The 141724-nt window shown below is 51.5% G+C and overlaps 2 protein-coding genes across 5 annotated transcripts; one reads left to right on the top strand and one right to left on the bottom strand.

The window, feature by feature from the left end:
* The first annotated feature begins 74687 nt into the window (after window positions 1-74687).
* PPP2R2D (protein phosphatase 2 regulatory subunit Bdelta) lies at window positions 74688-122462 on the top strand. Of its 3 annotated transcripts, XR_011246746.1 has the most exons (13): window positions 74688-74823; window positions 74910-75002; window positions 100854-100951; window positions 104735-104900; window positions 105297-105409; window positions 108286-108463; window positions 110080-110244; window positions 112786-112955; window positions 113029-113120; window positions 118209-120459; window positions 121250-121481; window positions 121639-121821; window positions 122119-122462. XR_011246746.1 is itself a non-coding variant. In XM_060033827.1 (10 exons), the coding sequence occupies exons 1-10, from the start codon at window positions 74817-74819 to the stop codon at window positions 118486-118488; spliced, it is 1362 nt and encodes a 453-aa protein (XP_059889810.1). In that variant the 5' UTR covers window positions 74688-74816; the 3' UTR covers window positions 118489-121082. The 3 variants fall into 3 exon arrangements, 1 of the variants encoding a protein (XP_059889810.1); XR_009522376.1 differs by having other exon boundaries at window positions 121250-121821; XM_060033827.1 differs by lacking the exons at window positions 121250-121481; window positions 121639-121821; window positions 122119-122462 and having other exon boundaries at window positions 118209-121082.
* A 3271-nt stretch (window positions 122463-125733) lies between these two features.
* Window positions 125734-137672, bottom strand: BNIP3 (BCL2 interacting protein 3). 2 transcript variants are annotated; one of them, XM_060033825.1, is made up of 7 exons: window positions 137474-137672; window positions 130102-130252; window positions 129680-129764; window positions 128891-128908; window positions 128407-128516; window positions 128178-128330; window positions 125734-126730 (listed from the first exon to the last, which is right to left on the bottom strand). In XM_060033825.1, the coding sequence occupies exons 1-7, from the start codon at window positions 137517-137519 to the stop codon at window positions 126685-126687; spliced, it is 609 nt and encodes a 202-aa protein (XP_059889808.1). In that variant the 5' UTR covers window positions 137520-137672; the 3' UTR covers window positions 125734-126684. The 2 variants fall into 2 exon arrangements, with proteins under 2 accessions (XP_059889808.1, XP_059889809.1); XM_060033826.1 differs by lacking the exon at window positions 128891-128908 and having other exon boundaries at window positions 137474-137669.
* Between the last annotated feature and the right edge of the window lie 4052 nt (window positions 137673-141724).

The raw sequence follows: 141724 nt of genomic DNA, 5'->3' as shown, positions 1-141724 counted from the left end.
GAGCCCCCAGCCCGCGGGAAGACGATTCCCTCAGACAAGGCACACAAGGAACAAAGCTCGTACGAGTGAGAGAAAATGCAAAAATAGAGTCAGTGCGACGTGAGATGTTAGAAACACTGGAGCCTATAACACTTTTCACAGTTTTTCTATGTTTTTAAAATTCAAAGGAAGCTTAAAAATACCAGCAGGAAGTGAGACGATTTGCGGAACAATAAAAGAGCTAGCAGAGCAGGAGTGAAGCGGCAGCAGCTCACACAGCGCTCTAGGGGTCCGGGACCCTCCCAGGCCTCTGACCGTCCAGGCTCCCGCGCAGAGCGGCTCCAGTGGCCGAGGGCAGCCCTCCAGCAAAGACGCGGGGCTGCCTGTTGTGGGGGAAGGACCCCCAGCTGGGGTGCCCGAGTGGGTAAAGGCCCAGGATGGGGACGGCGGCGGAAGAAGAAAGACAGGCCACACCCGTGGGGGAACCGCGCGGCCGCTGCCACCTCCCGACAGAGCTTCCCACACACCCTGGGGGTCTCATCCCACTGGGACGGAGGGGAGGACCCAGACCAATGGGCTGCCCACAGGCCCTCGCCAAGAGGACCACTCAAGGATGCGCTCCAACAGGAAGAAACGGAAGGGGGTAACCAGAGCCTCGTCGGGCCACGTGCACGGCCACTGGAGGAGCCCGTTTTCCAAATCAGCCTTCTCGGGGGTCCTCGGACCGCCTTCCCACCACCGGGGTGGGCGGGGGACGGGGTTTACCATCCCTTCTGGAGGAGGAAGGGCTGACAGTCAAGTGGTAAAGCCTCAGGTAAGGATTCTCACCCATGATTCTAGTCTAAATTATGTTAATATCATCCACACAATATTTTGACTTTGTACACACCCCCTCTTACCTGCTGAGACCCTTCAGGTGGTGGCAGCACGGCGAAGGTAGAGCCCTTGGTCAGCGGGCTGCCGTGACGGGGACCTCGTTTCCTCTCTCAGCTCTGCCTCTCACGGGCTGTGTGACCTTAGACCAGCTACTTAACCTCGCTGCACCTGTTTTTTAATCTATTAACAGCAGTGCAACTATCCAGGCCCCGTGGGCTGGGGGGGAGGGTTAAGGTAATTAACATGTGGAAAGCCCTTACAACACCGCCCCTAAGCACTCGGGAAGCTATTACTCATTTGCATCAACAGTGTTGTTAACTGTATGACTGCCAGGATATCCTAACCGAAAGTAGGTTTGCCCACGACCAGCGGAGCTGGAAATGGAGCTTCCGTCCACTCCCGCGAGACTCTTGTCCCCCCAGCCAGACTCCAGACACGCTGTCAGCTGACGTCATTCTTGGAATCACCAGTGGGTAAAAGCAATTCGCATTGCTGCCTCTTTACCTCGTTTCTGCCGCCAAATATCCAGCCCTTGCCCTCCATCCGGGTGGCAGCTGCCCAGCACTTCAACTGCGCTGGAGCTCGCCTGCCTGCGTGCCTTCCGCAAACGCGTCGCTGTTTACGCTGGAGCCGGACGTCTCTTCTGGGGCAACTGTTACTGATCTTGTCACCACAAACTCTGCTTCGCTTTATCAGGTCTGTGCGTCAATAATATATTGTCTTTAAAAACTCAAACCTCCACATCAGGAAGCGGTCATCCGAAAGTCAGTCATTTAAATCACCTGATTCCATTCACATTCATGCCTCAGTCCTCGGGACCAACACTCTTATGTCGGAAACAAGGTCACCCCGCGAATTATGGACCTTCCCCCTCCGGCTCTCTGTCTGCTCTGCCGATGGCTTTCCTTCCAAAGAAACTGCCAACTCCTTTGAGCCCAAAGAAAGATAAAGCAAACGCACATGGACTTAGCCCTTCCATGCGCCAAGTGTTCGATGACCACTGAAAGCCACTGTGTCCTAGGGCCTGCGCTGGACACCCTGGCCAAGAACCTTCTCTCTCCCACCACCAGTCACGGTAAATATAAGAAGCAGTAAGAGAGACGTCCAAGGCCCAAGGCAAGGATCACAAAAGGCAGTGCTTGATACTGAAACCATCCTTTTTTTTAAGCCGTATTTGTTTTTTTCTAAGAAAAGTTTTGCAATGAACCAATGTTGCATCTGTTCAGAACGTGCAGGACGACTGCCTTCGGTTCCAGCCCCGCCGACCCCTCGGCCTACTGACCACTGACCGTGGGCACTGCCCCTGCAGAGGCCCAAGGCGAGGCTGGCCCTCCAGCCCTCCACGGTGGCCGTGAGGATCCCTTCCTTCTAACTGGCTGTGGCCCCCAATTCCTTGATCATTCTTGGAAATTCATCCTAGTCCAGGGATGAGGCTGATTTGATTTTGTTTTAGAGTCAGTTCCATTTAACATGCGCTTATCAGGTCGTTACTGTGTCTCTCCCACACTAATGTTTCTGGAAACGGCAGGGTCCAAGAATCAGGTCTCTCTAGAGAGGGGAGCAAGCAGAAGGTGCTGTGGGCCAAGAATGCCCCCCACAGGGTAATAATACTGAGGTGAGCGCCTACAAATAGCTCCTTCCTGCTTAATGCCCCCTGCAGCCGCGTCCCCACCCGGAGCCCAGCTTTGCCTGGGAGCTCTACACATGTAATGATCTGTACATATGTAATGAGCTCTGTGTATGTGTGTAATGAGCTATGCATATAGAAAGTGAATTGTGCATATGTGATAAGATTTGCATATATAATGAGTTGCGCCTATGTGATAAGGTTAGCATATGTAACGAGTGAGTTTTGCATATGCGATAAGGTTTGCATCTACAATGAGTGAGTTTTGCATATGCGATGAGGTTTGCATGTGTGATGAGTGGGCTGTGCGTATGTAATGAGCTCTGCATACGTAATGACATGTGCATACGTAACAAGTGGGTTGTGCATATGTGATAAGATTTGCATATGTAACAAGTGGGCTGTGCGTCTTTGATGAGCTCTGCATTTGTAAGCAGACTGCACAGCATACATAAATGAGCTCGAGCTCCACCCACACCCCTGCACTGAAGCCATCAGCAGGGTCTCAATCTACAATCTATTCGTATAAACATTTATTCGAGTCATACCACCTGACGCTAGAGGTGGCCTCCATACTGCAAATGTGAAGACCTCTGAAGCTGGTTTGTAACCTGTTTCAAGTTGTTTACTGCCTTCTAACACAGGGGGTCTATCAGACACACTTCAGTTCTCTAAGCTAAATGCAAATCAGCAACTCTTGCGCTGGTGAAAACGCACCGAAGGCCTGGAAAGCCAGCACCCGCTGCAGCTCTGCCCTGGTTTCCAAAGAACGCCCGCCCGGGGAGCCGTGCGTCTTTCTGTGGGCTGACCAGCGGGCTTGAAGAGATCCCGGGGCCTGGTCCAGACCTCTGCAAATTGGTTCATTTTCATGCTCAAAAAATAGAAAAGAGGTGCTTTAATATAAATGAAACTGCTGCTATAAAATCTACAAGGCACTAGTGTGAGTATCGCGACTGAAGTCGACTTCGCTTAGAGCAGCCTCAGAGCCTCGCTGGGTGCTGACGTGGTGTTGACCGAAGCAGAGCCTCGCTCCGGCCTCCTCTCCACAATCCACGGAGCTGACCGGGTGTCAGGCCGCCTCCAGCGCACTCCCTAAATCAGCAGGTCTGTACCCGCAAGCTGTGGGCCCGCCGCACACTCGTGCACACACGCGCACGCATACACATGCACACGCATAGAGACGTGTGCTCACGTACACACGTGTGTGCACGCGTACACGCACACGGACACGCACGCACGCACTTCCCGGACCCGCAGTGAACCTTCCTCCCCACAGGGAACCCGGGCAGGGGCCCGGTGCCCACAGCCAGACGCTGCTCTGGGGCCCGCAGCCTGGTCACCAGCAACAGATCAGATATGCAGGGGCCGATGGAGGGAGCAGGGAGGGCCTCCCTGGGCCGGGAGATGGAAACCTTCCCTCTGGAAGGGAGGGACACAGACACCCCCCCTCCCTCACCCCAACTCCCTAAGGTGGGGGGCCTGGGAAGACAAGATGATTCTTAGGCATCGCTTTTGCACCCATGAGCAACCGCACACCTACATGCCCACCCCCCATCCAGAAGCGGGGTGGGGACTTTACAAGCCAAACTTCAGACGTCAGAGGCCACGGCGTAGACCCCCCAGGCGCCCCTCAACCCTTGCAGCACTCAGTGCCTGGGACCTGGCAGCCTCGCCAGAGCCACCCACCCCCAGGTCCTCTCCAGGGACACGCAGGGCAGGACACAGCGCGGGGAGTGATGTCCCAGCCGTCAGCAGATGGGAAAGGGGGAACAGTCCGCAGCCCCTTGCCCTCCGTGGGCCTCTGGGGATGCCCACTGCCTCCCCACCCCCAGGCCATTGAGCTTGGGGCCCCGGCGATATCTGCTCACCTTACCAGCTCCTTTCCGTTCCATGTCACCCCCCCACACCTGGGGTTCCAGAGATCCCCCCGGCAACAAACACACAGCCTGCTCTGGGGTCTGCTTGTGGGGGGCCAGGCCATGACACCCCGGGACGGGCACCTGGCTGGAGAGAGCCAACCATGCCATTAACAGCTTGAGGGCTGTGGTGCCCATGGCCCAGCTTCTGCCTCTGAAGTGACTGCAGGGCTAGATGGTGGATAAACCACTGCGTCTGGCCCTTCAGCTCAGATTCCAAAAGCAAGATCCCTCAGAGACTGGGTGAACAGAGAGGGGCTAAATGCCCTTTGCCCCCAGAAAGAGGAATACTGCACGACGCCACTCACAGGAGGTATTTAAAATCGCCACATTCCAAAACCAACAACTGGGGTGGCGGCAGCCAGTGGGGGAGGGGAGGGGGGCACGGTAGAAAGTATCAGTGAAGGAAGACGGAGAGGCTCCGAGATCTGCGGTAGGACCTCGTGCTGCCCTGTGCACTCGAAAACAAGAGGGTAGATCTCGTGCCTCAGTATAATAAAATGCTTTGGGAAAGAATGAAATCGAGAAATATAAACTATAAAACTAGCCTTTTCAAAATGGGTAAAAAGGAAGGAAAGGGGCACATGCCACCTTCCAGCATACATAGTGGGGGCAGGGCATCTGCAGGTGGAGGGGGCAGGGGCACATGCCACCTTCCAGCATACATAGTGGGGGCAGGGCATCTGCAGGTGGAGGGGGCAGGGGCACATGCCACCTTCCAGCATGCATAGTGGGGGCAGGGCATCTACAGGTGGAGGGGGCAGGGCTGGAGCAGCATTCGCCCCCAGGGAACAGAAATGATAACAGGACGGTGGTCTCTGCAGCACGGAGTTCTGGCTGGGGAGTGAGCTGTCTGCTCCTGGGCATGGAGACGGGGTAAGAGCGAGGGCTTGGGAAAACGAGATGGTGGTGGTAAAAGCAGGAGGAGGGAGAGCACCCCCGGAGGGATGCCAGTGGGCCGGCCACGGGCCCTGGGCGGAATGTGGCCGGGACCCCAAGAGCGGAGTTGGCACCCTCCTCCAAGGACCTCGCGGCCCATCTTGCACACGGGTCAGGTCGGCTCCTGGGTGACGGATGGTGCGTGACTCGGGCCCCGTCCCGGGCAGCCCCTGTGCTCAGCAGTTCAAGCGAGCCTCAGCTGCGGCACCTTTCTAAGGACGATGCTGTTAGAAGAAGCCGTTCTCCATAGGAAGGCCTTATGGAGATTCCCGTTCTCTGATTTCCTTCAGGGCCGTCAGATCCAATATTTCAGAATTATCTTTTTGGTACGGTCATAGTTGTTTGGATTGTTCCATGACAATAATGCAAAAAACAAAAAGAAATTCATAACAGGACTTGCAGGAAACTAAAAATAACCAAGAACACATATACCAGCCTTGTCTGAGGCAGGGATAAGGGCTCCACTGATAATATTTCCTCTACATTTTATTTATTGATTTGTCTCAAAAACAAAGTCATAAACCTAGAAAATAACTGACATTATACCCTTAGAGAGGGAAGGAGAATTACAACCAGAACCAGGGACGTAATGGACACAGACCTGCACGTGTCTCTCCACGACTCCTGACCACACACCTGCCCAGGGGGCTGAGAGGGCAAGAGCTCACCTCCCTGGCTCTCAGGTTGCTCCGTTCCAGGTTGCACTTCTCTGCATCCGTGCCAGGTGAGTGGGGGGGGACAGACACAGGGCCCCCAGCCCTGACGCCCTCTGGTTCTGAGACCACTGCTCCAGCAACCAAACCCCTCCGCAAACAAGACCTGAGAGGGGCCTGGACGCGGTGGGGGGTGGGGGGGCAGGGGGGGCGAGGGGATCACCCAGGTCTTGGGACTTGTCAGCCTCTGTAATGCAGGAGCCAGTCCCTAATCATGAATCCCCCGATGTCTCCTGTCGGTCTTGTTTCTCTGGAGAACCCTGACTAAAACAGATACCAAGGAAGCAATGCCTACAGCAGTGCATCTTATCAAAGTCCTCAGAAAGTTGGCGCTCACGGAGAACACCTCCCTCTCCTGCTCACAGCCCCGGAACACGCAGACCTTCGCTGTCTGAGGACCTTTTGCCTGATTTCAGGATCCAGAGGAGGACAAGAAACCAGATGTAGCGATGGTCGGAGGACGATAGAGGAGGCCCCGGGACTTGCAGGTTAAAGTTTTCGACCGCGTGGTCTCAGCCTGGGCGTGGCCTCGATCTGGGCGTGGCCCCCTGCTCCTGCAGGCTGGCCCCTCGCAGTCACCCCTGGCTCTCCCCGGCCAGCACTCAGCAAATCGGTCACCTCCAAGTTGCTGGGTGAGGACTCCCAGCCGCCCGGCCCCACGTGTGCTCCACGTCGCCATTTGCTCCAACCTCACAAACCCTTGAGGAGGCAATCTGCATGCGAGCCCCTTTACAGAGGCAGCAGCTGAGCCCTGGAGGGGCTCATCCACGTCACACCCCAAGCACGTGTGAGCCACGTGCTCCCCAGCCTTCCTGCCTCCTCTGCTGGGACATCTCCCAGGGCTCTCGGCTTCACTGCAGAAGCTGGGCTGGACCAGCTTCCAGAAATGTCACTCTCTGATCACACTCTGAGCTGCTGCTTCTTCAGTGGCACCTTATGGCCCATTGAATTAAGCCAAAATCATCCCCAAGATCACATAGAAAATCGAGAACCCAAGTCATCGGCTTCCACTGGTTCCTATTCAAAACAAATATTGGAATAAACAACTCTACGACTTAATATTTACCAATGACTTATCTTGTTCAATCCTCACACCAGTCCATGAGGCAGACACTGTTATTATCCCCATTTAACAGTTGAAAAAACGAGACGCAAAAGTAACCCGCCTGAAGTTACCCAGCTAACAAGTGTCAGAACCAGCTCTCCACACGGTGGGTGTGACTACAGGGTACATCGTCCTAATTCCCAAACGGTTGATGGGAAGGTTAGTGAGTATGGGAAAAGCCAGGGAGCACCCCGGTCCCTGTGTGACCCACAGAGACAGAGAGCGGCTGTCTCTGCTCCGCACACCAGGCAGGAGCCCGGCCACAGGGCACACCCGCCACATGGCACCTTGCCCTCCCACCCTGCCACGTTCACAGCCCACGGCTCTGCCCTCACTTTTCATGTTGAGTGTGTACTTCCCAGAGGGCACCACCGTTTAGCCCCTTTCCCCTTCCCCTAAGGTCTCACATTTAAGGATAAGTTCTGGGCAAGAGGCACCTTGTTAAGAGGGAATCGTGTGGCTCTAAGGACAGCCTGACCTTAGCGTCCAGCACGTGATGCGGCTGGAACCAGGCCGTGCCCCGCACCAGGCCTGCTCTACCCACCAGAGGGCTTCTGTGCTTATGTTGCTAATTCACTCACAAAACCTTTATCAAGCTCTTCCTGCCACGTAGTCCCAGGTGGGAACTCATGGGTACGAACGTGTACTTGACAAGGAAACATGAATCTACAGGTGGCTGTAAATGTGGTTTTTAAGGCCAGTGACTCAGTGCTTTAAGGACAGCACTGAGTGTGCTTTTTCAAAAGAATAGGGTTTTTTTTCCAACAGAAACTATGCAGACTTGCATTAAGTCTGAACGTCTTAGATAACTGATCACCAAGGAACTGGGTACCTGTAAGGTGAGTTTCTAGCCTGCAGCCAATTGCTCTGCTCTGAGGGTCTTGGTAGTCCCGAGCTGAGCCCCCGCCTGCAGGGAACTTGGTCATTCGGGAACAGCAACGCATCCCATGCCGTCCTGGGGATCAGGGCTCTGCCTTGTCCTGGGCCTTGCCCAGCAGCTGTGCCAATTCAGTGCAAAAGAAAAGTCAGCCAAGCCCATAGTTGACGAGTAACATCCACCAGTGGCATCGTACCTATCACAGTTCACAGGCATCATTCTTTTTTCTCAAATCTATTCACCACTCAGAAGACCAAATCGGCCATTAAATGTGCTGCCACCATGGGTCGCATGTTCCAAAACGTGGAGTTTACGCCGTGGACCACTGCTGGCGAAATCAGTAAACACACTCTTCCCAGTGTTCTAGAAGAAAATAGTAAAATGGGTGAATTTATTCAATGTTAATCCTTCAGGTAACAAGTATAATCTAATGGATTATATAGGTCATGGGTACTTTGAAGAATCCAATAAAATTTAGGAGTTTCTCTCCAAGGAAACGTACACACATGCACCTTCAAAAACTTTCTCATGCAGCTTAGAAGGAGTGTCATGCAGAATGAAAAATACTTGTTTTAAGGAAAATATCTAGAAATTGACCTTATCAGATGACTGCAAATCAAAAGATCCCGATAGCAGTGAAAAAAGAACTAGTGGCTATGATCCCCTGTGAGTTTTCTAAGTCACACCAAATGCATCTTTGTTCTATTTTGTTGTTAATAGATAAAGGTATATATAGGAGATGTAGATATAGATATATACAGAGAGAGAATAAACCCATAAGTATTTGTATGTTATGTGTATTTATTCCTATAAAATGTATATTTTATATAATTATTGATCACAACAATAAATTTAATCCCATGTAATAGTTATCACATAGTGGGCTGGCCACTGGGCCAGGTGTGGGATGCTCAGAGAATTAAGATCCAGTTTCTGCCCACAAGAGACGCACAGCCTGGCAAGGAAAATGGATGTATCTGTAATGACTGTAATCTGATACTATGAGTGTTATGCAAAAAGCACTGCGGGAGCAGAGGACAGAACCATTTTTTCTATCTGGTTTGAGGAGGTAGGAATGAGGGAAAGGTAGAGAGAAAAGTTTCCACCAAAGCTGGGGAAAGAGGAGGCGGGGACCCAGTCTTGGTGAGAGGCCATTGTTCTGAGCAGAGGGGCTGCACCAGGGAAAGCTCAGGGGCACCGATGCCCAGCTGTAAAGACCAAATAGTGTCCCCTTGGGTGTGGACTGGGTCCTCGGTCACTTATCTAACCACCTGGTATCATTAGACCCTTAGGATCATTCCACTTTTTTATTTTTAAAATGCTGTGATTAATATCATTTCTTACAATTTTCCCCAAATTCTTCGTGAGGAGATGATTCATAGAGTATAAGTGTAAGAATTCCTTGCTCTAAGACCATTCACAAGCATAACTGCAATCTTATCGGCCATTGAGTTGTTCACAGCCCAGAATTGAAGTCCCATAAAATGACACTGGGCGGTTCTAGAAGAAAGAAAAGTCCCTTGAAATAGCTCGAACGTATTCGGATCAGGATAATTTTCACAATGAAATAAAATTTAATTTTTCATTCATATGATAAAAGATTGTATCAGATTTCTTGGAAAATCAGAGAGAAGTTAATAACAAATACCATAATTAGCTGCAAAGACCGAACCATGATTAAATTATCAGGAGGCAGTTCCTACTCAAACTGTTTCTTTAATTAGCTAAAGCTGGCGGTATATATGAATATTTCCAAAGGTATTTGCATACACTCACAACAGGCTAGCCAGACATTAGCTGAAATATAATTTTTCTAATATTATATTAGAAAAACTTTTACGATTAAATTATATCATGTTTCTTCTATGATTATTAGGGTAGACACTCTTGATTTATTACCATAAATTCTCTAATTTAGAAGCTGAAAAAGGAGAAGCTTCTCCTTTTCCTTGATGATTTTTCCAATTCCATTTACAAATAGAGGGAGGCTCTCTTGACTGCCAAGATCTGCTCCGTAGAATGTGACGGACAGTCCTCGTGCCCGAGCTGCTCACACGCGGTCGGAGGAAAGTCCGCGCAGACGTGCGGCCGGCAGAGCCGCTCCTCAGAGCCGTCTGGGCAGGAGCAGGACGGCCGCGGGCACCTTGGCGCCGGGTCCCCACCTGAGGAAGAGGGCCCGCCCACAGGGATGAAGCCACAGTGAACCCGAGCCCTCCCGGCAGCTGCGCGGAATGCTCGGAGCAGAGGGCACCCTCGAATTCGGACAACCCCCAGTCTCAGGAAGGGCTCGCCGGCTCCCCACGCACGGCCCGGCGCCACCGCCAGAGGGCGCCACCGAGCAGGCAGGGCTCGGCGCCCGCGCGCCGTGGGGAGCTGGGGGGTGGACACTGCCCTCGCGGCCTCCTCCTGCCCCCGCTCCCGCCTGGCCCCTCCGAGCAGACCCAGCACAAGCCAGCGGCCCACGGGTGTGGCCCCCCAGAGGCCGGCATCCAGGCCCGAAAGGGGAGCGACCAGCGAGGCCCACGGAGGCACTGGACGCGCAGTGACTGCGTCTCGGCGTGGAGACCGGGGGCCCCACCTGGGGACACCCACGCGCAGGGACCCAAGGCCAGGTGCTCCCTCCAGCGGCACCGGCCACCTGCTCCCGGGAGGACTTTCTCCTTTGGGTGGGGGAGGCGGGGGGAGGGGGACAGCAGGAAGACGTCGGGGCGTGCCGGGAGCTGCGTCCACCCCCAGAGGCCGGCGCTCGGCTGGGTCCTTAGCTCCAGGCCAGCTCCAGCCGGATGCTGGGTTCAGTTCTGTGAGTTTACCTGGTGGACCCCTGGGACCAGCTGTGGCGGGAAGAGGAAAGCAGGGATGAAGCTCATCTTGTTGGTCCCCCAGAAGCGTAAGGAGGAAACACTTTTACTGTAGCTTCTCATCCGATGGTTGCCTTCAAATGGCATTTGGATGACCTGTGTCAGCCAGCAGCCCCTGACTCAGGCAGGGGTGGCTGCCGGGCCAGGGCGCCGCTGGGACCCCCACCAGGCGAAGCCTGCACCAGGAGGCAGGAAGGGACACCATCTCCGGAGGTGCTCCCTGCCCAGGACGACGAGGAGGCTTGGTCTCTAAAGCTCGTCCCCCTCCCACCTCCTCTTCCCGACAGACCACAGGGGAACGTCGCGGCCTTAACTCCTCGCTGGAGAGGAACGATTGCTGTGGCCTTTGCCAACACGTCGCGAAGCTTGCAGACGCTCAGCGCCCTGTGGGGGCCCCGGGCTGAGGCTCAGGTTTGCGTCCGGCTCAGCCTGACCGTCCGGCACATCCTTTTCCTGTAGGAGGACGTGTCTGAGCCCGGGGCCCTGTGGAGTGGAGGCACTGCTGCCCACGGGATGTAGGGGCCGGCGGGCCTGCAGCGCCACCCAGAGTCCCCTGGCCCACAGGGTGCTGCAGAGCCCCTTCGAGGCACGCACATCCACAGCAGAAAGTCTGCTGGCTCAGAACAAAAAGGTGTCCCTGAAAAGACACTTTTCCCCTCTCCAAAGACTGAAAAAAATATTTTAGGAATTAAAATGCAGTAAATTCAAATTAAAGTCTATCCAAATCATGATACTAAAAAGGAAATGTAATATTCATACTCAACTTGTCATCTTAATTAATTTGTCTGTATTATTTCAGAAGTTCTAAAAAAGCAGGGTTGTCATCAAGAGCAAACAGCAGTATAAATAAAGCAATTCAATTAATTCACTATCCGTCTAAGCAGATTCATGGAAGGAAAACCTTTCCACTAGGAGGAAACGTGGGCTAGACAAAACGCCCCCAGAGAAAGATGTTTGAGAACAATTGCTTTATAATGTGTGACTTTTTTAAGTTATATACGATATTATCCAAGCTGAAATTTCAGCATGCTTTTTCCTCTGGGATGTTTTATCAATAAATTTTATTTTTTAAGAGGAGTTTTCACAGCAAAATTGAGTGGAAGGTACTGAAGTTTCCTATATACCCCCTACCCCTCCACACACGTGCACAGCCTCCTTCACTATCAGAACCCCCCACCAGAATGGTCATTTGTTTCAATTAATGTGTCTACATGACACGTCATAATCACCCAAAATCCACAGTATACATTGGGCTTCACTCCTGGTGTTGTACATTCCGTGGGTTTGGACAAACGTATAAAGACACGTCTCCATCAGTAGAGTACAGAATCCTACGGGGTATTATCACTGCCCTGAAAATCCTCTGTGCTGCACCTGTTCATCTCCCCCCAAAACCCTGGCAACCACTGATCATCTTACCGTCTCCATAGTTTTGCCTTTTCCAGAATGTCATAGAGTTGGAATCGTACCTACGCAGTCTTTTCAGGCTGGCTTCTTTCATTTAGCAATATGAGTTTATGGTTCCTCCATGCCTCTTCATGGTCTGGTAGCTCATTTCTTTGTAACATTGAATAATATTCCATTGTCCGGAGGCATCACAGTTTATTCATCTGTTCACCTACTCAAAGACATCTTGGTTGCTTCCAAGTCTGGGCAGTTATGAATAAAGCTGCTATAAACATCTGTGTGCAGGTTTTTGCATGAAAGTAGGGTTTTAATTCATTTGGGTAAAATACCAGGGAATGTGACCGATGGATCACAGTATTGTAAGAAACCACTGAACTGTCTTGCAAAATGGCTCTAGCGTTTCGAACTCTCAGAAGCAAAAGCTGAGAGTTCCTGTTGCTCCGCATCATCACAGCATGTGCTGTCGTCAGTGTTTTGGATTTTGCCATTCTGATGTGTACGTAGTGGTATCACATTGGTATTTTAATTTGCAATGCTGTATCACAGATGATGTTGAGAATCTTTCCATATGCTTACTTGCCATCCATATAAGTTATCTGATGAGGTGTCTGTTCAAATCTTTTGGCCAATTTTAAATCATGTTGTTCGTTTTCTTATTGTTGGGTTTTAAGAGCTCTTTGTATATCTTGGATAACAGTCCTTTATCAGATGTGTTTTTGGCAAATGTTTTTCCAAATCTGTGGCTTCTCATTCTCTTCACACTGTCTTTCACAGAGCATAAGTCTTTAATTTTGATTAAGTTAAGCTTATCGATTATTTCTTTCATGGTGTCTGTCTTTGGTGTTGTGTCTAAAGAGTCATTGCCATGTCCTAGCTTACTTAGGTTTTCTCTTATGTTATCTTCTAGGAGTTTTATAGTTTTGCATTTTATATTTAGATCTGTGATCCATTTTGAGTTAATTTTTGTGATAGGTGTAAGGTCTGTGTCTAGCATTTTTGAAAAGACTATCTTTGCTCCATTGTGTTGCCTTTGCTCCTTTGTCAAAAATCAATTGACTATATTTATGTGGGTGTATTTCTGGCCTCTCTATTCTCTTCCATTGATTTGTCAGTACGGCACTGTCTTTATTTCTGTAGCTGTGTAGTAAGTCTTGAAGTTGAATAGTGTCAGCCCTCCAACTTTGTCCTTCTTCGATATTGTGTTGGCTATTCTGAGTTTTGTGCCTTTCCATATAAACTTTAGAATCAGTTTGTCAACATCTACAAAATAACTTGCTGGGACTTTGCAAAACTGGGAGCCGATACAAGTTCTACAAAGTTAGAAATTAAACGACTGTTCTTTTTCTGAGACATATGTTAAGCGAGTAGCTCATTAATCTTCTTTCTGCTCTAAGCCTGTAACAACCTGGCTACTAAATCTTTAAGTCACTGAATCATTATTCTTTTATAATCCCCAGCGCAGGGGCTCGGAGGGAAGTTCATCTTTCTTAAAGCATTCCAAGAGAAGCCGGTTCAGACGGGGCGGAGCGGGTTACAGCCGGATAAGTTGTCTCTGATGGCTGTCAGGGAGACAGGCGCATCGCAGGGGCTGTGGGCCGAGGCCAGAGCAGAACCGCAGACCAGCAGCACCTGACCTGGTGAACAGAGATGGGGCAGGAGAACAACGCACAAGGGAGGGAGGTAGAATCTTTACACGCTCAGTGGGGCTTACGCAGAAACTCCCACAGAAGAAAGCAAAAGCCCCCCTCAATCAAAGCTTTTAGAGAGAAAACTGGTTTCTCTACTCCAGGGGTTAAACTCTGGCCCCAGGGCCAAAGCCGGGCCCTCCTGTTACTCTGTCTGTCTTTCCCGAAAGTGTCCCAGCGCATTTTCACATCAGAACCCCTGCCTCACAGCTCTCAGGCGCGGCTTCCTCTGACACCAGACAAAGGACCCTCCTCTGTTCCCCTGTTCCCTGGGGATCTCTTAGAGGGGCCTGCTGCTTGTTGCTCGCAGATACCCTGCCTGCAGATACCCTCTCCGTGCCCCTTCCCACTCCCTGCCTGCTGCCGGACAGCGCACGCTTCATCTCTGTGCCCAGGGGTCCTGCAGAGGGTCCCAGCATGGTTTTTCCTACCTGCATAGACAGTCAGCTGACATGTCAATGTTCACAATATCACTTACCAGTTTCCTAGTATTGAACGTTGAAGTGGCTTCTACTTTTTCATTATTATAAGTATTTTAATTACTATCCTATGCAAAAATTACGTCTAATAATTTCTCCAGGATCAACCTCTGGATTTGAACCCACTGGATGGGGAGGTTTGCCCTTTGTAAAGCTCTTGCCGCTGACAGCCCTCAGAGGCTCGGACCCCAAGCCTGCCTGCCCCCGTCGCACCCACCCTGGGCTGCATTCATTGCCATTATCACCGTTAATGATAAACAGGTGAAACGTGGTATCGCTTTATTTTCATTTCCTTCGCTTGGCTGCTAACGAAGTCAACATTTTCTCAGGAATGTGGATTTGGGTTTCTTTAACTTGGGCTCTTAGTAGCTGGGGGAAGTTGAACCCACCGACCAAGACCACGTGGTTTGTCTTCCGTTTATCTGTCCCTCCATCATCCACACCCCTCCCTTATCTCAGCCCCCTCAGCTCCGACAATTAGTAAACACAACCGTTACCAAGGCTACCGGGTAGGGGATGCTCCCAAACCATCCTGTCAGGCACAGGCAAATGCCAGGGGGCGACCTGGGGATGCTCCCCACCCCCCACCCCCGCACCGTGCCCTAGATTTCTTGCTGTTGTTGCTATCTTGTTATTAACGAAGGGCAACCTCCTGGAAAATCGTGCTGTCTAACCCACTTAACATTTAATAAGGTGAGAATACCAGGTACCTGTGAGATGCAACTAGGATTCCCAGGGTGTTCATTCCTGAGGTAATGAATCCCCAGATTCTTAGATTTATTTTATTTTATTTATTTATTTTCGGCTGCATTGGGTCTTCATTGCTGCGCGCGGGCTTTCTCTAGTTGCAGCGAGCAGAGGCTACTCTTCTTTGTGGTGCGCCAGCTGCTCATTGCGGTAGCTTCTCTTTGCTCTTCTCATTGCAGAGCACAGGCTCTAGGCGCGCGGGCTTCAGTAGTTGTGGCACGCGGGCTTCAGTAGTTGTGGCACACGGGCTTCAGTAGTTGTGGCTCGCGGGCTCTAGAGTGTCAGGCTCAGTAGTTGTGGTACGTGGGCTTAGTTGCTCCACGGCATGTCGGATCTTCCCGGACCAGGGCTCGAACCCATGTCCCCTGCATTGGCAGGGGGATTCTTAACCACTGCGCCACCAGGGAAGCCCATGAATCCCCAGGTTCTGACTTTGCCTCTACATCCCAGGACACAGAAAGCCAAGGACAGAGGCTATTGATAGAGACTTGAGTATCTCAGAGAGAGATGAAAGTCGATACAATTGCTCTGCAATCTTTATTTATATTCTCGGAACCAGCTTCAAGTGGAAATACAGATAATGAGAAGACACTGATTAAATTGTCCATATGAATATTCATCAAATCACCTGGATGTTCGGGTAATTTTATTCTTTCTCCCACTGCTGTCTCTGAATAACAAAGCTTCCTACCTTCTCCAAGGAAGGGAGTTCAGAGCTGATTAGAAAACAAAGGGGAAAACTGAGTTTGAAATTCTGGTGGAAAAAAACCAGTCTTTAGTAAACAATGTCATCAGTTTCAGGGTCTAAACTGATCTTTTAAGTTCCACCTTCAAAATCTAACCTGATCGGGCTTCCCTGGTGGAGCAGTGGTTGAGAGTCCGCCTGCCGATGCAGGGGATGCGGGTTCGTGCCCCCAGTCCCGGGAGGATCCCACATGCCACGGAGCGGCTGGGCCCGTGAGCCACGGCCGCTGAGCCTGCGCATCCGGAGCCTGTGCTCCGCAACGGGAGAGGCCACAGCAGTGAGAGGCCCGCATACCACAAAAAAAAGAAAAAGAAAAAATCTAACCTGATCTATTGTATCTTCGTACAATAAATATGAGAAATAAGAGTTACAGTCAGTATCGAAGATTCTGCATCCTTGGGGTCAATCGTTGAGGATCAAAAATATTCAGAAAAAAATTCCAGAAAGCTCCAAAAAGCAAAACTTGAATTTGCCACCCAATGCCAGCTACTCACATAACATTTCCATTGTATTTACAATTATTTACATAGAATTTACATTGTATTAGGTATTAAAGTAACCCAGAGATGATTTAAAGTGTACGAAGGATGTGCGCAGGTTATATGCAAATACTTCGCCACTTTCTCTAAGGGATTTTGGTGCCCTTGTGGGTCCTGGAACCAACCCCCCATGCATACGGAGGGATGACTGTATATCATATGAATGGACGTATATTTCATGAGCGTGCTGAGAATGTTATATTTTAAAGGATTGTCATATTACACTATAGTGCTAGAGTTTCCTTGATAAATGTTAAACCAGTGTCCATGTTTGACCGAACATCTAAAGGGGGAAAACTGACATTTTTTTAGCTGAATATCTGATGCGCCTGGACTTCGGTGGAACTTCCATGTCCAAGCTGACGTCCGATCTAACCCTCACCTCCGCTTTGGGGGCCTCTCCTCAGTCACTGGGGAGGGTGGGGCAGTCGCCAGGTGCACTTTGGACTCTCATTCCCTCCTGTGAATTTGTGTTCAAAACAGCGCCCCCAAATCCCCCTTCTCCCTGTTCTCTGGACTCACCTGGAGTTGGCCACAGTTTGCTTGCCCTGAATTGCGGTTCCTCAGCAATTCCCCAATCAACTTGATTTTGCTGGCTGAATCACGTACCTTTTTCTTTTAAAAGGTTGACAGGGGTCTTCCCTGGTGGCGCAGTGGTTAAGAGTCCGCCTGCCGAGGCAGGGGACACGGGTTCGTGCCCCGGTCCGGGAAGATCCCACATGCCGCAGAGCGTCTGGGCCCATGAGCCATGGCCGCTGAGCCTGCGCGTCCGGAGCCTGTGCTCCACAACGGGAGAGGCCACGACAGTAAGAGACCCGCGTACCGCAAAAAAAAAAAAAAAAAAAGGTTGACAGGGGTAAAGACGAAAAGAGCCCAGGTGAGGCCGGCCCATCAACAGGTGCGTCGCTGTGCGTGTTCACCGGGCCTGCGCCATCCTGGAGGGCGCAGAGCAACAGACCCCATGGTGACGTCATCACGGGGCTCGGAACGGGGTCCTGAGTCAAGGGCCCCGTGAGTTAGAAGGGAGCCGGTGACGTGGGAACTTGGCCAGCACACCTGGTCTGCACTCGGGGGCCAAGGAGCTCTGCAGGTGAGCAGCCCTGGATAAAACAGTCCTGACCAGGTTGCCCCATGTGGTGCCATTAGGCTGATGCCCGTGTGGGTCTGCTTAGCTGGCTTCCTCCTCAACAGTCAGAGGCAGGGCTGGGGGCAGGTGGCTTCCCAGGGGGCTGACGGTAAAAAGTAGCAGGATTGTCAGAAGGAGGGAGATCAGCCAGAGGTCCTGTTATCCAGTCAATGCTGTGGCCAATGGCCAATTCCGAGGGGCTCTCGGGAATGTGCCGAATTCTGCCAGATGTCGCCCGGGCGTTGGCCAGCTGGGCACTGGCCACCCACTGGGCACAAGGCCACGCGAGCTCGCCACCCCTCCAGGCTGTGCCGTGTGCTCAGCCAACCAAGACACTCGGGACTGAAGCAAAGGGAAGGGCCGGTCGTCACAGTAAGTCCCGCGTGAGGCAGGACAGACAGACCCGACAGGTCAAACGCCCTCACTCAGAGGGGACACTCGGCCAGTTATCACAGGGGTCCCGGTGACAGTGTGAACCCTGCCTGCAGAGAGGGAGGGTGAGGTCGGAGGGTGGTACAGCCAGTCGTGTGAACACATAACCCAGGCTCACGCCGTAATTTTCACATCTATATTTGTTTTTTATATCAGACTATCATGTCTATGCAGTAGTAATTATCCATCTTAATTACATCCAACTTTTAAGACCCATAGAAGCAATACATTTAATTTATTAAAATTTTGGATGAAAGGGTTGCCTTGAGTTAAATTTCCAAACAGAAAAGGCGACCTCCTGTCCTCGACACCATGAGCGGGGCCCCTGGCGTGGCACCATCCGTACCCCACCCCACCCCGGTTTCTGTATGCTGGTCCAGCTGCCCGGCTGCCCCCTGAATCCCCGCTCTGCCCACACACGTGCCAGGTGGCCAGTGCCCGAGCTGACACCGCAGCAGCCCTCAGCCAATGGCGACGCAGTGGGGCAGGGAGTCCCCAGCCCCTCACTCCTGGGGAGGGTTTGGCTCTGAGGTGCACAGTCCATGGTGACTCAGAATCCCCTTCCCTGCTGGGCCCCAGGTGTCCACACAGCTGACTGCCCGTCATGGACCCTTGTCCCCACTCCTCCCTGCTCACTTCCCCGCCCCGCTCCTGTTTCCTGGTGTCAGCTCCCATCCCTGCGGCAGAATCTGCCGCTATTTATTCCAGTAATGTGCAGCCGTGACCTGCTGCGTCGTCCACTCAGCCTGTGTTTGGAAGCGGAAGAGCCCTTCCATGCAGCGGCAAGATGGGGACTTTTTTTAAAGTGACCTTGAAACAGAAAATGATGAAGAAGGAACAAATTGCTCTCAGCACTTCCCGCTCCAGAGGATGCCACCTCCACCCCCGTCAGGTGAGATGACAAAGCACGGCGGCCGCCCCCAGAAAGCCATGACGGAGGACAATGGTTAGAACAGGGGCATGAGGGGGTTCCTGGTGTCCTGCCTGTGGAATCAATTCACAGAAAGGGCCCAGGAGTCCTGATGGCAGACTGGCTGGGGTGCCTCCGTGACGGTGTCCACTGAGGTCATGGGTGTGGCGGGTCCCCAGGGAGAAGGGGAGCCACACTAGCCGGGAGACGGGCAGAGGCCCCAGAAGGCGGGAGCGGTCGCTAACCAGTGCCCGAAAGCAGGGTCCTTGGACCCCTCTCTGCTCCCCACAGCACGCCATGCGGCCTATGCCAGTCCTGAACCCCCCTTTCTCATCAAAAAATGGGGATGGTAATATTTCCCCAGGTTGGTGCAATCAGTGGGATAGTGGGGACCCAGCACGGCAGCTAGAGAGTGGCCAGCACGGGATGGGTACCAAATGAGGCAGATGGGGTTCACCCCAGCAGACTAAGACGGTGTCCGGGGGCAGGACAGTGTTGGGGAGCCCCTGGGAAGGGAGGGAAGAACGGGGTTCGCAGAGGGGGCTGGAGCTGAGACGCAGAGCCCCCGGGAGCTCTGGAGCCGCAGCGGCGGTGAGAGTCACCCCGAGCTGGGCCGCGCTGGCCAGGGCCCACACCCGTGCACACCTGGAAAGGACGTGACCTTGGAGGTCCCTGCAGCCCCGCCCTTCCGGCTGGCCACCTCTGGGCCCCCCACCCTGTTGTCTGTGGGAACACCCGGGCTCCACGCAGCCGGGGGAGAGCGGGGAGGGGAGCTAAAGACCACATTGGACCAAACACTCCCCCAGGCATTCTCCATCCCTGAAAATGGAGCAGAAAAGGTGGAGCACCTTGGAGCCAGGTAGGGGCCCCTGGGAGTGAAATAAGCTTTTTTTGGGTGAGAAGCATTCTGGAAACACATCAGAGGCATCTCTCTGGGCCACAGGCTGGCCAAGATGGACGAGGATGATCGATAAGATGGATGGATGGTGTGATTCGGAGTGAACGCAGAAGACAGACGGCTGGCCCGGCGCCTCAGTGACAGCCGGGCACTCTCGGAGAGCGACGGCTAGAGGTTCGGCTCCAATGCTCCAGAGACTGCGGCCCCTGGAGGTCGCCTGTGGGTCCCCACAGAAGTGCTCCTGGTGCCTGGAGTTGGCTGGGGTCTCGCCCTCTCTCTGCCTTGTTTCATCGTAGAGGCATCTTCACAGAGAGTGGCTCCTGCAGGACGCAGCCAACGAGCATTGCACCCATCGGCCGACGACGGGCGCTCCTCTCCTCCAGGTGGGGGCCCACCTCCGCTCCAAGGAGAGCCTTCCCACAAGGGCCATGTCCTGGGTGTGCGAGAGGGGCTGCAGGCAGGCTGGTCAGAGGTGCGGGGAGGCGGGCAGGGGTCCTCAGGGTGCGGCCTGCTGGGCTGCAGTAAGTGCGGACTCCCAAATCCCCGGGGCTCATTAAAATGGAAGCAAAGAGAGCGCACGTTCGTGCATGTGCGTGTGCGCGCATGTGTGGGACCTAGGGGGTCGACAGTGGGCGGGAGAGAGGAGGCCCAGCTCAGGCAGAGGCAGACAGCCCCTCCCCCCCACCTTTCCTTCCACTCGGCCCGGGTGGGTAAGATGCTGTCCACCCTGGAGAGGGCCATCTTCGCTACTGGTCACCGAACCAACGCCAATCACCTTCGGAAACACCCCACAGACACGCCCAGGAGTGGCTGACCAGCCACCCGGGCTCCCTGAACCCCACCATGTGGACACACAAGATGAACCATCACGATGAGTAACGTCAGGACGGGGGTCCTTGCAGGAGGGATGCAGGGGCAGCAGAGCAGATGGAAAAGAGATGGGAGCTGCCAGGCGGCCAGCTTTGAAGGGAGGGGCTGGGCCCCCGAGCCAGGGAACGCCGGGGACTCTAGAAGGAAGAAGGCGAGGAAACAGGCTCACCCCAGAGCCTCCAGAAGGAACCAGCCCTGCCCACACCTGACCTCAGCCCACTGAGCCTCGCTTCAGGCTTGCGACCCCCTAGAACTGTAAGATAACCCATTTGTATTGTTTTAAGATGCTGAGTTTGTAATAATTTGTTACAGAGTAAAAGGCATAGTACACCACCTTCACACCATTACTTCAAAGTTCCCTTTTTCTGACATTCTTATTTTTTTTAATCAATCTTTGTTGGAGTATAATTGTCCGTATTAGCTGTCAGAGCCATGGGGGGGCATCTGAGCACATTTTGCTTACAGTTCACTGGATTTTTCTTTTCCTAGCCAAAATGGTGTCCCTGCTCTGTCTAAAGGAACAGCCTCCCAGGCCGATCTAAATTCTGAGGAGGTGGATCAGTCTTAGTAAACTTCACAGTAACAGGCAGGTCTCAGTGATGAAAGTCATTTAAATTAAATTATTTATGCAGATTTATGAAACCTAACGGAATTTCGTGACGGCGGTACTAGAAGCTGGAGGCGTGGACAGCATGGGGCCCTCGGACACCAGGGGAGCTCGGGCGTCACCCTTGCGGGTGCAGTGCTGCCCCCATGGGATGCCAGGCACAGCGTGGGGAGGGGTATATGGGGGGCCTTTGAGGTCCCTGATGTTACCAGAACAGCCAGCCCTAATTTTACATCTCACACCTCGTGTCCCTGTCCTCCCTCCTCTCCTAGGCCACCTCCCCCCAGACCTCACACAAAGACCAAAGTCCAAGTTTTCCTCCTATCGGGCCAGTTTAGGAGACAATCAATTAGCTCTTTATTTGGCTGATTTAAAGCAAATCTAATATGTGGTACTTCACTTGATATTACAGACTTTGGGCACACCTTCCGAGAGGAAGAGGATGATGGAATGTTAATGACAACCAGAGGTCGGAATCAAACACTGGATGTCGTGATTACTTCAGAGTTCAAATTTTTATCAAATACTAGAAAAGGCATATTTCTTAATCCTGTGCCAGACATGGTATCCCAAGTCAGGTTACTGCTGTGCACAGGCGCTGAGTAGCTTCACTGTCATGCAAGACTCCGATTGCCACTTTTGGGCAAACAAGTCCCTCTGGTCCAATTACAGGACGGCCCCCAGGTGTCCAGGGGGCTCGCATCCACAACGCTTTGCCCCCCCGGGAGCAACGGGGTGACATTTTCCCTCGACTCTGGAGGCAGAGACCCCATGTCCCAGGACCTGGGGGTAATTTTCCATGAAGTCACTGAGCTGTGAATCTCTTGAGGTTTTTGATCATTTGAAGCTCACATCTTCTCAAATGGCTGAAGGTGTAGATGTGTTTCCTGAAAGAAGAAATTCTGCTCTCCAAATAGGAGAGAATAGTCACGAAAATAGTTTACGCTAAATAAGTGAACAAAGCATTCCGTAATGAAGTCCTGGATTTCAGGGCTTCTCCAGCTCCATTTAAAAAGCAGGAACTCATGAACTGCAGGCAGAGCCCGCCAGCTCTCTAGAGAGTTTCCTAAGCCATCTCAGCTCAACATTTCAATCCTCTCCCCGGGTGACTGGCCCCTTAAATAAATAAAAACAGGTCAGATCCAGAAGCAAATAGAAAACATCGATCTCATTGAGCTGGAGTAACAAAACGTTTTCTCAGAGACATTTCTCTGCACATCCCCAAGCGGCCAGGTCGTGGGCCAAGTTGCTCCAAATAAAAACATCCACTGGCTCAGAGTGACCTTGGGGAGGAAGCTGGGCCACTCGAGGTTCTGCAGGTCCCCCAGAGGTTCCGCAAACAGCTCTCCAACACCAGGAGCACCTCAGCCCCGGGCCGACTTCCGTCTGGCCCTCCCAGTGTCTCTGAGGAACGTTAACTCACACTGGGGCACAGCTGCTTCTTCAGTTTGCTGAGTCTGCTGGGCGGGAAGTCCCGTCTCCAAGGAGCAAAACGGAGATGCCCTTCCTGCCGACACCGCTCCGTCCACCGTAAGGGAAGGGCACCCACTTGTTACGTTCACAGGTGAGACAGAAGAGCTCTCGGCCTCACCTGACCCCCTGAGCGTGGGCTTCTCCCCAGGTCCTATGTTCCTTCCTCCAACACGTGTCATTCTTCTAACAAGTAAAACTTCCTTTGGTTTCTTGTTTGCACGATTTAAAGAATCTGCCACAGCAGTACCTGAATCCTGGTGGTTGTAGAAGTGTTTTTTTGTGTTTAAGCCATAACTAGGGCCAGAGGGTGAAACGCACTTGGAGGTGCAAGGGTGGAAAAGTCAAGGTTGCATTTAGCCTGAAATTACCTACAGCGCCATTGCCTCTCGTGAATCTCTACGTGGGAACGTTAAGGGGTCTCTTGGAGACGTCCAGTCCCCGCCCACAGGACTGCTGGGTTGTGGGCAGCAGCTGGGAACCCAGGTGTGCCCTGAATATCACATAACTTTGTTTTCCCTCCTTCAAATCAGATCTGACTCCAGACACCGCACCAGGCTGGTGGGAGAGTGGACCTCAGACAAAAGTAGTGGCGAGTCTTCCTCCCGGTGGGCGCCACGAAGGTGCCACGGTAAGAGCGTGAACAGCCAGGAAGCCACTGGGCACCTTAGGCCAGCCTGGCCCCAGAATCTCCATGGGGCTGCAGTCTTGGCCACCTGGGCCAGCACCCCCGCCATGCATTCTCCCAGGTGCTGAAGCTTCCACGTGTCTGGGGAACAGGTGAACGGCTTCGGGCCAGGTGAACCGGACCCAAATGAAGGGTAGCCACGGTGCAGCCTCTCTGGAGAACAGGTGGGCAGTTTCGTGCAAAGTTAAGCACAGACGTGCCCACCGCCCAGCAGTCCCACGCCTGGGTACCTGCCCTGGAGGATGGAGACCAGGGTTCACACGCTCCACATGGCTGCTCACAGCAGCTTTACTTCTAACGGCCAAACTGGAAACAACCCCAAGTTCTACAGGTTCCATCGTACCATGGAACACGGCTCAGGACAAAAGGAGTGACCCATCACCGTTCATCCCCTCGGGGGAATCCTGGCGACAGCGGCTGAGTGAGGAAGCCGGCCTCCAGCCCCATCCTGCAGGGCTCACGTGCAGACATCCTCAGAGAGACATGCTGCCGCCCTGGAAACACGTCCCTGTCAGCCCGGGTCAGGCCCAGGGACAGTGTGACCGTAAAGGGATGGTCACCATTCTGAGGCCCCACCCGTGTCCAAAGGCACAGACCTGCCACCAAAAGAAGAAAAGGCAATTCGAGCAGGTGTTCATTTTAAATATAAAGTATTTCTTAGAAAGAACAACTCAAAGGAGAGGGTTAGTGAAAAGAATGTGAAATGCCCAAGATAGCAAAGCCCCCAAGGAACATGAGGGGCCGCTATGGGATGCGATCCTCACAGAATGGGCGTGTACTTGTATTTGCACGCATCGTCCAGACGATTCCAGGAAGGCCCGTGGAGGTGGGGACGGCGGTGCCGGATGCGGTGACACCCGGAGCTGGGACGAGAGGACGGTGCTCGTTTCCTGACATCAGAGGGTGTGTAGATCCCTGTTACTAGGTGCACATGCTATGTTTTCAACTTATAACGGAAGATTTAAATATTTAAGAAGAACATTTTAAGAGAACGAACGCCCTCACTCCTTCTATCTCCTCCTGTCACTCCCACCCTCGGCCTCCACCTGGGGCTCCAGGCAGGGCCCTCCCTGTGATGCGAGCACAGCTGAGGACCCCACTCGCGCTCTCCTTGGCCCACCAGCCTCTTCCCCTGCCCACCTGCAGCCACGCGCGCCCCGGAGAAAGGGACCAGGCAGCTGCCCCCACTGGCCCAGGCCCACTACCCGCCACGCCCTGCACCTTGACCTCTAACCCCACGAATCTGAACCAAGGAGAGCAGGTGACGCGTTTCCTTCCTGAAGATTTAAGAGCTTACCTTCGGAAAAATTTGAATTATGCATGGTTTGGGAATGACCATATTTCCTACATAAAATATTGATTTGATTCTTTTAAAACAAATAAAACGCAGGCAAGTGATGCCCAGAAAGTTCAGCTGTGGTGCAGACAGAAGCTCCCGGGCTCAGCTCCACCCCAGCAGGAAAGCCCGGCGCTTAACAACTATTGGCATGGAGTTCCTTTACCAAAAACACGTATTTTATTTATTCACATAAGCCTCACGCTCCCAAAGGCGGTAGAAGCCATTGCCTGAGATGTTCCTACAGAATCAACACGAACCACCAAAGATGCGGTCCGGATGACGGGGAGAGGGGCCCTCCATCAGAGCACCTGTCTACCTGTTCTGTCCCTCTGCACCCCTAATCCCCCCACTGTTCCTCTAGTGCACCAGGCACCTTCCCCCCTTTGCCCCTGCTGGTCCCACTTCTCTCTACCTCCCTGACATCCACAGGGCACCTTCCCACACACCCGCCTCTGCCACTCTGTCTCTCCAGTCAATGTCACATTGGGGGCGGGAGGTAACTGCCCAGCTCAGCGGGAGGGGTCTGGCGAGGGTCCCCATGCCCTACCCCCAGTACAGACACGGGCCTGCCTGGGAAAGCCGAGCAGACCCCAGTCTGTGTACAAGGCACACCCCGCTCTCTTCCCAATCGGAATTGGACCGGCTCACAGCAAACGTCCGCAGACGATAAGACACTTAAAATGGAAATGGATCTCACAATAGCCCGGAGATGGAAACAACCTAAGTGCCCATCATCAGATGAATGGATAAAGAAGATGTGGCACATATATACAATGGAATATTACTCAGCCATAAAAAGAAACGAAATTGAGCTATTTGTAATGAGGTGGATGGACCTAGAGTCTGTCATACAGAGTGAAGTAAGTCAGAAAGAGAAAGACAAATACCGTATGCTAACACATATATATGGAATTTAAGAAAAAAAAATGTCATGAAGAACCTAGGGGTAAGACAGGAATAAAGACACAGACTTACTAGAGAATGGACTTGAGGATATGGGGAGGGGGAAGGGTAACGTGTGACACAGCGAGAGAGAGGCATGGACATATATACACTACCAAACGTAAGGTAGATAGCTAGTGGGAAGCAGCCGCATAGCACAGGGAGATCGGCTCGGTGCTTTGTGACCGCCTGGAGGGGTGGGATAGGGAGGGTGGGAGGAAGGGAGACGCAAGAGGGAAGAGATATGGGAACATATGTATATGTATAACTGATTCACTTTGTTATAAAGCAGAAACTAACACACCATTGTAAAGCGATTATACCCCAATGAAGATGTTAAAAAAAAAAATGGAAATGGAGCCAATGGCCTTGGAGAGAAGGAAGGGCTTTCTCAGTGGTTCTGCCCTGGCTGCCCCCCACACCTGGGCCAGCTGGTCGGGAAGGAATCCGATCTTTTAACTAAACACATTCCTGAGGTATTTCCGGGAATCTCCGGGACAAAGACGGCAGAATTACCTCCTCCTCCAGAGGTACTTCTATTTCCTGGGAAATTACCAAGACGCCTCATCGCAGGAGAGGACCGCGCTCCCAGCCAGGCCCCTGCAGCGGCTCCCAGAAACCATCACTTCCCAGAGACGGTCTCTCCCTGAGACGGCTGCACCTCCCCGCTTAGGGGAGGGTCATTCCAAGACAAGAAAAACAACATTCAAGTGAATGCGGCTGAGCCCCAGGGAGGAGGAGCCCTCAGCATCATAGTGCCTCACTCCCAGGGCTCCGGCCCCAGGGGGACTCCCCCGGGGAGCGGCTCGCACCTCCTGATGATGCCTTGGCCAAACCGGCATCTGACCCCCAGGCCTCCGGGACCTGCTCAGCCTCCCGGGACCCTTCTGAGCTGGGAGCTTGGCCGGGGGCTTGCTCTGCCATCGGGGGCACAGGCGGAACCGGGACCACGCAGATCCACGCACTGGAGCCCAGCATCTCTCAGCCCCCGCCCCCCGCCTTGGACCAGGGTTGACGTCAGAACACAGGCAACTGTGACCTTGGGGCCACCAACCCTAACTGGGGAGACTTCTCTCTGCAAGCACTTCAGTCCAATTGTGACGCACGAGCCACCAGCCGCTACCGGGTAAACTGTGTAGTTAGCGAGGCCAGCAAGCGTCTCCATCCTCCACAGAGATTCAGTTAATCTCCTCCCTCCTCGGTTACAGGGAGAGCTTTCCTTAAGGGCCCCGAGTGAACCAGAGTCCACGGACGGGTACCGGCACTAGCAGTGCTGTCGCGGGCACTGCTCCTAACCCGCTGCGACAGAGGCACCTGTGCCCTCCTTTGTGAGTGAACAGTGTGGCTTGGGCAGGGACACCACAGCCCAGCTGAGAGGAGGCTGCCCCTGGCCCAGAAGGCTGACACGCGTGGTCATGGGGTCCCGTTCGAGGCCCCGGCCGTGTGGAAGATGCCGTCCGTCCTGAGAGCTCACGGCCCACCGAGGGGCTGGAGCAGGAGGCAGCCCAGGCTTGTCTTGGAGACCCAGGTCTTTCCACATGGCTCTGAGAACCTGTCTGCTTCCCCCACCCCCGTCACTCTGCTTCACCTCAGAATGGAAGGGAGACCCCAATACTCTGTGAATCAGGGCCGAGGCACCATGGAGCCACTACAAAGAACGGAAGAAAATCTATTCTGGTGACCCTTTCGGTTATTCGGAGACTTTCTGCTATTGTTTAAGTTCAGTAAAATCCTCTCTATTTGGGGTACACTTCTGGCATCTCGACAAACACATAACATTGTGACACCAACAACACAACACAAAGGACCGTTCTGTCATCCCCCCAGATCACTCCTACCACGGCTTCATGGTCGACCCCTTCCTCCAACCCAGCCCCCAGCACCCACTCACCTGTCCTTGTCCCTTTTCATCTTTTCTGGACTAGGACGTAAGTGGAATCAGGCCTGCATGCGTAGCCTTGCAAGGCCTGGCTCCCTGCACTCACAGTGCCACCTCTCAAGGTGTCTCCCGCTGTGTGTCAGGACTCCACACCCGTCTACCACAGAGGAGGGTCCATCATCCCCATGCACCACGGCTTTCGTATCCACTCACCTGTTGGGGGAGATCTGTGTTGTTTCCAGTTCTGAGTGATGATAAGTAAAGTGGCTGAAATCATTCACAAAGAGGTGTCTGTGTTAACATGAGCTTCCGGCTCCCTTGGGGAAACACCTAGTCCTGAGATTGTTGGACCACGTGATACGTGTGTCTATATAAGGAACCTCCCAGCCGGTTTCTGAGCTCGTCTGCCACACCTCCTTGCACCCCCGCCAGCCGCCTGAGAGTTCCAGCTTGCTCCAAATGCTCGCCAGCATTGATGTTGCCCGTTATCGTTGCTCTGTCTGTTTGTGTGTTCCCATTTCTACAGGTGTGAAGTGATGTGTCAGTGTGGCTTTGATTTGCATTTCCCTAGTGACGGATGGTGTTGAGTATTTTTCCACGTGCTCATTGGCCATCTGTGTATCCACTTTGGTGCAGTGTCTGTTCAAGTTTCTCGCCCATTTTTTTAGCTGGGTCTTTATTTTCCTACTGTTGAGTTTTAGTGTTCCTTGTACATTCTGACTACAACCCCTTTGACAAATATGTGATTCCATTTGTCTTTTCATTCTCTGCACAATCTATCTTGAAGAGCAAAATGCTTAATTTTGATGAAATTTAATTTCTTAATTTGTTGTGGGTCACGCTTTTGGCCTCACATCTAAGAACCCTCGCTTGACCCAGGTTTACAGATTCTCTCCTTTGTTCCTCTGGAAGTTCTGCGGCTTAGGCTTCACATTTAGGTCTAGGATGTATTTGAGTTAATTTCTTTTATTTTTATTTTATATTGGAGTATAGTTCATTTACAATGTCGTGTTATTTTCAGGTGTACAGCAAAGTGATTCAGTTATACATATATTCATTCTTTTTCAGATTCTTTTCCCATATAGGTTATTACAGAATATCAAGTAGGGTTCCCTGTGCTCTACAGTAGGTCCTTGTTGATTATCTATTTTATATATGAACTGTGTATATGTTAATCCCAAACACATTTGAGTTAGTTTTTGTTTATGGTGCAAAGACTCGGTTGAGATTCTTTTTTATTGCTTTTTGCATCTGGATACACAATTATCCAGCACTATTTACAAAAACACTTTTCTTTCTCTATTTAATACTCTGCACTTGGAAGGATGGTTAGGATCAAACGACACACTGTGCGGAAATGTTTGGCGCCTGGGAATTCTCGAAGCGCTTGATGAACAGTAGCTTAAAAATCCCACCTTCTCTGTGTCCCAGAAGTTTGTGCGACAGGCCGGATCCAGCTCCTCTCAGAAGAGCTCTGGAAGCGTCCCCTGCTTCGTGGCCTGTGGTGGGGAGCAGACAGCGCTGCGAGGCACAGGCCCTGGTGGGGACTTGGGTGCAGGTAGCAATTCCGAAAACCTTCCTACAGGGTGATTAAGGAGAGATAATTACAGCGCCAGACCCCCCAAAACATATATCATGTAAAGTGCTTTCTAAACCTGAGATCTTACTGTTAGCGCCCAGACGACCCTATTTAGAGACGCTTTCCCTAGAAAGTGTTTATTAATAATTGATCGGGTGATGACTTTCCACTTTGCCCGCTGAGGACATTATTTGCTTTACGTACAGTACAACTGACTTTGTAAACAGAGCGTATTTGAACATAAGTTGACGACGGTGAGGATTTATTTGATGTTATGCTTTGAAATTATATTTAGCAAGCCATAGCTCTCTGGCATTTGTTACAGCTTCAGCCAAACAAAGTCACCACGAGTCAGGCCAGCCTCCCAGCAGGCATCTAACTCAAAGGACCATGTGGCAAAGGCAGCGCCTCCGCACAAGGCCACCCCAGATAGCAGCTGGGGTCGGGGTTCTGGGTGCACCGAGCGTGCCCCCGGACACTGCGTCCCTCCAGGTCACCCTCCCAGCGCTCTGAGGAGCGGAAGTCAAGACCCGCGTCCTGGAGGAAGCCGTGTGTCTGAGAGCTCGGCCAGCACGCCTGAGGTCCAACTCCAAGCCACTCTCCGCTCCCCGTTCTCCCCAGTGACTCCCTGCAAGGAGCCAGGTTCCAAGGACAGTGGCTCTCAGCACGGTGTCCACTCCACGTCGCCCTGAGAGGTTCTGGCCCAGCTGACAGCGTCCAGGCCTGCAGTGCCCCCCAAGCCAGGCTAGTTTGATGCCTGGGAGGTCAGGTCCTCAGTCTTTCCAACGCTCACTTGGAGGTGGACATTCCCAGCCCTGTCCAGGAGTCGCAGTGTCCCTGCAGCATCTCTGGGTTTCCTGGTAAGTGGGACCCGGGGTCCTCAGGGCCTGGCTTTCTGATGCCTCCCTCGCTGGCTCACTCAGGCGGCCCCCCCAACTGTGCTCATCCTGGTGCCTTTGCCTCTCTCACTCCAGCTCCAGTGCGGACTCACCCCTTTCCATGCATCTGTGTCTGCAGAGGGGTTGGGGCTCCTCCAGAGCCGCCCACACGTGCTAACTCCCCCAGGCTGAGGCTCTCGGGGGCTGAACTCCTTCCCTCCCCCCCGCACTTCCTCCACGCTCCCTCCCCGGGGCCCTGGCGCTGACTCCAGGTTGGGTGCCCTCCCTTCCTGTGTGGGCTAGCTCAGCCCTGCGCACTCAGCACCTCCCCGCCCTGCAAACCCGGAAGCTCACAGGGTCCAGCTCAGACAGAGGCTGAGGGTCTCACTAGGGGTCACTGTGGGTCTCACCTGCGAGCAGCTTGAACGCCCTCAGAGGCCTCAGACTCTCTCACCATCATCTCCGTGGAGAGCTGCCCCCTGCCCTGCACTCACCTGTCCTGTGCAGGTGCAGGGAAACAGACACCTAGGTCACTTCTAGAAGCCATGCCATTGGCCCTTCTCACCAAACTGCCCCAAAGGCCCTGGCACCCCAGGCTCACTGAACCTCACAGAGATGCATTTCTCCCTGACCCCTCTGCCTCAGTCACCTCCAAATTCCACCCAGCACCCACTCAATCCCTCCAGCTCCATGGGCCCACCCAGCCCAGACCTTCACCACCACCCGCCGCCTGTCCCCCCTCACAGCCCGCTCTCTGCTGCCCAAGCAATTGTCCAAAAATGTGCTTCGCGTTGGGTCCCCAATAAGCTTCTCTTGCCACCCTTCACCGCCTGCACCCTAGCTGCCCTGTCTCTCTCAGTTCTTGGGGAGCACTGACCTCTCTTCTGCCTCGGGGCCTGGCACGGGCAGTCCCGCTGCCCACAGGCCACCTCCCGCCCTCATCACGCCCCACGCCCTGCCTGCAGCCTCTCACCTGACGCCTCCGTCTCTGAAGGCCTTCCCACCCCCCTGCCAGGTGGACAGACACGGCTCCCCCCGGCACTCGGCCCATTTTGGAATTGTCCAATGTTCTGTTACTTGTAGACTGTGGCTCCGTAGGGCAGGAGCTCATCACCTCCATAAACACGCGTTAGGTGAGCGGACGGACAGACGCCTCCTCCCCAGCAGTCAGAGCAATTACGCCCAGATTCGTTGGTTTGCTTTTAGTTGGTACGGCCATTTCCCCTTCCTCTCACTAACTGGTTTCTAGATACCTCATCTCCCCACAGGGCAGTAGTGTCTGAGTAGCTGAGGTTCTTGGCACCAGAGGAGACTTTCTGTGCTCCCAGGGCCTTTGCACAGCCACCCTGTCCCCGGAGCAGCCTTCCCAGGTGGCCTCGGAGACCAGGACTCTGCAGGTGCAGCAGGGTCCCTACAGCCGGGCCCTGTGCTCACAAGGCCAGGAAGTGGTGAGTAAAATCATTGCTGCAGACCTTCTCAGGGCCTTCACCAAACACTGTGACCTCCCAGCGAGAACAGGGCCCAGTTCCTTGGTGTTTGGACTCCATCTGTTGTGAAATGCTCATTCATCTCTTAACAACTTGGTGAAACGAAACCATAAAGCCACACTGACAGGGCTGTGGTAGCTCTGGTTCAGGGGACTCACCACCCTGGACGGCCCGAGACCGAGGACTTCCCAGGGGTGGGACTCTCTGTGCCAAGACCAGGAACGTCCAGGACAAGCGGGAACAGCTGGGAACCCACGCTGCAGCCCGATGTGAGGACTTTAAAATGCCGGGGGCAGGGGACGTTACACCTGGAAACCTGCAGGCCCCCGGCTCACCCCCGAATCATTTCGAGGAGCCCCTCCCTGGCTGCCGGGGAGCAGGCTCGGGCGATGACTAAGTCTGCTCTGGCCTCACTCACACCTGGGACCCAGGCCCCAGGCCCAGGCCGTGTCACAAGGTTCAACCCACGTCAGGCCACCCGGTTCACTCTGTCACTTGCTCCATGAAGACCTTTACCACTTGGTGATGTAGAAGAGATGTGTGTCCCCCAGGGAGGGGCGAGGGGGAAGATGACGAGGGTGTGCGGCCCGCCGTGCAGTCAGCCGCCACGAGCGGGGCGGGGTCATCGCCGTGAACCTCCTGGTGGCCCAGATCAGCTTCGCCACTGGAGATTTCATCATCTACATTTTTTAGGAGGAGGTGTTTTTTTTTTTGGCCACGCAGCATGGCTTGTGGGATCTCAGTTCCCTAACCAGGGGTTGAACCCGGGCCCTAGCAGTGAAAGCACCGAATCCTAACCACTAGACCACCAGGGAACTCCCAAAAATCTACACTGTTGACAGAAACACACATTTCAGGCAAACAGATGTGGTGACTCTAGTTAACCCTTGTGAGGAACCAAAACTGGTTCCAAAAGAAAACAACCACGTGCACAATATTATGACCCAAGCGTGAGGGAAAGTGAAACATTTTGCTTGTTTCAATCACCAGAACATTTCAATGATGGGATAAGCCCAGAGCAGCCACGGAGAAAGGACATCCCATGTCATAAGGTGCGGTGAACAGAAAGGTAGCAAGTGCTGGGGACACAGACCCGTGTCTGGGGAGGGTCAGGCCGGAGCAGGAGACGCCCAGTCCACTGCAGCATCCAGACGGAAGACACCACGGACCCACAGGATAAGCTGGTTCTAAGTCCAGATGAGATGGCAAAGGACTTAACAGCCAAAACCGTGTGGAAACAAAGGGCAAAGCTGGAGGACTTCCTCCAACCCTTCTGCCCCGGACACGTGCACCCTCGTTTGTTCAAGTTCCTTCTCCTCTCCTGCCCCTGTGTCTGTCTACTGGACTCCTATACAACCCTCAATGCCCTCGCAGTCCAGCCCCCTGTGTTGAGCCCCACCGCCCTTCTCGCCGTTTCAGCATCTCCTGAGCCCTTTTCCTCGTGCGTCCTTGGCTCTGCTTCAAGACACGCTGCTTGGACCATGGCAGCCTGTGCCCCTCCTGGTCGCTGCTTCTCTCTCCTCCAGACTATAAGTTCCTTGAAAGCATGAGTTGTGTCTGAATGGTTTTTTCAACTTGGTAGGTTACGCGGTGCGAATACACAGTATTGGTTGGTAGAGCAGCAGTAAGAAAAAGCCATTCAGGGGCTCCCCTGGTGGCGCAGTGGTTGAGAGTCCGCCTGCCGATGCAGGGGACGCGGGTTCGTGCACCAGTCCGGGAGGATCCCACATGCCGCGGAGCGGCTGGGCCCGTGAGCCATGGCCGCTGAGCCTGCGCATCTGGAGCCTGTGCTCCGCAAGAGGAGAGGCCACAACAGTGAGAGGCCCGCGTACCGCAAAAAAAAAAAAAGAAAAGAAAAAGCCATTCAGGCAGGACCCCTTCAGAGTGAGGGTGGGGGCTCACTGTCACTGCGGAGACAGGAGCCAGGCCCTGCAGCCCAGGATGGACCCCGCACCATCTAGGCTTCCCACGACCCGCGAAGCCGGCCCTCCCACAGCCAGGCAGCCCTGCCCTTGGGCCACCCATGCGATGCTTCCAATGCCTCCCAGCAGGCAGGGGCTGCTCCTCCCCAGCAAAGTCCAAGCTTGCTCTGCACAGATGCTGAGCCCAGCATCCCAGGAGACCAAAGCATGAGTAACCCAAATGAGGTCGAGAAGCTCGCAGCTCTGATGTGGCTTAAACTACATCGCAGTGAAGAGAAGCCTGACTGCTCTTTGCCATTGAGTCAGGCCTCGGCCTCGCCAGGAACATCAAGGCTCTGAGACCCCTGCAGGCTCTACGCAGCCTCTGCGAAGTGTCCGTCCCAAGTGCCCGCACGGAGCCCCCCTCTGCGTGCGGGCCACGCGCTTATACTATAGAACATATACTACAGAGTATAGTGTACAGAGATCATCCAGCTGCTGGCAGACCACAGTGTCTTCCTTACGTATGTGTCCATCAAAGGAAAACTAAAGCCCCAAAGCTGGCCAGTGACTATGACGGGAAATCGATTCTAACATTACCAAAGAAATCCATCTAATTGTGGAATTATGAAGAACTTATTATTAAGTGGGTTCAAGAAATAATGACTGCCCTCTGCTTCCAGAGGTACTGATCCCTATGAGAAAGTATAGACACATTTATTCCATCTCCCAAGGCCTGGTTGTGAACCGGCCCTTCCTGGCTAATGTGGACATCAGTCAAAAGGTGGGCTTTAGCGTAAGGCGTGTACGCCAATCGCCCCCTGAACCTGAAAACCTGAAGCCCCAGATAGAGAGTGAGAGAGACTGCTTCAGGGAAAGTCATTGCCTATGGTGAGGGGTGGCCCGCCTGGGGAGGAGACAGAGGGCTGCCTGAAGGTCCATGCCCCATCCACGCTGGGGCCCGTGCTCTGGCCTGCTGCCCCAGCGGGTGCAATGACACCCACCGTGCACGAGAGCGTGTCCCTCAGTTTACACTCGTCTGCTTCCCTCTGCTCTGCCAGGAGCCACAGCCAGGACCGCCAGTCCTGTAGGGGCTCTGCTCTGTCTACGTACGGAGCAGGTCTCAAACGCACACACTTAAAAGTTCTGGGGTGGGAGGGTGACTCCAAAGGGCTCTGTTTACAAGCTTAGTTCTGTCTACTTACATCGTAGTGTAAGTTAAAGCTGAGAGAACTTTAAATACTTATCCATTGATTCATTTAAAAATAACAATCATAAACCCAGTGTATGTTAACGTACATAACATATTTTTATGAAAAAAACCTAGATTTTCAAAACAGTGTACTGAGAGGGACAATGTTTTATATACGTTCATCTCTTAAATGTCTGGCTGATAGAGGACAGTTAGCCTCTCATAACTGCTTCTGCATTCCGTCTTTCATGCTATGTTATTTTGTCTGTAATTATCAAAGAAAATACAACCCCACACGAATAAGTGGGTAGAAAGGACAGAAGTGTGTAAAGCCCTTTTCAGAGACTTACGATCTTCTTCGATACCGCACCCAACTGGACAAGTGGGAGCTTGTGAGAGGTTGGCAGCGGCATCTGACCCCCAAGTAGGTACTTCCCGCCCCATGCCTGGAGCTTCACAAGAGTGTCCTGCACCCTGAGTGGGTCCTCTGCTGATGTGGTGAATTTTATCCGTAACGTCAGGCCCTGGCCATCGGGAAACACTGGTTCCATGAGTTGTCCAGACCTCCCAGATGTGGACCCATTCCATTGTCCAGTGTCCAAATACCACATTTGCTCAAATCACCACTAACCCCACTAGGAAAGTTGCTAAATATTGGGAAGCCATCAGACTCAGGGTGACAGACACCAGTTTTCCAAAATTCTAATTTTTGCCTGAAAGCTGAAATTTCATCATTGGCAACAAATACTGCCCACAGTTTTCCTCAAAGTGGCAAGTTTACTGTGCTCATTTGGAGAAAAAAATCTGTGAAATATCAAAGCCAGGATAACTGTAGTTTGCCTGTTGGTCTTTCCTTCAAGTATAAGTGGCGTTTCATTTTCAAAAAAGGAAAAAAAAAAAACGCAGTTAGTTCAACTCACAGCTCAAACCACAGCCCCTCAGCAGACGCCCTCTGCACGCACATCCCACTTTGTGGGACAGACAGACCAGGAACACGACAAGTCCTCAAACATGGAGACTGCAAAAGGTAATAATACTTCTGCTCCATCGAGGGCATTCTGAGACGGAGCCAGTTCCGTGTGACCGCGTGTGTCACCAGGGGCCGTGGCCTGATTCCTGCTGAGGCTCCAGGTTTCCCCATCAGGGCAACACCAGCACGTGAGGATGGGAAATAGCGTCTCTGTGTGATTATGAATATAGATTTTACCTTCCGGACCGCCGGGAGGGTCTGGGGCCCCCAGTGTCTGTCCACACCCTGAGAAGGGCTGGTCTGGGGACACCCCCCTCCCCAGGCCCTGCCCCCGAGCTAGCTGATCAGGAGGGTGCACCTAAGAGAAAAACCACCAGGTTTATAACTGCAAGGAAGGGTCCCTGGCACTGCCACGCTCACCACACATCCCACCTGGGACAGTGGCACCTACAGGGAGCAGAGGCTGTGGCCCCGGAGGGCCGCCAGCACAGCTCTACCCAGACGAACTGGCACTGGCCACCCAGCTAGGGCCGCCCAGCTTCCCTCCGGCCTGAGGGCATCTCTTTTGGATGGCGCCTGATGCCCAGGCAGCCCATCCGGCTGGGCTTCCTGTTTTCATGTTCCCTTGGCACAGATTTTTTAATCTTGCTCCAAAACACTACCCTCAGATCCTCATTGACGCCTCTTCATATCTTCCCACTGGCACCCAGGAGCAGCTGGGCTGCCCTGCAGAGTTTCCCCGATGGTCCACAAAGCCCCCTGAACTTACGCTGCATCTGAGAGCACTTCAGACCTTAAGTTTCCCTGCAAGAAGTTGTCATCCAGCAGCCCCTACACAGAACAAGAGCAGAAATTCAAACTGAAAAGCGTGCAACCTCGCCCCATGCCAGAGCTCGGCATCATCAGGACCAGCGAACAAAACACAAACATTCAGAAAGAAAAGTGCTTCCCTGAGGGGAGGAAAAGCGCTTTCACGGTTACAAAATACTGCCCCCAAATTTATTCAGACTGACATTCTATATTGGAAAACATGGAAGTGACAAGACACGTTGTGTCAGTTACTCGAAAGAGAGCTGTCTTTTGGTTACATACATCACGGTGACCAGTGAGGGACTTTAGAACCTGGAGTCCACCCAGGAGGAAGAGGGCTTGTCTCCGTCCCCGCAGCCCCGCCATGTTAGGCTTCAGCCGCTGCTGCTCCACAGGCGGATGGAGGCTGCATGCTGTCCCTTGTCATCTTTACCCCTCTCAACCCCTCCCAAAACCTCATGCGTCTAAAAAGTTCCCTTGACGAGAGCAGCCCCGTGCTGAACTCAGATAAAAAGTGGGGGAGGCGGTGAACGTGTGATCGCTAATTGGCCCCGAGGGTGATCTGGGTGGAAATGAGCTTCGCTCCGCAGCCTGCACGCGGGGGAGCCTGGCGAGGACTCGCCTCGGGTAGTGGCTGCCGGCAGACCGCCTCTTCTGGGCAGGAACGGCACTTGAGCGTCTGTAAAGATGCGTGTTCCAGCAGGATTCCCAAACCCCTCTCGGGGCGCCTGCCATGACTATGATCCCAAGAATCCTCGCAGGTGTCACCTCTGGGGTCCGTCGTGGAGAAAAGCACTCTTGCTGTTCAGAAAGCACAGCCCTTCAGCCCCACTGAGGCAAGTTTAGCTACAGAGGCTAGAAACGTCCGCAAGTGTGTGAGCCCAGCAGGGTCTCGCTGCCCAGACGGTGCCCGGGGACAGGCAGGACCCTGCCCAGGTCGCCTCCGCCTGCCCGTCTCCCCACGGCCCAGCCCTGTGCCGACAAGGATGAGCAGGCCTCACCTGTGCCTTCACCTGATGGGAGCAGGTGGGACCCCTGGGAACGCTGGCCTCTGGAGGAGTGCACACACACCTGGCCACACGAGCGCCCCGTTGAGCCGCGTCGGGCATTTCCCGTAAAGAGCAGGGAGATGGTGTGCGGCCAGTGTGATGGGTGGGGACCCCGCCGCAGCCACACGGGGGACAGGAGTCCTGACTCTGCCACTGGCTGGTTCTGGGTCTCTCTGAGCCTCAGTTTGCCCCTCTGCAAAAGGGAGATGGTAACAAGACCTGGCCATAGGAGGGTCTCAGGATTGAATGCGTCCACACGCACGAAGAGCTCAGAGCGGTTCCAGGCTCGCAGCGAGCGCGATTTTTGCGCTTTCTAAATAAACGGGTGTTATCCGGGCTCCATCACTGAGTAGCCTCGGTTGCAGTTTCCCATTCCTGAGTCTGTGCTGCACCCTTTCTGAAACCATAGCGATGGACGCAATCTACTTGCGCAGAGGAGCCTGTGTCCGCGCTCAGGTGTCAGAAAGGGCTCGGCTTGTCCTGCTGATACAAAGTTTCATTCTCCTTCTGTGGTGGCAGCGATTCTCCAGGTCCGAGCGGCGGACGTTTTCTCCGAAGTCACGCGGGTAAACAAGGAAAAGCCAGAGGTCTTCTCCTCCTAAATTATTTCTACTTCGCAAACACGGAAATAAGCACGAGGGGAAAGTCTGCAGCTATGAAAGTAAATAAGCCAGACAAGGTGGCAAACTTGAAAGCCAAGCTACACACACTGCTCTGCCCGGGGCAGCGCGGACGCCTGGTGGGTCACGGCGGTGCCAGGCCTCCCCGGGGGTGGGGACAGCCCGGGGTCCCTCCCAGAGTCAGGAGGCTGAAGGCCCAGGGGGCTTAGGGTGAGGGGTGGCCTCCTGCCTCAGAGACCCCGGGACAAGGTGGGGAGGCAGGACGTGGAGGTGGGGAGGCCCCGGCCTGGATAATGGGGAGGGCAAGGCCAAGCGTGAGCCCGAGAGCCCACCCCGGGGAGCGGACAGCCTCTAGGGACGTCGACAATGCCAGTCCTCTGGCCTCACTTCCGCCTCCCCTCCGCCAGGGGTGGGGGCAGGAATCTGAGTGTAACACTCCCCACAGTGACGCTGGTTCTGAGACAACACACAGATCAGCTGCAGGACCAAATTACCAGGATGTTCGTGCAGTTCCCTGGTGGGAGTCTCTGCCGCCCCTCGATGAAGCTGCGCCTCTGTCAGGAAGCAGCAACAGAAGGACGGCTTTCGGACGACGCAGGGTGCAGACACCTCGCCTACGTCCACCGAGCTGTGTGGCAGCTGACGCCTCTGCCACACCAGCCCTCAGGACCCACGGCTGCTGCGCGTGACCTGGAGGCTCCCCAGAGGGGCTCCCTAAACCTCACAGCTGGCCCCAAGCCATGTCCTGGAAATCTGAGGGAGGAGAGGAAAGGGGGAGAGCCAGGCTGGGGCCGGATCCTCACAGCATGTCCCACCTCAGCAGCCACACGAGATCCACCACCCTTGGCCAAACTGTGGGTCCCACCCTGTATCAGCTGGTCCCTTGGGAGTCCCCATCCCCAGCTCTGCCTGAAGGACCCCCCAGGCAGCCCACCTGGTGACTCAGATTCCCCTAATGAGGGGTTCGGACTTTCCAGGCAGACGGCACCGCTGAGAGAGAATTTACAATGACACTTGGTAATTGAACCCCCAGGGGCTGATTCCACTCCTGTTAGAAGCTCGGGAAGCCGTCTCTATTGCTAACAAGGCCAGGCACCCACATCTCTGGAGCTCATCCTTTGTGTGGAAGAGGCTGTTCGCACGACACTCCAAGTCGTTCAATGGTGTTAGAGAAAAGATGGGAACAGGACCCGTGCCAGGGGACCGTGTGTGCCCAAAACAATGACAACAGGCCACAAACCTGGGCTGAGTGTCAAAGCCTGTCTCAGTCCGGCCACAGCATCCCCAGCACAGGGGACAGCCTGGTCCAGGGCCCTCAGATCCCAAGCAATGCAGGGTGGGGGTGCCCCAGGAAGGAGCCCCCTGCATCTGGCCACAAGTTCAGGGAAAGCTGGAGTCAGAGGGGCCCAGGCAATGACATTGGGCAGAGGTGCACTCACTTTGTCCACAATGTTCAGTTGAAAGCAATTTTTTTTAAAGAAACTTGGTCAGTGTATTTGAATCAAAGCAAAGTTGGTAAATCAGACAATTTTAAGAAGTGATGAAAAATGAGAAGCTTCTAATTCTGGTTAAGATGGAGTTAGCACAGTACACACATCTCCTCCACTGATTACAAGTAAAAACACCAGGCAAAAACCATAAGGCAACCCTCTGAGAACACTGAAAAGTAAATAGCAACAGAAGATTGGAGCTGGAAATCAAATGTCAAAGGGAGATTAGACAGCAGATAATTTCCTGGTTTATTTCCTCCCATTTTCCCAGGTTAGACTCCAGGCAGCTTGGATTCCTCAGTCTTTTAAAAGAACAATACATCACAATCAGCTGGGTTTGTTCTGAGAATTCAAGGTTGATACACATTTGTAAATTGATTAATGGAATCCACCAGGTTAATAGACTGCAACAAAAACCACATGATCATATAGGTTGAAGCAAGAAAAACACTTGACAAAACTTGGCAACCTTTCTTTCTCAACAGGAAAAGAACTTCTTTATCCTGGTAAAGAGCACTGGCCAAAAAAACCAGAACAAAAAACAAACAAACAATAAAAACCAACTATGAATAGCATCATACTTAATGACAGAAAACTAACTACTTTTGCTATAATGTTAGGAACAAGGCAAAGATGTCTTCTCTTTCTTTTGCCATTCCTGTTCAACATCCTACTAAGTCCTAGCCAATGCAGTAAGAAAAGAAAATGAAATAAAAAGGCAGAGGATATAAAGGAAGGAAAAAAAACTGTCCCTATGCACAGATAACATGATTGCCTATGCAGAAAATCCCAAGGGATCTACAAAAGTTTTAGAACCAACACATGAGTTATGAAACTCCTCACAGAATACAAGGTCAACATACAAAAATCAACTATTTTTCTATATACTAGCAATGAATAATTAGAAAAGAAAATTTTCTAAATAATGCCATTTACTATAGCTGTAAAAAAATGAAATGTGTAGGCATAAATCTAATAAAAGTGAAAGATTATTGGCTAGAAACTATAAAATGCTGGTGTAAGGAAACAAAGAAGTCCTAAATAAATGGAAAGACATACCATGTTCATGGATTGGAACACTCAATTTAGTTAAGATGTTAATTCTCCCCAAAAATCATCTATAAATTTAACACAATCCCAAAAAAACTCACAGAAGGATTTTTTTAGTATACATGCTTATTCTAAAATTTATATGGAAAGGCAAAGGAAGCGTAATGGACAAAAATATTTTTGAAAAAGAATAAAATTGGCCGACTCATGTTGCTAGATTTTACTTACCCTAAACCTGCAATGATTAAGGTAGTGTAATATTGGTGAAAGGATAGACACATAGATCAACGGAACAGAAGAGAGAGACCAGAAATAGATTCACGATATGATCAATCGATCTTTGACAAAAGTGCAAAGGCCTCAGTAGAGAAAGAATTACCTTTTCAAGAAATATTTCTGGAACAATTAGACATACGTATGCAAAAAAAAAATGGACCTCAACCTATACCTCACACATTATAGAAAAATTAATTCAAAAGAGACCACCAGCATAAATGTAATACGAAAAGTTATAATACTCTTAAAGAAAACATAAATCTAACTCTTTGGGTTAGGCAGAAAGTCCTTAATGGGACACCGAAAGCATGATCCATCAGGAAAACTTGATAAATTAGACTTCACCAAAATTAAGAATATCTACTCTTTCAAAGACACTGTTAAGGGAACAGAAAGACAAGTCATAGACCAATAGAAAATATTTAAAATCATGTATCTGATAAGGGACTTATATTCAGAATATGTAAATAATTGTCTAAAGCCTAGGAAATCTAAAGACCATATACTCTGAACATACACTTTGCCTAAAAAGAAATATGGATGGTAAGTAGGCTCATGGAATGCGGTGGTTTTTCTTGCTTTTCACTGGAAACTGCTCTCCGGGGCCTCCTAGGCAGTCACACAGTCTGCGGGTGCCTGTCCTGTGCAGCCTCCTGGCCACCCGGGTCCCCACGTCTGCCCCTGCCTTTTGGCACTGGCGCGAGGCTCCTGGCAGCGGTCGTAATGGGGAAGGTTTACAGCGAGTCGAGCACGTGGCGCACGAGCGCATCAGACACGTGACTAAGACGGTACTTTCCTCCTTGGCCTTTTCTCTGATGGGCAGGACTCACGAGCTTTGGTAACAGGCCGTAGCAGGGAGGCCAAGTTCGTAAAACACAGTTCTGTGGTCGAAGGACACGGGCCGTCCAAACTCCCAACTCTCCTGACGTCACACTCGTGCGCCCAGCCCTGGAGCACACTGTAGAGGTCAAAGGCACCCCTGGGTGACAGCTGACGCAGATCCCCACACTCTGTCCAGGTGCAGCTGCCGCCACCGTGTGGATCTCCAGCCTCGGCCCGCTGTGGTCTGACGGCACAGGGTGGTTAGCAGCCGGCATGGGGACCCAAATCATATTTAGCTTTGACTCGAGCTTCCTTGGCCCTCCCAAGGAAGGGCCAACCTTCCCTGACAAATGAGCCGCCAAGCAGCAGCTCTGCCCAGACCACCAGTTATCGGCAGGGTTTTCAGCACTCCTGCGGCTCGCGAACACACACACACACACACACACACACACACACACACACACACACACAGTCCCTGTGCCCACGGGTGTGTGAGGCTGTCCCAGGCAGGCACAGGGGCTTGACCTTCACGGCGGGGGCAGTCGAGTCTCAGGCTTGCGGTCAGCACAGAGTCCCTTCGTGGCACCTCTCAGCCTGGCCAGCTCTGAGGCCAGTCCGCAAGGACAGAACCATCCTTTGGCGCCAGGCCACACCTCCAGTCACAGCCAGCCAATGGGCCACGCCCACATCCACGCACGGTGCTGATGGGCCGCCCAGCAGGCTGGGCAGGGGCGGGTGCGGGCGGGGAGGGAGGAGCCCCGCTCAGGGCTAGCTCACGCTCGGCCCCGTCACTGCCAGCGGAACTCCGGTGTTTATTTCACGTCGTCATGGTCCTTGTGAGTGTCACCTTCCTGTCTGTTGGCAGAGCTGATGTTCAGCCGGGATGTGCCCCCTGCATTTGTTCTGATGTCTGGGCAGCCGCTGCGGGGTCAGCGCCCAGTCACTTAGACTCACCCTCGGCTCTGTCCATATTCTCTCTGGTCATTCTCAGGCCAAACTCCCCCAGGTGAGCCTAGGGGGGAAGAACCCCACAGTGACGGGAGACCCAGCTGGCACGGTGTGCCTTGTTTCCCATGGTCCACGCTATGAACTTGCTCATCCTCACATGGAAATCTCAGCCCGCACGCTCCGATTCCTGGTGTCTGACGCTAGCACCCACATCTCTGTAAACCACCCGACACTCGTAACACCCCCAGGCTCCAGAGAAGGAAATGTTTACGTTAGCAAGAGAGGCCTTGAGAACGGGCCCCCCGGTGGGTGGTACCATCTACAGGCTAGAGCTGCATTTCCCAGGGGCCCTTCCCTGTGTGCTTCCAGGTTGGGGTTGGCCACAGGCAAACTCTGTGAGGTTGTGGAAGGCAGAGGTGAAGCAGGTGACTTCTGAGGCTGGGTCACAAAAGATGGTGTCACTTCCCCTTGCTCACCGACCACTGGTGCCTGGCCGTGTGCCATCTCAGGCCGCCCTGCCGTGAGGAAGCCAGGCCACCTGGAGAGGCCCCGTCGGCAGTCCTAGGTTTCTGGTCATCCAGACGGTGCCCAAGCCCCCAGATGATCCCAGCACCCAGCTGTGCTGTCAACCCCCACCTTCCCGTTTTCCCAGCTGAGGTCCAGACACTGTGGGGCAGACACAAGCCATCCTCTTTTCCCTGTCCAACTCCCGGACCTTCTGAACCCGTAGGCACCGCTAACTCCTAGAGTAACTTGTTACACAGCAGTAGTGACCGGAACACTGCCTGTGTCAACCACAGTTTAAAATGTCATTTGTACCCAAGAGATTCAAAGCTTTGGACAAAAGGGAGATATCCCAGGGAAGTAATCCCACAAAACATCTTCTGTCTTCTCATGCTGATGAGGAAATACTTTTCTGGTCCGATCCCGCCGGTCCATAGCTCTCCTCTTCCATGTTACAAAAGAGGAACATTGACAGCACTTACCAGGGAGTTACCATCCCTTTGCCCAACCTGGCTGAGCCCGGCAGGTGCCTGGCCCTGGTTAACCTTCTCAGTCGAAGGCCGTTCTGGACTCATTAATCCCAGGCTTCTAGGTGACAGCAAAACCTCTTTGGTGGGTTTTCTCACGTTCCTGCTATTTTTCGCCCTCCTGATCTGTGGGTGCCTCAGGCAGGTCTGCATTGACAAGCCCAGTCTGCCCCTGAACTTGACACCTCATTCCATGCAGGGAAGGACGGTGTGTGTGCAGAGCAGAGCAGACCTGCAGTTGGCATTCCATTTAGAGAATGTTTGTTGCAATAAATACACCAAGATATGTTTCTTCAAGGGTGTTTGACAGACCATCTCTGGAGGCCATCTTCCCACATCATTTTTCTAGCAAAAAACATGGTCTTTATGTCTTTATTCTAGAAGGAGATTTACTTCCCTAATAACGGGAATCCCGATATCGGCGGATTCGTCGCGTGCGAGAGTTAATGTTTGCCTTTGCAGTGCCATTTCCATCGTGAGAGAGGTTTAATTGACAACTTGAGATTTAACATAGCGAAGTCATGAAACATCTGGGAAACTGGAGGAACGCATGTTTTTATAGCCTGAAGGCTACCAGCAATTTGATAAACATAAAAATGTGGATAATTTAAATGTTTAAGCATTTAATTACTAGTAAATGGGGATGTTTCGTTTTATGTTGTGTAGCTTATTATTTCATAAGTTTTCATTTAAGGATCCGCGAACAGGATCCAACTTTGCGTCTTAAAGTCTCTCTCTTCCTAACCGTTCTTCTTCTGAAAGCAGTGCCCTGGGGAAGCCTGGACAGGCTCCAGAGTGGAGCCTACTCTCTGCCACCAGCATCTTAAACAAGACTCGCTCCCTCTCTCCTTGCGGCCCCCAAGAGCAGCCATGCCCACAGAGCCCGAGACCACGACCCTGAGACGGAGCTCCCTGGCTGCTGCCAACAGCTGAGAGATGCTGTGCTGAGACCCAGAGGGAGAGACAGGACCAGCCTGTCCTGCAAGGCACAGACCTGACCCTCAATCAATCCAGACAGCAAATCTACCAGCCACATGGGCTTTTAAATGTCTTTATACAGGTATCCACAGATGTACAGTTTAACAAAATTGCATGTGTGTGCCGGGTCATACGAACTCCACTTTAAAGCCTAGCTGTTTTTCTCTCCACTCTTTTACCTGTTTTTACCTGCTGACTTCTCCACCCACCCTCCCCCCAGCTCTCCCACCTGCCCCCAGGTAACCATGTTGAAAATGTCATATGAATGTGTCTACATTTTTCTCTTCAATCACATAGACATAAAGGTACAGCTATTTAGGTAAATATACATTTAGAGAGGGTTTGCCTTGTCTGCACGACAAAAATAAGAACACGAGATGCACATTTTTCTGAGACTTGCTTTTCTCCTAAGGAACCCCAAGACCCCCTGCTGAGCCCCACTTAGTTCTTGGTAGTAGTTGGCTAACCCTCCGGGTCTGTGCCCCTTTGCCTGGGCTCTCGAGGTGTCCCCAGGGCTTTGTCTCCGTGAACAGGTACCAGTCAGCATTCTGGAGCAGGAGGCCTGGGTTCACGAGTCTTCCTTGTAGAAGGTAGATACCCAGTGAAATTACTGGGTCAAAGGAAACGTGGATTTTCAATGTTGATAGTTGATACAAGATAAAGCCGTCATATGAGCAAGTGTGATGGGAGGAGCCCACGTACAAACACTGTCACTATGGTGATGGGAGGAGCTCATGTGCAAATAGTCACCATCATGATGCGAGGAGCCCACGTGCAAACACTGTCACTATGGTGATGGGAGGAGCTCATGTGCAAATAGTCACCATCATGATGGGAGGAGCCCACATGCAAACATTGTCACTATGGTGATGGGAGGAGCTCATGTGCAAATAGTCACCATCATGATGGGAGGAGCCCACGTGCAAACACTGTCACTATGGTGATGGGAGGAGCTCATGTGCAAATAGTCACCATCATGATGGGAGGAGCCCACGTGCAAACACTGTCACTATGGCGAGAATGAGAGCCAAGGGCAAAGGGGGTGGCAGGGCCCCCCCAGTGCACCCCGTTGCAGCCCCCACTTTCAACTCTCATACTCTGGCTGTGGACACTAAATTCTCCATGTGGGAAAAGGAGTGAAAGGTAAGGTTCACACTCAGCACAGACGTTAGGTGCTGGATTCCCCCCGTTTCTCCAGAACCTGAATAGGTTCACAAGCCCCCACCAAACTGCCAGCTTCCAGCTCTGGCTCTTGCAACCACTGCCTTGCCACACTGCACACGGGCCCCCCCCAGTGGCGCCTGCACCTCACCAGCTCTCCCAGGCCTCACTGGCCAAGTCTGCCTGCTGGGCAGACTCCATTGGCCTCTGTGCACCTGACCTGCCCACAACTGCAGCCTGATGTGTTCCAGGGCGGTGCCCAGAGCCGGCCGGCCACCCATCCCCCAGGGCAGACACCCCACTCCACCACCACCTGCTTGATGAGTGACAGATACTCTGAGGCAGACACTGGGCTGTGCTGGGTTAGGGGGGTGTTATGCGATGAGAGCTGGGAAGGTGACGGTGATGACCCGCCCATCGTCGGGGGCAGGAAGGGCAGGCTGCCCAGGCTGGGGCGGGCCTCCCAAGGGAGGGGAAGAGGAAGGGACAGACCATTTCAGCCAACACGTGGGTCCACCAAATGGGGGAAGCTCAGAGTGGCTGGCGCTCAGAGGGGCGGGGCCCGGGGCAGCACGTGCAGGGCGCGGTGGGTTGTGGGTGTTCAGCCAGAGTGACGGGTCCCCCGAGGTACCCCAGCTCTCAAACAGGTGGCAAAGGCCCTGCCTGGCCAATTTCCAGTCAGCAGGCACAGGGGGAGCTGGAGGGTGACTACAGCTCCTCCCGGGGCAGCGGGACCCCAGGCCAGCGACCACAGTGCCACCATAGCCCCACGCACGCTCCGGACTCACCCCAGTTCAGAGCTGACCTGCATCGGTCTGAACACTGCACTGACTTTTAAATCTGGTTACTGGCACGAACTTATGGCAACACAGAGAGAGCACAGATGCTGAGAAGAAGGTCGCGCGCTGGTGGGATGGAGGCCTTCTGACCCTCACCCGGATTATCTACGACTTCAGACCGAAGAGCAGCTTCCGGTTATTTACAGCAAAACGTAATCGTCCAAAATCCGCAAGGAAGCCGCTAAGCACCAACAACAGAGTCCACGCTCCACCACAGAGGCCCCTGGGTGGCGGGGTCAGGTCATCGGTGCCGGGCACCGAGGAGAAGCCAGTTCACAGCGCTGTTAACACGGCTGGAGAAGAGGCTCATTAGGGACATGAATGGAAAAGGGAAAAGCCCACAGTCATGCTTCAATTATTTTCAACTCGCACAGTTCTGGTGGCATTTGAGGTGCAGAAGGGCCAGGTGAAAGTGCAGGTAGAAAGATGAGCTGTGTCCAGGCTGCACCTCCCAGCTTGGCTGGGCGCCGGGGCCTCTCCCTTGTCTGTCCCAGGTAAACGACCCAGGACGGCCAAGGGGAGCAGACGGGGGGTCCTTCGAACCCCTGCACTTCACAACGAGGCTGGTAGCAGACACCTCCCAGCAGGCAACAGCACTCGGGGACCTTCCTGGGGTACAGTGGGCTCCCCTCCTTCCCACGCCCACATCACAGGATCTCCCCACCACCCACCAGTCACCTCAAACAAGTCATTCTAATCCAGCTCATTCTAAGATTAACAAATATGCTGTCTAGTTTTGAAAGATTTGGCATCGTCAAATTAAAACGTTACCTAATCCCCTCAGAAGATGCGTTTCATGCAAGCCCTCTGAGCTCTGTAAACATCTGGGAGCAACCTAAAAATAGAGCAGCTCCAAACTGAAACCAACGACATGAAGGCAGGAAAAGCTACGTGCGATACTTATTCCATCCAGGTCACCGGTTCCCCCAAAGCAGAAAACCACGAAAGGTGGTCTTTAGTTCGAATTTTAGATCATCAGACAAAATAAATGGCTTTCTACACTCTCTAACTCATTTTATTACCCCGTAACAAACGCTGTGTGAGCTAAAATAGTAATGCTAAATAATTAACGCCCACACGTGATGCCTAAGCTGCCCATGAAGACGTTACCTCTTTAGATGATGGAGGAGGATGTCAATCCAGCTATAATTTACCAGATCTGAAGCTGCCTGGGCAGCAGGGCCACCAGACACGTCCATACTCCCCAGTCCAGGTAGGAGGGGCAGGGATGGGCCAGCGAGCCACTGGTTCCGGAGCAACCCTTCCACTGCAGCACCTACCACTGCCCCCAGAGACGCACCTGCCCCTCTGCATGGAAGCCAGGTGGAGACGGGGGAACGGAAGGCGCGGGGTGTGCTGGGGGACCCCCTCCCCAGAACCAGCCCCGCTGTTGCAGCAGGAACAGGACCTGGGCAGTCCTGTAAATCGTCGTAGATCCCACACCAGAGGTGGGAGGCAGAGCCCCCAAGGCTGCCTGACTGCATCAGGCCCCGCTCTCCTCCCTAAAACACTCCTAAAACCAGGGACCCTAACACTGATGGTGTGCCCACGTCATGCCCTGCGCCTGCCCCAGGGCCCCGCCACGCCTACTTGCTCCTTGAGATTTTAGAGGCCAGTGCCTCTCCCTCTCCCTCTCCCGAAAACAAAAGGATGCAAGACATTTGCCTGCAAAAGGCACGTTCCCCAGAGTCCCAGGGGGGCTGGCAGGTGGTTCGGGCAGCCCCTTCCCCCTCTGCTAGGAGTGGGGTGCACACCGGCAGCCGGGCTGTGGAGCTGATGCCCAGCACCTAGAGCCAGGTGACAACCATCGACCAAGGGAAGGTTGTCCCATCCCACGGGGGCTGAGCAGGGCTGAAGGGGGGGAGCCGGAGCCACCTTCCCCTCAAAACCACCCCCTCTGGCTCTCTCCAGCAGGCCCCCCCACCCTGCAGGAGCACACGGAACCCCGCCCCCTGCAGGAGCACACGGAACCCCGCCCCCTGCAGGAGCACACGGACCCCGCCCCCTGCAGGAGCACACGGAACCCCGCCCCCTGCAGGAGCACACGGACCCCGCCCCCTGCAGGAGCACACGGACCCCCTGCGCTGGGGCCCGCCCCCGCCTTCCCCCCCCCCATCTGTCTCGCATGGACGTGGCAGGTTCTGGACCGTTGTGGAAGACAGGCCTGTTTAAAACACCAAACACAAGCCCCAGCTTTAAGAAGCACATGCCAGGGCTTCCCTGGTGGCGCAGTGGTTGAGAATCCGCCTGCCGATTCACGGGACACGGGTTCGAGCCCTGGTCTGGGAAGATCCCACATGCCGTGGAGCAACTGGGCCCATGCGCCACAACTACTGAGCCTGCGCTCTAGAGCCCACGAACCACAGCTACTACCGGGCCCGTGAGCCACAACTACTGAGCCTGCGCGTCTGGAGCCTGTGCTCTGCAACAAGAGAGGCCGCGACAGTGAGAGGCCCGCGCACCGCGATGAAGAGTGGCCCCCGCTCACCGCAACTAGAGAAAGCCCTCGCACAGACCCAACACAGCCAAATAAATAAATAAGTAAATAAATAAATAAAATTTAAAAAAAGAAGCACATGCCACACACAAATGCACAGGGGAGAATCCATCAGGGAGGTGTCTTGTGTACCTGAGAAGACGAGGGGGAGGGGCAGCTGCCGCTCTTCTGTTACAGTGAGTGGTGCCGGGGGAGGGGATCGGACCCCGCAGCGCCCCCGGGTCCCCTGGGGGCCCGCAGTCGTACTCCCTAGCGAGCACGGAGGGAGTCCGACTCCCCGGGGGTCAGGCCACGCTGGAGGCCAGCACGCCAGAGCTCCACCATCCAAGGCGACCCCCTCCCCACCCCGCCCGAGGCCACGCCCCCGGTACGACGCGGGGGCCCTGGTGGCTCTCTGGGGCTCACAAGGCCTGAGCGGGTTCAGGGGAGGCCAGACCTGGGCCGGGGTGCAGGCAGCCACGTGGAGCCCACACTGACCCCGACGTTCTGCCTGGCTGGGTTGGCAGTGATGAGGTCCACTTGAACAGCTCAAGGGCAAGCCCAGGTCAGCCCTGCTGGGGAGGACCCCAGACCACAGACCCTGAGCTGGGTGGTTGCAGAGAGCAGGGCCAGGCTGCCCCTCTCCACCCTCCTCCCGAGAGCCGCCCGTGGCCCCTCGCAGCTTCTGCTCCACCGGCTCTGACCCTCCAGGGTCATTGCCCAAGTGACCAGTGCTTTCTGTCTCGCTTACATCAAGGCCATAAGATCTAGACCATCTGGCCGCCTAGACATTTTCCACTGAACCTGGGGTCAGAGGTCACTGACGAGCCTGGCACCCTTGACCCCCACCTGTGACCATGGTCCCCAGCACGGCTGCTGTGCCCAGTAGGAGCTGCGGGAAGGACGTCTTCCTCAGAAGTGAGAGCTCAGAGCTCGGCCAGCCCCAGGTTGTAATGTGATCACACGCCACCCTAGAAGTTTGCCATGAAAACAAAAGGGAATGAAAAGAAATGGGGGAAGAACCTAGGGGTAAGAGGGGAATAAAGACACAGACCTACTAGAGAACGGACTTGAGGACATGGGGAGGGGGAAGGGTAAGCTGGGACAAAGTGAGAGAGCGGCATGGACATATATACGCTACCAAATGTAAAACAGATAGCTAGTGGGAAGCAGCTGCGTAGCACAGGGACATCAGCTGGTGCTTTGTGACCACCTAGAGTGGAGGGTATAGGGAGGGTGGGAGGGAGATGCAAGAGGGAGGAGATATGGAGATATATGTATATGCATAGCTGATTCACTTTGTTATAAAGCAGAAACTAACACATTGTAAAGCAATTATACTCCAATAAAGATGTTAAAAAAAAAAAGCAATGGGGGAGGTGGAGCGTGGTGCCCCACTCCCCAGTCTCGGCCTCATGGGATGCTTGCTGTGTCTGGCGGTGCCTTGACCCCGGAACAGGCACTCCTGATAGCCAGCTGCAGCATGCCCAGAGTCCAGGGCAGTGGGTAGGTGCCACCCTGGGCCAGCACCCAGCCCTCCTCTCCTCCCTGGGAGCAGCCCACCGGAGAGCCGCACACCGATGTGGCCGAGGCGCCGGCCAGCGCCCTCTGGACCCACTAGTGCCTCCAGGTGCCCCGTGGCACCCCGGCTGGGGAAGGGCGTCAGACCCTCTGGGTAGCTCGAAGAGGTTCCCGTTTAGTGATCCAAGAGGACTGTGGGTCTGAGACGGCTCAGAAAGGCCGGACCACAGAGGAAAACAAACACTTGACTTTAAACACGCGGTTTTTGTGAACGAGTGTCTATTTTTCCTGAAAGCATTAGCACGGTCTAACCCCACGACACACAAGCAAACAGACCTCAGGACGAGACGTCCTGCTGGCCGCACGCCCGGCTCACAAGGCCTTTACTACAGGAGAAACCAGTTATTTCATTCCTTTGAGATGCCTTAACACATAAAACACCTGCCCACGACACAGCCCCTCCGCCCGAGGAAGGGCTGCCGTTTGCAGAATGGTCCCGGCCTGCTGGCCTGTGGGGCAGTGACGTGGTCCCCGGGCCTGAGAGCCACCGTAGCTCGCCAGGCCCCGCTCGGGAGGAGCAGAGCATCCGGAACTGGCCCAGCTGGAGCCCGGCCCTCCGGGGCCCAGAGCTGCTTCCTGAGAGAGGTCGCCCCCCACCCACCCGGGCAGAGGCCTGAGAGCTCGCGCTCCCGCCATCCCCGAGAGCAGAACAGGCTCGGCCCTGCTCCTAGGGGTCCCACCAGCGCTCCCCATATGTCCTGCAGTGACCCATTCCTCCCCGGATGCAGCACCCCTACCCCCAGCCAGAGCTATGCAGCCCGTCCCACAAGCAGCTGCAGAGAACAGGAGCCCTACGCCAAACCCAGGGACCCCGGGAGGAAAACGGTGGGGACACCGGGATACTGCATCGAAAGCCTGGAACCGTTCGTGCTTTCTACCAGAACAGCCCACTTCTGAGACCTTATCCTGAGGCACAAATGGGGGTTTCTCTTCAAACAAAGGCGTTACGGCCACTCCGTCCAAAGACCCCCTGAAATGACAGAAGAAATGTTTTGTAAATGTGAACCCACGAGCACAGAAGGCCACCGGAGAGAGATGGCGGAAAAGTTTCCGGAGAGCGGCAGGGGTCTGGGCAACGTGGGAGTTCTAAGAGTTAAGCTCAGCCCCCAGGTGAGGTTGGGGGTCGTCAGGGGCCACACTGAGGAGACCCACAGGTGTGGGAATTGGAGCCCAGCCCCCAGTGTCCAGGGAGGCCCCCCAGCAAGGCCTCTTCGGGGACCCTCTGGTCCCTCTCGCTTGCCTCACTCTTGGACACTGAGGGGCCACCAAGGACCAGAAGATGCTTGAGAGAAAGCCTGTTAAACTAAGAGGAAGCACGGTGGGGACAGAGGAAGTGCCGGGCACCGGGGGAAACTTCCTAAAGTGATAAGAAACGATACTGCGTCTGTGAAAACTCCAAAGCGTCCCCTCTGGGGAGAGGCGGGGCGCAAGGCATAGGGTTTTTGTTGCCCTACAGAACAGCCACAGTCAAAACACAGGACACGTCCGTCACCCCGAAAATCTCCTCCTGCTGGCTTTTCAATCAACCCCCTCTCCACCTTCGATCCCTGGCGACTACTGGTCTAATTTCTGTTCCTCTTGATTTTTCTCTTCCTGGATGTCGTGTGAATAGAATCACTGCATTTTTAATCTGGTTTCTTTCACTTCACGTGACATCCTTCGGGTTTGTCCGTGGCGTTGTGTGGCTTCGGTCCGCTCCCCTTTCCTGCCGTGTCATGGTCCTTCGCACACGGGCCACAGTTTGCCCGTCCACTCGCCAGTCGAAGGGCATTTGGGTTGTTCCTCGTTAGGGGCAGTTACGCATACAACCACTCTAAAGATTCGTGGACAGGTTGAGTGAAGGTAACTTTTTCAGATACATGATTTGAAAAGCTTTTTTTCCCCAGTTTGTGGCTTGCTCTTCCCTTTTCTTAGCAGCATCTTTCACAGAGGAGAAGTTTTTCATTTTGATGAAGGTCACTTTGCTGGCTTTTTTCTTTGATGGGCTGTGATTTTCATATCATACCTAAGAAGTTTTTACCAAATCCAAGGTCATAAAGATATCCTCCCATGTTTTCAACTGGAAAGTTTTCTGTTATTCCAACAGGTATTTAAAGTTAAATTTGAGAGCTTGTTGGGGCAAAAGAAGCAATGAAGGAAATAAAATGGAGGCGGGGGGATAAATTAGCCATTATCAAGTAGGAAAGAATTGGAAAATCACGTAAGTTTCCTGGACGGATTATCTTGTGGATACGCCTGTCATAGTACTGGGAAAATGCAATTAAAGCCGAACACATAAAATCGTTCCTAGAGGGCGGATATAGTCAGAAAATCAGAAAGCAAATCAATGAAATTACAAAATTAGTTTAAGCCACTGAAAACGAGGGGCAGGTGTTGGACACATGAGCAAAGCAGCCGATCTAGACACCTACCATCAACTGTGTTAGGCACATTTTTAGTCTGAGTGTTTAACTGGCAGGGAAATGTACAAAGCGAGCTCTCACGGTGCTTTCTCGCACAGATGCTTTCCAGAGCACAGGTGGGAAGCTTCCTTTCTTCATCAGAGGAAACCTTCTCTCAGTAAAGTGCCAACCGTGACTGCTGTGTACGTGTGAACCGCAGCTTTTTGGCGCTTTAAAAAAGAGTCCTGAGTCGGAGGCCAAAAAATAAAGGACATAAATACATTTTTTTAAAGTTTAAATCGCAAAAGGCGGGGGGGAATCTCATTTGACAACCACTTCCTAGAGAAAAGGAAGAAGTTCCACGCTGTAATAAATGCAGGGATTTAAAACGTGGGGCAGAGGGAGGGGAGAGAGAAATAGGAAGAAAAATCCCCGGCAAAGAGGATGTGAAGGTGGATGAGAAGAATGAGAAGGAGGGGTTGAAGACCGGCCAGAGCAAGGGGGAGACGAAGGGGAGAACTGAGCTCGGCGTCCGCGTCAGACTTTGGGGAAAGTTGTCCCAACAGTGTTGAGGATGTAGCCATTTTCTCGGCAATTTATTATGGATTATCTATGTGTGAAATAGATTTAGGTGTTAGAAATTTATTTTGCAAGCGCATGTGTCAGTCAGGTCTGGACAGATGTCCCTGGGTGATCAGCACTTACCCCATCGCACGATGCCTCATTTCGGGGGTCCTCATTCCAAAATGAGACGGCTTCATTCCTCAGCCTCTGAAGGCTGGGCTGGAAACCTATATTCATGTCAGGTATGAAACGACTTTTCCACTTCACATCGAGCTTTGATTTAGTTAAGGAACGTTCAGGGAACACGTGTACTGAGAACCTCTCCCCTCCAGCTCTGATCCAGAGCAGTTAACAGAGCGAAGCCGGCCTGGTCGCGGGAGCTCCCGCCATCCGCGACGGAACACTGCCCTCTGCTGCCCACGGGGAGAACGGCAGGCCGTCCCCAAAGCCCAGGAGGGGCAGGACCCTCAGGGTCCCACACCCACCCCGAGGCCGCCCTCCTCCGCCGCCAGGAGCCGCCGGGAGCCCACGCTCGCGGCCCAAGAGGCCGGTGCAGGATCCCAGCACCCTTCCCAGACAAGAGGGTGCGATTCCTGGCCCCGGCTCCACCCACCCCCGCCTCCGGGCTGTCCCCCTGCTCTGACTGTTCCCTGTAAAGTGGGAATGAATGAGTGAATGAATGAACGAATGAGTGAGTTAACAGAATGATGTGAAGCAAAGGGCCCCGTGACCCCTCCCCTGGTACCTGGCGCTAAAAGAGAGAGGAGTTTCAAATTCAAGCAAGATTTAAGAAAAAACAACCTCCATTGACCCATTTCTTGCATTACCGAGAATGAAATCTAAAGAACTGATGCTAAATGTTTTTGCATAAAAATATCCCTATACTGACGGGAGGGGGGGGGCCTGGGGGCCGCTCAAGCGCCCTCCGACGGGGCTCGGGCAGGACATAGGCTGTTGTTAAAAACGATGATCAAAAAGATTTTTTAAATATGGGGGAAAGCAGGATTCAAAGTTGTATCTATAATTTAAAGCAATTAAATTAAAATTACTATGAAAATTAGCTAAGCTTACTGTTTAGGAAGGCAGGAGGGTAGCGTTGTCCTCCTTCGGGTGGTAACTTCCCAGCTACTGCAGTAACTCATCTGTGTAGACGTGCAGTTGGGGATGTTGATAAATAAATGTCTTTAAGATACGTGGCCCCCAGGCAGGTCACAGCCTGGACCGAGCCTTCGGCTACAAGGCCAGGGAGTTGTGCCCATTCTGGGGAGGGGCAGAGTGTCCCCAAGAGGCTGAGCTGCCTCTGATTCTCTGAAGGTGGTTGTCACTGATACACACACAGGACACCACTGCGACCCTTGTGTCCCGAGGCTGAAAAGGAGCAGAGGCCATACCCCGGCTCTGTGGATGATGGGGGCCAGGAAGAAACCGCTGTCAGGGCTGTGCGGCTGGGAGGACGCCGGGCGGGCCGGGAGCCCGGGGCAGCCTTCCGTGCGGCTGGCACGGGCACCCTGCCTGCAACCCGAGTCACCGCCTCAGCACGCACCTGCCAGGTGCGGGGGCCCGAGGAGGGGGGCGGCCTCCTCCGGCCGCGGAAAGAGCCCCTGCCTTCCATCTGGAGGGTGACCTGAGTCTGTAACGGGGCTGATAAGGACACAGAAGAGTCGCTCTCTGAGTTGGCTTCTCTCCGGATCCATCAGAAAACTCCTGCGGGCTCTTCCATTCTTGCTCCAGTGTCGCCAAAAGACACCGAGAAGACTCAGTCTTTTCAGAAAAATAACCTTCCCCCCAAAAATAAATAACCTTCCCGATTGAAGCTGCTCTGTCGGAAGGCATTTGTGAAGTCTGGGCTCCCGCGATCCCTCTTCCTCCAGGGCCACACGGAGCAGCCTGGCTGAATGGCGACTGGCTGACCAAGGCACTGAGCCAGGGGGCTCCCTCCATCCTTCTCTCTGGGGGAAAGGCTTGTGTGAGGCATGGGGGGGGCCTCCGGGCTGTGTCTGCTGTGGCCACCCACAGGGCGAGCTGGGCAGAGCCAGGAGGATGACAAAGAGGGGATCACACTTGAGGCCTCGTCGGCCACCTGACCTGGAGGAGGGGCCAGGCTGCCTGTGCCTCCCCGAGACCTGGAAATCCCTTCCAGGCCCGGAGTCACTGCCAGGGGGCCCAGAGAGAGGGTCTCCCACCAGAAACCCACAGCCCAGCAGCCCCTGGGCAGCAGGAAGCCTAGCTGGGGACGGAAAGGGAAACCGTGCTGGCAGAGGCCGCGGGGGCTCTCCAGGCGGTCTACAAGCCTAGGCTACAAGCCTACCACACCCCAGAATGCACACAGCACCCCTGAATTTACAAAGGTGGCTGTGAGGATAAAACAAAGGAGTGGGTATGAAACATCTGCAGACAGTGACGGGGGTCCTGGGGTGGCCTGGGGTGGCCTGGGGCAGCAGACTCCACAACCTTTCCCCGAGGGGGAGAGAGGAAAGAAACAAGGTGAGTAAGAAAAATACACCCAATCCAAAAATGGGCAGAACACCTAAATAGACATTTCTCCAAAGAAGTTATACAGATGGCCAACAAACACATGAAAGAATGCTCAACATCATTAATCATTAGAGAAATGCAAATCAAAACTACAATGAGATATTATCTCACACCAGTCAGAATGGCCATCATCAGAAAATCCAGAAACAGGGCTTCCCTGGTGGCACAGTGGTTGAGAGTCCACCTGCCGATGCAGGGAACACGGGTTCGTGGCCCGGTCCGGGAAGATCCCACATGCTGCGGAGCAGCTGGGCCCGTGAGCCATGGCCGCTGAGCCTGCGCGTCCGGAGCCTGTGCTCCGCAACGGGAGAGGCCACAACAGTGAGAGGCCCGCGCACTGCAAAAAAAAAGAAGAAGAAAGAAGAAAGGAAAAATGGAATTACTATATGAACCAGCAACTCCACTTCTGAGTATAGACCCAAAAGGATTCAAAGAAAGGACTCAAACAGGTATTGGGATGGCCAAAAAGTTTGTTCGGGATTTTCTGTAAGATGTTATGGAAAAACCCAAACAAACTGTTTAGCCAACCTAATATTTGTAGACCCGTGTTCATAGTGGCATGATTCACACTCGCCAAAAGGTGGAAGGAATCCAATCCATCAGTGGATGAGCAGAGAAGCAAAATGTGCCCGTCCACGTGATGGAATGCTACTCGGCCTCTAAAGGAAGGAGATTCTGACACAGGCTACAACATGGATGAACCTGGAGGACATCAAGCTAAATGAGTGAAGCCAGTGACAACGTGGGATTCCACTTATACACGATACATAGATTAGCTGGATTCACAGAGACAGAAAGTAGATTGGAGGTTACCAGGGGCTCAGGGAGCGGGTAGGGAGTTAGTGTTTAATGGGGACAGAGTTTCCGTTTGGGACGATGAGAAAGTTCCCAAGATGGAGGGTGGCAATGGTTACACAACATTATGAATATACTTTAACGCCACTGAACTGTACACTTGAAAAGAGTTAAAATGGTAAGTTTTATGTTACATATATTCACCACGATTTTTAAAAAGTAAAAGTAAAACTAAAATGTACTTTTAAAAAGTTCAGGGTGGGTCCCTTGACAGCCCCTAGACCAGCCTGGACAGACTGAGACAGGCTGGGACCTGGGACCATTTGCTGCAGTGCTTGCGCCTGGACAAACCTCTCCTAGAGCAACAAAATACAAAAAAAAAAAAAAACTATAAGGGACTAAAAATAACTGTGTCATGTGCAGTTGGGGCAAATTCTGGACAAAAGATACAAAAAGACCAAAAAAGCCCAACTGCCACTTCTGAAGAGCTGGGCGCAAAAGCAGGGCACTGCGCAGGCCCCCTGCACACGCCACCGAAGGGGTGAGCAAACCACCGACGCCACACTTCCGGCCCAGCCCCTGGACGCACCCCTACCCTCACTGCGTATAAGGAAGCAGCTCGCCCCACCGTGGGGAGCGAGCAAGGGAACCTGTGGGTCTCACACTGCCCTGCTGCAGCAGGGGCCCCAATAAAGCCTTGTCTGAATTTCTTGTCTGGCCTCTTATCAATTTCTATTGATTGGGGAAGCCCAGAATGCTGTCCGTATCAAGACAACTGCCCAGCTAGTCTGACAAGACAAATACAAAAGCTCAGAAGGCTGTGGGTGGCACTGCCCGGGCCTGGGAAGGGAGGATGCCTGCAGGCGTGGGCCATCGTAGTCTGTGCCCAAACGCCCTGAGACCTGAGAAAGCGCTTTTCAAGTGACCACAGGAAAGAGTGAATATCATTTTATGTTCCGACAATAATAAACTAAAATTTCAACTTGATTATATTGAAACTGTCCCAAACTTATAACCCACCACGTTTTCAGACTGAGGCAAAACAGACCCTGTGAGAGCTTTTGCTCTGTGACTCAGCAGATCCTGTGTCCTTTAAGGCCACAGAGCAGACCTAGAGCCCCGAGGCCCAGGGCCGGGCCCAGGTTGCCCTTTTACACAAGGGGACAAGGGGTGTTTTGTGGTCTGAAAAAGTCTCTGAGAGGTTGAAGAGCTTCTGTACCAGCCTGAAGATCTAAGCGGGAGACTCATTTGGACTCTTTAAGGACCTTTATCGTAAGTGATATACAAATAGACGAACAGCAAAAAGCCTTCCAAGGAGGTCTTTGAGTCCTAAGGCCTGGTAGATGGACTGGCTTCCCCATCCTCCGCCACAGAGCAACGCCACTGCTACCCTGAGGCTTTGGGAAGAAAGGGCTCTGGGTTTCTTGAGAAGCTGAGGACAAATGGGGATAGGTGTCCCCAGTGGCTCCCTGATAATAATCATTGTGAATTCTGTCCTAAACCTACATTAACGGACACGAGAAGATTTAGGAGAGGGCTGGACAACAGGAGAAAGATGGACTTGCCAGGAGGGGGCGGCAGCCATGCGGTGCCACCTGACCCCCGCGAACCCTTCAGGGCAGGCCAGATTCTCCCAGCATGCCCCGGGTGGCCTGAATTCTCCCTGAGTCTGGGATTCTCTCAGCATGCACAGTGATGGCCTGACCCTCCCATGATCCTGGGATTCTCCCAGCTGGCACAGCAGTGGCTGGACCCTCACTGGAGGTGGAAATGCAGACCAGCTGCCCCAGAGGCTCCTTGCCCTTCTGTAAAGAGAGGGGTGAGCTCTAGGCCACCTACTCGAGTATATCTCCCAATACGGTAAGCCATTAGCCACATAAGCTAGTTCACTTAAACCTAAATTAATTAAAATTACATAAAATTTAAAACTCAGTTCTTCAGCCACACTAGCCACATTTCAATAACACCATTTCAACAGTCGCTAGTGGCAACTGTACTGGACAGTGCAGACCTAGAACATTCCATCTTGGCATGAAATTCTATTTGCGGAGTTCTCCTAGGTGTAAAACTCTGATTCTCACCTCCAGGCCACACCCTCCCAGTCTGGGTACCAAGGTCACCTCAAGGATCAATTACTTCACATCTACTCAGTGGGCCCCAAGAATTGAGCAATTCCAGAAGCAAGAGGAAAAACTCCAGAGAGCTCCGCCTTTCTGCCCACATGCTCAGTGGATGTTTCTGGAATATCCCCCAGGATGTAAGCAGCCAATGAAACCATAGTCATGTTGGCGTCCCAGGAAAACAGAGGACAGCTTGAGAAGGCTGGCGGGAGAGAATGCCACTGCCGCCCCCTGCTGGGGCGTGCTCTCAGATGACGTAAATCCACATTTACTAAATAAAGCTGCAGCATTACCCATTTAAGGCATGGAGTTGACTTTTCACCTCCTAAAGCCTTCGTAATTGCTTTTATTATTATCTCAGTTGAAATTTTCTGTTTTTGCATCCTATTAAAAGTGTTAATAAGCTGTATTTAAGACCTTACCTTGCCACAGACCTACTGGAGAATGGACTTGAGGATATGGGGAGGGGGAAGGGTAAGCTGTGACGAGGCGAGAGAGTGGCATGGACATATATACACTACCAAATGTAAGGTAGATAGCTAGTGGGAAGCAGCCGCATAGCACAGGGAGATCAGCTCAGTGCTTTGTGATCGCCTGGAGGGGTGGGATAGGGAGGGTGGGAGGGAGGGAGACGCAGGAGGGAAGAGATATGGGAACATATGTATATGTATAACTGATTCACTTTGTTATAAAGCAGAAACTAACACACCATTGTAAAGCAATTATACTCCAATAAAGATGTAAAAAAATAATAATAAAAATAAAAGCCCTTACCCTGCAATTATGTCGAACAGACTAAATAAATCAACACTGGCTCTAGTCCATTTAAGGGAAAAAAATGAACTGCTGCTAATTTAACAAATATTTCAGAAGTCAGAGCCGATGAACATTTAATGCTGTCCAAAGCATATTTGATCTATGGCGATAAACATGGGGGGCCATTACCTGCAAAGCCTTGTGTCAGGGGGGTAGGGGAGGTAAGTGGATGGGCCTCGCGCTAGACCCCGGGGTGGGAGAGTAGGAGGGGGTCACAGAAAGGGGAAAGGCAACACGGGTGATTTGACAGGACCCGGGGCTCCGAGGCTCGGGTGTCCACATTCCTCTTTCTTATTGACGACCAACGGGCTCATCTGAGAGCAGCATTATTAAAGAGCTGCCCTCCCCCGCTTTAATCAGCCACGTCCCCGAGAGGTCCGTGGAGGGGAGCTCTGCAGGGTGCAGCTCGCCGGGCTCTTTCCACAGCTCTGTTCATTCTCAGCAGTACTGCTTCTCTCTTCCCCCATATGCGACACGGAGATCATTGTTAAGAGGTAAAAATGAGCCCTAAGACTAAAATCCAATCAACTCCCAGACAAAAGTTTCAACACACTCAGGCAGTCACATCTCCAGATAACACCACCAAAGGCCTGAGTGGCTGAACCCGGGGATTTCCTCCTGGCTGGTAGGAGGGAAAGAGAGGGGCAGGGGCAGGCCCGCCAGGCACAGGGCCCACGATCGCCCAGGGAGAAATGACAGGGTCCACACCAGGGAGACTGTGACAGGTAGGATGACACCTAACCCAGGGCTGCTTGAACTTTCTCCAAATTCAGAGGCAAGTGAACTCACCACGCCAGCAGCGATCTGGTGTGTGACCCGGGACTGCCTGCCACGCACAGAAAGTATCGTACAAGTTTTTTTTTTTTATCTTTTTTTTTTTTTTTTTCTTTTTGCAGTACGCCAGCCTCTCACCGTTGTGGCCTCTCCCGTTGCGGAGCACAGGCTCCGGACGCGCAGGCTCAGTGGCCATGGCTCACAGGCCCAGACGCTCCGCAGCATGTGGGATCTTCCCGGACCGGGCCACGAACCCGTGTCCCCTGCATCGGCAGGCGGACTCTCAACCACTGCGCCACCAGGGGAGCCCTCGTACAAGTTTTATTCACGATTTTTTAATTCCAATACTGTATTTCTCTCTATGTATAATATGCTCATTCCCCTTCATATGGAAATACTGCTAAGTGAGTTACCATGGAGTAAGACGGCGGTCCAGGAAGGTACATCCTTTTTACCCAGTGGGTTGTGTGCTTGGGGACCCCAGCACGGAGGGAAGCAGTCCAGGCTGAGAAGCAGAGACAGAAGCGCCGCCCAGCAGGTGGAGACCTGGCCAAGGATGATGGCTCCTCACGAACACTTACGCTATTAAGGATGAAGTGGAGCAACTCCCAAGCTCAGGGCGTTTGGACTCGCCTGCACCTTCCCGCGTCCGCAGGCAGACTCCGCTGCTGTTAAACGCGTGGCCGGTCAAGTGGCCCGACGGCCCAGACTCAGCGCACCAGCCGCCTTGGACACTTGTAACTGTGTGTCCAACTAACGGCAACGATGGGGCACCATTCCCAGCCAGCATGCAAGTGCTCTGTATTCTACAAATGTACCCAAATTACTCATTTATTGTTATTTATATTATTTATGGAGTCTCGTTTTTCCAAACAAATTACTGAATATTTTCTCCTCCACTCTGATTTACTGATCTAAAATGACGAGCGTTAAAATGTTGAACACAAACTGAGATCCAAATTACAGCGAAATGAACCTTCAGGTCTTGGGATAGACGTTTCTGAAGGCTATTTGAACACTGTGTATTTAGAATATCAGATAACTGAGAGATGGTAGAGAAAGGTTGTAAAATGTAAGGAGCTATCGCTTCATCACAGGAACTCTGGCGACATTACAGAGCGCGCGCGGGCATCACGTGTTTACGATGTGGAACATCCATCACTCGATCACTCGTTCAGCTGCAGAGGCCAGGTCTAACCAAGAGGAGATCCAGTGGGTGGGCAGATAAGCCCACCAAACATCACCGCCGTTCACAGCTCAGCCTCTGGGCCCAGGGTCCGTGCAAGGCTCGCTCCTGTCCCCCAGTGTTTTATGACCGCCTACCACGCACCAAGCCCAGGGGAGACTGTGGGACTCCGGGCCCACGGGCGGGGCCTTACTTAGGGGTCCTCTGTACCCACCAGCGCAGAAGTGGAGAAGCAAGGGCCCACCGGGCCCACAAGCTGCTCAGTCTGGAGGAAAGCACCAGACTCTGTGCTTGGACTCGGGAGGTAACGGCCATCACTTCACATCTAGTTGCCCAAATGATGTCTTTCCTGGGCCCCTGGCATCTCCACCTGGGGGCTGCCAGTGCCCCTCCCTCAAATCCCACCTGGGAGAACCTAAGAGGCGTGGTTTCTAAATCTGCCTGCTACTGCCCCCTGCTGCTACCAGGTGTCACTGCAGCGACAAGGCCCAGGGTCCACTGTAGCCCGTGGAGCCCTCTACCTGGTGCCCAGTTGCCCAGGCTGTGAGGTTCACAGATGTCCAGCCTCGGCTTCTCCAGTCCTCGCTGACCACCAGCCATTTCCCACGGCCCGCCATGTCACCACATCGCCCGGGCCAGCCTCCTCGGGTGGCCCAGGTACTTCCTGTCTGGGGATCTAAGTGGGGGGTCCCATCCACCGAGAACCCCCAAACCTGACCCCTGGCTGCCAGGAGCCCACCTCCACATGGGGAGGGGGAGGGTCGGCCTTGGGGGTCCCCTGACGCCACTCCATTAGTGTGACGAGGAGTGCTGGTCGTGGACTCGACTCAGCCCAGAAGGGTGACCCTCATCTCATCCACCGGACAGTGGTGAGCTCCGCAGCCTTCCAGCTCTGGCGGTCCCAGTGGCTTCATCCCGAGCCAGGGTGGCGGGGCTGCGGGAGAAGAAGCCCAGGCCTGGGACACACGGGGGCCCTGCCCCGGTCGCCAGGTGAGGGCAAGGGGCTGGCTTGGGACCGCCAATCCCCCCAAGAGGAACCGCCTCTTCGTGGCTAATCCTGGCCAGTCACTAGCCAGTGTCCCTCCTCCATCCTAGGAAGCAGCTTTGATGCTCTCGGGGGCCGTAGGTCTGCATGAAGTGTGGGCCGAACGTGGTGGGCGGGTGGTTCCTGCAGGCGGTGAGGGCCCGGGGCCCGGCCCCTCGCAGCTGGGTGTGTCCAGCGTGGCTCTGGCTCAGCTGTGACCCAGGACCCTGGGGACCAGGGTGGGAGGTGCCCATCGTCCCATCCACAGTCACGCGGGTGGCTTGGCCTCTTTCCTCTTGCCTTACGGAGCCTGATTTGTGACACAAATCAGGAAAGAAAGCGCTAAGCCATGTGAAGAGTCGCCGAGGACAGTTTCCCGGCACTCTCTGCTCAGGGTGCTGGCGGAACCCCTCCGCGGGGGCGACGACGCAGCCGGGGCAGTTTCATCCGTGTTCCCTTCGGGGAACTGTGTTTCCCGCGTCCACCCCAGCGGAGGGACCAGTGCCCGAGGGAGTCCTGAGAAACTGGCATCTTCCTCCAGAGGGGGCCAGGCAAGGCCTGTGTCCTCATCTCTAAAGCAGGGACAGTTACAAGAAGACGATGAAGATTGGGGGATGGGGGAATAACCTTGGAAAATACAGCCGGGAAGTCCTAGTAAACTCAACAGCACTGTCTCATCTCACACGTCCTCTGGTTTTCCGCAAATTAGCAGAAGTCCAGCAAAAATTAAGGCACTAGAGCGGAGGCCGCAGGCGCCCACCCTTTAAATGAGGTGCAAGGGCGCCACCCTGTGGCAGCTCTCTCTCATCTGGTTTGCAGCCACTTTCTAGGTTCCGGCTCTGATACGGTGCGTTCTGCATCTTCCTTCTTTAAGTTTATTTATTTGGGTGCCTAGGACGTCCACACACCCCACGCAGCACGTACAATCCCGCATCGTGCCGGAAGGCCCGGGGGAGCCAGATGGTCAGCGGACAGCCTCCTGGCTGAGCCTTGCCTTCTTTCTGCCCCCGGGAGTCCGGACCCCGCCCCACCCTGGCCGAGGGGGTGTCTCCTGAGACTGTGTCCCCGGATACCTCCCCAAGCGGTATGCGCAGAGCCCCAACCACAGAGCCTGGAGGAGAAACAGCGAAGGGGCTCAGCCGTGGGTGGGCTTTCTGCCCCCGGGAGAGGCTGCTACCAAGTCAGGGAGTGTGTCATGAACCCAAATTAACTTGGGGCTGCTTACACAACCCACAAAGGATGCTTTGTCTCTCTGGGGCCCAGGGATGGATGCCAGACTTTGTCTCCTATCCCCAGCTGTTGGCCTGACCCCAACCCCAGCCCTCCAGACCCCCAAGGTTACCTCCACCCAGCAGCTTCCCTCCTCCTATAGCAGCGGTGGACCTCGGCTGGAAGATTTCAGCAGAGGCTGTGCGGCTCCATCGGGGACCCTGGCCAATGGCAACGTGCCCTCTCCCCCAGCCCCAGGGTCAGTGATCGGGGACCCCTTCCCGGGATGGCCTTGAGACCCAGGAGATGAGGGGGCAAAGCCTGCAGCGAGGGGCTGGCTGGGAAACAACACTCCCCTTCTGGCCCCCTCGGAGCAGGGCTGTTGGGCCCCCGAGTAGCCAGCTCTGGGCCAGAGTCCTGGGCCCCAGGCCCGAGGGTGGAGCCTAAGGAGTTGAAGTGGGTCCCCCTTCCCATGGTGGGAGGAGACACTGCTCCCCACTCATAGTCTCTAGTGCAGAGCCGGGCTCAGAGCACGGCAGGGGCTGAGCTGATGTGTGGAAACGGGACAAGGGCCCCAATTCCCGCCATCACCTGCTTTAGCAGGCGGTCACAGGGTCACCCAGGGAGGGGCCCGCCTCTGCCCTCCCCAGCGGGCTCCTGGGCCAGAGGAGGAGTCCGGCGTGGGTAGGAGGGCCGGGCTGGGGCAGAGGCTGACTGGGGACTGGGAGACGGGGTAGGGTGTCAGCGGCCCTGGCGGAGAGCTTTGTCGGGGACAGCAGATCAGCCACGAAGCCTGTGGTCCTCAGGTCTCTGCCGCCCTCGGAGGGAGGTGATGCCCCCCCCTCCCCATACTCCCACTGTCACCAGTGCCCACCCTCTGAGACCTGAAGGACCCCACGCAGGAGTGCCACTGCCCCCACTCAGGGGCCGGGTCAGCACCCTGGACCCAACCGTCCCTGCCTCCTGAGCTCTGGCCACATGAGCCCATGAGTTCCTCCCTTCCTGGCCCCAGCTGGCCGGCGGGGGGAGGGGTTTCATCAGCCCCAGCGGGTCACCCCTGTGTCCTGGGCCTCCCTTCAGACTGGCCTTATGGCAGGAGCTCACCTGCATCTGCCTGAGTTTTTGTGACTCTTCAAGTGAAGGTTTTCCCAATACATCCTCATCTTCAAGGTGTCTGTCTAAGTTCCACAGTGCATTTAGAAGAAATGCAGCACAGAAATGGGGCCGACATCCAAAAGGAATAAAACACCATTTAAAACCTTCACTGCGGCTGCGCAGAAGGCATCGAGGTGGACGGCCCCACAGGAGTCCTTTCTGTCTGCCTCCCCATTGCCCATGGGGCCTCTTTGCAGGCTTCACCCCAGCTCTTCACTCAGCCCGGTAGCTGCAGTCCACTTGCTCCCCCTGGGTGTCTGCATCTGTCATTGTCTCCTCTGTGCTGACCCTTCCTGCTGCTGACCGCTCAGAGATATGGGCCCAGGTCCTAATCCCTGGAACCCTTGAAAATGACCTTATTTGGAAAAAAGGGATTTTGCAGGTGTGGTTAAGCTAAGGATCTTGAGACGAGACCATCCTGGATGATCTGGGGGGCCCTCACACGTGTCTTTTTGAGGGAGGCAGAGGGAGACAGATGCACGGGGTCGGGGGGGCGGCCATGTGAGACGCAGGCAGAGGCTGGAGTAATGCTACCACAAGCCAAGGGATGCCAGCAGCCACTGGAGCTGCAGAAGGCAAGGAACAGACTCTCCCCGCCAGCCTCCAGAAGGAGCATGGCCCGGCCGGCATCCTGATTTTGTCCCAGTGGTACTGCTTTTGGACTTGTGGCCTCCGGAACTGCGAGAGAACAAATTTCTGCTGTTTTAAGTCACCACACCTGCGGTGACTTGTTACAGCGGCACAGGAAACTCATACTCCACCCCATGTAACTTCTCTGGACTCCTTTGTATACTTTGGATACAAGTCCTTTATCATATGTTCCTTTTGCCAGTATGTTCTCCCAGTCTGTGGCTTGTCTTTTTATTCTCTTAATAGCATTTTTCACAGGGCAGAAGTTTTTTAATTCTAGTGAAGTATAACTTATACATTTTTCTTTCTTGGATTTGCCCTTGGTGCTGCATCTAAAAACTCATCTGCAAACCCAAGGTCACCGGTATTTTCTCCTATGTTATTTTCTAGAAGTTTGCATTTTGCATTTAGGTCTGTGATCCCCTTTGAGTTAATTTCTGTGAAGGTGTAAGGTCTGTGCCTAGATTTGTTCCTGTTTTTTTTTTTTTTAGATTCGTTCTTTTGCAGGTAGATGTCCAGGTGGCCCAGAACCACTTGCTGAAGACTATCTGCTCCATTGACTGCCTTTGCTCCCTTGTCAAAGCTTAGCCAGCAATATTTATGTGAGTCTGGTTCTGGGCTCTCCAATCTGTCTCACTGGTCTATTTTTCTCTTCTCTCACTGTGCCCATTACCGCAGCTTTGTATTACGTCTCGAAGTTGAGGAGCATCAATCCTCGGCTGCGTTCTTTGTTCTCCTTCAGTATTGGTCTGGCTATTCTAGGTCTTTTGCCTCTACATATAAACCTTAGAATCAGTTCACTGATATCCACAAGACAACTTGGTGGGATTTTGAAAGAGCTTGCATTGAATCTATGGGTCAAGTCAGGAAGAACTGACATCTTGACAATACTGAGTCTCCCTATCCATGAACATCGACTATCTCTCCATTTATTTAATTATTCTTTGACTTCTTTCATCAAAGTTTTGTCATTTTCCTAATATAGGTCTTGTATATATTTGTTAAATTTATACCTCAGTGTTTCTCCTTTTTTGTGCTATTGTAAACAGTGTTATGTTTTTAATCTCAAATCCCATTTGTCATTGATGTTATATAGAAAAGCAATTGACTTTTTATTGAAGTATAGTTGATTTACAATTATCTGTAATTTCAAGTGTACAACAAGGTGATTCAGTTATACATATATATATATTCTTTCTCATACTCTTTTGCATTACAGGTTATTATAAGATATTGAATATAGTTCCCTGTGCTATACAGTGGGTCCTTGTTGGTTATCTATTTTATATATAGTAGTGTGTATCTGCTAATCCCAGACTCCTAATTTATCTCCCCCTGCTCCCGCTTTCCCCTTTGGTAACCATAGTTTGTTTTCTATGGCTGTGAATCTATTTCTGTTTTTGTAAATAAGTTTACTTGTATCTTTTTTTTTAGATTCCACATATAAGTGATATCATATTTGTCTATCTCTGTCTGACTTCACTTAGTATATGATAATCTCTAGTTGCATCCATATTGCTGCAAATGGCATTATTTCCTTCTTTTCTTTGGTTGAGTGGTATTCCTTTGTGTATATATACCACATCTTCTTTATCCGTTCATCTGTCTATGGGCATTTAGGTTGCTTCCATGTCTTGGCTATTGTAAATAGTGCTGCTATGAACATTGGGATGCATGTATCTTTTCAAATTAGGGTTTTCACTTTTTCCAGATATATGCCCAGGAGTGGGATTGCTGGATCATATGGTAATTCTATTTTTAGTTTTTTAAGGAACCTCCATATTGTTTTCCATAATGGCTACACCAGTTTACATTCCCACCAACAGTGGAGGAGGGTTCCCTTTTCTCCACACCCTCCCCAGCATTTATTGTTTGTAGACTTTCTAACTTTTTTTTTTTTTTTGGCCCCAAGGATTGTGGGATCCTAGTTCCCCAACCAGAGATCAAACCTGAGCCCCCTGCAGTGGAAATGCAGAGTCATAACCACTGGACCACCAGGGAATTCCCTGTAGAATTTTTAAATTATGGCCATTCTGACTGGTGTGAGGTGGTACCTCATTGTGGTTTTGATTTGCATTTCTCTAATAATTAGCAATGTTGAGCATCTTTTCATGTGCCTGTCGGCCACCTGTATGTCTTCTTTGGAAAAATGTCTATTTAGGTCTTCTGCCCATTTTTTGATTGGGTTGTGTCTTGTTGTTGTTGTTGAGTTGTATGAGCTGTTTGTATATTAATATTTTGGAAATTAAGCCCTTGTTGATCACCTCATTTGCAAATATTTTTCCCATTCCATAGGTTGTCTTTTCGTTTTGTTTATGGTTTCCTTTGCTGTGCAAATCTTATAAGTTTGATTAGGTCCAATTTGTTTATTTTTGTTTTTTTCCTATTGCCTAGGGAGACTGATCTAAGAAAACATTGCTACAATCTATGTCAGAGAATATTTTGCCTATGTTGTCTTCTAGGAGCTTTATGGTGTCATATCTTATATTTAAGTCTTTAAGCCATTTTGAGTTTATTTTTGTATATGGTGTGAGGGAGTGTTCTAACTTCATTGATTTACATGCAGCTGTCCAGATTTCCCAATACCACTTGCCAAAGAGATTGTCTTTTCTCCATTGTATATTCTTGCCTCCTTTGTCATAGATTAATTGACCACAGGTGTATGGGTTTACTTTGGGGCTCTCCATTCTGTTCCATTGATCCATATGTCTGTTTCTGTGCCAATACCAAGCTGTTTCGATTACTGTAGCTTTGTAATATTGTCTGAAGTCTGAGAGGGTTATGCCTCCAGCTTTGTTCTTTTTCCTCAGGATTGCTTTGGCAATTCTGGGTCTTTTGTGATTCCATATAAATTTTGGGATTATTTGTCCTAGCTCTGTGAAAACTGTCATGTGTAATTTGATAGGGATCACGTTAAATCTGTAGGTTGCTTTGGGTGGCATGGCCATTTTAATAATATTTATTCTTCCAATCCAAGAGCATGGGATATGGAAAGCAGTTGACTTTTGTATGTTAACCTTGCATCCTGCAACCTGGCTATAATTGCTTATTAGTTCCAGGAGGGTTTTCTTCGTCAATTCTTTCAAGTTCTCTACATAGACAGTCATGCCATCTGTGACCAAACAGAGTTTTGTGTCTTCCTTCCCAATCTGGATCCCTTTATCTTTTTTTCTTGGCTTTCAGCATTAGCTAGGACTTTCAGAATGATGTTGAAAAGGAGTGATGAGAGGCACATTCTTCCTTGTTTCTGATCTTAGAGGGAAAGCTTCTAGTTTCTCACCGTCGAATATGACATTAACTGTAAGGTCTTTGCAGATGTCCTTTATCAAGCTGGGGAAGTTCCACCCTATTAAACATTTACTAAGTTGTGTGTGTGTGTGTGTGTGTGTGTAAGACCACATTCATAATGATACAACTTGACTCTTCTCAGGTTTCCTTTTATAGTCTTTGGTTGAAATTTGCGTCTCTCACATTGAAAGCCTTGGTTCTTACCAACTTGGCCAAATGGCTCATCTGCTTCGTCCCACAAGGATGGGCTGTGGTGAACCCTGGATTCTGGCTCTGCTCCCTGGCAGGGACCAGGAGGGGAGCTGGTGTCCCAGAAGATGGGCAGCCAGCATCCCTGGCTTCCTAGAGAGAGCAGGGGTTGGGGGGCAGAGCCCTCCCGATGGGCCGTGGAAGTCATTCCCGGCTGTGGTTTGGCCTGCGTCCTGGGGCAGCACGGGTGGCACTAAAGGGACCCGGGTCTGGCTCCCCTCTGCCCCTCTCAGCCTGAGCCCTGAGCCTCGCACAGGGCAGGGCAACTCGTGCCCTCTACCTCTTAGAGTCTGCACTTTATTTTTTAAATTCAAATAAAAATAAATCAAAGGATGCGTTTCCTCCCAGGATGTATCACATTCATCAAACTCACACTGCAAGACAGTGGCCGTGGGGCAGCCACGGCCTCCGAGCAGAGGCTGGATTTCAAGAGCCTCACCCTTGAAACCAGCAGCCTGAGGACCAGCTCCGCCTCCCAAGGGGGCCAGCCACAGCCCTGTTCACGGAGACCCGTGTCGAATGAGGGCTATGCTGCTTCTTTGCTAACGGTGGTTTGGCACAGGTCAGATGAACTGTCCACCCCCCAGGCGGTCCTGGTCGCCACCACGAGGCAAGTCTACGCTAACACACAGCCCAGTGGTCCTCCCCTCCACGTAGGACGCAGACACAGAGGGCTCTGTATCTGCTACTGCTCCTCCACGGTGCTCACCCACCCAGAACGCTGAGCCTCCCATGTGGCCCCCGCCCCGAAGGTCCCGCCATTTCCAAGATGCTTTTGTGGGCACAGTGCCCAGCTCCGGGAGCACCCTCTCGCCTGTCCCCAAAGCACCTTCGCACTTCCCCGCGCGGCCAGCAGAGGGCAGCAGGCAGCCTAGGAAAGGTGGGCAGGGCCTGGGTCCCGCCAGTGCGGCCGCTGGCGGGGCAGCCAGAGCCCCTCGGCCACATCCTCCAACCTCGCCCCCGCTTTGGCAGTAAGCGCTGGGGGCCGTAGCATGATTCCCCTCCTCTCTAAAGCTCAGCGACTAAAATCACCCACATTTAGACACAGGCGACAGTTTTCAGAGATTCTGCCTGTCTTTTCTTGCGACCGCGTGACCTCTTGCGGCCAAGCGGGGATGGCCGATGCTCCCGTCTGCCAAGCATGAGGAGACAAACTCGGCCCCGGGATCCCTACGGGCCTGCGGCTGGAGGCGCAGAGCGGGATTCGGAAACTTGTGACTCAGAGTCCAAGCGCCTCGGCGCCCCCGTCCCCGGGAGAGACGTGTGGACACCGGCACCCAACCGGGGCTGAGCACTCTGGTCACCACGCTCCCAAAACAGGGGCCGCCTGGGGCGCGCGCCCATCCCAACTGCGCGCGCCCACTTTAGAGCAATTCCCAGGGGCTGCTGTAACGGGGTCCACACCTCCGAGTTCACGACCACGTGCTGGGACTTGTTTTTAGAGCTCAAACAGCTCCTGGGAACCAGCACGATCCAAGGTTGGGGCAGGTGGGAAGGGCACACCCTTGCACTTTGCATTTTCAGTTGATTCTGGAACTCTGTCTCAACTTGGGGGCGTGAGACCCAGTAGCGTGCCCGAGGGAACCCCTAGGTGTAATGGGCGCTTTGCACCTTACGAGGCCAGTGTCTGAAGCTGACGGTCGCCGCAGGCAGAAAGAAAGAGTTCAAGAAAAGGGGTCTCATCACAAGGCATATCTGAGCTGATGCAGGAGACGGAGGACACACGTGTGGGTTCTGGAGCGCAGCTGGGGTGGGCGGGCCCTTTCCTCCCGGGGCCTTCTGCAGCCTCTCACAGTCACCTGATCAGTCAGGCTGACTCATCTCCCTCAGGAGGCTGGGAGACAGATTGCCAAGGAGCCTTTGAAGAACAAAGATCTTTTTCAATATACAGAATTCCTGAGTTACTAAGATAAATGGGGGAAGATTTGACATTTCTCGCACATAATTTAAAATTCAAATCTGCTCCCAGTAAAGGAAAATTGCAAGATATTCTGAACTGCGATTCAGATCCTTTTGCTGACATGAGGGCTCGAAGCTGCTTTAGATCTGCCTTAATTTCTATCGTCTGGAGAACAAAGCCACGTTATGGAATATCCTGGAGTTAATGTTTTTATGTTTGAAAGGAAGTTATTTTCAAACTTTTCAAATGGATCCTTCCATTCTGCGTAAATTTCTGAGAGTCACCCCTCTTGTTCGTATCTGTAGCTGCTTCCCTGTTATTACTGAGAAGTGTTCCCTTGTATGAGTAACAGTAAGCTAGACTCTAATATGCACCAGGCATTTCACAATTTGGCCATGAGATCTACAAATAATAAAACAAGAAAAATGCTTTGCGATACCCAGTGACTTTTAAACACCAATCAGAGTCCAGAGTAACTCACTGGATATTTAAAGTTCGCTGGCATTATGCAACAGAATGGTTTAAAATCTCTTGATATCAGCTGAGGCACAGTGGGACACAAAGGAGGCAGCTCTCTTTTCAGGAATATGTTTCTTTTGTGTTATTTTTGTTGTTTTAAGATTTTAATTTAATGGTAGCTAATTAACCAAAGAATGCAGTCTAAACTAAAACTAATTCTCTTGCTATCACTTCCAAAGACCTATCCTTAACACACATTAAAGCAATTGCATATAAGAGAGTCTGAGAGTTAACCTGGGTTTTCAACTGCTCAGAGAAAGGCCAGCTAAATCTATCAGTAAAAAAGGAGATTACAGCCCCAGTTCTCCACTCCTATTCACAAAAAGGATTGTTGCCCCTCACTTCCTCCACTCTCGTCTTACTTTCTCTTCAAGCCTCTCAAGCGGGATGCACCAGCCACTCCACAGTGACTCCTCTTGTCACAGTAAGGGCGTCCCAGCTGCTACAACCAAATGGTCCCTCCTTGGAGCTCCTCTCACGGAGCTCCTGCCCCGTCTTCATGGGCTCGGGACCCCACGCGCTCCTGGTTCTCCAGCCCACCTCCACGTGGCTCCTCCTCCTGGGCTCTGTCCTCGATCCTCTTCCCCACCTACCCTCCCTCCGGGGGTGAGCTCACCCAGTCTCTTCTGGCTTGAAGTGCATCTCGATGCTGGCGCCTCCAGAACCCACAGCTCCGGGTCGCGACTTCCCCAAGAGCTCCACGTCTGCATGTGCAGCTGCCTTTGCAACCGCTGCGCAAGTTCACAACCAATCTCTCAATCGGCCTGCACCCCTGCACCGGCCCAGCCATCCTTCCTGCAGCTGTTCCCATCTCAGCGTCAGGAAACTCCCTTGGACCGGGTGCTCAGACCACGGATGCAGTCATCCCCAAGTCCCTTCTCTCCCACACCGCATTCACTTCACAGTCAGCCCCCGGGGCGCTCCGCCTTCAAAATGCCTATCTCTGAAGCCTGACGGGTTCTCAAGCCCTCTCCCCAGGACCACCACATCCATGACCACTTGACCGTCATCCCTCTGCCTGGACGATCTTGGCTCCCTACAGTGCATCCTCAGCAGAGCGGCCACAGTGGCCCCGTTCAAGACCAAGTCAGCCTTCCCTGCTCATGGCCCCATAGCTTCCTATCTTGCCTGGACTCCATCCTGCTTCCCAGCACAGCCTCCTCCCGATGTCCGCGTGGCTGCCTCGCCTCCTCGAGGTCTTCTCCAGTCACCCTGTTTAAAACTGCAACCCTCCCTAGATGCACTCCCTTGCCCTCCTTCCTTGCTTTATTTTTCTATCCAACTTCATCTGACTTACTACCTACTTTGCTTTACTCCTGCTGTTTTCTTTTATTTTATATATAAATTTATTTATTTATTTTATTTATTTATTTTATTTATTTATTTTTGGCTGTGTTGGGTCTTTGTTGCTGCGCGGGCTTACTCTAGTTGCGGTGAGCGGGGGCTACTCTTCGTTGTGGTGTGTGGGCTTCTCGTTGTCGTGGCTTCTCTTGTTGCGGAGCACGGGCTCTAGGCGCACAGGCTTCAGTAGTTGTGGCACGCGGGCTCAGTAGTTGTGGCTCTCAGATTCTAGAGTGCAGGCTCAGTAGTTGTGGCACAAGGGCTTAGTTGCTCCGTGGCATGTGGGATCTTCCCGGGCCAGGGCTCAAACCTGTGTTGCCTGCATTGGCAGGAGGATTCTTCACCACTGCGCCACCAGGGGAGCCCACTCCTGCTATTTTCTGGATCCCTAAACTGAGATGTAAGCTCCCTGAGGGTAGGCATTTGCTCTGTTTACCCCCGCATCTCCTGGGCCGTGAACAGTGTGGCACATAGCACGAGCTGATCAAAAAATAATATTTGTTAAGTGGACAAATGTTCCTGATTTGGAATGATCATCTTCTAGAGATGCCACATGGTAACTACCAACTTCACAATATCACTGAAAGAAGTTATGATTTCGGACACATAAATCCCACAAATGAATAATCCCTCCGTAGGCCACAGGAAACACACCCAGGAATGAAGGAACGAACGATGGGCACGCTGTACCGCAACACCGTTTCCCTAAGATTGTACACTGATGGGGGCTCAAGGAATCCTGGTAGACAACGTGAGCTCTGTGCAGGGCTGCCGTCAAAGGTGTACACTGATTACCGGGACTCCAGCTGTGTCCGAGGAGAGTGATTTGCAGTGCGGCCTGGGTCGGTGGGCCGGCATGACGCTCTCACGTGCGGGGCGCTCCAGGTGTGGCCCGGCCCGGAAGCTCCGCCCACCGGCCACTGAGCGCGCTCTCCATTGGCTGTTCCGCCGAAGGATCGCGCTCTCATTGGCCGAAGACTCTAGGAACGGGCCCGGTTCGGCCTCGCGGCCTCCAAAACTCCGCAGAGGGACGGACGGCCGGCAGCAGACCCGCGGCTGATCTTCAGGGGAGCACCAAGCTCCAGGCTCACAGCCGCCCGCCGGCCGGGCCGTCCCCGGCGGCCCTGAAGCCCCGTTCCCAGGGGTCGGGGCGCGGCGCAGGTCGCGCAGACGTAGTCGGCGCACCGGGAGGACCCACCCCCCCCGCCCCCCGCGGCCGTGCGTCCCGCCCCTCCCCGCCCCGCTCGGAGACTCCCGGAGGCCCCGCCCCCGCCCCCGGCCGTCGGAGGCGGCGGGGGATGACGTCATCGAGCGGGACGACGGGCATTGGGCGCCATTTTGAAAAGGGAAAAAAAAATACGGCGGCGGCGGCGGCGGCGGCGGCGGCGGCGGCGGCGGCGGCGGCGGCGGCGGCGGCGGCGGCGGCGGCGGCGGCGGCCGGGCTGAGGTGCTTGGGCGGCAGCAGCGCGGCGGCCGCCTCGTACGTCCGCCGCCGCCTCGGCGCCCGGCCGCGCCCGGCTGCGCGCCGGCCGACCGGCCATGGCAGGTGAGGGCCCGCGCGGGGCGGGGCCGGGAGCGGGCGAGGGGCGAGGGGCTAGGGGCGCGAGCCTGACGCGCCCGGTGTATCCGCAGGAGCCGGAGGCGGCGGCTGCCCTGCGGGCGGCAACGACTTGCAGTGGTGTTTCTCGCAGGTCAAGGGGGCCGTGGACGAGGACGTGGCGGAAGGTAAGGCTGTGCACCTGGGCGCCCCGGAGCCCGGCTGGGCCGCTCCTGGCCGGGGCGCGGGGCGGGCGCGCGCTCGGAGGTCCGGCCCGCCGGGGAGGCGAACGCCGGCCCGGTCCCTAGGGGAGGCGGCCCCGGGGGTTATGTCAGGGGCCCAAGGTCGCGGAGCGCGCAGATGTCGGGTCTCCCGAGTGGATTTTGGGTTCTTTGCGCTGCAAGTGGCTGCCTCCTGCGTTTGCTGGAGCTCCGGAAATAACTGCAGAAGCCGGGGACTCGAGAAACAGAAGCTTGGGGTAACTGCAGACTGGCAGGAGTCGGGTGGGGAATCGCTCCGGCCTGGGTCAGGTCGGGGCCTCTGTCCAGTCACCTGTGCGCTGGGGGCATCTTGTCCGGCCTCAGTTTCTTCTTTAAAAACAGGGTCGGACCCCTTGGTGCTTTAGATTGCTTTCTAAGGTTCCGAAGTTTCTCAGTTTTCTTATCAGCTCTTTCTCCTTCTCCGGCGGCGTGTTTTAAAGTTCCTGCTGCAGATTGCACCTTTGAACTTTGCGGTGTTGAGGTTGGTTGGTCTTTTCCGTAACGATGGTCGCAGGGGAGCGGCGTTGCGGGGGGCGGGGGCGCTTCCCACGGCGCCGCGTGTCGTCCTGAAGGAAGAACGCGTAGACTCGTGCCCGTGCGCGCGGTGCAGCGGCTCGGGAGTGTGAAGTCAGGCAGTGACTCTTGCTGTTGTTCAGCCGTCTCACTCAACATGGTGAGCCTTTAATCCTCTCTTAAAAAGTTTTTGTGTTTGCGTGAGCTACACCTTCTTTGCCCCAAGTAACTAGCAGCCTCTGGTCAGGTGTCCTGCGCCTTTTCTCCACCGTGCCCGCTCCCGTGACCCTTGGCTCCGTCCTCCTTTGCTCTGCACCTCCCCCTGGCAGAGTGACATCTGGAGATCCTCTGACATCTGGAGACAAACAGTGCCCAGATCAGTAAGCAGGTAAAACGGTGCTTCAGAAATTTGTGAAGATGTATCCGATTTGAGATTGAGATTTTTCTTTACATTCACATAAGGTACGTTTTTTTTTCACTTTGCAGTGCCAAGTGGGTGACCGGTCAGCTTACTCAAAATTCCTATCAGGGATAAAGCAAAACCCATTTACTCACGGGTAGGAAGGTGGGAGGGCTTAATGCCTGTCTTAACTTCTGGTTTCTTTCCCTTTTTATAAGAAGGTTTAGTTGATAAGCCGAATGAATTAAAATGTAAGTCTAACTAAAATGGTGTATTTTAAGTGTGATGTTATACTTCGAAAATGGTATTCTTTTAAAAAGTCTTGATGGAACTATTTTGTTCTCTGAATTAAACTGGAACTTTTTGCAATTTTACATCCCTACTTTAAGTACAATTTTGACTACATCTAAAAGTTTGGTATTTTGAGTTATCTATTTTGTAAGATCTCTTTGTGGTAATTACCACATTTTGTTTGTTTGTTTGTTTGTTTGTTTTGCGGTACGCGGGCCTCTCACTGCTGTGGCCTCTACCGTTGCGGAGCACAAGCTCCGGACGTGCAGACTCAGCGGCCATGGCTCACGGGCCCAGCCGCTCCGCGGCATGTGGGATCCTCCCGGGACTGGGGGCACGAACCCGCATCCCCTGCATCTGCAGGCGGACTCTCAACCACTGCGCCACCAGGGAAGCCCCACATGTTTTTTTGATCGTGTGTATTCACAGCTCTCTGTCTTACTTCATACTTAATCCTCTATCAGGGTTAACACATTTGTAACTTTCATTATTTTGTCAAGTAGTCGTGATACTACCTGTTTGAATTGTACTATTTCCATAAAAGTCCATGAGAAAGAAGAAAAAAGTAATTGTTAACAGCTAGCAACGAGACTGTTGAGCAACGAGAATAAAGAAGCTGGTGGTGAAGCTTGTGCCCAGATTCAACCTTGGTGAAGAAGTGTTGATAAGAGATAATTAACGGGAGATGTAATTTAAGGGAGGTCACTGGACGTCGATACTTGGACTGTAGGACTAGAGGTATAGTAAATTTATTTGTGCAGATTTGTGGGTGGTGAGGTGTTTCGCTCTTTAAGGTTTTGTTCTGTTCCAAGCTCCGCTTTGCAGAGTTCTCTGGTAACCCTAAATTTTGTACCGTCTTTCTGCTTTCCGCTGCTGTGAGTGATCAGAAAGTGACTGAGGTGGGCCCCTCCTTGCCTGAGTATGGACATGAGGGGTACAGGGGCAAGTGTGGTCTCCCCTGACTTTTGAAGGTTGGGGAGTGCGTATAGTGGAGAGAGGCTTTTGATTTCCTTTTTGTTTTTAAAACTAATAGAGTTTGGGGGGACACCTGAAGAAAGTATTGTAATGTGTAAAATTTGATGATGGCTTTTTTTAATAAATTATTTCTTTATTAGAGTGTGTATATATATATATATATATATATATGTATTTTTTATTATTATTATTTTTAGAAACAACAGGGTTTTGCTTGTGGGTCAGGTCAGCCCATCGTGCTACCAGGGATTTCCCATCTTCCTGCAAATAGGGATAGAGGTGGGCTCAAGAGGAAACTAGTAATTGTTCTGCTAGTGACAAGATGTGTGAGTGACAGTCCCTGGTGACTTGCCCCCTCTCCTTCCCCTATGACAAGCTGGCCAGGGTGTTAGGCATCGCCCCTGAAGGTGGAATAGGTGAGCTTTTATGCCTAGATGAACAAAGAGTCAAAATAGTAAAACCAGGGGGAGGCTTCCAGAAGGAAGTGAGAAAGTAGTTGTTAGCCTGTACCTCCAAATATTTATGCTCTAAACAATGACTACTCTTTGGAAGTTGTTAAATATTTATACAGATTTTTCACGCGTGACGTTTAGTCACCATCACCCAGCCCCTACTCCCTTTTCTTGGGCAACACTCACTGCATGAACATCTTTTGCAGGTGTTGTCACACGATATTACAGTCCTTCGCTGGTCTGTCTTCAGCAGCGTGAGCTCTACTTAAAGCTTGAGGGCTAGGTGCCCCTGCCTCGCCCCACAGCCTGTAGAAGGCCCAGCCTGGAGGTAAAGATGGTTAAGTCTTATTATGTTCCCGAGGTTGCTTCAAGTTACTTGTGCCCATTAATTCAGTCTTCACACAACCCTGCAAAGGAGGAACTCTTGTTCTTCCCAGTTTTAGATGTGGAAGCCAAGGCCCAGAGGACAGATGACTTGGTCCGCAGAGTGGCCAAGCCAGCGTTGGAAGCTGGGCCAGCTGGCCCAGGGCCCATGCATGCTGTGCTGCATCAGTGACCGTTTGTGGCCAGTACTGTTGAAGGCCCACTGCGGGGTGGGGCTCCCCAGCCGTGGGATTGCTCTGTCCTTCCAAAGCTCAGGAGAGGCCTCACTACCAAGAATTAGAGGAAACGACCTCTGAAAGCAAATGAAAATGAGCTGTCTTTAAAGTGAGTGCCTATCAAAATGGTGTAAGATTAGTAACAAGGCTTTCAGAATGGGCATCCTCAAAGTATTTTAAGAATAGATACTACAGAGACGGTAAGCAGGGGGAACACCTGAATGTCAAGTGAGTGATACGGTAGCCTTGCCTGCCGAGCTACTCTCACAGGACCTCAGCTGCCCTCTTGCAGGGAAGTTCCGGGTCTGCTGCTTTTGTACATTCATCGCTCTTCTGATTTTCTGGAGGAACAGGGGGAACGGGTTAGAGGAGGGAAGGGCTTGTCATGAACTACTGCCTGGATTGACATAGTTTTTTGCATAGCTTGAGAGCAGCTGGTTCTTTTCATCTCAGAGTGTGTAGGTTTAAGTGTCTAGACTTTCTATTTGATGATTTTATTTTAACCGGTTTCTTCATCCACGATCTAATCTATTGCTTGGAATTAGACATTGATCTTTTTCTAAAGACATAATGCTTAACAAAACTAAAGGTTCATCTGCTTAATTCAAGCTTGAGTCTGGGAAGTTGTGTAAATAAGGTAGGTTTCTGGGTAATCTGGTATGGCCAGCCTTTCTGAAAGGGTTTACATAGATGTTATGAAAGAAAGAAACATTTAAATTGGCGAAGGGTAACAAAAATTAAGAGCACTTGGGCGTCAGTAGCAGGAAGTTATTGTGTTTCATTGAATATAAGATACATGTGATTTCAAAGATGTGAAAATGAAAGAAAATGTGCTTCTTAGAATCAATGAAATACCATATTTGTGAATGCAAAACTTTTCAATCGGGCTTCCCTGGTGGCGCAGTGGTTGAGAGTCCGCCTGCCGATGCAGGGGACACGGGTTCGTGCCCCGGTCCGGGAAGATCCCACATGCTGCGGAGTGGCTGGGCCCGTGAGCCATGGCCGCTGAGCCTGCGCGTCCGGAGCCTGTGCTCCGCAACGGGAGAGGCCACAACAGTGAGAGGCCCGCGTACCGCAAAAAAAAAAAAAAAAAAAAAACTTCTCAGTCATAGTCATTATTTCTAGAGTACTGTGATAGTTTTTTCCTGTGGAGAGTCTGCCTTAAAGAAATCAGATGTGTATGGCTTTTTTAAGATTAATGCATTCAGTGTACCTACTGAGCACAGCTACATTGTGGTGTCTCTGAAATCAGGCCATGCATTCAAGAAGCGGGACTGATCTTAGTTAGATAATCAGGTGCAGGTTTGTGGTCGTATCAAATCATACTCCTTGATTTTTTTATTCCTTGATTTTAAAAATCTGTTGTTTTGATGAGAAGTTCTGGGTTCAGTTCATGTCTGCTGTTTATCAAGCTTGAAGGCCCTTTCTAAACCTCAACTTGCTTATCTAGAAGTCACATCATAAGATTTTTGTTGAGATAAAAGTGCTGTGCTTTTGAACCTGTAAGGTGTTGTTGAAGTGCTAGGTACAGCTGTTCACTAATTTTCACGTATTTTAAGGTGTTTGGGTTTAGTTGGAGCTATATTTAAATGTGAAAGTAGCAGTCTCTTAGTTTTTCCCGACCTCCCGCAATCTCTCCACTCACCCCAGATCCCTTCCATAGGGCCTGACCTCTTGGTTTTTCCATCGTTATTCAGTGATCTTCCCACGCCTTGACCTTGGCTCATATTTCTCTCCCAGCGTAGAATACAGCTTTCCCCGGCTATCCTATCTGGAAGCAGAGCATTCCTGCAAAACCTAAGCCGAAATGGTGTAAAGGGAGAAGCAATAATTACCTTAGCCATAGGTATCAATTACCTTATGACACAGGCACAGAAGGAGTCAAGGTAAAGCCCAGACGCTCAGACACAGTTCAAAGCTCTGACAGCTTGATGCTGAGATGCTCAGTGTAGCTCCTGGAGAAGGAGCTTGGTGGGGCCCCTCTCACTGCTCAGGGTGCACTACCTGTATAATCATTTCCTGCGAAACAAATGCTGAAGGCTTATTTTGCCCCTTTTTTTTTTCCCAAAAGTGAAATCTTCAGATTTCTTTCAGTTAGCAAACTGTAGGTCTTTGGTAAAAGCGAAATGACGTACAGTGAGCTTTCAAAAACTGGGGGATTTCTCAGGAATTCTCTGTGGTAGTCCAGTGGTTAGGATGCCGGGCTTTCACTGCCCGGGGCCCGGGTTCGATCCCTGGTCGGGGAACTAAAATCTCGCAAGCCATGCGGGGCGGCCAAAAAAAAAAAAAGGTGGGGGATTTCTATATTCTTTTAGTTTCCTCTCCTCCTTTCACACCTAGTCATCCATCTAAATCCATCTCAGATTCCACTTTCTTTATGAAACACTGCTCAGCCACTCTTAACATCCTTTCCTGTCACTTAGCATGTCATGGTGTTTAGCATTGGCTGTATCCTGCTTGTTCTCTAGTTTTATCATATGGGTTAGGCTTGCTCTTCAACTTGATGTTAATCAAGATATTGAAAGATTTTGGTACAAATTCCACTTCATCCCTCTTACTAGCTTCGTGTTAATGTGACAGTTACTTACCTTCTGTTCCTCAGCTGTAAAACAGGGTGCTATTTCCTGTGACCATTACAGGTTCTTAGAAAGATTCCAGGTAATGCAGGAAAAGCTTTGACAAACTGGCTCACAGTAACTGATAACTGTTAAAATGTTGGTATCTTTTTTTTTTAATTTTTCATACAGTTTTTAAAGGTTACTTTCCATTTACAGTTATTACAAAATATTGGCTCTATTCCCCATGTTGTACAGTACATCCTTGAGCCTATCTTATACCCAATAGTTTGTACCTCCCATTTCCCCACCCCTATATACCCCCCACCCCATAACCACAAGTTTGTTCTCTATATCTGTTAGTCTGCTTCTTTTTTGTCATATTCACTAGTTAGTTTGTTGTGTTTTTTAGATTGAACATATAAGTGATATCATACAGGGTTTGTCTTTGACTTCACTTAGCATAGTGCCCTGCAGGTCCCTCCATGTTGTTGCAAATGGCATTATTTCATTCTCCTTTATGGCTGAGTAGTATTCCATTGTGTAGATGTGCCACATCTTCTCTATGCATTCCTCGGTCGATGGACACTTGGGTTGTTTCCATGTCTTGGCTATTGTAAATGGCGCTGCCATGGACATTGGGGTCATGTATCTTTTCAAATTAGTGTTTTTGTTTTTTATCGAATATATACCCAGGAGTGGAATTGCTGGATCATATGATAACTCCATTTTTAGTTTTTTGAGAAACTGCCACACTGTTTTCCACAGTGGCTGCACCAGTTTACATTCCCACCAAGAGTGGAGCAGGGTTCCCTTTTCTCCACATCCTTGACAACAGTTGTTGTTTGTGTTCTCTTTAATGATAAATGTTGATGTCTTAAGAGACCCTCTTGCCTAGGAGAGTAACTTACTCTGTGTTGCTCCAGGGAGCCACCTTAAGAAAATGAAGGGTGTTATGGGGGCTAGCTTTCAGCTTAGTTCATCTAAAAAGTTGGCAACAGCGTCCTGAAGGTCTGCTCGTGCTGAATGTTGCAGTGGAGAAACCCAGTTTCTCCCTCACGCAACCATGTGTTTAGACAGCGACTGGCAAGCAGTTGGGTCCTGGCACCATCGTGAGAGCAGGGTATGTGGAGGGAATGTGATACAGTGCCCAGTACACAAGACTTGGGTGGGGAGTGAAGGGAAGGAAATCAGGGTGTAGGAAGAGGGAGGAAGGAAAGGGAGAAGAATGTTCCAGATTGAGGGGGCTTGGAGTAGAGATTGCAGAGAGCGTGGCGCATTCTGGGAAACCAGAGTACTTGGTGTGTTTGTCTGGCAAAGAAGGGGAAGGCCCGAGACGAGGGGCTGGCAGGGACCAGAGTGATGAGTAAAAGCCTTGAATACGGTGCTGAGCACCTTGAATTGTGTTTCGAAGTAAATGTGATCATAAACGTTTAAGGTTCTCACTAGAGGAGTGACGTCAACTTTACGGAAGGTCACTCTGGCCTTTGGAAAATCGGTGGTGACGGGGTACAGAGTGGAGACAGGAATGCAGCTGCTCAGCCACTGCAACAACAAAGGCTGGCAATGTGAGCTTACACTAAATCAGAGGGTTTCAGATTCTCTTTAAAGGGCCCAGTAGTAAATATTTCAGACTTTGCAGGCCAGTCCTGTCTCATCTACTCAACTCAGCTGTGCCTTTGCAGCAGAAAAGCAGCCAGAGACCCCAGGAACATGAGGGTGTGACGGTGGCCAGTACCACTAGTTACAGATCAGCAAGGGCCAGATTTGGATTTCACATGGTAGTTTGCCTGCCCTGTGCTAAGCCGGTGGTTCTCAAAGCCTTTTGGTTCCAAAACCTCTTGGTTTTATACTCTTAATAATTTTTGAGGACCAGAGAGCTTTTTGTTCATGAGGGTTATGTCTATCAATATTTACTGTATTGGAAATTAGGACAACTGAAACTATTTATTATTTCACTTTAATAATAAATCTATTACATGTTATCATAACATTTTTAATGAAAAACAACTTTACCAAAACCAAAAAAGATTGAGTGCCATTGTTTTATACTTTGCAAGTGTTTTAAGTGTAGGGCTTAATAGTAGACAGGTGGATTCCCAGATCTGCTTCTACATTCAATCTGTTACAATTGTTTTATTGAAATATATGAAGAAAATTTGGCCTCATACTTACATGTAGTTAGAACAGGGAGGGGTGATTTAATAGCCTTTTCATGTAATTATAGGTATTCCACCTTAATACTACAACAGAACTGCACACATGGTGGTTTCTTCTAGTTACACTTTGGAACCTGAGACCCTATCAGTGAATTGTTTGCCCCTGTTAACATTGAAGTCCATAGTTCCGTCTTGTACTTTGACTGTGTCCCTTGCTCATGTGGTTAATTTGGTAGCACCACATCTTGGTCATTTAGAAATACATATTGGTACACTGAGCTGTTCAGATCTTCTAAATGTTGAGACATTTCACTGTACAAGATCACGAAAATCACCACTGATCTCATTAGAAGAGTCTTAAAGTGGGAAGCTGTCAAATTAATAGCAGAAACAAGTTTTCCAAAATTCTGATTTCTCTTGAAAGCTTGGATTTTATCATTGGCAGCAAATACCGTCAGTTGTTTTCTGTGTAGTGAGTGGCTCACTTCGTTTATTTTTAAGAAAATTTCTGCCAGATGTCAAAACCTAAACAACCATAGTTGGTCAGTTGTTCTTTCAGATAAAAGTGGCATTCCATGAAAATGGCTGGTTCGACCTGCAGCACTGACAACCGTGCACATGCTTTTCCTTGAGACAGTCACTGCACTCGGGGGTACAGCAAACCTGCTGTGTGCCTAGCGCCCACCTTACCACAAAGCATATTGAAAAGACTCATCCTGGGGGCTTCCCTGGTGGCGCAGTGGTTAAGAATCCGCCTGCCAGTGCAGGGGACACGGGTTCGAGCCCTGGTCTGGGAAGATCCCACATACCGCAGAGCAGTTAAGCCAGTGCGCCATAGCTACTGAGCCTGCGCTCTAGAGCCCACAAGCCACAACTACTAAAGCCTGCGTGCCTAGAGCCCATGCTCTGCAACAAGAGAAGTCACCGCAGTGAGAAGCCCACACACCGCAAAGAAGACCCAACGCAGCCAAAAATAAATAAACTTAAAAAAAGAGAAAAGACTCATACTAATGGGTTGGTATTGAGTAAAATTAATTCGTTTGATGGTTCATCAAGGATATTCCTCAGTAAAACTGGCTTTTTTCCTTTCTTTTCTTCCTGCCCTTGCGTGGTGTGAACAGCAGGACTGCTGGTGCGGTTCCATGCTGCTGAGTGATGTGTGCTGGACACCAGCAGTTTCAGCCACATTGCTTTTGCTCTTTCATGCAGATGACAACACAGTGAAAATGGCAACGCGTATTATTGTGAAAACAGTTTTGACCTTGTGGTCCTTGAAGAGGTTCTTGGGTACCTGCAGGGGTCCACAGACCACACTTTGAGAACTACTGCTTTAAAGTTAGCTACTAGCAATAGGAATAACAGAACAGGGCAGATTTTAAGATTAACTGTCCCCTCTCATCTTTACTGGATTTTGCTGTTTTTGTCTCAGAATCAAAAGCAGAGCATTCATTATTTAAAGTAACTCAAGTGATGCAGATGTAAAAAGAGTAAAAGCAAAAGTTCTTCTTCATTCCTCCCCAGAGGTGATGACCCTTAACAATGTGTGTATGTTTTTTAGACCATTTCCTATTCATCTATCTATGTACTTTTGTTTTAAAATTTAGTTTGCGTGTAAGCAGCACTTTTTAAATCCCTTACAAAGTGTGAATCCTATTATAAATGTTGTTTGCTTGCTTGTTTGCATCAGCAGTGTGTAATTTGAGATCGTACAGTGACCCGGGCTTTCTGCTGAGCTGTGCACACACTTGAGCCTGTTTGACCCTGAACGTAGCCCCTGGAGATGTCAGTGCTACTGTTGCTTGTGTTTACAAATGAGCACATTGACTCTCAGAAGATGTAGTCACTTGCCCAAGGACACAGAGCTAGTGGGTGCTGAGGTCAGGATTTCAGCCCAGGTGTTCTGGATCCAGAGCCCATACGTCGGTATTTTTAACGATGCTGCCTTCTTGCATAGCTCGATTTGATCCTTTTTGATGGCTACAGAGTATACTACTCATTTATTTAACAAGTCCTCTGTTGGTGGGTTCCAAGTTTTGCTATTACTAAAGATGCTGCAGTAAAGAGACTTGTCCATCCATCTGCCTGGGGCAGGAGTTGCTGTGGCTAGAGTCCTAGAAACAGACACACTCAAAGGCCTCCAACATTTACCTTTTTTGGCTGCCAAATTGTCCTCCAAAAGACGGTGCTGACTTACACCTTCCCCAAACTTTTCCTTCTCCACTCATGCTGGGAATATCAAACTTTTTAATTTTAGCTATTTTAATGTCAATTTTAATGTTGTAGTTTGCATTTCCTTACAGTTAGGCAATTGAGATTTTTTTTGTCAACTATTTCTATTTCTTCCGTGAATTGTCAGATTGTATCTCTTGTCCATTTTTCTACTGAGGCTTTTAGAAATGAATTTTAAAAGCTTTTTAATACATTATAAGTACTAATCTCTGAATATTTTTTATTAACCTTGAGTTTTAATTTTTCAGTTATGTCCCCTGTATGTGTGTCTTCTGTAGGCGGGTTTTTTTGTTGCTGTTGCCGCTGTCGGGAACTAAGAAAAGGCTGAGATCTTTGTTGGGTCAGTAGTGGTGTGGAAGAGGAGCGGTGCGGGACAACAGGAGTGATTCATAGGCTGGACTAAATATTGAGAGCCGGAGCTCAGAGAGTGACCGTGAACACAGAAGAGCTTGGAAAGTTCACAGAGAGCTTGGTAAGGCTGTTAGACTTACACAGACTGGGGAGCAGACTTTAGCCCGTTTTATCTAGATCTCCAGAGATAAGAAAGTCACAACTAAAACGCGGTGTATGAATTCTATATCTTGTGCTAGACGTAGCACAGTGCTGGCACATAGGAAGTATTTTAATAAATTGTGAATTCTTAGTGAGTCAGGATACCTGCCCCAAAGGTATTAAGTTCCCTGATAATGATGTGGAAAATTTGGGTGTAAGAAAGGAACAAACGATGAGTCCTCATTTTTAACCATATCTGTAAACGTGTCATTCATTTTTAAAAAGGGGTAAGAGAGTTCATATAAATCATCAAAGAAAGGGCATTAATGGGCAAAGACTTCTTTTTTAATTTATTTTATTTATTTTTGGCTGCGTTGGGTCTTTGTTGCTGCACGGGGGCTGCTCTTCATTGCAGTGCGTGGGCTTCTCATTGCGGTGGCTTCTCCTGTTGCGGAGCACGAGCTCCAGGCACGTGGGCTTCAGTAGTTGTGGCTCGTGGGCTCAGTAGTTGTGGCGCACACTTAGTTGCTCACGGCATGTGGGATCTTCCCGGGCCAGGGCTCGAACCTGTGTTCCCTGCATTGGCAGGTGGATTCTTAACCACTGCACCACCAGGGAAGCCCACAAAGATGTTTTAATTAAAGCAGTGGTGAGGTTTTATTTTTGCTTTACATTTCTGGAAGAAGTATCTCTACACTCATTTTTCTGGAGGGCAATTTCACATGTATCTGTAAAACCTTAAGCAAGGGTTGGGAGCCTATGATTCATTCCACTTACAGGAATATGCCAGCTTTTATTTTTTTTTTTAATTTATTTTTTTGGCTGCATTGGGTCTTCGTTGCTGCGCACAGGCTTTCTCTAGTTGTGGCAAGCAGGGGCTGCTCTTCGTTGCAGAGCACGGACTGTAGGCGCGCCAGCTTCAGTAGTTGTGGCACGCAGGCTCAGTAGTCATGGCACATGGGCTTAGTTGCTCGGTGGCATGTGGGATCTTCCCGGGCCAGGGCTTGAACCCATGTCCCCTGCATTGGCAGGCGGATTCTTAACCACTGTGCCACTAGGGGAAGTCCTGTGCCAGCATTTCATGAGGTGTATTTACAGAGTTGTGCATTGCAGCAATAAAATATCAGGGAAAAAACGCCCAGAAGTAGTGAAGTGATTAAATGCATTGTGGTGCACCCATATTGTGGTTTAAAGGGGTCTGTGCCTGCCGGAGAGAGGTTTGTGACGTATTAGGTGAAAAAAAGCAATTCACAGAACAGCGATCGCGTGTAAATCTGACTGGGGTTGTAAATGTCTGGAAGATGCAGGATGGCTAACATCTTTGGGGACCCGGGGGTAGTGAGGGGTCAGATTTGCATCAGAGGGACTTTGGCTTTTATTCTACATGCTTCTGTATTATTTAATGTTCCACACCAATGCAGCATTGTTTTTGTGATGATAAAAAGAAAAAGACCAGTTAAGAAAAGGGAAAGACTAGCTTTATAACAGTGGAGGAAGGGTTCCCTTCCTGCTACTTATGAACACCTGCTGTTTAGGCTGCCACTTGAAAACACCCTAAACATTTTTTGTAAGGTTTTTTGTTTCTTAGGGGTTTTTTGGAGTATAGTTGATTTACAATATTGTGTTACTTTCAGGTGTACAGCAAAGTGAGTCAGTTATATGTATATTTTTTCCAGATTATTTTCTATTATAGATTATTACTATACTATAAGATACAAGACACTGACTATAGTTCCCTGTGCTGTACAGTAAATCCTTTTGCTTATCTGTTTTATGTAGTTTGTATCAACCCCATTTTTCTGAGTTTTAATTGTTCTGCTCCAGGTATCTGTGATGACAAAATAGATATCCATAAGAATATATATTACTGAAGCTCTAGTATTTGTAACTAGATGTAAAGCAAAGCAAAATGACAGCCCAGCTGATGATGATTGTTGAAAGGGGGGCCTTCAGTGCCTGGTACATCAGTGCGTTTGCAAATGGACCTAACTATCCATCTCATGGGGGCTGCTTGTGGCTTGGTTTCGGCCATTTGCAGTGTCCTGTGTATCTACATGTTTTAAAGAAATGTCATAATTTCTTTTTTTTTTTTTGGATATACCTTACATATAGGACAAATATTTTTTTTATTTTATTATTTACGTTTTGGCCGCACTGTGCAGCATGTGGGATCTTAGTTCCCCTACTGGGGATAGAACCCATGCCCCCTGTGGTGGAAGCGCAGAGTCTTAACCACTGGACTGCTAGGAAGTCCCTAGGAGAAATATTTTAAATCTTGAGACAACCATTTGCCACCTCACTTTTTTTTTTTTCCTTAACAATATCTGTTTTCTTCTCTGTAGCTTTTTTTTTTCTTTTTTCTTTTTTTGGTCCTCTGGGTCTTAGTTGCGGCTCATGGGCTCCTTAGTTGCAGCTTGCCAGCTCCTTAGTTGCGGCAGGCAGCCTCCTTAGTTGTGGCATGTGAACTTTTAGTTGCAGCGTGCATGTGGGATATAGTTCCCTGACCAGGGATCGAACCCTGGCCCCCTGCATTGGGAGCGCAGAGTCTTAACCACTGTGCCACCAGGGAAGTCCCTGCCACCTCACATTTTGATAAACTTTATAGTTTTCCTTTAAAATAAGTAGTAACATACATATTATTAACATAATATCAGTAATTATTATCTAATTATTATACAGTTACATATAAATGTAAGGTATATTTATTTATTAAAATATATATAATATTATATGCTAATTGTAAACACCCATGTTCTCAACATTTGGTCATATTTGTTTCAGATTTAAGATGTAAAAGTTACAGTTGAAGTTCTCTCTCTCTTTTTTTAACTCCCCAGTTCCATTTCCTGTACTTTTCTCTCCTTCCTTCACCAGTGGCAACTTCTACCATAAAGTTGGCCTATAAATTCCCTGCTTCCGAATTTTTATCGAAATAGATGTACTGCTGCTGCTTTTTCTCCAGTTGTCTTGCTTTTGTTAGACCTTAAGGATCTAATTGAATGTTAGAGGTCAACATTTGTTAGATTTTGACTTTGGTTATGATAACAAAAAGCACGTATCTGTCAGTTGTTGAAGTCATCTGAAATATCAGAGATAGTTCTTGAAGTAGTATTAGCCACAGTGATCATTAATTTTTTTCTGCCATCAAGCCCTGGTTATGTTCAGGTATGTAGTAGTGATATCAATCTGAAAATGAGAGAATGCAAAAAGTCTTTATTTTAACCATTCTCAGTTTACTTAATGTCCATTAAAGCACAGTAGAATTCGCAGGAAAAGGAGAAGTTGATTGGAATTACCCACTTAGGACTTCCTGTGTGCCTTTCAAAGTACTGTTCAGGGTAAAACTCATACATAATGTAATTGTATGAATTGTTGCTTTAGAAATCCATTGAAATCCACTGGAAGTTTACCTTTGGGGGAATTCCCTAGTGGTCTAGTGGTTAGGACTCTGCACTCTCACTGCTGAGGGCCCAGGGAAGGGCCCAGGTTCAATCCCTGGTTGGGAAACTAAAATCCCACAAGCTGTGTGTGGCACGGCCAAAAAAAAAATTTACGTTTGGGGTTGCTGGCTGTGCAGGCCTGGTGGTGGCCGGCAGAGGGCAGGCTGGGTTTAGGGAGAACAGGTGCCCTCACCTTTCAGACTTGGCTCCTGAGGTTGCATCTCCTTGTTTCATTTGACCTACAGAGAAAAAAATAACAGGGTAACGTGGATTTGGCTTTTTTTTTTTTTAAGGTTTGTGAATTTTTTTAATTGCGATAAACTATGCGTAGCTTAATATGGATCGTTTTAATTATTCCCATGTGTACAACTCAGTGGCATTAATTACATTCACGATATTGTGTGGCCACCACCACCTCTACCCAAAACTTCCTCATCATCTCCAACGAAAACTCCATACCTGTTACATAACAACTCCCTCTTCTCTTCTCCCTGCAGCCCCTGGTAATCTCTATTCTGGTTTCTGTCTCTGTGTATTTTCCTATTCCAGGAACTGCATATAAAACTGGAATTATACAATATTTGTCCATCTGTATCTGGTTTATTTCACTACAAATAATGTTTTGAAGATCTACCCAAGTTGTAGAATGTATCAGAATTTTTTAAAGATTTTATTGTTCTGGAGCTATTTTAGGTTCACAGCAAAATTAAGAGGAAGGTACAACAATTGCCCATATACCACCCTCCCCCTTCAACCTCCCCCACGGTCAGCACCCCCTGCCGTAACAGCATGTTACACGTGTTGCAGTCAAAGAGCCAGTATTGGCGCATCATCATCACCCATAGTCCATAGTTGACCTCAGGGTTCACTCCTGACGTTGTGCATTCTGTGGGTTTGCACAAATGTGTGGTGACACGTCTCCATCAGTATAGTCTCATAGAGTCGCTTCCCTGCCCTCAAACTCCTCTTTGCTCAGCCTGTTCACCCCTCCCTTCCTCCGCCGGCCCCCCACCCCACGCCAGCAACCACTGATTGTTTTTTTTACTGTCTCCATAGTTCTGCCTTTCCCAGAATGTCGTAGAGTTTGAATCATACCGTAGGCAGCCTTTTCAGATTGGCTTCTTTCACTTTGTAATAAGCATTTAAAGTTCTTCCCTGTCTTTCATGGCTTGGTGGCTCGTTTCTTTGTACGCTGAATAATATTCAATTGTCTGGATGGACCACAGTTTATTAACCTGTTCGCCTACGGAAGGACATCTTAGTTGTTCAGGTTTTGGCAGTTACAGATAAAGCTGCTACAAACATTTGTGTGCAGGTTTCTGTGTGGATGTACATTTTCCACTCCTTTGGGTAAATACCAAGGAACAAAGTTGCTGGGTGGACCATATGGTAAGAGGACGTTTATTTTTGTTAGAAGCCGTCAAGCTGTCTCCTGAAGTGGCTGCACTGCTCTGCTCTGCGTTCCCACCAGCGATGTAAGGGAGTTCCTGCCGCTCCGCACCCTCTCTAGCACTTGGTGTTGTCAGTGGTTTTGGATTGTGACCATTCTAATAGGTGTGTAGCGGTATTGTGTGTTGCTTTACATTTTCCTGATGACATATGCTGTGGAGCATCTTTTCATATGCTTGTTTGCCATGTGTATATCTTATTTGGTGAGGTGTCTGTTAAAGTCTTTTGCCCATTTTGTAATTGGGTTGTTTTCTTATTGTTGAGTTTTAAGAGTTCTTTTGTATATTTGGATACCAGTTCTTTATCAGATGTGTCTTTTGCAAATGTTTTCTCCCAGTCTGTAGCTTGTCTTCTCATTCTCTTGAATGTATCAGAATTTCATTCCATTTTATGGCAGAATTAGATATGGATTTTTTGAAATAGAAATAATACGTTTCTAACCTCATTTTTTATTTTGTTTTTGGTCATTGAATGTACTTTTAAAATTTTTACCCTTAAACAATAAATGTATTCCTGAAAAGGTATTTGGAAATTGGATTATTTATATGCATGGAGTGAAATTACTGGTCAAAAATAGCTTGTTATAAGTTTTTTCTATAGTAAAAAATCACAAAGTTGGGGTGGATAATTGCTTAAAGTTTGGTAAACTCTGACTTGTTTTATCATTCACCTGGTAAAGTTCTCACTTACTTGATAATCTTGCCTATTTTAGGGTTTCTCTAACTTAGATATCTGTGAGTTCTTTCATGTGTGTTTAAATATACTTAACTTTGTACTTAGTTATAAGGAAGAATCTCAAGGCTGTGTGTGTTACTAACAGATGCTAACAAAAGTTGGCATTTAAGGAGAAACATTAGCAGCCTTGTTTTTCTAATGTGATGGACTAGGTTCAAATTTAGACACAGGTTATTCTTCTTTTGGTACCAGTTCCTCAAGGTAATGACCTTTTTACTGTAGATGACAAAAATACTAGTCACTGTCTTCTTGCTAGTTTGACTGAGTCTGAAATCCAGTGAGGGGCTGTGTGTTGTTACATGTCTAGGTATGCAGCAGGGGAGAGGGGCTGAAAGAAGAAACTTTGCTGAGAATAGTTAGTGACCCGAGGCAATAAATGAACTTTGACCTCCTCATTCTTGCTTCTTGTGCATCCATCCATGGTGTGGAAGGTACCCTGAGCAAAGCACTGCTCTTCAACAGACACGGTCCTAGGATGGAAGCAGTTAACTAGTTAATTGCCATTGTGATGAGGGCTCCAGATGGAGTCAAAGGGGTTCCCTGGGCAGTGGCCCTTTGAGCTCTAAAGTGAAGGATGGATGGGCATGGACTGGGTTGAGGGATGGGAGGCGTGGTCCAGGCAAAGCAGAACGTGGAAGAGGGCTTGAAACAGGAAGAATTATGATCAGTTCAGGAAGCTGAAAGAGGCCTGGGTGATCAGACCATAGAAAGGAAAGGGGAGAAGAGAATGAGGATTCTGATCTTTCTCCTAAGGGCAGTGGGGATTCACGTGATGTGTCTTAGTGGGAAAATGGCGATCGCATTTGTGTTTAAAAATAAAAATTGCTCCAGATGCAGTGTGCAGAGGTGGGCTGGAATCATTTTAGGGCAAGATGCTTTTTAATTTTCAGAAGAGCCTAGCAAGTACGTTGATGATTGTGTTACAGAGACAGTGCCCTGTCCTTCATAGTGAGAGAGGGCTTTGGCGTGCTTTGGGTCAGGCTTCTGCCGTGGACCACACAGTTCTAATTCACCGAAAGAATTACTAGTATGAAATTAAGCATAAAATCTCCTGGCTGTAATTCAAGTGTGGGAGAAAGGTTAAAATGGACAGTCAGATAGCCTTTTGGGTTAAAACTTTCTAATTTTTAACATGTGGTGGGGGGAATAGAATGGAATATTCTGTATGAATTGGATTTTCCTTGAAAAGAGTGATTAATTTTCCAGTGGGCTTTAATTTTAATAACGGGTTAAATGTGGTTTCCTAAGTTTTGAGGTCTGCTGAACTTCATTAGGTAAGACATCTAGTTAGGGAATGATGTAAACACGAATTTTCCTGATAAACAACAATAAAAGATTCACCATATCCTTCTGCTGCCTTTGTCTCCTTATGCACATGCTTTGCAAGAAGTAACCCAAAAAAAAGAACAAAAGCAAGGGATCTTTAGGTTTAAATGGAAGGGGGATTAAAAATAGTGTTTTGTTGAAAAATTCATAGCAGGGTTTTGTTTAGAAAACATTGAAATAATGTAGTCTACTTTTAGAATATAACCGAGAAAGGTTACAAGTCGTGAAGACCCTTTTAATGACTTGATCCAATCATTTTATGGTGTACTTTCAAATAACAGCTTTATTGAGATATAATTCACATAGCATGAAACTCATCCTTTTAAAGTGTACAGTTCAGTGTTTTTAGTGTGTTCGCAGAGTTGTGCAGCCATCACCACTAGCTAATTTTAGAACATTTTCATCACTCCCAAAAGAAACTCACGAGCAGTCCCTTCTCAATCTTTCCTCCCCCACCTCCTGGCAACCACTAACCTACTTTCTGTTTCTATGGATTTGCCTGTTCTGCACATTTCATTTAAATGAAGTCATATAATATGTGGCTGCATGCCACTCTGACAGGTGCAAGGGAGCATGAGATAAATGGCCACACCCTCAGTTCACGTCTTACACGTTCATGCATGGGGAAAGTTGACTGGTTTGGTGATGGTGGCAGAGGAGCTGGGTGGGTTGAAACAGGTGCACTTGCCAAGTGGTGGGAGCAGACAGTCCTTAGAGGGGGCTCAGGAGAGAGTGGAAGGCAGTGAGTGCAGTGAGCCAGCCGGCTCTGCTTTCGGAGGACCAAGGTGCGGCAGAGGCCAGAAGAGGGGTGGGGCCACTTTTTTCCTTAAGATGAGAGATTGCAGCGCCCCTGTTTGAAAATGGGAGCAGTCTATTAGAGGGGAGAAGAGGGATGATTGACAGAGGAGCATAGTCCTCGAGGAGGCCAAGTAGCATAGGGCCTCCTGCTTTGGTTGGTCCCAGCTAGAAGCAGCGGCTCCTTCCGCTGCCACAGGGAAGGAGGGGTCAGTCCCCGCAGGTGCTGTATTTGTTCGTGGGTGTGTGTAGACGATCTCTTCTGGGCATTTCTGTTTTTCAGAGAAATAACACAGAATTATTAACAGTAAGTGAGGTGTGGGTGGCTGAGGTGCTGGAAGTGTGAGAGGAAAAGGTGTGAAGGGGGTGTTGTGAAGTAGGAGGGATCAGTGGTCTGGGAGCATCAGATGAAAATCTGTGAGCGGGCGTTGGGGAGCAAACAGCCGCCACCGGAGAGGGCTTTGGGGGAGCTCAGGGATCGACATGTCTCAGAGCAAGAAGATGGAGGGAGCGTTCCAAGGAGAGGATGAGGCTGTAGTCAGAGAGAGGCTTGGGGAGGTTGGACTCTCGAGGCAGGCTGGGGAAGCACAGGGCCAAATGTGGAGAAGATGGATAGAAGTAAACAGGACACAGGGGAGGTGCCCAAGCGTGCAGCACGGCGGTGTTCACAAATGCAAACATCCTTGGAAACGACCCAGATCAAGAAAGCACCTAACCCTCACCCGCAGCCCTGTTCCACCCCAGCTGCTGACATTATGGATTCCGTCCCCCTGTTTCTGAACTTAATATAAATAGGATCGTGGTGTAAGTACTCCTTAGTATTTTCTTCATGAAACTCATCCGTATTGTTGTGTGCAGCGGTTGTTTGCTCACTTCCACTGCTGTGTGGTACTCCACCATGTGAACATTCCACAATTTAGGCATCCTTTCTACTGTTGATGGACATTTGAGTCGTTTCTCTTGCAAACATGCTACTGTGAACGTTCTTGTAAGTGCTTTAATGGTACACTTATGTGTTTCTGGTGGCTGTGCATCTAGAGTGAGATTGTGGGGTCCTGGGATGTGTGGACGTTTAGCTTTTGTGGACATTGCCAGTTTTCACTCCCACAGGTGGGGTGTGAGAGTTCCTGTTGTTCCCTATCCTTGCAAACACTTGGAACAGTCTTTAATTTCAGCCATTTCCCTGGGCGTGTAGTGGTGTCTCAGTGTGGTTTTTACTTGCCTTCTTTCCCTGACGGCTGAAGAGGTTGAACGCCATTTCCTATTTTATTGGCCTAGGATTAGTTTTGATGATACCGTAGTGGGGAGTAGATGACGATTTTAACAGTGACCACGTCCTGGGACTGGTCCTAATGCAGTTCCTAGTAGTGAGGAAGGGGGTAGTGGTCTCATGAGGGACATGCAGACGTTCATCCTGCTGATGGCTGTGTAGGTCAGCAGAGCTGTGTTCCTTATCGGGAACACACTGTGATCGCAGGCTGGGAGGTGGTGTTAAGTAGCCCTGCACATCTTGAACTAGAGGAGAAGGGGAGGGAGAAAATGAAACGAACTGCTGGAAACTGCATCTCCCGTCTGATTGTTGTGCGTTCATTTTGATTGTGAAAGTTGAGTATTGATAGGGTTTTAAGCAGGGTGGTAATGTGACTTATTCCTTTAAACACATCCCTCCATCTGCCTTATGGAGATTGGACTCGAAGGGGCAAGGTGGGGGGTGGGGGGGCGCTTAGGAGGCTGTCACAATAATTCAGCCAGAGATTATGGTCACTTTGGACATAAGACAGTGGCAGTGAGACTGATGAAAGTAGAGGAAATGAAATACATCTATATGTTTTTGTTTTGAAAAGCTTAAAAACTTGGAAAAGTACAAGAATAATATAACAAACACCTGTATACTCCCCCCCAGAATCTGCCACCACAGCTGCCTGTCTTCCTTCATTTCTGTGGCTTTGTATGTGTAAGTGATCTGTCTGGTTCTGCGCTCCGGGATCCAGTAGCATGGTTCTAGATCTCCTCGGTGCTGCCCCGTCTGAGCTAGTCCATAACCCTGTGCGTCCTGGTCGTCACCAGCTGTACCACCTCTGAAATCTTAGTTTAAGGTGCTTCTCCCTGGGGTTTCTGCCTCCCTCCCATGCTTCCAGCTCAGCTGGGCCCCTGCCCCCACTGCACCTTCCTCAGTACTGTCTGTCCCTGTCCCTCACCCTTCTCCCTGCTCTGCTCCCTCCCCTCAGCCGGGTTCCAGGGTCTAATGCTGTGTTACTTCTGGCTCGCTCTTAACCTTCTCGCCTCTCTTAGCCCCTGGGTTCATACTCCTGGCAAAACCCCAAACCCAGTTGAACCGAGCATCTGCCTACTCTCAGCCTACACCCGAGTCACCGGGCAGGGTGGAAACACGCGGCTGCGGGAGCTGTGCTGGTTATTATTCATTCACAGAAGTGTCCATCCCAGGAGGGCAGGGACTTGGCCTTGTTCGTTGTGTCCCCAGTGCCTGTGCAGCACCGGCTTATAGTAGTCATTCAGGACGTGTGCTGGATTTAGAAGACTGCCCTCAAGTCTCACGTGGGCATTGATGCTATGAGACAGGCCTGCGTTTCCCCAGTGCAGTCACTCCTGACTTTCTGAGAAGACCTCCTTCATATGTTCTCCCAGATTGCCTGTACCTCTCCCTCTGACTCTTAGCAGGTGCATCTCCTCTCATACCTCATAGAAAAAAGAGATAGTCGGACGCGCTCTCATTGTCCCAAGCTCAGGTTCACAGCCTGCCACGTGTGTGCCATGTGCACTGTGGCCTCCTCCCCAGATGCAGGTGTCCCTGCTCCTTCCTTCTGGCAGCCCCACCCCCACCCCCCCACCCCGCTCGCGCTCTGCATCTCTGTCCCTGCCTGCTCGTCCTGTAACCCTGTTCTCGCTTCTGCCTCCGCTGCCACGTCATGCCCATGGCACACGGACACGACTTTATATCCTCTGTCCTTTAAAAACCCCAGCGACCACATTTCCCCTTCGAGTCCGCCCCCTCCCCACTTCTTGTCCCTGCCTCCCTGTGTCGCAGTAAAAATGGTATCTGACATCCAGTGCCTCTTTCCTTACCAACTGCCCCCTGCCAGCATCCTTAGCAGCCTCTGCGAAATGTCAGACACTGCTAGCTTTTGATCTGTGAGTTTGAACGTAAGTACTGACTTCCTGTTAATGGTAACTGATGATTTATTAGCTTTTTTGCTAACATCACCTTCCACCCACACATACTCCCCTCCTCGCCTAAAGAGAGGCTTTAAGAGAATTCTCTTGCGAGTCTTGGTTACATCAGTATTGTACTGACTTTGTAAATATTGTTCATCACGGAACTAAAGTGTACATTTTCGTTTTCATACAACTTTTCATTTTGTCTAGAGCTAATGATTGCTTAATTTTTTCATATGCTTAGTTCTCTGTCTTTAGTGCTTTTTTAAAAAACAGTCACTCAGCAGATCTGTCAGATACCTAGCAGTGACTTTACCCAAACCCAGCAGATAATCCCGAGCCCTTCTTTCCTTTCCCCAGATGACCTCTCCTGGCTGCAGTCTCCTCCAGGCCTGCTGGCCACGTGGCTCCAGTCTCGGGACCCTCTTCACCATTGCTGAGATGTCCGATCCCCGTCTTCCTTCCTCTTGGTTTATTCTCATTTTGCCACATTGCATCTTCCAGTGGTTTCCTGATAAAGGGATTTCGTTGTTTTTGCTCTTTGCATGTTTGAAAACACCTCTACTCCTCCCTCAAACTTGTTTGAAAATTTGGCTAGGTTTAGAATTGTAGGTTGAAAATTTTTTCTTCTCAGAATTTGAGGGTAGATGGTCTTCTATTCACCATTCTCCTGCCTCCTGTGGGATGCCATCTATGCCTCTTGTGTGTGACCTGTTTGTTTCCTCTGGAGAATTTTGGAATCTCCCTTTTATCCTTGGTGTTTTACATTTCAGAGAGATGGGCCTTGGGCCAGTCTGTTCATTCATTGTGCTGGGCCCGCCTTGTGCCCTGTCAGCCTGGGAATGTACTTGCTGCTGTTGAAGGGAACGCTCGTCTTACTCCTTTGATGATTTTTCCCTTCCTTTTTTCTGTCATCTTTCTGGAACTTGGTAACTGGGTGATGGGCCACCTAACCCTATCCTCTCATTATCTTTTCTTTCCTGTTGCCCACTTCTTTGTCTTTTTGTCTTTCCCTTTGGAGGGGTCTTGAGTTTTCACATTACCATTATTACCCCTGGCGTCCCCAGGAGCGCTCCCTCGTTCTTCCTTTCTCGGGGCGCTGCTGTCTTCTAAGGGCCCCGCTGCATGTGCTGGCGCCCTGCACTGTGGGATGCAGATAACGTGCCCAGCGCCTGCCCCGCAGGCGGTGGTGAGGCTCCCTGGGTGGGTCCAGGCGAGTGCGTTCCTCAGGAGCACCTGGCACCTCAGCAAGCGCTAGGCCCACATTCTGACGTCATCGCTCTCCTTAGGGGTTAGCTCCCTGCGGCGGTAGTTGTCGCTTCTTTGATCTTTTGTTGGTGCACCGTCCCTCTTCCCTCCGTGTGCCTTCTTTGTTGTGATGTTTTCTCTCACAGGTCTTTCGACCCTGAGCTCTTGGTTCTTGTTTAAATGGAGCCACTGTGGAGCAGAGAGGCAGGTCCGTGAGCAGGTGGGCTTTTCAGCTGGAGGACTTTCCTGTGGTTGGTCATTTCTTTAAGGACCTCAGGTGATTGAATCTCGAGGCCTTTTCTCTCGGGCTTTGGTGTTTTGGAGAGGAACCCTTGTGGAAACGATCCACTCCTGGCAGCCAGCGTTTGGGAAACCAGAAGTGGGAGTAGCTGTGTGCTCCTGCCTGACCGGACGGGGCCTGGCTTGGGGACCCAGCAGTTCAGCAGAGCAGATAGACTTCCTGCCATCTCGGTGCCCAGCATTTGGCAGGGAGCCTGCCCCAGGCCGTGGATGCACACGTAGACGCCCCCAGCATCGTCCACAGCGCTTAGGGAAGCCCGCTCACACTGGCGGCCTGGCAGAGGACACCTTTCCCGTATCCTCCTGATGCCTTGGGGTGGGGGGCCCCTGTGCCCTGCCCCCACGCTTGACTGCAAGTCTCAGATGCTCCTCAGGGGCTGCTGGGCCTTCTCCATGGTTTTCACATCCTCCAGGCAGCCACCCTGCAGCAAAGGGCGACATCGCCGCTTTTTGTGCCATCGCGAAGGCACTGTACTCTTGCCACGCGAGGAGCCGCGGGGCACTGGGGCAGAACAAGTGGCAGAATTGAGTCACTGCACAGCCCGTGGTGCTTTTGAAATGCCCAACTGGGTGCCCTCAGTCAGGACCACATTTACGCTGTGGCATCAGTAATACCCATCAAATTCATGCTGGTGATTTAAATTTTATTGGTTGTGCAATTTTAGTATTTAGTTTGTCTGTTTATTTTGATTTTAGAGCTCTTCTAAATTCTGCAGAGGCTATTTCTAATTTTAGGTTCGTACTTACTTACGTAGCCTAATGAAAATAATTTCTCACCACTGGCAGTCATGCAGTTTTTCTTAAAAGATTCACTCCGTTTTAATGAAGTTTGAAAATCGCTGACAGGGACTTCCTGGTGACACCGTAGTTAAGAATCCTCCTGCCAATGCAGGGGACATGGGTTTGAGCCCTGGTCCAGGAAGATCCCACATGCCGCGGAGCAGCTAAGCCCGTGCGCCACAACTACTGAGCCTGCGCTCTAGAGCCCACGAGCCACAACTAAAGCCTACGTGCCTGGAGCCCGTGCTCTGCAAGAAGAGAAACCACCGCAATGAGAAGCCCGCGCAACGGAGTAGCCCCTGCTCGCCACAGCTGGAGAAAGCCCGCGTGCAGCAACGAAGACCTAACGCAGCCATAAATGAATGAATGAATGAGTGAAAGAAAATCAGTGACAGAGCTAGAATACCATTAATTATATTGTGCACCCCCTGGGTATAAATGACATAAAGTTTTAGTTCCTTTTAGTCCAATACAGAATATTTTAGTTTCATTTAAGCAAATTAGGTTATTTCAGATAATTTAATTTAAAAAGTGACACTTCTAACAAGAAGCCTAATCCTTTCCCCAAGGCTTACTGAAGATTTAAGGGGAAAAAAAAAAAAAGAATCCCAGGCGGTAGAATTCGGTGTGCTCTTAAATGTCAATAAACCATACCAATGCAGTAAGAACTTATTTGCAGGAAGGATATCGTATATTAACAAATAAATGTATTGCAGACCTTTAAGAATTGCAGTATATTATGACCACTTTTCGGAAGCATTCTTCAAGTAGTTTCAACTTTGCGGTCAATTTCTCATTAGTAGGTAGGTCGTTTATAACAGCTATTTACTGCTATTTGTGTGTAAACACTTAACGACCTCGATGATGCTGGGGCCCTGGCACCCCAGAGAGGTCATTTTCAGTTGCTGGTAGGAAGGATATGCCCTTTGAGCTGGGGCCCCGGCAGCGGGGACGGGGCGGTAGTGGTCCATCCCTTCCTCGGAGCAGCCAGAGAGGAGATTTTCTGCGGCAGCTAAGGTGAAGCGTCCAGTTGTAGTCAGAAAACAAGCTCACAGCAGCCCCTTGGGAGACCAGGCCCGTACCTTTGTCTGATTCTTAGTGCTCAGCAAATCTGAACTATGGAGAAAGTGGTTTTCCCCTAAAGCCCAGCCTGGGATATTCTTTCTGATTCAGTAGTCTGTGTCATAAATCCAGATCCGTTTCCTCTACCTGAAGTATTAACCTTAGGACACCTGAGACTTTTCTAGGCTTGACTTCGTTTTTGTACCTTGTGGCCTTTACCCCTTGTGAGCTGGTGTCCGGATCTTGGTGTTGATGGTGTAGAAATCTCGGTGTCTGACCAGCAGTGTCTCACTAGGTAACGATGTCCTCGTTATCAATGGCAGTGACTTTACCCAGACAGTAAGCTGGGTACTGTCTGTAAGGTTATTTTGTACAGAAGCCAACCAGTCACCGTGTTAATGTAATGTAAGAATCAGGTTTATTTTTAAAGGTAATTCAGGCATGCATTATAAAGTTAGGCAGCAGTCTTCTAGAGCCAACTTTTATCTGTTTTTGTTTTTTCTCAAAATTAATTTCCTAAATTTCTACCCTATATCTTATATCAAGACAGCCCAGTCTAGATAAATGCTGGTGTGCCAGGGACCAGGCATTGGATCAGTGACCCATAAATCCACATGGGCTCTGGGCGCCAGAACCAAGAAGGGGCTGCTTGGTAATTACAAGTTTCCCACGAAAGTGTTGCTTTATCCTTGGAGGAAATTTTGTGTGTGTACCTTTCTTTTGATCCTTTTTATTGATGTTTTTAATATTTATTACAACCCCTTTCAGAATCATAAACTGGTAAATTGCTTCTGTTGTCTGACAGCTGATGTCATCTCGACTGTGGAGTTTAGTCACTCTGGAGACCTTCTTGCAACAGGAGACAAGGGCGGCAGAGTGGTTATTTTCCAGCGGGAACAAGAGGTCAGTAATGTACAATCCACGAACCAAGTGGGATCATCCAGCACTTCTCACATCACTTGTAAGGAAGGGAGCACAGTTATTTTCCCAGTGTCTAATTTCATTTGATTCCACTATATCACATTCACCATTTAGCATCTTCTTTCAGAAATTATCTCGGGGCGAACGAGAAGACCTGTGTTTCCACTCACGGACGTACAGCCCCCAAGTCCCAGTTAAGCCCCCAGTGCCCTCATCTGTAGGGCGGGCGGAGAGTCCTTTCCCCGCCCCAAGTTGTCACAGGTGGCGGCCGGACCAAGTGAAGGGTGTAGGCTGCTGGGGTTCTGGATCTGTCTGCTCTCATCCCGGAGGAAATGAAACCCCTTCACCGGCCATGGAGGTGCTGGCCTCCAGCCCCGGGGTCTGCTGGCCGGTGCAGGCACTCTGAGTGCCCGCAGCACTGGCCGCACCCTCGAGGGCTGGGGCCTCAGAACGCGGGCCTTGGAGGAGCCACAGATGGGCCTCACTCACGAACACTGGCTATTAGGTCCTTCCTGTCTGGGGGAAAAGGGGAGAGGAGCGCTACTTTGTCAGTTACACGTAAGAGGAGAATGGGAGCTGTCGCCAGGCCTTGCCAGCCCCTGTCGTCTCTCGTTTCTGGCGAGCAGGCCTCGCCAAGTGCCCAGTAAGGCAGGATGAGGCTCTGCTGTGCGGGTGCCCCAGGCGGGAGCCTCAGCACAGCCAGGCCCGGGGGTTCCGTGACAGAGCTCCCCTCCTGCCTGCTTCCTAGCTGGTAGGCGTGCAGTTGCTTTTCATCTCCAAATTCTGCCCTCTAACTTCTTGTGGTAAAACAACTCTGGTGTCAAGGTGGGTGGGCCCTTGCTCCCTTCCTTGTGGCGGGGAGTGCCAGCCCTGCACTGCAGAGGGGCACTTGGTGGCGTCTGTAGGGGGCAAGCCCTGGGCCCACAACATCTCCTGGTTAAAATATACCTGTTACAGCTCCAATGTTGATTAAAAATTTTTTAATTGTATTTTTTCTGGTTTGGGATGGTGAGAATTCTTTTGTGAATATCATATATATTATCATGAATCTTTCTAAATCTTCACAATTTGATAAGTTTATAATTACATATAATCTTGGAGGTGGATCATCACAGTGCTACTTACAAAGAACTTTTCAACAAATAAAAGTCGGTGGCGGTGTTTGAATAATACTTTTAGCAGAAGGATTATTTAACAGATTACTTAGCCATAGCTATCTTAACTTTAAGAGTTCACGTTTAGCTCCGTAAAGTCTGCCATTTGAATGATGTCCTTATAGAAAATGAAGTTTTTTCTTGTTTTGGGGGGTCATTGTTTAAACCTAGAAATATGCTAGCTTCAAATATGAAAGATTATAAAACTCAAGCATCTTGCTATAAAATGTGTTAAGTATTGTAGTTTTGAGAAGTGATCATATTGTGTTCAGTGAAGATGTATTAAGTCAATGTTGCTACAGTTTTGTACAGTAGCAGGTCCCTAAAATTGTTTAAATTTGATAAGCCCGACCAACTGTAACTTCATAAATCCTGGGCAACTTTTTTCCCCATCTTTTTCTTTGTATTTTGGTTAATATAAAAAGAGGTTTTGTATCCCATCTGCCTTTCAGATATTTTAGTGGTTGCTGTATAATCCTCATTGTGGACTTGAGTGTTTCCAGTGTGGGTAAGACTCTGTCTTCATCCATCATCAAAGAGACAGTTGATGATATTGCAGCACCACTGGGATGAGGCTGCTGCCTGTTAAACTGCAGCAGCTCTCGATTAGAAACTGCAGTAAGCTTTCAGAGGTGTCAAAATATGTGTTTTAGCATCAGTGAAGCGTAGAGGTTCCTGGAGGATAGAGCAGCACCCTGCTTGGCTGGGGAAGGTGCAGGACGTTCAGTCAGGAGGGAGCCATCGGAAACTATGGCAACGTGATTTTCGAACTTTTTTTCCATGTTAGTGGTGGAGCCCTCTGTCCAAGGGACTCTAGCGTGTCAATCTGGGGCGAGCAGAGTCTGTGGACGTGGCTCCGCGGCTCCCACCCCTCTGCAGAATGCCGTCCCTCTGCATGGTCCGTCCAGTAACATCAGAACTGTAACTGGGAATCAGCATGTTCCCAGACAAAGCGAGCCCCGCCTCCTCGTCGTCCCCATGCTCCCCGCAGCTGGACCAGCAGTCTCGGCAGCTCTCGCCCCACTCTCCTGCTGAGAGTCCAGTCGCTGTGCCCTGCCAGCCTTCCTCAGAGTCCCTCCCTCTCCCTGGACAGGCCCTCAGGCGCTGATGCGAGGTCTCCAGTGGAGGACAAGGCCGGGGGATTAGCAGGGGCCTTGGGTTTCAGGAGTTGAGGGCAGAGATCAGGGCAGTTAGTGGCAGCGTTAGAGGCAGGGCGCTGTTCCCGGAGAGAGTGGCCTGGGAAGGACGGGCAGCGCTGTGATGGGACTCGTGTCTGAAGCATGGGACTAACCGATTCCACAGATTTTCCCTTTTAAATATTTCAGTCACGGTTTGTTCACTTGAGAGTTAGAAGTACCCGTTGGTGTATTAGGCTTTTTCATAGAGAGCGTGAGGGCCACGAAGCAGGAGAGTAGTGTGAATAGCATAAGCCTGTAGTCCAGCACACCCGTGGGACACGGGGTAGGGATTTCCACGGTCCTGCTGAGGATCGCTTGATCGCAAGGGGCGCGCAGTACTTACTTACCAGGGCAGCGCGGTAGAGAGATGGAGGGAGTTTGGGGGGATTTTTCTCATAATACATGATCTTGCTTCAGAAACGTAAAGGGGTATCTATCTAGACGTGAAGGTTATTTGTTTAGTTCAATTTACTTGACACACACACTAATGTGTTAAAAATGTAAGATTTTAGATACTGGTTATAGAACAAGAATTAAAATACTGGTCTCCTTGAGTTTTAATTATGAAATATTTACTATTTCATAGAAAATGTCATTTTGGACATGCAGAAGATTTCAGGGATTAATATAAATATACTTATGAACCCACCACTCGGGCTTTTATTCCTTTAGAAAAGGAAACGCTGGGCGTGTAGGTGAAGCACACGCTGTGCCCCTCCCCCATTCTGTCTTTCCATGTTACTTCCACATCCTATTTTATTATCCCTCTGCCTCCCCCGAGTTGGCCGTAGCTTGTTCTTTTGTTTTTACTGCAACGTGTAGAATTGTCGTGTGCGTTGACGTTTTTCATAAGAGGATCTTCCTGTGGGTGTGTTTGCACAGCTTGCTTCTCTTACACGTGCTGCAGGATTTGCCCTCCGTGGCTCCTTTGCCGTAACTGCTCGTTTGTGACTCTGCCGATTGGCAGTCCCCTTCCCTGGCGGCGCAGCTGTGTGCTGCTGGCTGTCCCAGGTGACGGGGAAGTGTGCGTCCCCGTGGCTCAGCCCTGGAGGGCTTGGGCCGGCCCAGCTGACTCTCCACGGGGCCAGATGGCAACCGCTGCCGCCTCTGTGGGCCCTTCAGCCTCTCTCAGAGCTGCCCCGGTAGCGGTAGCGCAGAGGCGGCCAGAGCCAGTGTACTGGCAGGGAAGCTCGACTCCACACCCTGCCCTAGAGCAGATGCCCGGAAGTGCAAGAGGAAGCTGCGGAGTCAGCTCTCTTATTTGTTTCTTCCAAGTAAAGTAATTCTGAGCGTCATCTGTTTGACATTTTTTTGACCCAGGATTTTTATTAACTTTTAAAAATGTGTGTGGTCATTTGATATTCAAATTGGGAGAACTGAAGTTTCTCTGCACTGTGCTTTGTTCATTAAAATGGCTTCGTGTTTCCTTGCAGAATAAAAGCCGCCCTCATTCCAGGGGGGAATATAACGTTTACAGTACCTTTCAAAGTCACGAACCAGAGTTTGACTATTTGAAGAGTCTAGAAATTGAAGAAAAAATTAATAAGATTAGGTGGCTACCACAACAGGGCGCTGCTCGTTTTCTGCTCTCTACAAATGGTAAGAGCTTTTCTCCTTATGCGGCCCTTTGAGTTAAGGCTGGGTTTTTAATTTTCTGTGTGTAGATTCTTTTTGATTTTAGCCCTTCTGGAGGTTATCTCTGCTTTAAACTTTGGGGGAGGGTAAAGCAGGAAGAAAACTCAGGTTGAAAACTCAAAGTACGCAAACACACACACACTCGCAGTATTACATTTCTCAACTCTGCAGACGTTTCTACATCTTTACTTATTGTAGGAAACAAAATGTTCATATACAACTGGAAGTACTAATGTTCAAATACTCCTAGCTTCTAAACCAGCATAGAACCACAGACTTTTCTTGTATGATACTCAACTAATAGTGGTGCATGATATGTGGTTTTTCTTTTAATATGGAGAATGAGGTTTTTATTTTCAGATAAAACTATTAAATTATGGAAAATAAGTGAACGGGATAAAAGAGCAGAAGGCTATAACTTAAAAGATGAAGATGGACGACTTCGAGATCCACTTAGAATCACAGCACTACGGGTATACGTCACATTTTCTTTCAACTAGCCGATACTTGTCATAAATTAATCAGTAATGATGCTTAAGTCAGCTGTTTAGAAAATACTGTTAAATAGAAATACTGTGGGATCTGTCTTCTTGATCTTGAAAGTTATTTGTAATCATTTTTATGTATACTTGTTAAAATGGGAGTCCTTGTATTCTCACGAAAACAAAAAGGTCACACATCTTCAGAAAATATACTACTACTAAAGAAAAGACTCTGGTTTAATTCCATAACAAATCTTTCTAAATACATCCACTGCCTTTCACTCTGAAGGTTCAGAGTAGCACATTGGTGGGGTTGGAGCAGATGGAACTCGGCACACTTCCCTGGAGGAAGCAGCGTGGGTTGCAGATTGAGAGATGACCTGTGGACCAGCAGGATGGCCTTCACTGGATTTCCTCTGAGTTAGCTAAGGCAGATTCTGACCAGAATTCTTTGCCCATCAATCCATGAGCAGCATTACTTCTTCTTTTTCTTTTTTTTAAATAAATTCTTCACTCCCTCTTTGGTGCCCCTAGGTACAGTATGAAATGACTGTGTTTTATCAATTCTAATACCTCGATTTTTTTCACATTTTAACATCTATGAAATTGAGTACAACTTAAAATCTAGTGTCCTGGGGTGGTGCCTTTAATTAAATGGAGTATGAGAAGGAGATTAAACAAGCTTGAATCCTGCCCAGATGCGCCCTGGTTAAGACCCCAGGGTGCTGCCGATGGGCCGGGCCACAGCGGAGACCAGCGGTGACTTAGAGGCGCTCCCCGAACCGACCGCCTGGTTCATTAGAAAGCTGTTGGCCAGTTGGTTGGTTTTTCAGAGAGGTTTAAAACCTTTGTGGAAGTGCGATCTATCAGGTGAAGACCTAGTGGGTGGACACATTGTATTGGTAGCTGAGGAGCTACAGAGGAGGGCACGGAATTGCAGGAAGCTCCCCATCCCACGCCCCACAGGGCCCCGGCCAGGGTGCGTGTGGTGGGTTTCAGTCTCTTTCCCCGTGCTCTGCTGGCCGCGCGCACGCAGGTGCTGGGGCAGCAGGCGTGCAGCACGGAGTCGCAGCCCAGCGTGCAGGGGTGCTCCCGACAGGAGCACAGTGGGTGTAACAGGTAAGCACTGCCAAGGAGAAGGGCGGGGTGGGAACTTGTAGGTCAGTGGTATTGCCCTGTTTCCAGGGAGTTGAGGCCAAGAAAGCTGTGTAATTTGCTCAAATCTAAACCCTACTTTGAACCAAGATGTTCTGATCCAAATGGTGGTTTCTCTGTGCCATGCTGCTGCTTTCCCACCGTGAATTAGTGACAGTTTGTAGGCAAATCACTGTTGGTGACAGTAACACTAGTTTTACAGTTACCACCATGTAAACTGCTCCTTGGAAACTAAGTGCGCTGGAAGGATGAGGCCTGGGGTGCCCTGTGGGTGCACCTGAATCCCCTGTCTCGGCCGCCTCTCCCCTGCACCCGGCCTGGCACGCTCCCCCTCTCCAGGGAGCCCCCTGCCTCCCAGCCAGGCCTGCTTCTCCACCGTGATGCTCACATCCGTCCCAGCTGTGGGAAGTCTGTAAGGGCTTCTGAGGCCCAGTCTTCACTCTGGTCAAGGCTGCTGTTCTACAATTAGCCTAACCAAGCTGGTCTCGTCCGTGGCCATGGCGAAGCATGCGACAGGTGTGAGGTCGTCACAGTTGCAGGGTGGGCTGCGGCGGGGGAGGGATCGCAGGCCAGGCCACTCTGTACGTGGATTTACCTTTGTGAGTTCATGGACTCCTTTGAACTTTAAGAGGAAAACAAAATTTTGAAAGGGGAACAGAAATTTTGTTCTCCTCTTAAATTATTTGGGTGCCAGAAAGGGGCTCCTTCTGTTACCCATATTACAGTTGTTTCGCGTTTTGATTAATTAGAGACTTGTTAGAGGGCATGACAGGTCTGTCCTGTCCCTTGTGGAACCAACAGCTCCTGCACAAGAGGAGGGAAGCGTGTGCTCAGCACTTGGCTGGTTTAAAATGAGGGGAGTATTTTTATACATGTTTCCCCAAGTTCATTTTTACAGCATTTTGGCTGGAGAAAATTCAATTAAGAGATTCTCTCCTACCCTTTCTAGGTACACTCCTTGGGTTTTTAATTTAAAAAATAGCACACTTTAGTTTTCTATTTTGATTTTAAAGCTTCCGTTTTCCTCCCCACTAGATGTCAGTGATGCTGGGCCTTTTTCCTTTTTTTCGCACGTGTGACACCGCCACCCACGACTGTGCCTTTGGCTTTGGCCACTCCTGTGCCGGCTCCTCTCTCGTCCTTGGCCCGGCTGACCTCTCCTCCCTTTCCCTTTCTGTGTGGACGTCCCCTTCCCTGGGAGCCTTCCTGGCCACAGCACTCATCACAGTCGGGGTTTCTGTGCCTTTTTTAAGAAACGTTTTATTGAAGTATAGCGTACGTACCCAGCATGCCTCTGCCATCTAAGTGAGCAGCTCCGCTGCCGTCTGCGGGCTGGATGTGCCGCGTCGCGGGCACCAGGTCAGGAGAGGCATGCTCCCCCCGCCCAGTCCCTGCACCCCACCCGCCCAGCCCTGTTGAGGGCGCGGGGGGCGTGGGGGGACGAGGAGATGCGCCTGCTCTCACTCTGGAGGCCGCGGCTGCGAGGCCAGAGGAGGAAGGGGGGCTCAACTCAGGCCCCACATCAGGCATCAGTGTCAGGGGCCATCTGCTTACCGAGCAGCCAGAAGCTATTGCTTATTGGGGGTATTGTCTGTACCTGCTGTTACTTAACTGTGCGCACACATTTGTTCCTTTTTGTTACCTACTGTAAGTGTTCTGATTTTCTGCTGCTGGGATCTTTGTTTTGAATTCCTATTTCCTTCCATTTTTAGGTCCCAATATTGAAGCCCATGGACCTCATGGTAGAAGCAAGTCCACGACGAGTTTTTGCAAATGCTCACACATATCATATAAATTCCATTTCAGTAAATAGTGATCATGAAACGTATCTTTCTGCAGATGACCTGAGAATTAATCTATGGCATTTAGAAATCACAGACAGAAGTTTTAGTATCCTTCGTCAGGTGGATATCACAGCATTTTTATAGGATTGTTCTTGGATAGGTCCTCTCATCTTCATTACACCCCTTTGTCTCAGAGTCTGTCCTTTGTCATTTTTTTCTCCTGTCAGAAGCTCACATTTTCTCTCAGTGATTTGTGAGGACTCTAATTCATGAAGGGTTCATTTATGCAGTTGTATCTTTCATGGTTTTCTTAAAGATTTTGTCCCACCGTCATGCTTCAAATGCCCTTCATTGCAACTGAGATCACACAGCACAGAAACAGGCACGTGCTTTCTGCTATCTGTTAGCACTTTTATATATATACATATATATATAATTTTTTTTTGGTTTTTTTTTTTTTTTTTTTTTTTTGCTGCGTTGGGTCTCCGTTGCTGCACAGGGGCTTTCTCTAGTTGGGGCAAGCGGGGGCTACTCTTCGTTGCGGTGCGGTGCCTTCTCGTTGCGGAGCACGGGCTCAAGGCACGCGGGCTTCAGTAGCTGTGGCTCGTGGGCTCTGGAGCGCAGACTCAGTGGTCATGGCGCACGGGCTTAGTTGCACCACGGCGTGTGGGATCTTCCTGGACCAGGGCTCAAACCTGTGGGACGTCCCCTGCGTTGACAGGCGGATTCTTAACCACTGCGCCACCAGGGCAGCCCCTATCTGTTAGCACTTTAAAAACACCTTGGATCCACTCACAGGGGCCAGTTAGTTGGTGCCCTCGTGGCTCCTCCCCTCCCACTTCACTTTCAGCCCAGCTTTGCTCTTTGGCGAGCTCTCGCATGAGCTGGGGTGCCGTTCTCTCATCTCTGGGCGTGGCTCCTTCCCCAGCTGGGCAGTGTCCTCACAGGCCTTTGCTGACCGGCCCTCCAGAGCCTGTTGGCCACTCTTCTCCGGCACCCGGCCCTGCGTGCCTCGTGTGCTTCCCCGGACTCCAGGCGGTCAGCGGGCTCAGCCTGGTCCCCGCTCTGCACGGTGGCCTGGAGACAGCCACGACGGCGTGCTGGGCACTGCAGGGCTCCAGTCCCTCCAGGGTCCCTGCCCACGGTGTGTGGTGTCTGGAGACTTGAGCTGTAGTGTCACCAAGTTTTTTAGCTTCCTTAGTTGTCATCTGTTCCTGCTATCCTATCTTGGCCCAAAGCCAAATTGTACACTTCCTTGTTTCTCCAGTTGAGTGAGTTCTGTATCTGGCAACCTAGCATGTGACGTCGTTCTGGCTACTTAGAGCAAGCTCTTGGTGTCAGATACTTAGCAAAGCAGAATCTTGTGGAACCTGGCAGTGCTCGTGTGTCTGTGTCATTTTGTGGATGCTACTATGGGACTTCTGTGCAGATGGGCACTTGCTTGCTTCCTTATCTTTTAACGTGTGTTATGTTGCTCTGAAAGTCCCTTCCTAGAATGCTAGCAGTAGCAGCGAGATGAAAGCAGCCCTCGTATCTGCGTGGCCGTGGCCCCTGTCAGGCACGTTACTGGAGTCTGATTAGGGTATTAACGTAGATCCTCTTACTGGTGTGCTCGTCCGGCATACAGTACGTGTAATCGCCTCCTCCACACCTAATCTCTTAAACCTCGTCACGTGGGTTATCTCATGCCTGCGAGCGCCCTGCCTTAACTGTGCGCTTCAGACATCGTGGACATCAAGCCTGCCAACATGGAAGAGCTGACGGAGGTGATCACAGCGGCCGAGTTCCACCCGCACCAGTGTAACGTGCTCGTCTACAGCAGCAGCAAGGGGACCATCAGACTGTGCGACATGCGCTCCTCCGCCCTGTGCGACCGCCACTCCAAGTGTAAGTGCCGGGCGTGTACATAAACGTCCCGTCTAGAGCCCGTGTTGTCTGGGCGCTGAGCCGCCCCCGAAGACTTAGAGGCGCTCTTTGTTACGCATGTGCCTGCGCGAGCATAGGCCGGCCTTGGTCCTCGCAGCGCTGCTGGCGGGGTGCGGAGCGAGAGGCCCTGCTTTTGTGGCGCCGCGGTGGAGCCCGCAGGTCACTCCTGCCAGCACTTCCATGCAGCGTCCGCCTCCCTGGGTGGGCCCAGTGAGAGCCCCTTGTCGCCTCCACCTCTGTGCACTAGGACCTCTGCTGAGGCTGGAGACGCAGTCCACCTGTGACCTTTCTCGGCTCTCGGAATGGGCTCTGTTCCCACAGAGCTTCGCTGAACTTGAAGGCAGTTCCCTGAGGTGAAAGTCTAGTCTTTAATCCACTGAGTCTTGAAGTCCTTCTAGGTGAGGAGAGCTTTGGTTTTGTTTTTATTTTTAGCCGTAACCAACAGGCCCTACTTTGTAGAAAACCAGAAGTCTGTGTGTCACAAGACATACAGAGTGTGTCCTGAGAACTTTGCCAACACGTTCCCAAGTACTGAGCAGTGACGCCATCCCAGCCTGGAGCGCCATGGGTTTTCGTGTTCTGGACACTTGGTCCTGCAGCTAAGTCAGTGTATCGGTCAGTCTGTCCAGAGTGTCTCCTGTCATAAAGTGGGGCAGCTCCAACAGAGCCTGATGGGAAGTGTCCTTGATGACTGGCTCTTAGGAGCCTTTTTGCCTCATTCTGTCTCTTTTTGAGGCTAAAGTATAGGGGGAGGGGGGGAGGGGGGTTTTCTTGCAGATTTATTTTTTTGGTTTTTGGGGTTTGTGGTTTTCTTTTTGTGTGTGTTTTTTTTTTTTTTTTTTTTTTTTGGCCACACTGCGTGGTATGTGGGATCTTCCCCAGTCTGGGATCGAACCCGTGCCCCTTGCAGTGGAAGCACAGAGTCTTAACCACTGGCCTGCCGGGGAAGTCCACTATAGTGTGTTTTTTTGTTTTTTGGAGTTTTTTAAATAAATTTATTTATTTTAATTATTTATTTTTGGCTGTGTTGGGTCGTCTTTGCTGCTTGCAGGCCTTCTTTAGTTGCGGCGAGCAGGGGCCACTCTCCGTTGTGTGTGCAGGCCTCTCACGGCGGTGGCTTCTCCTGTTGCGGAGCACGGGCTCTAGGCCCGCGGACTTCAGTCGTTGCAGCACGTGGGCTCTAGAGCACAGGCTCAGCAGTTGTGGCACACAGGCCTAGTTGCTCCGCGGCATGTGGGATCTTCCTGGACCAGGGCTCAAACCCATGTCCCCTGCATTGGCAGGCGGATTCTCAACCACTGCACCACCAGGGAAGCCCCTATAGTGTGTTTTAAAAGAACTTTGTACTTCAGTAGAATTGCTGCAATGAAAAATGAGTCTTTTCTAATGTCTGGCCTATGTTTTCAAGAGAACACTCGTGAGTAACAATTTTAGATTCCAAGAGTAGTTTTATTTGTCAGCAAAGTTACTTATTTGAGTAAATGCTCAGAGTATTGCCACCAGCTTGCTTATAATCAACTTCAGATGCAGACTCAACAAACATAGGTTCCTACATTAAAAAAAGAAAATCAGGGCTTCCCTGGTGGCGCAGTGGTTGAGAGTCCGCCTGCCGATGCAGGGGACGCGGGTTCGTGCCCCGGTCCGGGAAGATCCCACGTGCCGCGGAGCGGCTGGGCCCGTGAGCCATGGCCGCTGAGCCTGCGCGTCCGGAGCCTGTGCTCCGCAACGGGAGAGGCCACAACAGTGAGAGGCCCGCGTACCGCAATAAAAGAGAAAAAAACAAAAAACAAAAACAAAAAAAGAAAATCACAAGCCGCTGCAAATGAAAGGAAGTACAGAAATCCTCACCCAAAGTTCACCAAGCCACAGGCTCGACAGTGCACTGGGGACTCTGGGGTCTGGCGCATGGGCAGGGGGCGAGTGAGGGGGCACTCGAGTTACTGCTGAGAAAGCAGAAGTGCCAGGGAAAGAAAGGTCTGCCATGGACGCCTGTAGAATCTTTGTGAAACTAGTAGTTCGGTTTTGTTAGCGTAAGTCTCGACTGTTGAATAGTGAAGGAAAACCCCTTTCCTGACAGGCTTTGGCAGATGGGACTGTTCCGGTGTTAAAATCTGACCCAGGCGTTCGCGGCTAAGGGCCGGGCCCTGCAGCGCACTCGCAGGCTCGTCGCCCCAGGGCGCTCGGGGCACCGTGTCGGCGTCTGCGGTAGCGCCCTTTGTGTCTTTCTGTGCCAGGGACAGGATAGGACGGGGTTTGCTGGGGACTGGCATTCGAGGATCTGCAGGGAAGCGTCAGGTTGATGCAGAGGCCTCAGCAGGATGCACTCAGAGGGCCCGAGCAGCGTTCTGGGTTGCAAGCCCGGGCCTGGGTGAGCCTGGGGCCTGCGCTTCAGGAAGATGGGAGGCCGCAGCGGTGCCGGGGGAGGGCCCGAGTCTCGCTTGGACTTTAAAATGATTTGTTCTCTGGTTTTTAAACAGAAGCTGAAAACATTGTATTTTCCAGTTTTTGAAGAGCCGGAAGACCCCAGCAGTAGGTCCTTCTTCTCAGAAATAATCTCTTCTGTGTCCGACGTGAAATTCAGCCACAGCGGTCGGTACATGATGACCCGAGACTACCTGTCGGTGAAGGTGTGGGACCTCAACATGGAGAGCCGGCCTGTCGAGACCCACCAGGTGAGGCCGCGGCATGGACCCTGCCACGTCTTGCACGCAACCGTCCCTCTGACCTTCCTGTACTTTCATTAAGGTCCACGAGTACCTTCGAAGCAAGCTGTGTTCCCTGTACGAAAATGACTGCATCTTTGACAAGTTTGAGTGCTGCTGGAACGGCTCCGACAGGTGAGACCTGCGTCGTGACCAGGCCCGAAGCACGCTGATGTCCTCAGAGGCGGGCCGGGCTGCCAGGAGGAGTCCCGATGGGCTTGGTTTTCCAGGCCATCTGTGAGGTGGCCCTAGCAAGGTGGGAAACACGGGATGTCTGGACACACTTCTCACCTTGCTTATGATTCCACCTTGTATTTAAACAGCAAGCGTAGTACAAGGTTCATGTTGGCTGTTTTTAAAACGCTTAGTGGATGATAATTTCTTTTTTTTGTTGTTATTTCCAAGATGAGTGAAAGGAAGGCGGTGGGGAGGTTAGTTACTGTAGCGTGTGTGGGATGGCCACGTTCCAGTTTGCCTTTGGGGACAAGTGGAGGACGAGACCTCAGAGTCGCTGCTGTGCTTGGACAGAGTGGGGGTGGCTGGTGTGACTCCGCGGTCTACCTCGTGATGAGGCGGTTTGAGGCCTCCGCCACCTTTTTGTGCGTGTCTCAGAGGTGACAGCAGTACTAGTGCTGCCGAGAGGTCTGTTTCATATTCTACGAAATGTCGCACCTCACGTGATGGAAGGAGATGAGCTTGCATCGTCTGTGATGGATTCTGTGCCGTGTGCTGCTTGTCAAGGGTGTCAGTGAGCAGAGGACCTCGCCACTTTCAGAGACGGACTGACGGACATTCTGAGAAACCCTTTGGCACAAACACCTAGAAACATCAGATGTCACACTACAAATCTCTTTGTGGGTATAGTTGAGCTCACAACCAGTAAGGCCAGGAGTGAAGAGGAAGCAGGAACTAGGAGGGAGCCCTCGCTGGCCTCAGGGCACCAGCTGGAACCAGGAACCTGCAGCCCAGGAGGGTACAAGAGCTGTGGCCCTGGACCCACACAGGGTTGGCAGTTGAAACTGGGACCCTCGGGGTTATGGAAAAGGCATCCATCTACGTTCAGATGCATCCCAAGGGAAATGTATCTGTCTGAGACCTTGGATTGGAGTGGATGAAGTCCCCTGACCTTTGTGACCATGAGCCTCCCTCCCCGCCAGGGACGTGTGTTTGTATTTGTACTGACCTGGAGAAGCTCACTGAGGGTAAGTCCCAGCAGACAGGCAGCCCCGGGCATCCGCACTGTTCACAGGCTGACGTGCCACCTGTTAGTGTCTCCTGCTGCAGACACAGGGCCCCTGGGTCAGAGGAGAGGACCTCACTCCTCACAGCACAGCAGAGCAGCACGAGCTTGGTCACAGTGCCTTGGGGGGGTGACACAGGGGGCCCGGGCAGAGGCCGCTCACGGAGCGGGGTTGGCCTCACACCAGCACACACCCAGCTTGGGGGTCAAGCTGAGAGTGGTAAACAAGGCTGCAGCCCTGAGATGTGGCCCAGGTACAGAGCGCTGAAGAAACGCATTCTTGGCAAACGCACTGAAAACACGTAGGGGTGCCTGGCACCCGTGGCGGATTTGTCTTTCCCAGTGCTCCTGGGCTCAGGATTTCCCCAGATTAAAATCACTTAAACAGGAGCTCACAGGTGAAAAGCACCGAACACATGAAGGAAAGCCAGTGTGAGCAAGCCAGCAGAAACAGCCACAGAACTGTGACCTCTGAGAAATCAGGTACTGAGATCATATGCCACAGAATATAAGATGAGAATGTGGAAATACTCACAGGTGAAAGGACGGAACCGGAACCTGAACATGGAACCACAAGGCCATTGAAAACCACCCAGGACATCTGGAAAAGCATCATGCAGGACTTCTAGAAATGAAAACTGTAGTCGTTGAAAAATCACTGTGTGAATTTAGCAGACCCCGTGAAGCTGAAAAGATCTTGAATTAGTGAACTGAAGATGAGAAATATTTTAAGAAGAAAGATCAGGAGAGATTATCCAGGATGCAGCTCAGAGAGCCAAAGAGACAGAAAAAACATGGAAGGTTGGAAAACACGGAGGGTCAGATAAGGTCCAACGTAGCCTAAGTGGAGAGAAGTGTCCAAATTGGAGGATTGTGGAGAAGTAGCAGTTAAAGTGTTAATGGCCAGGAATTTTCTATAACTGATGCAAGACTGAATGAATACACAGATTCAAGAAGCACAGAAATCCACATCCAGATCATAATGAAGTTACAGGGCACCAAAAACAAAGAAAAGATCTTAAAAGCAGCCAGGGGAGAAAAGACCCATTGCCTTCGGAGAAAGGGTGTTCAGACCGCGAGCAGACCTCTCGGCCCGGCAGTGGAAGCCGGAAGGCGCTCTGATGCGGTGTGTCGTGATCCCTTCTGACTCGCTTCCTGAAATTGTGTCCAGAGATAAATGATCATGCAGGAATGTGCCTTAAACAAGGCCCCAAACCCAGACAAAGAGATCCAACTACATTGACTTTAAGCTTCTTTATATCATAATAAAACAATGGAAATAAAACCCACAAAAGCACGTAAAATTAACAAAGAGATGAATATCCAGAATACGTGAAGAATCGTAAGTCAGTGAGAAAGTCCTAACTGCTCATGAATGGGAATTAACAGAAACGGGGGGAATGAATAACAACACATCCTCATTAGTAATCAGCAGATCAAAGCAACAGGGACGTCCCTTCACATCCATCAGAGTGACGGAAATGTTGGGGTGGAGGTGGAGGCCAGGGGGCATGACCACTGCCACTGCCCTTCTTCTGAGGCTCCCTGGCAGTGGCCGGGTGGGCTGGGAACCTCTCGAATATACAGACAAGAAAACACGTTCCAAGACGTGCCCTGGAGGCAGCTGAGCCATGTCGGGGTTCCTCCCTGGGCGGGCGGACGGACGAGGAATCATCCTCTGTTCGTGGTGTGGACCAGACACAGTGAAAGCCAGGGTTACAGCTGCGCAGACCTGTACGCGATCACACAAGTGACTCATCTGATGTCTAGAGCATGCAAGACGGTTTTGTTTTTAAGACCGTGTAACTGTTCAAAGGACAACCATGTATAGGAATGTTCCCTGCACGGTTCTTTATGCTTTGTGGTAGATCTGAGATATTGCAAAATACGTTTAAATTACCATCCCCGGCACATCCTGAAGCTTTCTGGTGGCGCCTGCCTGTTCCCTCACTCCTGCCAACATGCCCTGCCTTCCTGCCTGGAAGCTTGTGTGGAGTTGGGGGCGGGGGCAGAGCCAGGTTTTTGCCACCATCCCAGTCACTCCGCCTGGGACGGCGCTGCCCAGAAGTTAAGTTTTGCCCCACTTCATCGTGCTCCAGGTTTGTAGCAAACACAGACATCACCATTAAGTTGCAAGTCCACTTACTCCTGTGTTTGGCGGCGTTCCCGCCTAGGCAGCACCTGGCCAGGTGCTGGGGAAGGCTCTCATTCCCGCCGTGTGGAGCAGCGGGCCGGGGGGACATCCACGCCCATGCAGGTGCCGTCAGGACTGCTGAATAATAGTAATAATCGTAATGGACGGCGTGAAGGTTGGTCCGCTTTCATTTCTGTCGCGCACCAGCACCTCTAATCAACATTGATGATAAAATACTCCTTCCCGAAAAAATTCTTTCATTGGTCTCTGTTCGGAATAATCACTGCAGTTAAGTTTTTTTATATATATATATATATATATATATATATATATATATATATTTTTTTTTTTTTTTTTTTTTTTTTTTGGCTGTGTTGGGTCTTTGTCGCTGTGCGCAGGCTTTCTAGTTGCAGCGAGCAGGGGCTACTCTTCCTTGCGGTGCACGGGCTTCTCGTTGCGGTGGCTTCTGTTGTTGCAGAGCACGGGCTCTAGGCACGCGGGCTTCAGTAGTTGTGGCGCACGGGCTCTGAGGTGCAGGCTTGCGGGCTCTAGAGCGGTGCACGGGCTTAGTTGCTCCACGGCATGTGGGATCTTCCTGGACCAGGGCTCGAACCCGTGTCCCCTGCCTTGGCAGGTGGACTCCCAACCACTGCGCCACCAGGGAAGTCCCTGCGGTTAAGTTTAATAACACAAATGTAAGCTTCAGATCAGCACATTTGTTGCTTATCCTTTTGTGAACATCGTGTTCTGTGTGGAAATTAATGTGGGCAGGTGCCAGTTGCTGGCAGCCCTCCTGGGCCCCACTGCACGGCCCTGCTGCGTCCACCGCCACACGGGCCCCTCCGTCCCTGAGGTGTGTGCACTCCAGGCTTCAACAGTACAGGTGAGATAAGCCAGGAGAGCTTATCTTTTTTTGTGGTGCGAGGATTTAGATGAGGATTTGCACAGTCGGGGTCAGCCCTGCGCCGTGTGAATGAGGCAGCATGCACCTCGCGGGGCCTCAGGATCCGCCCCTGATGATGCGGGGATGGCCCGGGAGCCCAGGGTGCCCAGGAGGAGGCCGCAGGGCAGTCTGGTCTTACCGCGCCCGACGGGCCCGCTGAGGCAGGGGCTGGACGCACGTGGAAGCATTTGCCGGCAACCAGCCACTCTCCTCTTAGCTGTGTAGAGAGACCCGAAGTTTTCACCAGTGTGACAGAAGCGCGTCACGGTGCTGTGTGCTTCAGTGGAGACGCGGAAAGGCGTCAGAACCAGCCCGGAAGGGAAAAGACCACGGGCGCTGCTGCAGCATCTGGAGCGTCGGGAAAGAAGGCCCCGGCTGTCTTGCACGCTGACCCCGTGTCTGAGGCCCCTCCTAACTATTTATATACCTGTTCCTTCACGAGAAAAACGCTTTTAAGATTAAAATGAACTTTAAAACCTTGTCTGGTCAGTCGTGAGCAAAGATGGTAACAGATCTCACGAATGTCTCTCGAGCACGTGTGGAGCCCTGCCGAATCGGGGCAAAGTGCAGGAGGTCAGACCGTTACCCGAGCCTGGGGCAGTGACTGTGTTGGGGTTTTTACCTTGTTTGAAAACACGTTAATGTAATTAAAAGTGTAAATCCATTACTTTTTTCCGTTGTATTTATTTTTACTGATAGGATCACGTATACGAAGTTTAGGAAGAAATTCTCACTGCATCTCTCTCCTGACCATTATGATTTTTCATTTTTTATTTGTAAAAATGACCCTGCTGTGTAGAATTGGGGGTAGGAGAGGTAAGCAGCTCTATCCATGCGTCCAGGGCCGGGCCGGGCTGGGGGTTGGAGGTGGTCACTTAGAAGTCTTCCTGTCCTTGTTTTGAGCAGTGCAATCATGACTGGGTCCTACAACAACTTCTTCAGAATGTTCGATAGGACTACATGGAGGGATGTTACGCTGGAAGCTTCCAGGGAGAACAGCAAGCCTCGCGCCAGCTTGAAGCCTCGCAGAGTGTGTGCAGGTGGGAAGAGAAAGAAGGACGAGGTGAGCGTGGACAGCCTGGACTTCAGCAAGAAGATTCTGCACACAGCCTGGCACCCAGTGGAGAACATCATTGCCGTGGCTGCCACCAATAACCTGTACATATTCCAGGACAAGGCCAACTAAGGAGGCAGCGGGACCTGCGTCTCGTGCAGAATCGCGCCTGCTCGTTTGGTGCCAGAGGACAGGCGACATCCTCTCTGTGAAGAGCAGGGACGCCCTCCTGCCTCCGCCCAGACTGCACGGGCTGGCCGCGCGGGTGCCCGCGGGCTTCTGCTTCAGCAAGGTGAGCCCTGGGTGTCGCTGCTCAGGTGAGAAGCCCGCTCGAAGCAGAGTGATGGACGGGACTCAGAAGAGGCCATTGCTAAAATAAACATATTTATTGAAGTCTGAACCTTCCTTCCAATTTATAGACCAAAAGTTAACATCCAAGAGGAAAGCTGTCAGATTCAGTGTCTGCTCCTGTCGAGCTCTCCTCCTCCTCTGCTGTCATCCTGGGGCCTCCACGTGCGTGGCTGCTGCCCGCCTTCCCTCGGCCTCTCTCAGCCCAGGCGGGGCCTCGGCCGGCGCGGAGATTCGGCCGAGCGGGCTCAGGCCGCTTTACTCCCATCGCGCCTCTGGTGTAACCGCCTAATAAAAGCAACACACTCTAAAAAGTGTTTTTAAGTCCAAAATCAGTATCGTCTTTTTATTTGATTTAATTGCATATAATGAAATTATGCAGAATTCAACTTTAAAAATCTTTTGTCCTTCGTTAACAGAATGGTGGAACGTGTGCAGTACTTCAAACTCTGAACGTATGTATCCACAAACTTCCATAACTTTTTTGTTTCTGTAGAAATGGTACATCTGACACACCAGGTAAGGTCTGGAAAGAGCCTTAACTGCAGCTGCCGCTGAGAAAGAAAATCCCAAGGAGTAGTAACAGAATCGCTGCTGAAAAAGTAACACGTGGTTTAAAGTATGCCTCAGATTCACTGCAGTTGAACACTTAGGTGCTTTTTAAACCTTTGTAACAGTACTTCGTGGGAAGAGGGTAACAGGCTTCTAAAAACTGCTGGAATTATATGCATGACGAATTTCACTGCATTTCAAGCCAGCAAAAATTAAACAATTTTAATTATTATGTAATGCCACCAGTACCTTGGTGGTTTACTTTAAAAGTAGGTTGATATCGGAAATCAAGATTTCCCAAGACAAAAAAATACAGAGGTAACAACACTAAGTGATTGGCGCTTGCTGCCGTGAAATTTCACACAGGAGCCCGAGACCCAGTCCTCCAGGGGACGGGACAGCTGGGGCTCACGTGCTGCTCTTGAAATTAAGGTGTATTTTGGTTACTGGTGATATGGAGATGCAAGAACAAATGTCCTGTCAACTCATTCCCCTGAATTAATGTTAACAGGATGCCACGTTAGCTCACATTACGTCGGAAATAGAGAATCAACAAGTCCATTTATTTTAATTTAAAGGTAATTCTATTACTGCGTATTGGTTGACGCAGTTCACAAACCTGAGATGTGGAACAGAGTTGTCTAAGTATCAGTCAACCCTGGCCCTTAAGGTAAAGCAGTTCTAGTAAGATGGGGTTGTATTTACTTGTTCAACTATTTTGACCAAAAAGTTTAATAAATTTCAGATGTTTTACCAGATTTTTTTACGACGTTTTTCCATCTTTGAGACGTATTTCCTACCAAACAGGAAACCAGCCTTCTGCCTCTCAGACGGCCCCGGGCAGAAGGCGCATGCGTGGTGGCTGCCACCAGCCGGGCGGGGGTCCCTGTGTCTGTGGGTTCTTCTCCCCCGAGTCAGGCACACGCTTCTCAGAGATGCTCTTGAGAAACGTGTAATTTAAGAGGTGTCTAGCAATTTCTTCCGTGTTCTTTTCCATTAGACACTTCTGATTCCATTTAAGCCTTTTTCCCCTCCTGATGAGGTGAAAATCCTGTGGGTTTCAGACTTGACGTTTATTTCTTTTATATTCCTTGTTTAAAAAATATCTGTTGTTTTTCTTGTTCTTACAAAGCTTACGCCTTTTCTCCCGTTGAAAGCTAGAGAAAGCTAGAGAAATTCTATCTGTTCCTGAAAGGTAATCCTGTGAGTTTTCATCGTTCCTTAGAATTCTGTGCTCCTGCTTGTCCTGAAGCTTTAACGCTGTCTCGGTTGATGGCCTGGGTTGGACGCTTTACTCGTGTGTGCATTTAGACGTGCACTTTTTAAAGAACAGTGGCGGTTCTAGAAGCCAGTACAGGACAGGACTCAGAGTCTGATTTTAAACCGTCCCCCAGTCGTGGGCGTTCGCAGGACGAGCAGCCAACTCCCTCCCCCGTGGAGCTGAGTAGCCGTGGCCTCACAGCTGGGAGCCGGCCCAGACTGTCCCCTGGTCAGCGCGGTGGGGTCCAGGCCCCGCGGGCCGAGCCCAGGGCTCTGGTGCTGCGTGGCCGTCTGAGGAGGAACTGTCTGCACGCTTTTGTCGAAGGGGGTCCAGGATTGGCGCTGAGGCTTTTTCTTCTGAGCGTGTCCGTTGCCCGCGGGCAGAGGCGGGTGCGCAGACCGAGCCGGGGCGGGCAGGGCCGCGCCCCTCATGGGGAGGACGGCGCTCCGCGCGCCAAGTCCCGGTCTGAGACCCGGTGCTGCCCCGGGGTCATGATGGGGCGGCGGGGGACAGTCCTCCCATCAGGAACTGCCCCCTGGGTGCTGTGCCGGGAGAAGCTTCCACAGGTGCTGGGGGGACCAGAGAGGGAGGGAGGGGATGCCACACGGGGCCCACCCCGCCAGGGCTTCTCCACGGGGGTGTGGTTAGGGCGGGGACAGCGGGGGGTCGGGTGGGGCCTGACCGGTGCGTCCCACGGGGCTGGTGACAGCCCTCCTGTACCGGGCTCCCCAGAACCAACCCAGCGGTGCTCGCCGGACGGACACGCCACAGCGTGGCGTCACCGGGGTCCGTGTCCCACCCGAGCCCTTGGTGGAGAGCTGGTGAGCCGGGGGATGGAGCGCCACCGTGATCTCTTAGGAATCGTGGCGGCCCTGACATCACGCGGAAGGGGGAATTGGAGACCTCAGGCGCTCTGCTCAGCTGTCGCCCCTCTCGACCGGCAGCCCCTCCCTTCACGCCACCAGCTGAGTCCCGCGAGGGGCAGAGTCGCGGCGGCGGGACGGGGGATGGGGAACGGGCAGCTGAGATCACAGGAGTCCCGGCTGGGGGGTTGGGGGGTCCTGAAGCATCCAAGGTGACAGCCGCAGCCCAGCCTGACCCCCGCCTCTGCGCCCCCCCAGGACCCGCAGAGCCCGTCCCGGGAAGGCTTCCCTCAGCTGCCCCACATCTGAAGAGTGAGGCCTGGGGCTGGGGCCCACAATCTCCTGCGACCCTGTCAGCGCCCGGTGAGTGACTGAGAGGACTTGCTGGTCCCATTTCCCTGCTCACCCTCCGGACGGTGATGCCAGCAACCGGAACCTTGGGTGAGTCTGCATCCTGAGCACATCTACAGGGTCCCTGGCCCCCCAGGCAGGACACGGGACCTTGGCCGAAGCCAGGGCTCCAGGCGGGCCCCCGGCTCCTGTGGTGCTGGTTGTGGAGGCCCATCCTCACCAGGCTGCTCTGTGGGGTTTACTGTGTGTCCTGAGGTGATTCACTTGTTTGCCCCAGAGTTTATTAGTAGTAAATTATCTTTGTACATCTTGGGACATCTTTAAAAGATGTGTGTTCCAGGGACTTCCCTGGTGGCACAGTGGTTAAGAATCCACCTGCCAATGCAGGGGTCATGGGTTCGAGCCCTGGTCTGGGAAGATCCCGCATGCCGCGGAGCAACTAAGTCCGTGCACCACAGCTACTGAGCCTGCGCTCTAGAGCCCACGAGCCACAACTACTGAGTCCGTGTACCACAACTGCTGAGCCTGCTAGAGCCTGTGAGCACAGCTACTGAGCCCGCGCGCCACAACTACTGAAGCCCGCGCGCCACAACTACTGAAGCCCGCGCACCTAGAGCCCATGCTCTGCAACAAGAAGCCACCGCAATGAGAAGCCCGCGCACTGCAACGAAGAGGAGCCCCTGCTCGCCGCAACTAAAAGAAAGCCCATGCGCAGCAACAAGGACCCAACACAGCCAAAAATAAAATAATTTAAAAAAAAAAAAGATGTGTGTTCCGTAAGGATGGGAAGCTAATTTGTTATTCCAAGAACTAACTTTCAGGGAAAATTTGTTTTCTAAAATCTAATTATCTGAATGCAGTGTAAATCTGCAGTTCTTAAGAGAAATGTCGTTGGGTTGTTTCTGGTTTTCTGTTTTGAGGTGTAACTGACACAACTATATGAGTTTAAGGTGTACAACATAATGATTCAGTATTTGTATATGTTGTGAAGTGACCACCACCGTGAGTCTAGGTAACTTCTGTCACCACACAGGACGTCTTTTTCTTGTGATGAGAACGTTCAAGGTCTCTCCTAGCAACTTTCCAACATGTGATAGTTACTAGCTCTAGTCACCGTGCTGTGCGTCTCCAGGACTGACTTCGGAACTGGAAGTTTGTACCTTTTTACCTCCCTTCTCTCTCTCTCTCTCCCCCTCTCCCTCCCCCCCCACACAAACACACATAAGCACACACATAAATACACATACTTACACACACACACACTCACACCTGCCTCTGGCAAACACCAATCTCTAGCTACAAGATTGGCTTTGTTTTTCTAGATTCCACACGTAAGTGAGATCATATGGCATTTGTCTTGGACTCACAGCATGATACTCTCAGGTCCATCCACACTGTCTGAAATGGCAAGGCTCCATTCTTTTTATTGCTGAGCGATGCTCTGTTGTATATGTACCACGTCTTCTTTATCCACACACCCACCAATGGACACCTGGGTTGTTTCCATATCCTGCCGGTTGTAAATAGTGCTGCTATGAACATTGGTGTGCATGTATCTTTTCAAAGTAGTGTTTTCATTCGTCGGATAAATACCCAGAAGTGAAATTGCTGGATCACATGCCAGTTCAACTTTTAATTTTTTGAGGAACCTCCATCCTCTTTTCCATAGTGGCTGCACCAATTTACATTCCCACCAACGGTGCGTGAGCGTTCTCTTTTCTCCATATCCTTGCCAATACTATTATTTCTTTTCTTTTTGATAAATGTTTTTTCTTACTTTAAGTATTAAACTGGTAACACCTGTACAAATTTCAGAACTCTTTAAAAGGACGATAGCAAAGTGTTGCCCCTTCCGCTGAGCCTGGTGGTATTGATAACTCGTTAGTCTTGTCTTGGGCCACACTTTTTCTTACTCAAACACGAACATGACATATTCCCCTCCCCCCGTTTTTGCACACAAGGTAGCGACCTGTCTACACCTGCATTTCGCTCTGTCCACCGCACGGTGGTCCTGGCCATCTCCCCCCCGCTGGGAGGAAACATCCAGTACCACGAGGATGCAGGAGCCAGACTGGGGGGGCATTCCCTGCCGGTCCAGGGATGCTATCTGAGTAAAAAGATATTGTTTATTTATCTTACTTTTGTAACATTTTATTTGGAAATAATTTTAAATCAGTTGCAAAAATGGTAGAGTTCCTGCCTGCCCTTCACCCATCACCCAGGTGTAATTAACACCACGTAAAGCGGGTGAAGTCACCCCACAGTACTTGTAGCTCATCCACAAACCTTCGTGTTTGTTTTCCCAGTTGTCTTTTTCTCGCCCGGGATCCACGATGCATTTCATTGCCGCATCTTGGAATTTTTTTTTTGGCTGTGTTGGGTCTTCGTTGCTGCGCGCGGGTTTCTCATTGCGGTGGCTTCTCTTGTTGCGGAGCGTGGGCTCTAGGAGCGCGGGCTTCAGTAGTTGTGGCGCACGGGCTTAGTTGTTCCGCGGCATGTGGGATCTTCCCGGACCAGGGCTCGAACCCGTGTCCCCTGCAGTGACAGGTGGATTCTGACCCACTGCGCCACCAGGGGAGCCCACTCCGTATCTTTCAATCTCTAACAGATCCTCATTTCCTCATGACCTGGACCTCAGACAGTTATTTTGTAGAACCTCCCCCAATTTGGGATGGCTTGATATTTTCTCATGACTAACCTACAGTTATACATCTCGTCAAGAACACAGAGATGTTGGGGTCAGATCCACGGTACCCTAGGTTCCCTTGGCGGTAATTTCCTGGGGAGGCAGTGACACCGGGCCCACGTCAGCAGCTGTCTGCCTGACGGTCACTCGTTCCCTCATCCCGTTTATTAATTAGATTCTGTCGGGAAGAACTGTCCCTTCCCCCACTTACTTGGTCTCCATCAGTGTGGACTTGGGGATCCTGCTCCAGTCTGGTGACAGCCCATCACCGCCAGGAACCTGTTACCAGGCTGACCCACTCTGAGCCACTGCAGGTCCCTCAGGTTGGCTCCGTGTCCTTCACCTCAAGCATGGCCTCACCTCCTGGCACCACAAATGTTCGTCATGCTGCCCTGGAATTCCCACTTTTCCAAGGAGCTCTGGCTTATGGGAGAGTGGATTCGACCCCCAGGATCTGTGTTAGTTTAATCCAAAATTGTCTGGATATTAAATATTCTGTAAACTTGCTCTTCTGTGAATAAAATGAATGATGCTGTTACTTGCATTAACATAAGGGGTGTGTGGAAAGGCTGTCGCCATTCTGCTATCCTCTTGCCCAGAAGGTCAAAACAAAAATACATACATAGTCACACATTTTAAAAGAATCAAACGTCCACTGGAATGTTGCAGTGAGAGGGGAAAACCTTGTGATCGGCTGCGGCAGGCACTTCCGGCCGCCATCACGCAGCTCAGCCTGTGCCCTGGGGAGCGTCAGTAACAGGGCGGAGATGGAAGGAAGGATACATAACGTGGAGGAGAGGAATAGAGTAATAATCCAGCTAGAAGCCGAGAGAGAACTAAGATTTTAAAAAGTGAAGAAATCAGACGACAGCTATTGGAATCAATCATAAACGAAAACTGGTCTCCAGAGAAGGAAGGGAGCGAGGCCGCGGGTGGGGGTGGGGAGCAGAGATTACACTTGATAGCTCAGAACTCCCCAGACCTGGGGGATGCCTTGCATATCAATGCACAGAGGCCTTCGTCATGGGCCGGGTCACCTGAGTGATGGAGTCACAGAGCTCCCCAGGGGTGCTGGCTCTGAGGACGCTTGGCCTTGCTGCAAGGTCCTGAGTGCAGCCTGTGCTCGTGACACTTGAACCGCCACCATTTGCTGTTAAAAGGGAATCATCCCCCGGCCAGAGTGGGTCGGTGGGATGCAGGCTTAATGTTTTAGGGATAAATTACATAAAGAATCTTGATGCCGTTCCATCAGCCGTCTCCAGATGAAAGGGCTGTAGCCTCTACCTCCAAGGTAATTGTTCAAATAGAAACAAATATTTTAAAAATTAGAATGTTACATTTATTTAACACAACCGAATTTAGTGTGGAAAAGTGAAACAAACACAACAGCATTTATACAGTATATCAAAGGGGCGGCCTTTAAAAACCATGCAGTGGGGATACACCTGGTTTAATGAAAAAGCTTGTGTGACGTACGTAAACACCGTAACGAAGTATTTGGCAAAGATTCGTTTGTTTTCTATTTCCAGGCTTTTAAAGTAGACGCAGAATAGCTTAGAATAAAGCTGATCCTAAGAGCACACAACAACTGAACACAGACAGACTGAATTTAGCAATCCCGAGATAAAAGACACTGATCATCCGGTGGTCGCCGTCCAGGGTGGTCGTCAGTCTCAGCGAGAGTCCCTGTGCTGCACAAGGTGCCGGTGGGGGGACGACCTGGCCCACCCGTGTTGCAGCCTGGATTGTACATGTCACGTCACAAAGAACCACCAGCACAGAGAGAGCTGAGGGGCGTCTGTAGTAGACGGTTGCATCCACTTACATACGGTCTACAACAGGGTTGTAAGGCCACAGTGTTTATTCGGGATAAGCCCTCATGTAGTCCTTTTAATGTCAACGGTATTCGTTCTTTCAAAATACAGTGTTTAACTCAATCAAGGTTGCAGATAATGTGTTAAAGTACTACATACATCATGGATACGTTAAAATTATTTATACTTAAATATTTATAATATCCGAAGAAAGATTACCACCAAATTATTAATAGATATTAATCAATGACAGGCTTATTACTTTATCCCATAAGTATGATTATGGGAGAGCATGGTCTTAGTCTTTATTTTACTGAGTTAGGAACGTGGCATTTACAGAAGAAATGACACAAGTGATGCAGCCACCCAAGGACCACGACAGCCTCCTCTGTACGCTGTGCTGCGGACAACACACACCCCCGCTACATGAGAAAGCCGGACGCCAGTTCTTCATCAAAACGTGCTGGTGGATGTCGTCAGGCGCCTTCCAATGTAGATCCTTAACAGAAAAAGGAATTGGTGGTTAACGTGGTCTCGCAACTCCCGGGCAAGTTTGCACAGCTGAGACGGCAGCTGACGCTGGTCCCAGCTTATTTACGTAAGGGGACTGGCTCTCTTACACCCACTGTTAAAACTTGGGTTTTATTCTTCATCAGTGTGTATGCGTTTCGGCATCTAATTTAGAAGAATCCAGCTGTGCTCTCACAGCCACGCAGTGGATACGCTCAATACAAGCACGAAGGAGAGGAGTCCACCCAACCTGAAATGCCAGTACTCCCGTCACTGTTTTTTGAACTGACCACACGCTGCTAGAAAGAGTTGCTGCAGGACAGGTGATAGCGCCAAGTTTATCGGCACCAACCTCACAAAGAGCCCTGCTGAGCAGTGAAGCCCACGCCCCCAGGAGCCCAGAACTGAGGGGCATATGGGCATCAGAGGGCTGTCCAGGCAGAGGGGGCTGGGGAGGACGTCTTCAGGCCTGCAGCCCAGCACGGGGAGCTTCCTTAGAGCAACTGGTCGGGGTGGGTTTTATCATCCTGACCGCTTTGGAGGCTGGTAAGAAGGGCAGACACCCCTGCTGGGGGCTGGCTGCAGAAATCCATCCTGACCTCAAACCGGCAGAGGCCCCCACAGCATCTGCCTGCTAGTTGTGGAGGAAGCTCCAGAAATCAACCTCCCCGCGTGAGACTGGCAGAGTCTGGCTCTGAAAAGCACTGTGCTGAGAGGGAAGGCCAGGGCAGAACCAAGAGGGAGAGGCCGGGGGCCTGGCCCCGCCAGGGAGCCCTCTCCCCGGGCAGGCAGGACTGTGGGCTGGGGTTCGGGAGGTCGGGAGGGACGCTGCTCTCGCCTCCCAGAGCAGGCGGGCTGGCGTCTCCTCTGCCACATTCACGAAGCCTGCGGTGGCACCAGCCCCCGTCAGGAGGCCATCTTGAGAATCCAGACGTCCAGGAAGCCGCAGCCACAGAAGCCCGTCCGTCCGCACCAGGGCCAGGGAGACCCCCCCCCGCCCGCCTGGTCAGAGGCTGGGGATGAGCCCCCGAGGGCAGCTTCGGGCTCCTCAGCACGGTCTGGGCTCAGCGTCTCCGTGGCCCAGGCTGCCCCTCTGTTCCGCACGGTCGTCAGAACTGGCGCCCTCTTCTCACTGCTGAGTGGACGCCAACAGACACGTGCAGCCCGCGTTACTGACACCGCCCCCCTGCAGCCGCCCCGCGAGGAGTGAGGCTGATCCGCACCTGCGTGCAGCGGTCCAGGTCAAGCAGCCAGACGAGCACCCCTGCGCGCGAAACCAGCCTCTGCTGCCGGACGCTCGGGGCAGCGCCGCCCCGGCTCTCGGCCCTGGGCTCTGTTTCTCGACCGGGACGGGCTATTTCACACGCCCACGTCGCCCGTGCTTCTAAGACCTAGAAGGACCCCGCGCTGTGCCGTCCACACGGGCAGTCACTTACCCCAACCCGATGGCCAGCAGATGGGACAGCAGAAGAGACGGCAGAAAAACTTTGAGAAACTCCGCCGAGAAGATGCCCCCTTTCTTCATGACGCTCGTGTTCCGCATGCTGAGCGTGGGCGCGCGCTTCGGGCGCTTGAAGAGGAGGAACTCCCTGGGGGAGAGGTGCTGGTCAGCGGAGGCGTGCCGGGCCAGCCGGGCCAAGGCAGACCCCCGGTGCAAACACTCACTTGGTCGGGGGCACGTTTTCCGGCCGGCTGGACCAATCCCAAATCCAGTCTGAGTTTTTCTTCAAGATGCTTTCGACTTCCTTCCTCCTCTCCATATAGTCTTCCTCAGACTGGGGCAGAGCGAATGGTGAAAGCGAGATGGTGCCCGCCGCACCTGCAGCAGGACGCTCACCTCCCACCCAAGCATCGGACCAGCAGGCGGAGCTCGCAGCCCAGCCACGGGGGGAGGCGAGGGCTGCACCCCCCGGCTCTCCTCCCTCCTCCACACACATCGCCGGGCTGAAGGCCCGACTCAGACTCGAAGAGCTGCAGACACTGCCCCAAGGAAGCGATGCCAAATGAGGACAGACGTCCAGAGATGAAAACGGAAACCATCTAAAATGGCCCAAAACAGGGATGTGCCTAAGCAAGCAGGATACTGCACGGCAATGAAAGCAAGACACACTTTCATGTTAAACGGGAGAGAAAAAAGCCAAAAACTTACGTGTACCCCTGATTGCAGCTACAGTTTTTAAAGTATATAATACACTCATTAAAGAGCTTTTAAAAGCTGGATCACAGGTGTTCTCCCTACTTCTCTGCATTTGAAAAACTCTACCTGATCATCTAATTCCTCCTTAAAATCGGGGGAGAAAAAATCGGTTCAAATTTTGGAAATACTCTAAAACACTGTACCAAAACCAACCAAACGCCTGGGCGCACCAAAGCTGGGGTGGACCCCACGTGTCTGGGGGCAGGCCGGGCGCCGCCCCTGAGGAGGCCTGAGCACCAGGGACTCCTGGTTTCCTCGGTGAGGGAGGCCTTGAGGGGAGACCAGCACGGGGTGGGGGGGGACCAAGTGGTACTGACCGAGCCCACAGTTCCTGACAGCTTTCACAGCGAGTCGGGGACCCACGGGTTCCTAAAATACACTCCCCAGGCATCACGACCAGAAAGGACCTGGCAAGGCCGCACTGGCCCCGGCCCAACCGAGGCCACCAGAGAAGCAGCACATAGGGCCCCAGGCTCTCTCCCACCCGCACACTGCCCAGCAGACAGACCCGCCGCCTGGCTCCCGGCTCCCCTCCCCCTGGCCACTCCCACTGTCTCCCTGGACAGCGTGTGAGGGCAGAGGCGCCCAGGCCGCACGGCCTACCCAACCTAGGCCCCTGCCACTTCCGGTCCAGCGTGGAGTGCGGGGCGTGCCCCCCCCACCCCGCCACTGCTTCTGAGGGCTGGATTCCACAGAACTCGGTACAAACAGATCGCAAATGTGTGCACGTGCGCACCTTACCTGGGAGCTGTTCTTTTCTCCAAGACTATGTGTGTCTGTCTCAGAAGCTCTGTTAGTATCTTGTGGGGTCTGTGAGCGAGGTGGGCTTGGGGAAAACACAGTGTGTTAACCTTCTTTCCACCAGGAGAAGCAAAACCCCACAGGCAGGGGCCACCCTCCAAGGCCGGGAGGCTCCCGCCAGCACCTGGGGCCAGGCCAGGGCCAAAGCGTCCCTCCACCTCGTCAGCTGAGCTCTGATGCCCCACAGTCAACAAGCAGAAGCAGGGGCCCAGCACCACACTCACGGGCCCCAGTCGCTCCCTCCGCCTAAGGGCGAAGGGCCCGCTGTCTCGGGAGGGCTGGACTGAGGCCAGGCGGGCGTCTGCAGCCGTGCCTGCTCCTACCTGGCCTGCCAGCGCCGGGATACACACGTTTATGCCCACCTGTCACAGTGAGAGCTCCTGGAGCTGCTCCGTCCAGATTCACGCTGGGCATCCAGCAGGATTTTTTCCATGTCGCCATTATAAATAGAAACAGAGTCTGGAGCGCTGCTCCCGCTCCCGTTACTGCCAAAGTGTAATTCTACCCAGGAGCCTGATGGGGATAAAAAAAAGGACATGGTTGCAATCTTCCACCCACTCTGGAGTCTGGTCCTAACAAATAACCAGCTCGCGCCCCCATTCCCAAGACGTGCCGGGGACTCGCAAGGAACCGTCGCCTTGAATCTTGCTGCAACGCCCTTGAGGCCCGTCTCTGGCACCTGCATTACAGTGAGCTCCTCAGGGACCCTTGGGAGCCGAGGCAGTGCACCTGCTGCCACTCCCAGACTACCTGGGACCCCACTGACCAGGACACTCTCCTGCACTCAGCGCTTAGAAAGCAAAGGGTGTCAGCAAGAGCCTTAGGGATTTACACACTAAGGAAAGCTTTACGACCTATTTACACATTCCAGCGCCACGTTCTGACCCTGAGGTCCCACAGGATTCATTACGATTACTGCTCTGTATCTTACATCAGATGAATAGAACAAAGGTAACTAAACCTGATTAACCAGAGCAAGCAAACCATCCCAAGTGCTCATCTAGCCAAGTCTGTACAGCAAGTAAACCCAGCATTCTTTAACTCAAACTGAAAACTGACATGTATACACCCAGGTGTCATCAAAACAGAGAACTCCTTAGCGCCAAGGTCACCTGCTTACTAAATGTAGCACAAAGCAGCTACCACCCCAGATCCTACGAGCCGTTATTCGGAGCTTAGATTTGTCTCTCCAGCCCCACGACTTGGGAGCCGACTCGATGAATTCACCAAAGCAGCCAACAGCTGACCCGGCGGGCGCTCTGCTGCACCAGCCGTGCTGGGCTCCGGAATCGGGAGTGACTGGGGAGAGCCCCTCCAGGGGCACCCGTGAAGGGAGGCGTCCCCAGTCCGGGCACAGCCGAGGTCCAGGTGGGTACAGGCAGGGGAGGAGGTGTTGTCGCGCTCGGCTGTGTGTGTTTTGGGGGTTGACGGGTGGAAGAGCTGGAAGATGAGATCAACTCTGGCAAGCCCCACAGGAGGACAAGTGTGAACCCCAGAGAGGTCCTGAAGGGGTGAAAGTACAAGTTCTGTGCAGCGGGGCTGAGCCACCCACAGGTGTGCGGACAAGGCAGGCGGTCAGGGCCCGGAAGCAACACCTGGGGGCTTGGACCAGAGGGGCCCCCCCATCCTGTTGCCGCTGTGCGGCGGACCCAGGCTGGCTTCCAGCGTTTCACGGTGTCCACAGGCTCTCACTTCTGAACCCACACCTAGGAGCAGGGTTCCAGGGTGGAAAAGTTCTAGGTGTGCGTTTAATGTACTGCAACGCCACTGCTTTCCGACGCAGCCGAAGCAATGTGAGCATTTCTGTTGGCTCACGCTTGGCATCGACTTTAAATATAGCCATTCTGTGGGTGTGTGGTGGTAGGTCGTATGGCTGGTTCTGCGCCTCTCTGATTTCTACTGAGGTTGAACGTTTCCTCACTTGCTTACTGGCCATGTGGAGAGCATCTTTTCTGAAGCAGCTGTTGAAATCTGCTCCTCTTTCCAACTGAGCGGTCCACCCTTCTCCATCTAGCTCGATATTCAAGACCCAAGCTTTTCTTTTTTTGGCCGCGCCGCGAGACTTGCGGGATTGAACCAGGGCCCCGGTGAAAGCGTCGAGTCCTAACCACTGGACCGCCAGGGAACTCCCGACACAAGCCTTTACTTATTTTTTATTTTTTTTTATTTTTTTTTTGCGGTACGCGGGCCTCTCACTGTTGTGGCCTCTCCCGCCGCGGAGCACAGGCTCCAGACGCGCAGGCTCGGCGGCCATGGCTCACGGGCCCAGCCGCTCCGCAGCACGTGGGATCCTCCCGGACCGGGGCATGAACCCGTGTCCCCTGCATCGGCAGACGGACTCTCAACCACTGTGCCACCAGGGAAGCCCCACAAGCCTTTCTTCATTTGAATGTGTTGCAGGTAACTTTCGCTGTGGAAAGACAGCCTTTCCACTCAAGCCTTTTGCTGAACATAAAAGTTTTTGCTTTCAATTCACTCTTCCACTGCCAGGCTCCGTTCACTGGCAAGACTGCCTCTGCGGTCCCCTCTGCCCCGTCCTGCTTCCCAGCTGGCCACGCGCACAGGTCTCCTGGGCCCAGGGCGGTTCCTCTGCTGCGTGTCGTGGGTCCGGGCCTCTCCGGGGTGGGTGCAGGAGGGGGAGCGCAAAGGCAGACCGGACTGAAACCCCGACCGAGGCTGGTGGTCACTGTACGGCTCCTCCAGGAACCATGACCCAGAGCTGCTGCTCTGCGCTGAAACCAGGGCCCCAGGGGCACCACACAGCACAACCCATTCGGGGCCCGGACCCCTACCCGTCAGCCCCTCCCCTGAGAGCCCGGGCCTGCCCTCAACAGCAGCTTGGCTGCAGAACAGGTCACATTCATCCGAAGAAAGCAAATCAAGGGGCCAGGAATGAAACGTAAACAGTTTATACCACGTCCAGCCTCCCACTTGGCTGCTAACCACACGATCACCAGCAGTTTTCAGATGCTGATACACTTCTCACTTCAGCCTCTCAAGTTACTTCACGTTGGCCTGGCCCGCACAAGGCAGGCCAGGGTCTGTCTGGGAGCCCAGGGCTCCCTGGACAGAAGCCAGGGCCACTCAGCCTCTGCAGGTCAGCAGAAGCTACAAGGACTCCATGCCATTCTTGAGACAGCCCATCTTGACTGGGGACCCTATTCCCACCTACTCTGGTGGCTGTGCAGGGGTTAGGAAAGCCCTGAAGCAAACCATAAGAGGCTCCACCGTGCAACTCCTTCACTAGCCCTCCTTCCTTCCCAGGAGCAAGGTGACACTCGGCCTGGCAGCTCTGGCCCCCCACAGCATGGAAGAGGACCACGGTGCCCTGCTCTGGGCACAGTTCCATTTTTCTAGGTTCTCAGTCAGGTTCTGGGCCTGGCTGCCCAGATCACTTTTACTTACGGTGTCCGACATAAATGGAGTTTGAGGTGCAATGTCTTCTCTGACACCACTTCTGACATGAAATGGGGGCGGGGGGAGGCCTACACCAATAAGCAATTTCCGGTACCAACTGGCTGTCCAACAATTCAGTTCTGACACTACCTGGAGTCAGTGTCAGATCCCACAAGTTGAAGATCTCTCAGTCCCACAAGACTGTCCCCCCATCAGACAGCCTCACATGCCTGGCAGACCAAGAATTCAGGGGTTCCGCCAACCCCCACCCCCTTCAATAATTCACCAGAACTCACAGGACTCGGGAAAATACCTGGCTTACACTTCCGCAGTCTCAGAGGATTACAGCTCAGGAACAGCCAGGTGCACAGGGCAGGGTATGGGGGGCGGGAGTGGAAGGGGACAGTTTCCATACCCTCTCCCAGGACCTCAGTGGGTTCAGCAGCCTTTTTCAAAGTTGTTTATAACCCGGTCTGCAGCCCCTCCCCTCCCGGTGGCAGTGGCAGCAGTGGGGAGTGTGTGCTCAGTCCCCACCCTCGTGCTCCAATGCGCTTTCCCGTCCCCACCCGGAGGCCACCTAGGGCCTCGTGAGTTACCTCATTAGCGGACTCAAGCGCTCACCAAAGGGGCTCCTCATGAATAACAACATCTCTCGGGAAATTCCAGGGGTTTTTAGAGCTGAGCTCTGTCTGGGTCAGGAGCCAGGGACAAAGATGAAATATATTTTCAAATTGAGACATAATGGACATACGGCGTCATCAGTTTCAGGTGTGTGTATATTACACCACAAGGGCCAACTCAAAACTCCATGGAGACAAATATATATGCTTTTTAGAATCATCTCATAGAAAGTCTCAAGCATCCTTCGGGAAAAAATCCCATTCTGGGGTGTCTACAGCAAAAGCTTTGGGTCCAAAAGCTGTATTCTAAGAAATGATTTACTAAAGGACAACAGTTTTATTATTAACCTGCAGCGCCTGGGTAGGGAAAGCAGCTTCCTGGAAATTGAAGACAAGGTGTGCCATTAATCTCCTCGCATCTGCAATTAAGATCACTCACCTTCCTAAGCAAGAAAGACGGGGATTCAGGTCCTGAAGGGTAACCTTGTAAGGCTTCCTCAGAATCCCAAATAACCTATCAGATAATTGGTGTAATTAGGCCTCAGGAAAACAACAAAACAGGTGGTGAAGCCGCTGATCCAGGCAAGCTTCCCCGATTCCTGTCCCCGCCCACAAAGGCCTGTAATTTACGCTAACAAGACACAGGGCACGAACACAAGGCAGATGAGATGGACGGAAAGCCTAAGCTACCAATATTACATCACCACAGCAAGAAAACCCACAGGCCTTAGAGTTAACCCATTTCTTTTTTCTTTTTTTTTTTAATCTCCTGTGACCTCCACGATCCTTGGTCCCAAAGAAAATAAAGGCCATGTTTTGACTTTGATGACCTGTGGGCCCCAAGATTTGTAACTCAAAATGTTATCACATCTTAGAGCCCTAGAGAGGCTACAGGAATTACCCAAACACACAGCTACTTACTGGGTAAGCCACAGGTGCCATTTAATTCAGCTCAACTCTGCTGCTGCTAACTGAGTGCAAGCTAGGAACACATGCAGAAGCGTTAACCGTAGTTCACTGAGCCACTGCTTGGTTAGTTGGGTGGCGGAACAGATTCCAGCTGTCTCTGATTTACCCAGCTTGAAACAGAGACAGACAGCAGTACTCTTTCAACCTGTGGAAGGAACCCTTACTCTATCAATAACTTTAATATAGCACCCACGCTGTTCATCCTAAATATTCTGCGCAAAGCTTCTCCAAGTTCCTGCCGCCACTGGGGGACCCCAGGCCCTCCTACATCCCGGGGCAAACACTCCCCTCCAGCCCCAGCTGGCAGAGGCTCCAGCAGCTCCAATCCAGACAGTATCCCTAGTCCAGGGCAGCAGGTCTCAGCCCTGGCTATGGAGGACCACCTGTGCTTCCCCCCCCCCCATTCTCCAGAAGTCTAACCCAGCGGCCTGAAAATCCTTATTGGGAATGCTGCAGTGGAACCCTGGTACATCTATTTTGAAAAAGCCATAACGGTGATGTCGGGCAGCCGGGGTTGAAAACTACTAGGGGACAGACCTACAGGACTATGGGATTAATGAGAAGGTGGAATCCCTGAGGAGAGCCCTGGGGCAGAGCAACTACCACCCTCATCAGAGGGCTTCTTCCCTGGGAGAGGTGGGATTTAAGAAATGACTGTTTCTAAAAGCTTCTCACGTTAGATGGGACAGGAATGAGAGGCTTTACTGACAAGTGATTTTGAACATAAAGTCAAGCAGGCAAGTCATTCAGGTTCCTGGATCTTAACAGGAGCTGGCAAATCGCACCCATCCTTCTGTCGCCGACACGCCTGCCTGCCCTGCTTCTCACTTCACCTCTGGGCCTCACTGTGAACATCTGTGAAAAGTAGAGGTTGGGCCAGGATCCAGATGCCTGAAACCCCTTCCCTCCCAAACTGCATGGCACGAGAACTGCGAATTCTCTTGCTCTTCATATACCTTCAGCCGCTGGGTGCCTGGGACAGCGGAACCCTGTGGCTGCAGACAGAGCAGTGCGTGAAGGGGCAGGGGCTGTCTCAGGGTAAACCAGGAGCACCTTACTGCATTGACCCCCGCCCCAATCCCAGCACAGCAGGGGTTGGGGGTGGGTCTTCTGGGAAGTAAGGTTCACACCCCGTCCCATGATGCTGTGACACAGTATCACAAAACTCCATCTTCTCCCTGCATATTAGGGGTTGTTTACCTGAGAACAAGAAAGGCATATACGACATCTTGCTGCTGGTTCACAACTTTAACTAGAAGGGACCAGGGGGCCGAGAGGCAACGGCAACTTCGCTGTGAACTCAGGGGAAACATTTGGTCCGAGGATACAAGCAAAGGGGAAAAGGTTTGCCATTGTCTGCGGGCTCAGCTACCAAGGCTCTCAGTTCTTTCCGAGGTAAACAAGAGGTAATCAAATCAACACAGAGCACAGGACAAGTGTCGCCCCAGCCACCAATCCCTGCTCGGATTCAGTTTCCCAGAGCGGCCGAGGCCCCACGTGACTCCTCCCACACCGGGCGGCCGGGGAGCGAGTGCCCCGCAGCACGTATCCCGGAGAGCGCAGCCCGGAGAATCCGCGACACTTTCCACTCAGCGTGTAACTGTCTTTTTATAGAATACACAAAACAGAAAAATCCTTTAACCCACGAGCTGGCACTCTGCATTGCCAATGACTCAGCAGTTTGGTCTGCCAATCGAGGACCGAAGATGGAGCCGCTCAGGACACTCCGAACTCTTCCCGACAAATCTGACCCACTAATAAACAGACCGTGTTAGCAACGAAGTAGTTTGCTAACAGGGCTGACTTTAAAAGACAGTTTAGAAAACACTCCTTGGATCTTTTGTAAGACAAAGATTCAATCCCTTAATCTGTTTCAAAGAAAACAGTCACTGTCGAAATTTAAGGAGCGATTGCAGGATTTTTAAGCTGCGGTTGTAGTTTTAAATTCTACAACGCAGTAGACCAAGTCTTGCCTAGTGAAATCTTGTTTTGAGGAATACGAGAAACTAGTAGCTCAAATCCAGACAGTATAAAGATTTTTAAATCTTAACGAAACTTTAAAATTCACTCTCTAAGGCTTCAACGGCCCTCTCCAAAACTTATTTACGAGCTCCCGCCGCCGCCTGAACTGTGGCTTCAGAGAATAAAGGTCGGCGCCCGGCCCCTCCTCCAACCCGTGGGCCTCGGGCTCCTCACCGGGGCCGGAGGCGGCGGCCCGGGTGCTGCCCCGCGGGGCCAGAGCCGGGTGGGTCAAGGCCGCCACCGGCCCCGGCTTCCCGGGAGGGGGCGGGGTGTATGCACCGCGGCCACGGGGCCTCGTGCTCCCCCGCGCAAGTCAACCCCGAGCTGGGCTCTGAACGACCCCCGGACGAGCGAACGTAACTAAGGAAAGGCCAGGCGCGCCCCCGGCCCAGCGTTTCAGGGCTCTTCCTCTCACGGCGGCTCGCCCCGAATCCCGGGACCCCGTCCTCCCCAGCCACTCCGGACCGAGCCGCGGACGGCTCACAACCCGAGTCCACGAGTCCAACCGCAAGTCTGGGCGCCTGCTCGCCGGTAGCGGCACCGGCACCGAAACCAGCACCGGGCTGCACCTCGGAAGACCAGGCACCGCGCGGGCTTGGGACGACGTCGGCGCCTCGGTCGCCCCGACCCGGAGACGGGGATCCCTCCGCAGGCCCCTCCTCTGCAGGCCGGGTGCCTTTCCCCCGCAGGCCCCCCACACCCAGGCCGGCCCCCGGCCCCCGTTCACCGTGCAGGCTCTCCTCCGGCAGCCCGGGGGTCTCGCTCTGCGACATGGCGGCAGGGCGAGGGCGCTGCGGCCGGCGGGTCGGGGTTGGGGTCGGCGGGCGCTCCAGGAGGGAGAAGGAAAGGGAGCGGGAACGTCGCGGTAGCTAGAGCGCGGTCGGCCCGCGGCTCCGAATGACTGACGCTCGCGGCCGGAGCTCCGCGGATAAGCGGCAGCACCGCCCACTGGCCGTGGGGCGGGGCCTGCGCGTGCGCGAGGGCGCGCGGCGCGTGCCGCGCGTGCGACGCGTGCACGGGTCGGGACGCGAGGAGGGGTCCGCGCGTGCGCAGCCGGGCGGGGGCGGGGCGCGGGTGTCTAACAGGTGCGCGCGGGACGTGCGGGCACCGCCTGGAGACAGGCGGGCGGGAGGCGGGGCCCGGCGGGGTGACTCGTTTCCACGACGCTGCCTGAGGCCTGACTGCGCCCCCTCAGACACAGGGCCGGGGAAGGGATGGGGGGGCTGACAGTGGGGCTGCGTGTAGAGTCGGACCCGGGGCTGTGGCCCGCACCCTGCGGCCGGCGGCGAGGCCGCCCCTCACCTGCAGTGCTGCGACCACCTGCTGTAAATTGGACCGGCAGGAAATCAGACAGTGTCTCTAGCAGCTGGTCCAGCAAACCACACATCAGCCCCTGGAACAATCAGCCCAAGCGGCCAGGACTTGGTCGCTGACTGACAGCTTCCCCGATTCCTGCCCCTGTCTCCCACTCAGGACCAACCAGAGGAAGCCAAATATGACCGACGTTCGGTCCCCCAACCAAGCACCACTTCTAGTGGGCCGCCCTCCCCACGGCCCCCGCCTCCGTGGGCCCACCTGAGCCCCTCCTCCTGGGGGCCCCCCTCCCCCGCCCGCCCGCCCGCCCTGGGTCTCTGTAAACACGCGCACGTGGGGCTCGCCGCTCAGCAGCTCTGAGTAGGAGCCGCCGCTGTGCTCATTTGGGGTCTTGGTTTCCTTTCTGAATGAGGATGCTCTTGGGAGGGGCGTTGGTCTTCTCAGCTTTCTCTCTGGTTGTGGAAGCGCCGGCCTTCCTTTCAGCTGGACCCTCATTCTCACTTGGTCAACGTGCATTTACCAAACGGCGCCCTGTCCCAGCCCTGCGCTAGTGGGTACAGCCGGGGACAACAGCAAGCAGCGTCCCCGCAGAAGACAAACTGCAAAGCCCGCCGGACAATGCACCTCTGCCTTGGTGCCTCTCCCAGCGCCTCGGTCCCCCTCACCCGGGAAGCTGCCCATATGGAGCCTTCCAGCCCATGAGCACCGTGTGTTTCTCTGTTATTTAGGTCTTCTTTGATTTTTCTCAGCAAGATCTTGTAGTTTTCGGTGTACAGGGCTTGCACATCTTTTGTCAGATGCATCCCTAAGTGTTCATATTTTTATGTTATTGTGATCACTATGGGTATATTTCATTTGGTTGCTCACTGATAACATATAGAAATATACTGGATTTTGGGGTACTGTCGCATCCTGCAACCTGCTAAGCTCACTGAAACTTACAGATTTTCCAAGTCCTCTGAAGTGTCTGTAGGCAATTACCTGAAAGTGTTTAAACGGAAATGTTTCTCACTGCACCTGGTTTTCCCTCCCCGTGTGGAGCCCTCTACAACTCCCAGCAAGTTCCAGCACTCGGAGAACCCCACGTGAGAGAGGCCTGAGGCCTAGACTTTTGACAGCATCACTGTAAACATAATGGTTTGCACAGCCCAGAGCGAAGCTCCACAGCATCGAAGGGATGCGAGTAGGTGGAGGTGATGGTGGAAGGGGGTGGGGAGAACCTGTTCACAGGCAGGTCAGTTTTAGGAAAAGTTTAGGACAATTTATTTCAAACTATCCTGTCTCTCCCTCCTTGAAAAGTCTTCCCGTGTACCCAGGTGCTCCCCAGCTTGAGACCACCCTGCCGACGAAGCCCTTTTCGTGCTGGCACTGGTGGAGAGGGGGAGCAGAAGGTGGACAGGGCAGGTCTCCCCACTCACGCACCCTGACAAGGTTGGGAGGCTAGGGGGCCGAGGGGAAGGGCAACGCTGAGGCTCTGTTCTGCCACCTAGGGGAGCAGACACCAGGAGGTGCTGTCTAAAGTTTATAGAACCAGAAATAGATACTTAGGTGTATTATTTTAAAAAGACCTAAATAGAAAGCATGTTTAGTTCCAATATCAAAACTAGGGATAAATCGATAGGGAAATGAGCTAATCTCTTATTTTTCATGAGGGAGTCAGTAGATGCTGTCCTAACTTGAAAAAGGAGTTATTCACATCTATTTTTCAAAGCTATGTTGGTGATTATCTGAAGAACTGGAAGCAGAAGTGGTTAAAAATGGCTGCTTCTCGGGAGTGAGATAAGAGATCTCCACTTTTCATTTTGTGACCTGTATTATTTTGATTTTTTTGTCTGGGTGTATATTATTTTGATTTAAAAATATTCACTGAAGCCATAGTGAGGAGGGGGTGTTGAAAAGACACTGGGGCCAGCTGGAGCTCTGTGAGCAATGACGTGGCAGTGGGTCATCACCCAAAGAATGAAATTCCCACGCCCATGTTAACGTAGATAAATGATTGAATAAGCAAGTAAACGAGGGAAAAGAGACAAACCTCCCACACAGAAAAATCCCGAGTAAGTGACGTAGATGTCGTGCCCCCAGGAGGGAAGCACGACTCCCCCTAAGTGTGGGCCGTGCAGAGCGACGTCCTCCCAAAGAGCACAGTGTGGACAGGGAAGGAGCCACTGGACAGTGAAGACACCTGACAGACACGGCCTCAACCAGGTGGTCAAGGTCAACATCGGCAGAAACGCATCGTGTCGAGAGTACGCGCCCCTGAGAGGACGTGACGAGAAGGACACCTCCTCCGTGTCTTCCTTCTAGAAACACACCACCCCAGTTCAGCCACCAGACAAACCTCAGACGATGCCCAGCAGAGGGACATTCTACAAGCTCCCCCGCTCCTCCAATCGTCAAGTCATCAAAACTACAGAAACACCGAGAAACCGTCACAGCCGAGAGGAGCCAAGGGGGACTCGAGTCTGAATGAAATGTGGTGCCCACGGTCGCCTCCTGGGGCTGAAAAGGGATTTCAGGTAAACACGAAGAAGATAAGAATAAAACACGCACTTTAGTAATAATACATCAGTATTGGGACCTCCCTGGTGGCATAGTGGTTAAGAATCCGCCTGCCAACGCAGGAGTCACAGGTTCGAGCCCTGGTCTGGGAAGATCCCACAGGCTGCGGAGCAACTAAGCCCATGCACCACAACTACTGAGCCTGCGCTCTAGAGCCTGTGAGCCACAACGACTGAGCCCCGCGAGCCACAACTACTGAGCCCGCGCACCTAGAGCCCGTGCTCCGCAACAAGAGAAGCGACCGCAATGAGAAGCCTGCGCACAGCGACAAAGGGTAGCCCCTGCTCGCCGCAACTAGAGAAAGTCTGCAGGCGGCAATGAAGACCCAATGCAGACAGAAATAAATAAATTAAATAAATAAATGTTTTTAAAAAAAGAAATACACCTGCAAACATACTGAGTAGAATGATAGCAAATTGAGCTCTAAAGATTAATACAACAAGGAGGGTCTCTCCTGGGACTGTAAGGACGGCGTAAGAGTATATTTAATAAAAGATTAAAGAAGAAAAAATATCTTGATCATCTTATGAAATACCTGACAGATCAAAGATTAAGAATAGGGCTTCCCTGGTGGTGCAGTGGTTGAGAGTCCGCCTGCCGATGCAGGGGACACGGGTTCGTGCCCCGGTCCGGGAGGATCCCACATGCCACGGAGCGGCTGGGCCCGTGAGCCATGGCCGCTGAGCCTGCGCGTCCGGAGCCTGTGCTCCGCAACGGGAGAGGCCACAGCAGTGAGAGGCCCGCGTACCGCAAAAAAAAAAAAAAAAAAAAAAAAGAAGAATCATTTTAGAAGCAAATAATTATTCAGTATGCATTCATGACAACACACAGACACCAAAAACAAGCTTGGTGAGGTGGGAAGGGGGTGGAGGCCCTCAGTTAATTAATTAATGTGTAGAAGACATTTAATAATTTTTGTTGGCTGCTCAACTCCTGAAGCCCTGCTCAGTGCCTGAATTCCCAACTTTTCATTTATAGGAACTTAAAATACTGGGTCTCACATCCTTAGCCTCCCTCCCAGCTGGGTAGGGGAAGAGCAGCTCTTCACTTCCTGCAGTGGCTGTGGTAGCGGCAGCCTCCAGTGCCTGGTGCCGCCTGGCAACGG

This window comes from Delphinus delphis, chromosome 16 (genome assembly GCF_949987515.2).
Source record: "Delphinus delphis chromosome 16, mDelDel1.2, whole genome shotgun sequence".
In the NCBI taxonomy this organism is placed as follows: Eukaryota; Metazoa; Chordata; class Mammalia; order Artiodactyla; family Delphinidae; genus Delphinus; species Delphinus delphis.
Note: the sequence above shows the minus strand (reverse complement) of the source record. Positions and strands in the feature narration are given on the sequence as shown.

Excerpts from the sequence above, each read along its gene's own strand:
- BNIP3 (XM_060033825.1), bottom strand. The coding sequence starts at position 137,519 with ATGTCGCAGAGCGAGACCCCCGGGCTGCCGGAGGAGAGCCTGCACG. Across the intron at positions 128,331-128,406 it reads GAAAACGTGCCCCCGACCAA|GGAGTTCCTCCTCTTCAAGC; the intron begins GTGAGTGTTTGC and ends CCTCTCCCCCAG. Across the intron at positions 126,731-128,177 it reads CTGCTGGCCATCGGGTTGGG|GATCTACATTGGAAGGCGCC; the intron begins GTAAGTGACTGC and ends TTTTCTGTTAAG.
- PPP2R2D (XM_060033827.1), top strand. Across the intron at positions 108,464-110,079 it reads AATCACAGACAGAAGTTTTA|ACATCGTGGACATCAAGCCT; the intron begins GTATCCTTCGTC and ends TGTGCGCTTCAG. Across the intron at positions 112,956-113,028 it reads GGCCTGTCGAGACCCACCAG|GTCCACGAGTACCTTCGAAG; the intron begins GTGAGGCCGCGG and ends ACTTTCATTAAG.